Source organism: Stegodyphus dumicola, chromosome 9 (genome assembly GCF_044657685.1).
Source record: "Stegodyphus dumicola isolate Sdum_Otavi_A_Nest chromosome 9, ASM4465768v1".
Lineage (NCBI taxonomy): Eukaryota > Metazoa > Arthropoda > Arachnida > Araneae > Eresidae > Stegodyphus > Stegodyphus dumicola.
In genome coordinates this window covers 175,703,917-175,818,125 of record NC_140776.1, presented here as the reverse complement: position 1 = coordinate 175,818,125, position 114,209 = coordinate 175,703,917, and the positions used below count along the sequence as shown (strand labels likewise).

General features: G+C 32.1%; 3 protein-coding genes across 3 annotated transcripts; 1 reads left to right on the top strand and 2 right to left on the bottom strand.

The window, feature by feature from the left end:
• Positions 1–10,367: 10,367 nt before the first annotated feature.
• Positions 10,368–29,252, bottom strand: LOC146995563 (uncharacterized). Its single transcript, XM_085824380.1, has 3 exons — positions 28,965–29,252; positions 20,467–20,571; positions 10,368–12,917 (listed from the first exon to the last, which is right to left on the bottom strand). The coding sequence occupies exons 1-3, from the start codon at positions 28,968–28,970 to the stop codon at positions 12,204–12,206; spliced, it is 825 nt and encodes a 274-aa protein (XP_085680506.1). The 5' UTR covers positions 28,971–29,252; the 3' UTR covers positions 10,368–12,203.
• A 15,499-nt stretch (positions 29,253–44,751) lies between these two features.
• LOC118185642 (uncharacterized) lies at positions 44,752–52,636 on the bottom strand. Its single transcript, XM_035355531.2, has 3 exons — positions 52,519–52,636; positions 46,059–46,163; positions 44,752–45,298 (listed from the first exon to the last, which is right to left on the bottom strand). Exons 1-3 carry the CDS (start codon positions 52,522–52,524, stop codon positions 44,858–44,860), a joined length of 552 nt encoding a protein of 183 aa, XP_035211422.2. The 5' UTR covers positions 52,525–52,636; the 3' UTR covers positions 44,752–44,857.
• An 18,274-nt stretch (positions 52,637–70,910) lies between these two features.
• Positions 70,911–80,843, top strand: LOC146995562 (cuticle protein 14-like). The gene is made up of 3 exons (XM_085824381.1): positions 70,911–71,053; positions 74,026–74,130; positions 80,270–80,843. The coding sequence occupies exons 1-3, from the start codon at positions 71,048–71,050 to the stop codon at positions 80,675–80,677; spliced, it is 519 nt and encodes a 172-aa protein (XP_085680507.1). The 5' UTR covers positions 70,911–71,047; the 3' UTR covers positions 80,678–80,843.
• The last annotated feature ends 33,366 nt before the right edge of the window (positions 80,844–114,209 follow it).

Here is a 114,209-nt window from a genome sequence, read left to right as displayed (position 1 = left end):
ACAATTTACAATCATATAGGAGTAAAGAAACTGAGATCACTGAGCCGGGTAACGGAGAGAATATCTATATAAATATATTTATATACGTTTGGTGCAGCCGATTGCAACCAAAATACGAGGTGCACATCTACATTATATAGCAGTCCTATATACAAAATTTCAACATTCTGAGGCTACTCGTTTTTTGAGTTATGCTAGATATGTACGCACATACGTACATACGTTCGTACAGACGCCACAAAAAAGTCTCTTCAGAATTCATTTCAAAGCAGTTTTATAATTTTTTTGTAGGAAACAAGTCTTTTATTCTGTTCTTACGTACAGATATCACGGAAAAACAACGTTAAATTGCATTCGACAGCGGTCAAAATGGATATTTTCGTTGAAATATGCTGCCTGAAACTTTTCGTGATTACAATACTTCTTTTTTGCTTTGTAGAAAGAAGTAAAAAGGTAATGAAAGTAATATATTTCAGGTGTTAGGGCGTCAATCATTATAACTTTACGGACCACTTTGGTGGACCACTAATATGAATTATTAAAAAAAAAACTTCAATCTTACCTTAAAAACAACATATTGTTTATTTTCAATAACTCCCAAAATAAAATTTTGTCAATTATTATTTAATAATAGGAATAGTTTACTTAAAATACTGAACTGATCTTTTAATCTGGCAAAGTTTTTAAAAACGTATATAATTTTATTTTCTTAAGAAATTAAAAATTATAAAGCATGCATCGCATTATTCTTAAATTTAATTTTCAAATTTAATTCAAATTCAGAAGAGGCTGCATAAATACATGCAAACTCAGTACACAATCTGTAAAATAAAGTTTTTATTTACAAATCCTGTGTTGTATTTTATATGTGTTGGGTACGTGCTGAGTGATGATTACAAGATGTACACAAACATCGTTTATTCTACATTACTCATCTACTATTCTACAGTTATGGTTAAAGATAATAATAGATACAGTTACAGTTACATATATAACATCTCCCTTTTTTATAAAAAATAATAATAATAGTAAAATTAAACATATTCTTTTAAATAATAAGGTTTCTTAACAGTCCTACCAGATCGAGTGACGTAGTTATGTCCATTTGAAAAATTTGATGATACTATACCTCTTTCACTATTTGGTGACACAACACTTCTGTTAGATTTTGAAGGACTTACAGGCACATCTAAATTTGTAGTGCTCCTACTATTTTCATGTATCTCGGGTTCATCTATAACTTCATTCTCATAGTTGTTTTGTATTGCAAACTCTTCCTGATTAGTTCCTTTAAGAAGGTCTCTTCTGTTCCTTTCTACAATTCTTCCATCTGTTCTTATAATCCTATATGAACGTGGTCTTTCTGCTTCTTCTATAATTTTCCCTCTTTCATTTAGTTTTTTCCCTTTCTCTTTTATGTAAACATGATCTCCTGTTTTCAGTGGTTTTAATGGTCTTGCATTCCTATCATAATAACTCTTTTCTAAGGTTTGTCTCTTCAGTACATGTTGTTTATGGTCTTCATATCGTTTATCAATCCATTTACTTTTCTTCCAAACATCAATTCTGAAGGTGACTTAATTTCATCTGAAATAGGAGAGTTACGATATTCCAGTAAAACTAAATATGGATCCTTGTTGTCAACTACAGCTTTTTCTAACATTCGCATGACAGTTTGAATATGTCTTTCAACCATTCTATTGTACTGCGGGTATTTTGGACTTGAAGTTCTGGTTTCAAAATTCCATCTTCTTGCAAAATCTTTATATTTCCTGCAATTATATTGTGGACCATTATCCGAATATACTATTTTCGGAATACCATGTCTTGCAAAAATTGATTTCAATTGCTTTATCACTGCTACACTTGACAAATCTTCCAAATGTCCAATTTCAACATATTTGCTAAAATAATCTATTAGATATAATTATTATAACTATTAGATAATCCCTTCCTTGAAAGTAAAAGAGGTCTGTTCCCAATACTTCCCATGGACCATTAGGTATTTCTTTAGATATCATTGGTTCTTTAGTATTAGCTTTTTGTAAACTTAAACATGTTTGACAATTCAGTACCAAATCTTCAATTTCTTTGGACATTCTTGGCCAATATAATATTTCTCTTGCTTTGATCTTGCATTTTACTACTCCTAAATGACCATAATGAATTCTGCTTAACATATCCTTTCGTAAACTTCTTGGTACAACAACACAGGAATTTTTAAATATTAATCCATTTGCTTCTGATAGTTCTTCTCTGAAGTTAAAATACGGTTTTGCCAGTTCTGGAACCATACATTTTTCATCTGGCCATCCAGTTTTAATTAATTTTCTTAAAACTTGTAGTTCTTCATCTTTTTCTGTTTCCAGTTGAAAAACTTCCATTTTACCATTACACATTGGTATACATTCTACAACTAATCCAACATGAGCTTCTATTTCTCCTTCAAAGAAATCAGATCCTTTATCAGTGAATGATCTTGATAATGCATCCGCTATAAAAAGTTCTTTTCCTGGTTTATATTTTATCTCAAACTGATATAGCTGTAATCTTATACGCATTCTTTGTAGTCTTACAGGGCATTTATTTAATGGCTTTTTAAAAATTGATTCCAGTGGTTTATGATCACTTTCCACAGTAATATTTTTCCAAATATATACTGGTGAAATTTCTCACACGCAAATACAATAGCTAAAGTTTCCTTTTCAATTTGAGCATAATTCTTCTGTGTATCTGTTAATGCCTTAGATGCATATGCCACTGGTAAATTATTCTGCAGTAAGACTGCTCATAGTCCTTCTTGAGATGCATCTACAGATAAAACTACTGGCATCTTTATATCATAATACTGTAAAACTGGTTTATTTACCAAGACATCTTTTAGTCTTCTAAATGCTTTTTCATGTGTTGCATTCTAGTTCCAGATAACTTGTTTTTTCAACAAATCTCTTAAACATGATGTCAATTCTGATACATTAGGTATAAATCTAGAAACATATGTAATCATTCCTAGGAAAGTTTCTAATTCTTTCACATTTTTTGGTGGTTTTATATCTAGAATAGCCTTAATTTTGTCTTCATCTGGTTTTAAACCATCTTTAGAAAATATATGTCCCATATATTTCACTTCATTCAGCCCAAATTTACATTTATTTAAATTAAATTTAACATTCTTTTCTCTGGCTCTGTCCAACAACTTCTTTAATCTTGAATCATGTTCTTTTTTATTCTGCAGTAAGACTGCTCATAGTCCTTCTTGAGATGCATCTACAGATAAAACTACTGGCATCTTTATATCATAATACTGTAAAACTGGTTTATTTACCAAGACATCTTTTAGTCTTCTAAATGCTTTTTCATGTGTTGCATTCTAGTTCCAGATAACTTGTTTTTTCAACAAATCTCTTAAACATGATGTCAATTCTGATACATTAGGTATAAATCTAGAAACATATGTAATCATTCCTAGGAAAGTTTCTAATTCTTTCACATTTTTTGGTGGTTTTATATCTAGAATAGCCTTAATTTTGTCTTCATCTGGTTTTAAACCATCTTTAGAAAATATATGTCCCATATATTTCACTTCATTCAGCCCAAATTTACATTTATTTAAATTAAATTTAACATTCTTTTCTCTGGCTCTGTCCAACAACTTCTTTAATCTTGAATCATGTTCTTTTTTATCTTTACCCCAAACTAATAAGTCATCTATATATATTTGAACTCCTTCTAAATCACTAAAAATTTCAGAAAAACTTCTGTGGAAAACTTCTGGTGATGAACTCAGTCCATACGGCAACCTCAAAAAACAATATCTACCAAATGGAGTGTTAAATGTAGTAAATTCACAACTTGAATCTGACAGTTTAATTTGCCAAAATGCTTTGTTTGCATCTAAAATACTAAAGACCTTTGCATTTGTCATTTGAGATGAAATTTCTTCAAAGGTTGGTATGTGATAATGTTCTCTCAGTATATTTTGGTTAAGGTACTGAGGATCTAAACACACTCTTAAATTTCCAATTTTCGCTTAAATTTCCTTCGAAACTTAGATTACTTGGTGGCTTTAATCCATCCATATTTAATTTAGGACTTTAAATAGTTTATATATACGTATTTTTAGCCACTTCCAATAAAAATAAACAACTCACTTACCAGCGATATAAGTTTCGATTTCACAGTAAACAATTTCCCATGATGTTTTTGTTCAGAACATCTTTACCGAGGCTGCATGGTTCTTCAAAAAAGATTTTCTTTTTTAATCAACGACGAACTGCGCCATGTGTTGTATTTTATATGTGTTGGGTACGTGCTCAGTGATGATTACAAGATGTACACAAACATCGTTTATTCTACATTACTCATCTACTATTCTACAGTTATGGTTAAAGATAATAATAGATACAGTTACAGTTACATATATAACAAATCCTGTTCAAATAAATTATAGATGGGTTTTTAAATTGTGTTTTACTAGAGTTGCAACTTATTCTTCAGCATACATGCAGCTTCTAATTTATCAGGAAAGAGCCTGTTTAAAAAACATTAAGCTTGATCATTGCGGAATGATGGGAAAAATTTTATTAAAATCCAAGCATGTAATTTTTAATTAATTTTCTTCATTTCAAATGCTGTTCATTCCTGCGTTACTTAGACGTTTGTTTAAAATAAAACTGGAGCTAAAAATAAAAAGATTTTATATTCAGTTCATCTATAACAAGCATAATCAAACAAGCTTATTTTCCAAATTAAGCTACTTTAAAATATGAGTAAGTAACTAATAGTACTTTATGTTCCATTTAACGCAGATTAATTCTCATTTCTGTTTTTTTAACATCTGTCTAAATAACCGTGAATTTGTGTTAACTGTAAACCTCGTCTTCGGTATTACAAGGCAAATTGGCTTGGCAGTAAAGTAAATGGAAATCAAATTTGAAAAAAAATCAAAATTTTTTATTATATGTGTATATATATATATATATATTTAAACAAATTTAAAATTAGAAAAGCTAATTTAAAGTTAAAATAATTAAAAAATGTGCTAACATATAAAAGATTTAATTTTCGAACTTATCTACAATATCATTTAAATTTAGATAGCATAAGTAAATCAATTACAAATACAAACCATGAAACTAAATTCACCAATTTAGCAAATTAAAATTAATCTAAATTTTTTTTAAAAAAAATGCATAAGTGAATGACTGTTGAGCAGGCAGGAGACAGACTTATCAAGGGGAAGTTGCCTCCAAAGCTAACTCTAAAATCATTCAATTCGTATTTCGTAATTCATGCAGGCAAGGGTAAAAGTCAAAACCAAAAGTAAAGAGTGAAGAATGTCCGAAAAGAAATACCAATAAAGTGGTAACTTTAGAAATTAGCAATTAAAAATTAAAGTTCTAAAAGGAAAATACCAATGAAGCCTTTTGAGACATAAGCAATGTAAAGTCAAGTATTAAATTAAACTTTTTAAAAAAATTAAATTTTTAAAAAATTAATTTTTCAGAAAAATTAATTCAGAAACCAAAGCATTTTAGAAACCCTTGTCTACAGACACCTCCCCGACACGAATATGCATATCAATAAAAAGAAACTAAAAAGGAACTAGACATAATTTATATAAATCAATAAGAAACATAAATAACTAATTCATAATTTTTAAAAAAAACAAATATATACTTAAAAATATAATTTCATATCTAGAAAATACTTAAATACTACATAAAAAATATTAAAAAAATACTTAAAGCAAGTAAATAGTAATTTTAAATTTCATTCCTTGCAGCAATGACGCAAAGAATTAATTAAATTTGTATTTAAGTTAAATTTATTTTAATTCAATTGATTCTTATGAAACAATTGTACATATATATGTATACATATATATATATATATATATATATATACACCATATGTATATGTGTGTAGCGGCTGGTCATACAAACAACTTCTCCGATATATGAAGGCCTAGAGGCCTAACCGCTCAGCGACTCGAAATGACATTTCAGATACAGTACAACTCCAATTATCCGAACTCCGACTATCCGAATCGCTGATTATCCGAATCGCTTTCAGAGTTTAAGGGGACTCATACACCTTAAACCCCTCATGATCTTCGAAAATGTGACTGTTGCAAGAATTGGGATATTTTATTTATTTTAAAAGCAATTACTTCCAACTTTTTACAGCTGACTACATAATATAGCTGCTTTGGAAACTAGTAACTAGAAAGTTTGTGTTGCCACAAATATTTTTGTAATTTAATCCTCTTTGGGACAAAATATTTCGCCATGTTTCCACCTTGCGCGCACGATATTTTAAAAATGGTTAATGGTACATACTTGAAATTTGATGGAATTCTTTATATGGGCACTATTTTCTAAATGAACCAACAATCTGGTGAATATTTTAATATTGAAAACTTTTATGGACGAAAACATTACAAATTTTGTTAATAAAATATATTTTATAAACTCAACTCGAAATAAAATAAAAATTTAGCATGAAATTTTTAGAATGCTAGGTTCACAGTAGTTTCCGAATGTTATAAAAGCTATATATTAAATATGGAATTAAATTATGAAACAGAATGTTTTAAACTGTGCGCGCAAGTTGGAAACATGACGAAAAATGTTGTCACAAAGCAGATTAAATTATAAAAATATTTGTGGCAACACAAACTTTCTGATGACTATTTCAGAAAGCAGCTATATTATGTAGTCAACTGTAAAAAGTTGGTAGTAATTGCTTTTAAAAAAAATAAGTTATCGCAATTCTTGCAACAGTCACCTATTCGAACATCTTATGGATTTAAAGGTGTACGAGTCCCCTTAAGAAAAAAATTAAGACGGAAACTGTGCAGCAGCCAACAAAAATTTATACGATATCGTTTTCAAGTGGTTTTTTGCAATAACGTTCTATGGAAAACCCAATTTTGTGTACGAGTTTTTATGAAAAAGCTAAGATCTTAGTTCAGAAGCTTGGTATTCATCCTTTAAAGCAAGTAACGGCTGGCTAAGAAATTTTAAGTGCAGACACAGTGTCCGTCAAACAGCTTTGTTGTTTGTTCAGCAAGGAATGTCTTTCAGCACTTGTAAGTACTGTACGGTAAACTATATAATATGTACGCAAAAGTGTAGCCTTTTTTATTTTAATTAATTTAAACCTCTTTTTCTTTAAAAATAATTTGTTCTCCCATTTTCAAGTTTTTTGAAGTATGCGCTAGAGACTGCTGATATTGAAAATATTTTGAAATGTTTGAATAGCGACACCCGTTGCTTTCCTGCGCAAAATGATCAGCCCGCTGAAAAACTCTAAATGGTGTTGAAACGATACACCAATGCCGGAAACCGCTGCCAAAACATTTATAAAGAAGAACCAATGGCAACTCGAGAAACGAGAGAAGAAAAGCTCTCTATCTGAAATACAAGTTTTCATTGATCCCCGTTAGGGGATGGTAAAGCACTGCACTGTTGAAGTAAAAAAGTAACATTGCAGGAAAGAGGAATTTCTATAACTTCATATTTAATGGCAGCTTTTCAATTCTGACAACAATCCTGGATATAATTTGTACTACTTTGATTTCAGATAAACCCAGAACCATAAATACATCAAAGTGAGGTCGGGGGGATCGAGGTGGCCACGAAACTGCAAATTTACTTTAGATAACTCTACCTTGGAACGTAATTCCAGTAACAAATTTGTCCATCTCTTTTCTTGTCATTTTTCCTTCACGATGTTCTTCTTGCAGATATTTTGCACCATGAATTTTTTTCAACCATACATGGCGTTAAAACGTGTATCGTTTCAACGCTATGTATGGTGCTTCCACGCGCTGATTAATTTGCGTAGAAAAAAGTGAATGCTGCGATTTTAAAATTTCGAATTTTTTTCACTGCAACTGTCATCATGAGAGCTCTTGTTTTAAATCATCGTTTCAAATCAAATTTTCAAAAACAATAGCTGAAACTTAATTTAGATTGATTCAACAGACCCTTAGTTTAGTTTAGTGACGGAGGACGTGGGCACCATCCCTTTACCATTATGGTTAATTGGTTTAGCGCCACGTCCGCCCTTATCTAAAGCTGACTCATGTTAGGGCCACACGAGATCCACTCATAGGGCACATTGATTAGTGTTACAAAACATAGATATTAAAAATGGTTACATCTGTGTGAACACAGTACTTATGAACAAACCTTTAGCAAGTGACACATAAGATTACAATTCAATACCCTAGCAAGTAATTTTAGCAAGTTACATATAAAGTTTACAATTCAATACATAAAGAAGATATATCATACATAATGATTATATTATACTGTTGTGATTGATAAGTGACGACATGAATTTACTAATGCAAAATTCAACATTTAAACTCAGTATGCAAAAACCCAAGAACATACAAATGCTTATATTTCATACATTGCCAACTTAAATTTATAGTGAAGAAGTATAAAAATACTTAGATCTCACATAAGTCTCTAATATTCTGAATGTCATTGTTAACTTTTATATTACAGCTTAGGGGTTTATATATCGGGGAGGTTTTTTTTATGACTACCCTGTATTATATGTATGTATGTAAGTATGTATATATATACGAGGTATGACACAAAAAAAGAGACTAGGAGTGTAGCTTGAAAAAAGAGTGGAGTTGGCAACAACTCTTTTGGTGACGTCATCCCACACACCTCCTCTATCCATGCGGCCAGTTTCGACTTAACCGATCACACCATTTAGAAGTATTGCGTCATTGATCGAACATGTGCAACTGCATTCTGCAGGAAAAAAATGTCTAATGTGAATGAAAACCGAACAGTGAATCAACATCAAGTTTCTTGTGAAACTTAAGAAATCAGCCACGAAAACATTTCAAATGTTAACTGAGGCTTATGGAAATGAAAAACTGTCTCGTGCACGTGTGTTTGAAGGGCGTAAGCGGTTTTCAGGGAAAAGGGACAAAGCACGCATGTCCAAATCAAAATTCAAGGCGACGTTAATTGTCTTCTTCAACATTTATGGAATTGTAATGATTGAGTGGGTTCCCAGTGGCCAGACTGTTAATCAACACAACTACATTGAAGTACTAAAATGACTGTGTGAAAAAATTAGAGACAAACGGCCCAAATTGCGTAGTGATGGATGGCTGTTGCACCAGGACAATGTATCTGCTCAAACGGTCCCATCTATTAAGTACTTTCTGACCCGCAAAAACATTACTGTGGTAGAGCATCCTTCTTATTCACCTGATTTGGCTCCATGGTCTTTTTTTAATTTCCTAATGAAATTTAGGAATTCCTAATTTTCCTATTTCCTAATTCCTCTTGCTTAAAGGGAAGCCATTTTATTTCAATTGAAGAGGTTCAGGAAAAAATGGAGAATCTCCTGAAGGGCCTTCCAAAAGCCTCGTTCCAGAGCTATTACCAGCAAAGGCAGCACTGAATGAGGCAGTGTGTGAATGCTGAAGGGAACTACTTTGAAGGTGATAATGTCACGGAGAACTGACTCTGTAAGTACACTGGTTTATTGAACCAGTCTCGTTTTTATTTGCGTCACACCTTGTATATATATATATATATATATATGCGTGTGTGTGATGTACCAGCTTTAGTCGTAACTTAAATTATCAGACGATAAGTTTAAAAAAACAGGATCCATTTACTATTATTGAGGAGAAATAGCAGTTACAAAATCAGATATCCGGAGTAAATAAAAAGAATTGCTAATAACTTTTTGTACGAAGTTTACTGCATCGGGACATTTAAGAAAAAGCACCGATATTCCTTTGCGAGTCCTTTTATAGCCTCTGGAAAGGCGGAGCTTCCAAGAAATGACGTCAGCCTCGTCAGCCAATCCAGTTCGCTTTAAATATTTCCAGAACATTCTATAACTGTACGTGTAGAAAAGGCGGGAAAAACAACTTGACCACGGGGCTGCGGATTTAATTCCACGTTCTTTCAAATAAGAGAACGTCTCCATTAAAAATGAAAAGAACATACAGTTAGAATTTTAAGTGTATTCTTGCTTATGGAATTTTATTATTACAAATATATATATATATGTATGTATATGCATGAGCGTTATTTGAAATCATCTATCCAGGATAATTTCAATTTGAGAAGATTTTGAATTATTTTTAATAGTTTTTCAATATTTAACTGTTTATATCCTAAAAGAGTAATGCCACTATAAGATTTACAGATTTAAATCTTTTGAATCCTTTAAGTAACCTGCTTTCCTATTTAATAAAACATAACTCTAAGTCTCGTTACATTTCTCACAATTTTTTTCAAAATATAAATTAACGGCTTCTAAAACATTGCAATGGATTAAATATTTAGTAAAATAAATCTTTGTCAGACATGTTAAATAAAAAAAGTTTTATTCGAATCATATACATAAATAAAAAATAAACAAAAGTGACAATAATCTTGCACATATCAGCTATCACAATGTTTCAACAAGGCGGCGATACAGCTTCATGTACCCATCTGCAATAACCTTAACTGCATACAAAGTTAGAAGTACTTTAAACGAAAAACAACACATTTATTTAATACTATAAGGGAACAAAGTAGGCGTTATTATGAAAAACACGTAAATACTTCTGATATACTAGGCAGACTTTCGCTATTGAGCTTTTCAGTTAATCTACACAATTAGATTTTAATTGTTTACTCTTTTTACTAAGTTTTATCAATGGAATAAAAGCATGGTGGTCTACTAACAGTAACTCCAGTATGAAAGTTTAAATACAGAAAAAATCTTATTACTAGAATTTAGAAAAATGTAATGCTATTAAAAGCATTCAGATTTATTTATATACAGGTGCGCAAAATATTGATATAAATCTCATTTTGTAATCCTCATATTGTATATTTTAGTTAGAAAATTTTATTAAAATTTTAATAAATTAATAAAAGCTTTCAAAATATTCTTCTTAACAGATTTAAAATCATATTTAATCCTAATATAGTTTTAAGAGAGAAATCTCAATTTAATTTCCATAGCATAAAACTAAGATTTATCTGTTATTTAAAAGTGAAGAGAAAACAAATTCCATAAACACATGTTTGAAATAATTGGCTGGATAATCGTCCTTAATAATAGCAAATTTAATGCAAATTTTTTGGTGTTAGTCGAAAAGAAAATTTAAGGTTTATACTTAAAACGTTGAATAAATACATGCTTAAATAACAGTATGTATTTATTCAACGTGGTAATTATTCACTATATCACTATTATATCAATAATTAGCTCAATAATTATTTTTACTAATACGGAAGAATTTCGGAACGGGCTTATATTATCTTTGAAAAAAAAAAAAAAAATACTTTTCTTTCGAGAGAAATTTAAGAACTATTCAAAGCACGTAGTATAGAATTTTCAAAAAGAATCTATAACAAATTTCAGATAATTTTATCAAAATAGTATAAAAAAGCTAGACAGCCTAAGCAAAAAAAGGTGCTGCATGTCTTTTAATGAAACTAAAAGACAAATAGAAAGAAAGCATTTAAATTTAAAAAGATTTCTGAGACTCAAACTTATTACGACAAAAAGTCTTGTGCTCAATATCTGATATTTTTATAGTGCATAAACTAATATACTGCTAGATACGTTTAGGAAATTAAAGAAATGTGACAATGGTAATTAAGTGTTACGAACTTTAATGAAAGGAGAGAAAACGCTAAGAAATAAGTCTAATTGCTTAACCCTCTAAGAGGCAAGGTCGTGTATATACGGCCTAGAATATTTTTACTTTATCTGTAAGAACGTATATATACGTGCATATTAAAATACGTCAAAGAAATTAAGGCAATATATCAAAAGAAAACAAATCCAGCTCTGAAATACCAGGAGAGTTTTTACATTAAAATCACAAAAATAATTTGTTCTCGAAGTAGTTTTAGAAAATTTTTGCTTTCTTAGGCCAGGGTTTCTTAGGGAAAACCCTGGCCGCTCAGAGGGTTAAAGGCAATAAAAATTTCAATATTTCACATAATTATCCTAAACTGGTAATGAATAATTTAAATTTACTTTTAAATGGTTTGACCCAAGATAAGTAGAGCGAATAAAGCTTAAAATTACATCTTTTTTTTTAACAAATTTATGACTTGCTATCATAGGCAGGTAGGTACCTTAAACTGTACCGCCGCTTTGCAGTCTACAAGTAAATATTTATTAATCTAGGCGTTTGTATGTTATAAAGGATACCCGAGGGCTTGGAAGGCGGCAAGAGGCTTAGCTCGTACGTATCCAAACTGTGGTGGTACAGCAGCAAAAGGGGGTAGCAGACTAGCATAATTTCTGACAGCATTCACATAGCCCTTCCCCTGTACGAGGTTGGTATAGTACGCAGGTGGTGGTGGTGGAGGAGGTGGAGGCCCATAAGCAGCGAAATTCTTGGAAACGGGAGCAACTCCAATTGGGGCGGCTGCCACAGGAGCAACTGGTCTGTAATAAGCTGGAGGTGGTGGCGGAGGTGCTGCTACTGGAGCTGGAGCAAAAGCAACTGGTGCAGCTGGTGCTGGAGCAGAGTAGATGTAATTGTACTGTGGTGGAGGTGGCGGAGGTAAAGCTTTAACAGGTTGAACGGGTATCGCCGGTGCTGGTTGCGGTGGCGGTGGTGGTGGTGGCAGTGCCACTGGTGCCACGGGAGCAGCTGGGAGAACAACAGCGGGTTTGTTTATTGTGGCAGAAGCTGGGTCTTGAGGGGCTACACCAGGTTCATTAGATGTTACGTCTGCTCGAAATCCATTTGCATCTGCGACGTATCTGACGATCCTTAGACGTCCGTCAGCATCTCTTAAGCCAAATGAACCTATTTTGTTACCAGCAGCATCACCTGTTTCTCTTCGAAACGAGGATCCGGAAGGATGTCCTTCGCTGTAACCAAAATCATAACTACCAATACCCTGTGAAAGTAATATAAAATTTTATTCACTGTGTTAATATTTCATCATAAATATATTCCACATATTAATCATAAAAATAACCAATGCATGGGTTTTAGTGATGTATATTCTTAATCAAAAACCAAAAATATACAATCATTCATATAAGAGACCCTATTGGAACATCATATCATAATATTCGAAATCTTCTGTAACCGCTAAATTTAAAACTACTCTTGATGAATAATTGTGAGGAGAAATTGTATTGTATCACGAGAAACCGAAGTTACGGAAGTTCGCAAACTTTGAAGCCATATATATACTTGAACTGAATATTATAATACTGATACTTTAACTAAACTAACCTTCTTTCATTACCTTGTAATTAATTTAAGTTAAAATGAGATTTAAATTCTGAGAAAGTCTATGGTAAGAGATTAAACAAATTACAAAATAATTAGAAAATACTCAGAGTTAATTGTATAGTTAATTACATTCATTTATTAGCCGAAAGGAAATGTTGAGATTAAGCATTGTGATCCGAACATGAAACGTGTCTCTCCATCTTTTTGTTTAATCTAATAGGAACTTTCGAGCAATATAAATCTGGTTTATCTAATCCTAGAGTAATTAGGGTCAATTATAGGTTAAAAGGTATTATAGGCATTTCACCGTGGCACCTGTCGGGATGTAAGTGGTTTGAGCCTATAGCGGTTGAAGTAGATGGCCTATAATTTGAATAACAGAAGTGATTTGTTTCGCTTCCCGCTTTAATTTTGTAATGCCGCCTCAATTAAAAATGCTATGAATAGTACAGATTTGTACTAACTTAATCTGCCTTGTGGTTTTCTCTCTTCACACTTTTAAGCGGGACAGCATACAAGGAATTATCGCCTTTTTTCATGCGCGATCATATAATGTAAGTAGTTAGCGTGATAAATTAACAAACTGGTTCAGTTCTTCACACTTTTCGTTCCAAAAAGCCACAAATTTCTACTACGTGAATTAAATTAAGGCAAGTAAGCTAATGTATAATAAGACTTTGTAAGTTATTCATTTTGTATTTACATTTTTCTTTTATATAAGATTACTTCAGAGGTTCGTTATTTTAATTGAATTAGGACTATTTTATATCATACGGAACATTTTATATAACGAATCAGTAAGAAAAATGCGTGATTTCAAGTTTTTCAGAGCGTGATAATCATCAGAGTGTGACTTAAGGGGACTCATACACCTTAAACCCCTCATGATCTTTGAATATGTGACTGTTGCAAGAATTTGAATATTTTATTTATTTTAAAAGCAATTACTTCCAACTTTTTACAGCTGACTGCATAATATAGCTGCTTTGGAAACTAGTAACCAGAAAGTTTGTGTTGCCACAAATATTTTTGTAATTTAATCCTCTTTGTGACAAAATATTTCGCCATGTTTCCACCTAGCGCGCATGATATTTTAAAAATGGCTAATGGTACATTATTGAAATTTGATGGAATTCTTTATGTGGGCACTATTTTCGAACTGAACCAACAATCTGATAAATATTTTTATATTGAAAAATTTTATGGACGAAAACGTTACAAATTTTGTTAATAAAATACATTTTATAAACTCAACTCAAAATAAAATAAAACTTGAACATGAAATTTTTAGAATTTTAGGTTCACAGTAGTTTCCAAATGTTATAAAACCTATATATTAAATATGGAATTAAATTATGAAACAGAATGTTTTAAACTGTGCGCGCAAGTTGGAAACATGACGAAAAATGTTGTCACAAAGCGGATTAAATTATAAAAATATTTGTGGCAACACAAACTTTTTGGTTACTAGTTTCTAAAGCAGCTATATTATGTAGTCAGCTGTAAAAAGTTGGTAGTAATTGCTTTTAAAATAAATAAGTTATCCCAATTCTTGCAACAGTCACCTATTCGAACATCTTATGGGTTTTAAGGTGTATGAGTCCCCTTACTAAGACTGGCAAATTCGCGTAGTTTTATCATCACGTTATTCGAGACAGACAAAAGTTTTGAGGGAAAATAATAAAAATTACTCTGATTAGTAAAGTTGTGATTTATCGTTAACGCATTTTATAAAGTACAGAAACATTTTTAGTGGTATAAACAATCTCTGCAAGATTTGTATTAATTTCTCAGAGGGTAGTATATTTCATTAATATTATTTATAAGCTGCAAAAAGACATTATACATACACACAAATCCAAAATACTTTATACTAGCTCGCTACGATAATATCTAACTTCCATGTTACCAGAATAATGGGTTCTATAATGGATAATGGTATTTGATATTCCATTTCATTACGTTATTTTCTAAGGATGCTTAGGAAATCGTTTCTTTTGCAAGTATTTATATTTTACCAGCATTAAGAATATTTTCTTAGTAAAAAAATAAGTATTTGAAGAGGGGATGAATTTTCTTCGGATGTTATTTAAAATGTACCTACTTTCTATCAAAATACAAGTAGTAGTATTTAAATAGATATTTCCTTATAGGTGTGAATATGAATTTTTAGATTTGCGTTACATGTTTTAAAATTTAATTTCTGTATTCACTGCTGTACTTGTGCGAAGCAATATTTTTTCTAGAAGGAACACAATAGAATCTATGCAAAGAAAAAAACTGGTGGTTTTCAACATTAGGTATTGCAAAGTTTAATATCTGATTACATCATATGATTACATCTTGCTAATTAACTAAAATAATTCTAATACAGCTTTTAAAGAAATATTAGCGAGTGAGTCATAATAAAAACAACAGTAATGGTAATTAGAAAGTTGCTAGGAAAACAACTGTAGCGTTTTTCTATTTGGGTAATGATACGTCGGTTTATGATTTATGCTAACTACAAGATTACATTTTGTTCAGAACAGATGCAGATGCCTAAGTTAATTATAATTAAATAATACAAAAAGTTATAAAAAGTCTAACTGAAGCGAACAACAAATGCACCTTCAAGATTTGAGTACTATTACGTATATTTAAGACTTCCATTGGTCAGAAGATGGCGCTACGTTAGCTCTGTTCTGCGTAAAGCACCAATCACAGGTTTCAAATCGATATGTGCATGCAAATTATAACTGGATGTCATAATAATTAACAATTTAGATAATTTATCATTTAAATTATTTACTTATTAATTTATCATCATGATTTGTAATTAATTTAAAACATTGAATCATCATTCTTTGGTATAATTATGAATAACATAACTCTCAGTTACGGGAATCAACAACCGAAAAGAATCGGAAAAACTTTAAACTTTCTGCTTTTTTCTTGCTTTAAACTTTCTGCAATCGTGGGCTTTCCTGTGATCATTCTCATATAGAAATATATTCAAATCACACTACAAAATTATGCTTAATTATTTAATTAACAAGGTAAAATCCTTTGAAGTAGTATATGTCTCTCAAAACCTGCAACATTGTAAATGCAGACTTCGCGTGAGGTTACAAAGACGCTAAATATTCATTTAAAATTAAATGCAGTTTAATTGATTGAAGAGGCAAAGCACACGAGGGCCCTGTAACAGCTTTAAATAATATTAAAATCTTGTAGTTTAAATAATTTAAATAGATGAACATTAAGGTATTTGTGAATGGGAATATTTGAAACCAGACTCGAGTGCCTCGTGCGACTCTCGCACGAAGAATGTAATTTATTTTTAAATGTTAGAATATGTTTTTTTTTTCTTGTTTGTATGTCGCCATTTTTTTGAGTGTTAAATAAAAGTTATTGCTGTGTTCCATCATTGGAGTTGCTTCATTTCGCCAATGAAGTATCACAGCCCTGTCGCTAAAGAAGACGGATGCTTCTTGGAGTATATAATTTGACTGGATCGTATTCAATCTGCATATGATGAAAACCATAAAAATTCCCATGTAATCAGCCAGTTCGCGATGACATAAATCCGTCGAGTTACCGGCTTTCAGAGGACTTTTAACCACTCGGCGGCTCATGGGCCATTTAAAGATAAAAATTCCTTTTCTAAAGTTGGTTTTATTTAAGTAAACAATGTTTGGAGGCACCGGCAAGATCGAATAATCGTGCGTATTTTTATTTTATTAGTTCATCATTGAACATAATATTAGTGATACCAGATTATTACCTCCTGTTAATTTTGAATTGCTTTATGTTATTAGTTCATCACTGAACGCAATATTAGCGATACCAGATTATAACTTCCTGTTGATATTGAATTGCCTTATTTTATTAGTTCATCACTGAACGTAACTTCCTGTTGATATTGAATTGTCTTATTTTATTAGTTCATCACTGAACATAATATTAGTGATACCAGGTTATTACTTCCTGTTGATATTGAATTGCTTTATTTTATTAGTTCATCACTGAACGTAATATTAGTGATATCAGGTTATTACTTCCTGTTAACACTGAACTGCCTTATTTTATTAGTTTATCACTTGAACGTAAACTTAGTGATACCATTTTAATGCCATTTCGACTAGAGCTCAAAGGAAAAGAAAAATAGCTGAAGAGCAGATCTTGGAACCGATGAAGGAAGAAAATAAAGCATCCAGAGATGTATTTGAAGAAGAAGTTAAATCACCAGAATTAAAAGAGGAAGATGTTCACGAAAATTTAAAAAACGATAAAGAAATTAATATTGAGAATCATTTTGCAATGCAGCGTTATCATCATCTTTCGGCTTTTGATTTAATATCAAAGCCGCTACTAATAGATGAAGAAAACAATTGTCGAAAGCAAATGTCAAATGAATATTATCCGAAAGGCACAGATGAACTGAGGAAAGGCTTTGCTGTGAATTATAGCCGAGGAACTGGTCCACCATGGAAGAGATCTAGGCGCCGTCAAGGAAAAAAAAGAACACTAATTTGAACACTGGTAATTTGGAAACTTATGAGAGAAGTTATCTTTTCTCTTTAAGCAATTCAGCAAGCCGAGCTTATAAACTTTCGAATTTTACAGAACTTTTCCCTTCGGCAAAAGCCTCTCCGTTGGGGGAGAGGTTGTAACAGCTTTAAATAATATTAAAATCTTGTAGTTTAAATAATTTAAATAGATGAACATTAAGGTATTTGTGAATGGCAATATTTGAAACCAGACTCGAGTGCCTCGTGCGACTCTCGCACGAAGAATGTAATTTATTTTTAAATGTTAGAATATGTTTTTTTTTCTTGTTTGTATGTCGCCATTTTTTTGAGTGTTAAATAAAAGTTATTGCTGTGTTCCATCATTGCAGTTGCTTCATTTCGCCAAAGAAGTATCACAGCCCTGTCGCTAAAGAAGACGGATGCTTCTTGGAGTATATAATTTGACTGGATCGTATTCAATCTGCATATGATGAAAACCATAAAAATTCCCATGTAATCAGCCAGTTCGCGATGACATAAATCCGTCGAGTTACCGGCTTTCAGAGGACTTTTAACCACTCGGCGGCTCATGGGCCATTTAAAGATAAAAATTCCTTTTCTAAAGTTGGTTTTATTTAAGTAAACAATGTTTATCATAATTAAAACGTTTTGTTTTAAAGAGATATCAAACATTGATGCATATGGCGCATTTTAGCGAGAAAGAAGAAGGTAAAGGTATGGGGGACACCAGCGATGTACTATAGGTCAATTGGTAATCCCTTCCCATACTAACTCTTTGAAAAAAAAGGGGGGTGTAATTGCAAGTTTTATAAGAATTTGCATAGACTGAAGCTTTTCAAAAGGTCTAGAGTTTGCCTATAATGGTACATCGTGCAATTCCACGGTACGCCCCGCATCCAGTATTTATTAAAAATAATGGTGTAGGGCATAAGTAGATTACAAAACAGTCGGAATACAATTTGAGATTCACAAGATAAATGGAACATCTGATTTGGTGCAACGAAAATAGGAGATAAACATAATTAATAAATAAATAAACATAATGAGATAATTATAATTAGTACTGGCAACACAATGTGAAAATGAATTGTTATAATAATGCTAAAGAGGTGGGTGTCCATGGGTTATTTCAAATATATTGGTTTATTGCAGTTTATAAAGTTCACGAGCGGATCCATTTTGTCCATAATCACAGCATGTAAAAGTTCACTAAGTTTAAACTGTATGTGGACTTACACTTGGCAGAGATCTAGGCCGTAGGAAGAGAGTCGTTGCATAATTTTCTGAAACTTTGGATATTGATGTTTATATTTAATTAAAAACCTTTGAAATGCCAGGAGGTCAGTTCTTGGTGACTTTATGTGAATATCCTTGGTTCAGGGGCATGAGAAAGTGTAATGATCAGGAGTTCCCTGTTCCCCACATATACAGATATCAGAATTTGCCAAATTTCTTGCGTAGAAATATGTGGGGAAGGGTCCATGTCCTGTCATAAAGTAATTTTAGTGAAGGATTCAAGTTCAGAGATGCGAAGCTTACATTGGGGATGAGGTTATATGTGCGTCTTCCCTGTGGAGCATTGTTCCACAAATCTTGCCAAGATTTTGAAGCAGCGAGAAAGAAGAAGGAATTCATTCATAGCACCATTAAATAACACCCTTGTTGCCGCAAATAGGATGGACTCATCACACATTATTTAATTTTCTAAGCAGCTGTAATGACCGAAAACTAAATAAAACAAATACGAAAAAAAAAAAAAATCTGAATGAATTTTAAATTACGTCCAAAGGGGCGTTTTTTTAACGTTTTGAGTGTTACCTTTATTTATTAAATATCATGTTCTTTGCACTTAAACCATAAAATTCAGTTCAAGAGCAATATCGCAAAATAATGTTAAATTAAGCATATCTTTAGAATTTCCGATATACACAGTCTCGCGAGCTGGAGATAAAAGTATTTTTTTTTCTATATAACGTTGCCATTTCTCGCTTTTAAAGCATTGAGTTTGTAAATCAAAAATTCGTTAAAGTTTTACAAAATATAAAATCTATAATGAAACAAATTCCAAATTTGTGATTTCAGATGCCCATATTCGCAGTAGGATTTCGTCCTTCAAAATTCGATGGCTCTATGTACCATTGTTTTATCAAAATGCGAGAAATAGACAATCATTTATGCAGATTTTTCATTGTTTAATTTCTTCAAATATAATGCAGGACTCTAACATTTTGCGGCAACAGTTTGAAAAGTGAACCGACGTTTATGAGTCCGACGCAAAATCGCAAAACGAAAACAATAGTCCTTCAGGGACAAAGCCCTTTGGACTAAAAAATAGAATGGATGCCGCTGTTAAGTACAGCACAGATCATTAACATTCAATTTAAATGCTACGTCCAAACAACAAGCATAGCGAAAGAAAATAAACTGCAAGCTTCATAAAAAAGGTAAGTAAAACAAATTCAAGGAACAAATGTGTCACAGCTTCTATAATAAAAATTAAAAAATGTTACAAAGGCAAGTTATAATAAATAGTCAATAGATACAAATGGATTTCAACACTAAATGATAATACATAATATTTAACTTAGAATAAGTAACACGAATTAATTTAAAATATAGGACAATTACGCAAAGATCTCAATGGTGGTCCGTCGTTCCGAGTAAACACTAGTGTCTTGAAGGACTACTTACGTCTTGGTTATTGAAAGTGACTGCAGCTCCCACGTCGTCCGGATTTCTGGGCGTGAGGATGACAGCTGCTTGACAACTGAAGAGCAAAGTCAACAGCACCCAAATCTGTGAGGAGGAAAAAAAACAGGAATTTCAAACATGCAAAGAAGCAAGGAATAGGTGTCATTAATCAATTAGATTCTCGTCCTCGAACTGTAAGCGAGGCTGTGTGCCCAATAGCAGCTTGCATGTTTAACAATAAATGTTGTAAATAAGGGAAATGAATGTATAAGCTAAAGAGCTTAAACAGCTTAAAATTTATAATTTAGAAGAAAACGATTATACCATTCTGAAAAAAAAAAAAAAAAATACACAAAATGAATTTTAAAAATAAAGAAACCCATTATATTTTAGAATTAAGTAATACGCAAGATGAAAGGTAAAAATTATTTGAAAAATTGTTTTAGATATACAGTACCCCGCTTAACGCGGGGGTTACGTTCCATCAAAGTAGAGCGTAATGCGAAACAGCGCTAAACGAGGCTATCTTAACATGTAAATATTGGGGTTAGGGGAAGATGGCTAGGAAATTGGTTAGGTATTAAATTTAAAAAGTATGTTTTTTTAATAAAAATAAAACCAAACATTTATTTCTTAAAGCCCAAATTAATACCACATTATTATTTCTTGCAAAAATAAAAACAAAATATAAATAACAAAACGAATATTCTTAAAAAAAAACAAATAAAATTCTAAGTCAGTCATATTTAGTTAGCCTTCCGCGTTTTCAGTGTTCTGCCTTTTTGTGACAAAAGCATCTAATGTTGTTTGCCTTTTAATTTTTCCTTGTTCTCTTAAAAGTTCTTCATAAACGGATAGAGCATCTCTAACACCACGCCTTACTTTTGAGCTCCTGTCAAAATTCGGATCATTTTCAATGAATTGATCCATTATTTCAGTTATGGTAGACAAACTCCTTTTTACAAAGGCCATCGAAAGTTCTTTTTGCTCTTCTTCTGAATCACTGCTGTCAACATTTTTGTTTTCTTCTTGTTCAGTTGATTCCTTGAGCTCATCGTTAGAAAGACTAGCCGCTGCTTCTTGAATTATTTCTTCGACATCTTCCACATTTACCCCTTCAAAATATGTCTGTACAATACCGCACCAAACAAGAAATACAAGTACACTCTTTCGGATATGTATTTGAAACCTATCGCTGCATAATATTTCGGGGAATCCCCGTATGCTGCGAGCGATTTCGTGGAATCCCCGGGTTGAAATAAAAGAGCGCTAAACCGAAACAGCGCTAAACGAAACAGCGTTAAGCGGGGTCTTACTGTACCCGAAAAACCCAAAATATGAAAACGCAAACTGATTATTCCTATTTTAATGATTCAATCGACTCGTCAACGGGTAATATTTTAAAACATAAAAACCTGAACAATTAAAGCGTACTGAAATCATGGTTCTTTCCTCATTATGAGCAAAATTAAATAAAATTTAAAAAAAACCTGAAAGTTTTCAGATTTTAAATTACGTTGTAAGGATCCTAAGTTTTACTAACGTTTATTTTATTTTAAATCTTTACCATCATTTCTTATTTTCTACTTCCGGCCAGAATTAAACGCTTTAACTTATTTATGTAAATTGTCTTGCTAACGTCAAGTACTTAAGTTGTGGCTTTTTGCCAAGCAAGAGAGAGGAAGGAGTTATTGGAAGCGAACCGCTTGCCATTGTAGTTTTACGAGTTTTCACTCGGTTGCTGGTTGCCTTCAAGGCCAGAGGTTTAGTCCTCTTGATAATTGCAAACGTATCGTAGTTTTAGCAGCTCGGCGTACTACATACGGACCTTTGTTAAAATAAAGGCCAATCTTAATGCTAGGCACTTGTATACCAATTCAAAGTTAGTTTTAGTTAGAGTTTTAGTTAGTAGTTTTTATATTCTTACGTTCAGACCACAAGTGGTTGGTCTCTGTATCCCGAAGTTCGGGAATACCTGCAAAGATAGAAAATAAAGGGTTTCGTATACCCTTCCTGCTTGTATTGTCTACTTCACAATTTCTTGAACATAGCTTGAGTAAGCTCCCTGTTCCGAGTCAGGATCATTCATGTTTCCAAAGCAAGTCAAAAGAAACACAAGAGTCCTGATAACGTCCGAAAGGGCGTTTTTTAACGTTTTGTGTATTACCTTTATTAAATATCATGTTCTTTGCACTTAAACCATAAATTTTTTCACTGGCGTTTTCCAAACTCCCAATGCATTTCAAAACGTCCGAGATATCATGCTTTTGTCACGTTACGAAATGTCGGGAACGTTATAAGGTATTTCTCCCACCTTCCTAGAGTCCTTCGTGGTGTAGTGGTTCTGCACGCTGGGCCGGTATTCCAGAGGTCCGTGGTTCGATTCCCGGCGAAGGCGATTGCTTATTTTTCTTGTCTGCTTCCAATTAACCTAATGACTCTACAACCTTTATCATCAGGAAAGTCAGAATTTACTTTTACCATCTTTAAATGTTAATTTGCGATCACAATGTATTCATATTTTCCATCGTCATACCTCTACGGGTAGCTTTGAACAGTTTTCTGGCAACACTTCCTAATACCCCTCCCCCCATCTCGTTAGAACTTTTTTTTTCCAATGGCAGATTGTGAACAGTTACAGGGTAACACAGTCCAGTAATCTACACAAGGCCAGATTTGGTGGTCTCTTTATTATGGAGGCACCTAATAGGTGGGCCACCATCACCTTCTATGAAGGGACGGACAGTTACAACCATACCTTCTCCGGGATTCGTACCCAGGCTCTTCGGTATCGACGTCAGGCTTCCCTAACCACTATACCGTCTGGGCGGCATCTCGTTAGAACTACACTTTCGAATCTGCATTGCTGTGTAATTTACCTCCTATATGTTTGTTTCTCTAATTTTGAATCACCGTGTGCAAAACATACTTGGCTGTGCTTTCTTAATAATCGTTAATTTCAGCTTTTTATTTTTGTGTTTCATGTGTAGTAAACGTAAGTCACTTTAAACTAAGTGTTATGTCTGAGATTTATTACCCAATGCGTTATAGCTTTCAGAACAGATAAGAGGTATCACGTCATTAGAAAAGACGAGTGGCTTATCAAGCAGCGTTCAAACCTCCTAGAAAGTGCTGAGAAGCCGTTGTTGGTGTGGATTAACAAGAAGCAGTTCAAAGGCAATTCAGTGTAAGCTATCATAAAGGTAAACTACGGTTATATTATTTACCAATGTTATTTATTAGAAAAATTGATTTTTATTTTGATATTTTTTTGGGGAGGTGCGGAACGGATTAACTGCATTTCCAGTATTATCAATGGGGAAGTTTTTTTCTAGATACGAGAAATTTGCTATACGAGCTCAATGCTGGAACGAATTAAACTCGAATTTCGAGGTTCCGCTCTATAGAGGCTATTATTCTATTATAATCTATAAAGGCTATTATGTCTATTTAGGAACTGAATCATCCATGCATCGATTTCGGCTAAGGTGTTTAAATATTTACATATCTCGCACCACAAAAAAGCTATATTTTCCACAGTGTTACACTAAATAAACAATTCTACTCAATAAGGCTTAACAGTAATAACCGACAAAGATCATCTTTACTTGCATGGGAAAACATGATTTCAAGAGAAATCAGCATTTGTATTTATAAATCTAGATACACTGCAATTGCTAGTCTAATTGTAATCACTAATTGCTATGATTATTAGTAAAACTAATTTTTACTTTTGTGGAAATTTCAGTTTATATTTTTTGCCAAAGAGGTTTTGTCCCTGAAGGACTATTGTTTTCGTTTTGCGATTTTGCGTTGAATCACTATAAATGCCCGTTTCACTTTTCAAACTGTTGCCACCAAATGTAAGAGTTCTGCATTATATTCGAAGAAATTAAATAATGAAAAATCGTCATAAATGTATGCATATTTCTCGCATTGTGATAAAACAACGGTTCATAGAGCCATCGAATTTTGAAGGACGTAATCCTGCTACGAATATGGACATGTGGAAGACCAAATTTGAAATTTGGAGTTTGTTTTATTATTGATTTCATATTTTGTAACACTTTAACGAATTTTTGATTAACAACTCAAGGGTTTCAAAGCGAGCTATGGCAACACTCTATGGGGGGGGGAAGAAAAGCTTTTATCTCCAGCGCACGGAACTGTGTATCGGAAATTGTAAAGATAGGCTCATTTTAAAATTATTTTACGACATTGCTATTCAACTGAAATTTATGGTTTAAGTACAAAGAACATGATATTTAATAAATAAAGGTAACACACAAAACATTAAAAAACGCCCTTTTAGACGTAATTTAAAATCTGAAACCTTTCAGATTTTTGTTTTTTTAATTTTAGCTTTTAAACATTTTAAGCTTGCTACTAAACAGGAGTATATAGTATACTTTTTCATTTCAAAACTTTTGTTGCTTTTCTGTTAAAGATTTTAAGAACGAATTTCTCTATTTGTTATTTTTAATTTTATTATATGTTTGTTAGATTAAATTTTTAAAAAAAATTTCATTTTTTAATGTGTTGGATTACTTCTGTTTTATATGTTTTTGGACTCGATCCACTCAAATTGAAATTTTTTATTATTTTTTAAACTTTTACGCTTTTTTGTGAAATGCTCTTTAATTTTTTAGTCCAGCCAGCATGCTTCCAAAATTTGCATTTAGTTTAGTTTATTTTTCAATTTGAAATTAAAAATATTGCATATAGTTTTGTTTTTTTCAAGTGTTGGATTATTACTTTTGCAAGTTTTGTTTCTTGGATTCGATCGATTCAAAATATTTTTTTTAATTGTATATTATTCGCAGTCTTTTTGAATTTGTTTATGTTTTTGATGCTACGATTTTTGCACTGTTTACTGTAACTCGTAGGTGTTGGACTGATAGAGACAAAGATTAATTTGATCGTTTTTCTAATATTAAAACCGGATATTTTATGTATTTACTTCTTTTGTTGTATCAACTTCCCTGATGTAACGAAAGATGCAAATAGCATTTTCCAGCATCGGTTTTGGCATGTCCCCACTTCTATTTCTTGAAGTTTTCCACTGTGCTTCTGGCCTTTTTGGTATTTGAATGTAGTTTATTCTGAACTGAATACAGGATGAATTTTAAACGTATTTTTGCTTTATTTTACATTATTACCACTATTTGATGTTGCTATCAGCGTACAGCTGAATTAGGTTTGAATTGTTTTTTACGTTGTACTTATTCCTTTTAAGTCGCTATCATATTCCTATATGAATGCTTTTGTTGACACAAGAGATATCATGTCCAGATAGCTAGCTACAAGTAGAGCCGTTGTACGACACTTGACAATAGATTAGCTGATCTTTCGTGTTTGTTGCTCCAAAAAGAGTCTGCTATCTCTACATATCTACAAAGACAAACTCTCTACAAAGATGTCTACAAATTTCTAGTTGACAGCAGAATGAAAGCAAATTTTTAGTTTACTCTCTCATTTTTTACTGGTTTTTCTTTTCACAATGCTGCTTTCCTGTGCCTCAGATATACAAATTACATTCAAGGAGCAAATTATATTATATTGCTGTAAAGTATTAGTAATAGACAATTGCTGTTTATCAGATGGAAAAATTTCCTAAAATGCAGCCGTTATAAATAATAAAACCTTTATTATCTGCAATACATACACTAATGTTTACAGTTATAAATATCAATAAATTCAAAAGTTTTTCCGAACTGTATAAGATGCTAGACGACAATGAACTTCTCAAAAGCATAACGTAGGAATTATTGGATAGAAAATTCATCTGATAGTATGACATGAAGAAAACAATTAATAAATCATTCAACTTTCATCGTTTTTCATCTATTTTCCAGTCTAGGGTTGTAAACTCATTTAAAAATGGCGTGATGTGGTAAGTTATTCTACAGAGATACTTTTGGCTTTGATTAATTAAAAGGTTGGCGTTATTGTTTTCAATAAAAATTAATATTCATTAAAGACTTAACAAAACAACTACATTCTATTTGACTGATCTATACAAGGCGAATAATTTCTAAGGGCAAACTAAATGAATTCTTTTAATTACAGCATTACTGGCAGTAACGGAAACTTAATAGCAGCGTGAAATGTTGCAGCATAGAAAAATTAATTACTTCTAGCAAGTAAAAATCCAGTAAAAGTGATATTTCTGACAAAAACATTCGATAACAAGACACTTCCTTATTTTAATTAACGAAATTGTCTCATGAATTAACTTTATGTAATAGTACCTGATATTTTTATTAAAAAATTAGTTGTGAAAATTAATTATATTAATAAAAAGTTATAATTTCTCCTTTCTGTACTCGATAATTACAGACATATCTTTATGAACACATTTGAACACTAAATATCTTATTTATCAAGGACAAGAAGTAACATCCTTTTCAAATAATCAAGACTAATCAATTTTATTTCATAAGCTATGTGAGGAAGTTAAATTTTGTTTAACCTTGTTTTTAATCTTAAGTGAATTTTTTAGCAAGGCTTATTAACTAAAATTTAAAACAGATAATACACCTACTCTTAGAAAATGCCAATAAGTAATTATCACTTAATTGGTACATGTATTAAACTCTTGGCACAATTTACCCATTTACGGAAATGTAAAATAAACTGTGGTCCTTCAGATTTATAAAGCATGTAATGAATCAAATTAAAGTAATCGAATCAGTTTTTCTGTTTCCTTGTAAATAGAAATATTTAATGCAAGCATAAAGTCAGGGTCGGATTTCTTTCATACATGTTCATGCAAAACGATATATAAATTAAAAAGGAATTTTCAAGTTTCCAAACTCTAAGTAACGGATTTCACTGAAAAGGAAACTACAACTTATAAATTATAGTTTTATAAATATTTTTCTTATATTTATAAATAGCAAAAATACATTCAGGTTACTATAACATAAAGCTATTTTTTTCACATCGAAATTTGAAAGAAAAGTTTCGCATAGGCAGTTTCAATATAGTTATGTCAGATATTATTTTCATAATCAGGTTTTATTTTTAATGCAGACTCTGTATTTAACTAATAAACTTAACAAAAAATTCTATGGTAAATATTTACAATATTTAACTTTACAAAAGTCTTTTTTTTCAGTATAAATACAGTATAAATGTTTTGTAGACTAATTTTCACAAAATGTAAATATTTTTCTTCGATTTAAGAATAAGAATAGAACTATAGCTTAGAAGTTGTTCAACAGCAGATCTTCTATTAATATTATGCTATCTTTCAAAATATTATCAAGACAAATGTTATAAAATTGTTCGCTTTGTCACATTGCTGAGTTTTCTACTGTTAAAATATGGAAAGTAGTGAAAAATCTAATGGTTCGTAAACGGGTAATATCTCGTAAAATTTGCGTTATTCAAATTTCTTTAAAAGGAACTATAACACTTCCTGGTGTTAAGGGGTATCAGAAACCCCTATACCGACAATGTTAAATTGGCCCTTTTCGATGAACCTTTTCTCAAAATCTGCTGTAGATACAAGCTTGAAATTTTTTTCTGTAATTAAAGTATACCTATCAGATTATACTGAAATGAGCTTTTGAAACATTTTGAATTTTAGAGTAAATTACAAGATATTTTGTTAGGCATAGTAAAACTTGGCACTTTTCTCACACAAAAAAATTAAATTTTTTTTTCTAAGTTTATTACAAAAAGCTCATTTCAATAAATATTAGGGAACCTAATAAATAAGACATAAAAAGTTTAGATACCTGTGAGCGGTAGTTCCTGAGAAAAGGTACATCGAGTTTAACCTTTTGAGGCCGGGGCTTTGGTAGCAGTAAAAGCTACCAAAAGACGGGAAATCTTGAACCGAATGCTTTCCCTCCGTTAAGAAATCACCTCCTATTTACAACAAAGATTCCTGTGTAGTTTAATGGATTCTCAGAGGGGTGCATCTATGTCGCAAAAGGGAGATCTTTGAAAGAGATAAGTGGTTGAAAACCCAGGGACGTCAAATTTGACATATCACCCCACTTTTCAGCCTGTAAAATGGGGGAAAAAGACATGGCCAATAAAGTGGACAACACCGTCCATTCAAACAGGCAATACAACTGCCAATATATTGGCCATCCGTCTACAAAATTTTTAAAAAATCACGTTTGGAGAAAAACGAGTTTTTATGTAAAAATCCTCATTGATCAAAGCAGTAGATGAGAAATTAAAACTAGATTTTTTACAGTTCCAATTTTCATAGAGATTAAAGAATGGTATTTTTAGAAAGATCAAAGTGTAGAGAATTTGAAAATGCAAAAATCCGAAATCACAATTTTTTGAAGAGTTTAGGATTCCAACTCCCCCCAAAATAATTAATCATTTCGTACACTATTCCCAATGATATTAATTTTTGTTAGTTTTACTTCTTACATTTACCATATTTTGCCTATCGTTAAAACTGAAAACCACCGTCATAGGAACTTACTCTACAAATTCTTTGTGAAAATATCCAAAAGAATTCAACTCACCTTCATGGTGTAGTTTGATAGAACACAAATTTAGAAACCGGAGTTATTCCGGATTGGGACTGCATTCGGAAGTACACAACCAGCGTCTTTTATATGGCAATGGTTCAGTGCTGAAGAAGGTACTCGTGACGTCACAGAAACCCCCCCCCCTTTTCTGATCAAACCAAAACTTAGTCATCATGCATATTTTCAGTCAAGTATTCAAGCATTTTGGTGTCACATCATTAAATGGAAGGTCAGTGGTGATAGCTTTCGACCTTCCACGTCAAACGCACTCCACATTTTTCGAATTAACCTACCCTCACCATTGTGCTATCTTCTGGAAAAGGGGCTTTTAGGTTCTTATTTACGATCTTGTCCCTATAAGCAATCAGATTGCTGAGGCATGCAGGCGAAGCAGTTTATCACCCATTGTAAAGAGAAAACCATTTTGGGTTAGTTTTGCAATTCAGTCATCCAGTAGAAAGGGTTCTGACTTGTGTTTGTTGATGTGAATCCTTTTGTTTGTTTGGCTTTTGTTTCAGAGTGTGAGTAGCATGTTTTTTTTCATTTACTGTTTTGCTTTTTAGAATTGGAATGTAATTTCGATTTCATTCGTCCCTTGACCCGTAAGAACTGGAGCTTCGGGTAGCGGAGAGAGTATATAGAGAAAGGAAAATGCAGCTTCACTTAACAGTAAAAGAATTTTTGACAATTCAAAAATTTTTTAGACTAAAATAAATGCCAAGAGATACCGATAGAATTTTTGGACTTTACATTTCCGCTTATATCTGATGTGTCACTTGATCGTAGCGGAATTAGTAAAATGGTTTTTTGAACAAGGGTAGATTCTGCCCTTCTGTCTGAATAGTTTGAAACCCTGCAAGCAATAAGAGCAAAACAAAGTGAAATTTTAGAAAACTGTTTGACAGGAACGAAGCTCATTCCTTGCATGGAATATAGTAGCCAATAATTTTAAATGCACACTGCGGAAAAAAAAAAAAAAAAAAAAAAATTGGACAGTTCTATATCTCCCGTTCTACTGAGCCGATTGACGAAATTCAACTTGCGTTTATCATGTCTCGAAAGCGCGACTTAGGATATATATTAGATTTATATATAGCATTGTTCTAACATGGGTATTTTGACACAAAATCGGACTTTTTCTGAAATAACATACAAATTATCTTCCATATTTCGATTCTGCGACTCACATTACGCCAAACTATCAAATTTTGTAAAAATCGCACGAGTAGTTTTTAAAAAATGAGCTCTCAAAATTTTAGCTCCACAGTGTTAATTGAATTTGGTATATATTTATTAATATCTCTTTTTGTATTAAGCTTATCTGATTCTTCCTTCCACATTTCAAAATTCAGGTTCATTCCAAATAAAATTCACCCCTTTTTTATGATTTATTTCTAAAATTTGTATTTTAAAATATTATTTAGAAATTTTTCAAAAACAATTTTGAATTATAATCTATGAAATTTTTACCATCATCTTAAAGTAGAAGTATTTCTAAGCATACCTTGCAAAAAATTACAATTTTTATTCAAAATTTCCGAAGATATACGTGAATTTATATACTGAAATTTATACTTGAAATTTGGCATATTTGTTGAAAGCGATAAAACATCAAATGTGGTTTAAACACTTTACTAAAATTATTCGGAAGTAGAAACAATGTGACTTTCTTTCCGCTCATACACAATGTAAAAAGGTAGGAACAAGGTGCGTTTTTTTCCGCTCCGGCATAATGGAAGGGAAATGAAAATTGGTTGCCATATATTAAGAAGTTCGCCAAGTGAATTATTCTTGGCGAAACTGAAAAAAAAAAATTCGTCAAGATAAATTTTTGAATTTCTCCGTAAATTTCGCACCAAATTTTACAAAATTTATTATCTAGGCATAGTTTGAGTCGTAAAATCGAAATATATAAAAAAAAAAAAAAATGGGCATGCCATTTGCAGAAAAAGTCCGATTTTGTGTCAAAATACTTATGTTAGAACAATGCTATAGATAAATCTAATATATATTCTAAGTCGCGCTTTCGAGACATGAAAAACACAATTTGAATTTTATCAATTGGCCAGTAGAACGGGAGCTATAGAACTGTCCTTTTTTTTTTTTTTTTTTTTTTTTTTTTTTTTTTTTTTTTGTGCGCAGTCTACTTACATTTTTGGGTTTTACCGCCCAGCTGGTAGAGTGGATAGTGACCCCGACTGCCATAGCGATGGGCTTGGGTTCGAATCCTCGAGAAGTCAGGGTTGTAACTGTCCGTCCCTTCATAAAAGGAAACGGCAGCCACCTGTTGGGTGCTTCCATTATAAAATGGCCACCTTTTTACTTCCTTGTACGAAGTAAAAAGGAAGTATTGTAATCGCGAAAAGTTTCAGGCAGCATATTTCAACGAAAATATCCATTTTGACAGCTATCGAATGCAATTTAACGATGTTTTTGCATGATATATGTACGTAAGGACAGAATAAAATACTCTTTTCCTTCAAAAAAATTATAAAACTGTATTAATGTACAGTTAATGTACAGTAAAAATTATGTACGAACGTACGTACGTTCGTGCATACGTACGTATCTCGCATAACTCAAAAACGAGTAGCCTCAGAACGTTGAAATTTTGTATATAGGACTGGTATAACATGTAGATGTGCACCTCGTATTTTGGTTGCAATCGGCCGCACCTAATGTACATAAATATATTTATATATATATCCACTCTCTTACCCGGCTCAGTGATCTCAGTTTCTTTACTCTTATATGTTTGTAAATTGTACATTTTTTTCTTTAAAAATGATTGAATTATATTGTTTTTATATTCCGGTTAAGGATTTTATGCCTTTAGTATATTTGTGTGCAATATTTTTAGAATTATCAGCAATTTTAAAGTTGTTTAATTGCCGCTAAGCCTGTTTTAATGGCGGATATTGATGTTTACATTTGAAACAGGAGACTAGTGGATTTGTTGCCAATCTAGAGAAAATTAGCTTCGCAAAAACAAAGATAACGCATTCATTTATTATTGCCAATTAAATCATGCTTAATTCTTTCTGGAATTTTTTCGAGGAAATAAGCGTTTGAGATTTACTTCTTAATTTTTAACATAGATATTTTGAGTTTTTATGTATTTTTGCCTTCTTGCGAAGTGAGAACTGAATTAATTCAATGAGAATTACTCAATCGTCTGTGAAAAACTGTTTTTTTTTTTTTTTTTTTTTTTTTTTTTTGTTTTATTTGCTTAATTTCTTTTATACATTGTTCTAGCTTTATTATAGTATTTGAATAGAACATGTGGCAACGATTAGATAATTCTTTAAATGACATTTTGTGCATTCTGAGTTATAATATGAACGAAATATAATACTGTTAAGTGAACCTAGCGCCAGAGTGTCGCTATGGTAAACAAAGTGAATTTTAAAGAATGCATTTATTCTATTGTGGTTTATGCGCTGTCGGCGAAGTAGGTTTAATTCAATCTATTAAGTTTAAATAAAATGCAAGAAAAAAGGCGTATAATTTAATATTCCGTACAAGGAAGTCATGTGGTGTACACATCAGATTTTTTTAAACTCAAATTTAACATAAAGGGCCAGCTCGTGCTCTTCAGTTAATGCCCACTTGTGGCGATGCGAATAAATAATAACAGGTAAATGCAGGGCCTTACGGCTTTTTATGACAAATCGGATATCGTCCGGTACGCATATTTCACAAGTGCACATCAGCGTAGCCACTGAGGGAGGGGTTTCGAAAATTGGCCAATCAGCTTCTATTGCTCTTGTGACGCTAAATCTTCGTGCATGTAAGCGTATGCTGTTTATCTTTTAATTGGCATTTGTTTCGTAGTTATGAATGTATGGCTTAATAGTACAAAATCTCGTAATGCTTTCGTTTCATGAGTTTAATTAATCGCTAAAATTTCACTTTCGCGATTTTTTATCACGCAATAATATTTGGATTGATGCTCACGGTATATTATTATCGCTCTTTACGTCGAGAAAATGACTCAAGCTACAGTTAGCTTCGAATATTATGCATTTACTAACATCCGTGGATTAAGAGAATTCAAGTGTATAGTTTTTTTAATTGAGATGAGAAGGACTGGAAGTGTTACAACAAATCTACTGTTTTCTTGTTTCAGTGCTTGCATTCTTTTGATTTTGAAAGCGTAAGATTTAGAATACATATTGTGTATGATTTGATTATATCCATTGTTAACACTAAAAGTTATATATGAATAAATTAAATATATTCGTTGTGACTAAGATACATTTATTCTGTTTGATGAGCATTTCTTGTGTAGACAGTATATTTAAGAGTGAACAGTTATTAAATGTGAAATTTAATGCACTAAATATATACGAATGCAAATTAGTAAACTTCACTTTGAATAAAATTCTGCATTGGCTATTATTATATAACATGTTTTTCATATAGACTGCAAAAAAGGTGCTGATTTCTATTTACATACATAATTGGTGTAAATATTTTTCTCATATGCATAGTTTTATGTATAGACAGCATTTGGGCTCATGTTTATCACATATTTCTCTCTTCATCTTATTTACCACTTATTAAGTAATATTTCACATGCATATTTTTGCGGAGTATCCAACATATGTTTGTATGTATTTCAAATTCTTTCAACCAGGTAGTGAAATCTTTACAATTGCTTATATTTGATTTAACTTTTGCATAAAACATTTTCAGAAGAAATCGACGATGCTTTAATTATTTTGTACAGAAAATTGCGTGTCAGAGTATTTCTAGCAATCTTGCATAAATCTTAAAACACGTGAAAGGTCATGTGACGTAAGAGAAATATTACCGGATGCCCATTGGTCCATCCTAGAAGCCCCTCCCTCGGTGGCTACATAGATGTGCACTTGTAAAATATGCGTCCGGTACTCGCAACTATTTAGTTGAGCTACCCCACTCCCTGCGTCCAATAAGGATCGCATCGGGTGTTTATTGACGGTAACATCATACATGGTCATACAGGGTGTAGTATGTATTGATTTGTACTAGTATAGGTAATTCTGATTATATTATTACTGTGTTATTTTGTATCAGGCAAAATAGTATAAGTATAGAACTGAAAAACAAGCTTTATTTGTTCATGTAGTCTTAAAAGTCTTCTGTAACTAAATACATTGATATAGCAATATAATTTTCATAGATCATTCATGTACCTACGATTAATTGTACAGCTTCATAACTCTATAAATATGCTATATATTATAAAAATTGTACCATGTAAATATTGTACCAAGCTAAAGCCTTGTACTTGTTTCTGTACTTGTCACTGAAATGCACTGTTAACAGCTTAACGTAATATTAAGATGTTGAAGTTTCAAAGAAATTAATTTTACTTTTGACATAGTTTTTGACAAAGACTATTTAATAGACTTGTCAAAAAAATTGCACACTGTTAGTCTCATTGTAATTTGTTTGCCAATGTATTTACACTCATATCCATAAATTAAGGATAATTCGGAGTCACGCGGAAATCGAACTCTAAAATAAATATATCACCTGTAAAATCACTACACAAATCTTCAAGAATCATATGCAAATTTCAGGAACTAACCAGATGACACCGATGGTACGTCACAATGACGAGAGTGGAAGAGAGTGATATATAAGGAATACATGCAAAGAAGTAAAATTGTTCGCAGGGGCTTTGTAAGCATTTCACTGCAATAACCGAATAGTTATGACACAAAGGACGCATTTGGATGATTTTTTACGGGGTAGAATTATCGGCCGTTTGGAATGTGGGCGTACCCAACTGGAAGTATCAGACGAACTTGGAATTGCCCAGGGTGTCATCTCCAGGCTTTGGCAACGATTCCAAGATGATGGTAATGTGAGTAGACGTTACAGCACAGGTCGCCCCAGAGTTACAACGCCGAATGAGAACCGGTATTTGGCAGTTACTGCCAAAATAAACACGCGGAGCACAGCCTCAGACCTGTTTCGTCAGCTCTCTTCAGCCACTGGTACGACAATTTCAAGGCAGACCGCGTACACAGACGCCCCAGAGTTACAACGCCGAATGAGAACCGGTATTTGGCAGTTACTGCCAAAATAAACAGGCGGAGCACAGCCTCAGACCTGTTTCGTCAGCTCTCTTCAGCCACTGGTACGACAATTTCAAGGCAGACCGCGTACACAGACGCTTAGGGCAGATTGTCTATATGCTCGTAGACCTGTCAGATGCGTTCCACTTACTGCTACTCACTGTCGCCTGCGGTTAGCCTGGAGTAGAGAGCATGCATTGTGGACACCGCAACAGTGGGCTTGTGTGATGTTTTCCGACGAGTCCAGGTTTAGCTTGCAGTCTGATTCTCGCTGGACTTTCATATCGAAAGCTCCAGGTACCCGTTACTACCAATAAAACATCATTGAACGAGACCGTTACGGTGGTGCAGGAGTGCTCGTTTGGGATGCAAATATTCTGGGTTTCAGAACTGACCTGCACGTTCAAATTGGAACCATGACAACCCAAATCTATCGGGACGTCATTCTGGAACAACATGTATGTTTGTTTCGGGGCGCCATGGGCGCACAATTTGTGTTTATGGATGACAACGGCCGTCTTCACGTGCAAACATCGTAAGCGAATGCCTTGAATCGGAGGATATCACCCGTATGGACTGGCCAGCATTCTCACCGGACTTGAATCCAGTAGAGTACGTGTGGGGACATGCTTTGCCGACGAGTTGCAGCCCGTCAACCTCCTCCTACATGTCTACCGGAACTTCGGAGAGCATTGCGTTTTGAGTGGTGTAATATCCCCCAAGATCAGATCTATAATTTGATACTCAGCATGCCTAAGTGTTGTACGGACTGTATAGCATCATCTGGGAGACATACAATGTATTAACAATCACACCAACCATGTAATATTGGCTTTTTGCAAATAGGTGTTTTTTTTTTTTTTTTTTTTTTTTTTTTTTGTAATTTGCTCCAGGGAGAAAAATTAGCTAATTTTTTTAATAATATCAAACATATAGCAACTTTTTTTGCTCTTTACCTTTTGTTTAATAAATAAGCTTTACAAATAAGTCAAATTTATTTTGCTTCTAACTCTTCCTTTGCCTGATTTTGCATTATTCTTAATTTATGGACATGAGTGTATTTTATCTGAAACTGAATAAATTTAGAGGTAAGGGCATTTTCCATGTAGGGTGAACTAACGTTCACCAGGTAATTTATCCCTTGTTCTCTGGCGCGAAGGGCTGATTTACATAGATTTAGGTGCTTGAAATAATAACAGTCAAATAACAAATAATAAATAATAACAGTAAAAGATGACCAATAGTTTAAGGTTTCACAGTTAAAGAACAAGTTACATGCTGGCTCAAATTATTAACCGGGCGCAACCTTATAGTATCGATTGCACAAGAATGCGAATCCGAGATATTTACATTTAGCAACACCTGGCAGAATTCTGATAAATATTACCCGAGTGCCAGAAACTCTCCTTAAGATACCGAATGTTTCGCTTCTAGCTCGTGTTATCTTAAACCACGACAAATGTTTCCAAAAGGGCGATTTTAAACATATCAAACATATAACTCTCACGGCCTGGTTCACCCAATTAAATTTTACCAACACCTTTGTACCAGCTCTTGGCCTGTCTTCGAAGTGCAGCGGTTTCTATGGTGGACTTCTGTAGCTCTAGAACAGGGTATAATAAAAATAAGATTATAATTGCTCCACGTAGGTCATTGTGGAAGTTCTACCAGAGAAAGTAATGACTGATTTCATTGATGTTCTCATAATTTCTATGATGAACCCTAAGCGTTCCATTGGACTTCCTGCTGCCGGATGTGCTTGAAATCTTCAGGAAGGGGTTAGAGTTTTTCCATGCGAGGAAACTGAAGAAATTCTGAATGCCCTCTTGGGAATTCAAACTCCTGAACTCCCGATTACGCGTTGGGCGCGTTTCCAGTTACACCATGAAGGTATGCGGAAAGGAGGGATAAAATACTTTACACTCCCCCCCCCTTTTAAAGGGCGACTGGTGATGAAGGGACCAAATCCTGGTGGTGACGAATTATCGTCCATCATCTTTTACTTCAGGCGCCACTTACAGAACCATTAAGGTGTTATTTTTTTAAAGCAGGTAACATGAAAAATGTGCAATGTCCACATCAGGAGACGAACCTTGGCCCTCCCGATTACGTATCCGGCGTGCATCTACAAAGGCACGTAGAAAAGAGGGAGAAAATAGTTAATAAATGCTTTAAATATACGTAAAATACTTGCTTACCAAGAATTCTGCCTGATAACACTTTCCCTGCATTACCAATCTATATTTTGATTTTCATGAAAGGTGAGTATTTGTGGTAGTTAGTCTTAGTATTCTTACATTGTTTTCTTACATTGTCTTAGTATTGTATAGTCTATTGTCTTATTCTTACATTGTCTTAGTATTCTTACATTGTTTTTTTCAGTTTTATAAAATCTACGAAAGAATGATTTATCTACTCTTATTTCAAAAGTGCAAAGGCAAAATATTCTCTTGTTGAATCAAAGAACTTTAAACAAAATTAGAAAAATGTATGAGCATTAAAAATCTTGGTGTTACGTTTGAATGCACGTGAGTCTGTATATTGAATGAAACCATATGTAATTTTATTTGAATTCGCCGATCAAATCTGCTAAACTCTTGCATATATTTTCACTAGTTCTGATTTAGGTCTTAAGCAGTAAGTCCATATTAATTATTTTAAATGATTTCTATGAATAATGTTTTGAAAAATGTTGCGCTCGTGAAATTTGTATATTAACTAAGTTTATTTACTTGGTTTCCTTTTATGGTTGTTAATATACGTTAGCTCAAAACTAAGTATGATGTAAAGACAGTAAAAAGTCGGTGAATACATACATTAGATTTATATATTTTTATTTGAACATTATTATTTTTTTGAAGAATTTTGACATATTTACAATTTTTACATACTGGTTACAATATAATTGTGACATACGGGGCCTTTCGTATTCGAATGCACAATGGTAAATATAGAACATAATGGTAAATGCAGAACATAAAAGTAAATATTAAAACATAATGGCATACATATAACAACACATTTACAAACATATATATAGCATGATTATATATAAATGAAAGAGTATTTTTTTTGCCTGTATATGTAAAGAATGTATACTGAGTACATGCAGAAATCCTTTTGTATGTGAATTATTTTTCAGAATATTTTAGATTTTCTTTAGATTGTTTTGTTTAGATTTGATAATTTAAATTGTTTTGTTGGATGTAAAGAAGTGTTGTATGGTCCTCTTGTCTTTTTGTCAATTCTAGTCCGTACTTTTTGCAAAGTAGGTCATTTTGTCAATTCTAATTAAATTTTTGGAAGTTCCAGTGTGTTATTATTTACTTGTATTGCATTGCACAATTCTTCTCCTCTACTAGCGAGGAATGTGACTGAGAGTCCTATTTTTCTTCTTAGTCATTTGATTTTTAATGGTTTTTCCAAGCACTGATACATGTTGGTCTCAGGAACTTTCAAGTGATAGTTTTTTGTTAATGGACATTTGAAGATATAATGGTTAGGATCGTCCCTTTCCTCACATATACATTGCTCAGAAGGAGCTATGTTTCTTTCTTAAAATTACGCGGGGAAGGGACCATGTCCTACCATAAACCTATTGATTAGATACTAGTTCGTACTACGTCTGTTCGTATTGATATGAGGGTTGAGTTGGAAGAGTCTTCTCCAGTTATCACTATTTTTCCATTTGACTTCTCGTGCTTGTTCCCGTAGATTGATGTTTTAGCTGAGATTTTAGCCAAGAGGAATTTTTTAATTCTGCGTCAGTGTCAGTAATAGCAGATTTTGATGCTTTAGCTGCTTCTTCATTTCCAGAAATTCCCACGTGTTATTTAACCCTCTGGGCGGCCAGGATTTTCGCTAAGAAAACGCAAATTTCCCAAAACTACTATGAGAAAAAATTATTTTTTTGATTTTAATGCAAAAACTCTTCTGGTATTTCATAACTGGATTTGTTTTATTTTAATATATTTTCTTAATTTCGTTTACATATTTTAATATGCACGTATATATACGTTCTTACAGATATCACAATTAATATTCTAGGCCGTATATATACGGCCTTGCCGCTTAGAGTGTTTTAACCCATGAAATAGTAGGATGTATATCGGGATTCGACATAGAGATGTTATAGATATCTTGAATAATCGGGTAATTATGTTTAGTATTTTTCATAGTTAGAATCGTGGACTGACTATCAGTATATATTTGAATTTTTTTTAGTTCGTTTTCGGTTCAATATTCTAAGACCATTTTTATAAGTCACAGCAATAAGAAAATTTTCAGGCAGCTTGGGGTTTCAAGTTTCGTGATTTTTATTTGTCAGAACGATAACGATTCTGCATGTAAGTATGGCTAGACATTAAAGCATCTATGGCATCACTTCAAACATAATCAAAAAAGAAAAATATCTCTTCAATTGCTGCTTCATTGTCTTAAGGGGACTCATACACCTTAAAACCTATAAGATGTTCGAATAGGTGACTGTTGCAAGAATTGGAATAACTTATTTATTTTAAAAGCAATTACTACCAACCTTTTACAGCTGACTACACAATATAGCTGCTTTTTGAAATAGTTATCAGAAAGTTTGTGTTGCCACAAATATTTTTATAATTTAATCCGCTTTGTGACAACAATTTTCGCCATGTTTCCAACTTGCGCGCACAGTTTAAAACATTCTGTTTCATAATTTAATTCCATATTTAATATATAGCTTTTATAACATTTGGAAACTACTGTGAACCTAAAATTCTAAATATTTCATGTTAAATTTTTATTTTATTTTGAGTTAAGTTTATAAAATGTATTTTATTAACAAAACTTTTAATGTTTTCATCCATAAAATTTTTCAGTATTAAAATATTCATCAGATTGTTGGTTCAGTTAGAAAATAGTGCACATATAAAGATTTCGTCAAATTTCAAGTATGTACCATTAGCCATTTTTAAAATATCATGCGCGCAAGGTGGAAACATTGCAAAATATTTTGTCACAAAGAGGATTAAATTACAAAAATATATGTGGCAACACAAACTTTCTGTTTACTATTTTCCAAAGCAGCTATATTATGTAGTCAGCTATAAAAAGTTGGAAGTAATTGCTTTTAAAATAAATAAAATATCCCAATTCTTGCAACAGTCACATATTCGAAGATCATGAGGAGTTTAAGGTGTACGAGTCCCCTTAAAGTATAATATCTAACTGATGGAGGAGAGAAATATCGTAACTTCAATTTTAAAACTAGGCAAAATTCACTCTTAAATTGACTTTACGTTTAGAGAAATGATTTCGAGAGAATCTGACATAGGTGTCCTTTTTATCAATGCTGCTGAGAATGCCTCCCCAAACACATGCCATTTAGTCAATGCTAAGTCTCCATTTATTCAATCAATATCCGAATGAACTTCCTTCTTCTTTCACGGATAAGGAAATATCTAGCATTTTCTGTGAAAACGAGCTGTCATAAAGCTACATATTCAGAAGAAGTTTGTGCAAAAATGTAAAACAATAAAAGAACTTAACTAAAGTTATAAACAATTTTGACAAGAAGATCATTTCCCTGTGCATTTCCACACATTATTCCTCAAGAATAGGTAAAAATGTTAAGAAATGGAGGATACACATGTCAAAGAAGTCACAGATCAATAAGAACTTATTTTTATAGGTTAAGCTGAGCTCGAATCTCTTAGCCTTGTAGTGAATACCTTAAGTCACATTAAGTATCTCTGACACTTGGCGAATTTTAGAAACATTTCAGCATTTTAAATTTTTTGGTACTTTAAAGCTTTGTTGTTGCGACCTTGTTTACCTAAATACAAAAGTTTCTAGCGTAAATGACTCCGCTATAGGGAATTTTAGGATATATTCTCACTGGATACAGTTTTATTCAATCCTTCCTTTAACAGTAAATAAAAGTAGGAAGTTTCTGTTGTTGGAATATTAGTAAATGCGATGTAAAGAGACTTTTAGCAAAGACAAATAGACACAAATTATATTTTACAATCACTTATTAAGAAACACAAATTTAATAGTTACACTGTTACTCAGTTTGCCTGTAAAGTTTCAGAAATATTTTGATTACATTTTGCAGGATAAGTTTGATTTTTTATTTAACTAAATTCCCGATTTGTACCAAGAAATATTATAAAATGGAAGCAGATATAAATTTTATATTAAACAGCATGGAATAAAAACTGCCCATTTCCTATGTATAAAAAGCGTTCCAAACATAAATTTACAAACGTCATTTCAAGAGAAAAGTTTATTTAGAAATAACACATTATTTCTTGTATTTTATGGTAAACAATATTTTTTTTCTCAAATCGCCATGGCGAATGAGATATTATACTATTGCTTTTAATTGTCTAAGGCAGAAAGTTTTCAATACCCACTGTCTTAAATTTGGCTCCCGAGCAAAAACTACTATACCACTAAGGCACAATAACACGCCGAATAAATACTAATTCAGAAATCAAACAACAAAAATCAGCGTTATATTTACAAAATTTTCCCAGTGAAAATTTTGTAAATATAACGCTGATTTTTGTTGTTTGACTTCTGAATTAGTACTATACCACTGGTGTTTTGAGATCACCGAAACACCGAAATCTGGAAATCTGAAACCACTAACCTATTTCTGGAAAACGTGTGATGATGAGAAAAAAATATTTAACTCTGAACTACAATTAAAATCCCACAACATAGTATTGAAAATAACATTTTTTGTTTTGAACATTTTGACTGCTCTAATTAGTTTCAAAAGTATTACAGTTTTTAATACTTTTTGATGAAGTGTTGAATAATATCAGTGCTTTAATAGGTTAAATCAGATCATTGTAAAAATGCTTTATTTTAATGAATTTTTGTAAACATATACAGATTTCATTTTTTATATCCCACTGATTATGGGGAGATTATATGAGAGATATTGATAAATACTCTTATATAATCTCCTATGTTTTCTATCTATGTAGACTATTTTTTCATTTTTGAGATATCCGTACACCCCTTCTTTTCATTTTACGCTCAAATTTTTATTATCTTGATTACTAATAATTTGATCGCACAGTCAGTTCATTTACCAACAGAGAATGTTTAGTAAAAGGATTCAAAATTAGCCATCAGAATTATCGTAATGCAAGCAGGACTGATTTCAAATCTGAATGTATCGCTTTCTTCAGTTGCTATTAGAAATGAGTCTTAGAATATTGTAAAAAATACAAGAAAAGAAGCAGAGCTCTTTTAATTCATGTTTGTTGCAGAACATTCTTCAATATGCTGTGAAATAATTGTTACAACTAGACTGAAGTGTTAGGCATTTTTATTCTTTCCAAACGTATTTTCGGTGACATTGATATAAACTATTGGATTTAAATTATATAAATTACTAAATTTTCGGTTTTAGATCCAATATGTTAGTGACATATTTGTTTTATCTGATGGCAACAAAGAATACTTAATTAAAATTCTTTCAGTCATATTTCAATAAATCCTCCTACTAAGTTTCTTTTTGAATTTTAAGTATTCGATTTCGAGAGGTAAAATATCTTTCCGTTACGTTCTTCGGTCCGAGGTCCGAGGTTCGAATCCCGCGAATGGGCTGGCTGCATGGGCGTTTTCGTGGATTCCCGTAGAAAGTCCTCCACGAAGGCATCCCTCCCCTTAGGCAGATAGCCCTAGTGTGCTTTGCCATAATTAAATTAATTACACACCTTTACGTTCTAGTCAACATGTTAATGAATCTACTTATAACGCCACTTCTGTTTCGCAAACTGTCTTCAGTTTGCCCCTTCTGCTTCGTTTTGAATCCTGTCCTTTTCTCAAGCAAGTACATTTAAAAAAAAAATTGTTTTATATATCATTTTCACTTTGTCGTTCTAAGTGAACTGTTTAAGGATTATGAACTATTTAAGGTATGTTGCAACTATAAATGTTTATCGCAAATGGATGATTTATAAAGGTTCGCATTCCCTGTTATGTCTAAGTTCTTACGATCTTAAATATTTTTTATCTCAACGCACGCAAAAATATTATTTCTTTTTTAGCGAATTTAGGAATGTAATAGTTATTCCATATACCCTCCTATTAGTTACAAAACTGCACATAGAGTGAAGGACATTCGCTGTCGTTAACTATTACACTTGTAAATCTATTAGGGGTTTTTTCGAAGATACTGCTCAAAATATAAGTATTTCAACTAATTGGCTGGCTAAAACCACTGAACACTGGTAGCTCGCCCGGATGAAAACCTGGTGAATGGCCTGACTGCGTGGGACGTTTCGTGGATTTCTACACGCTTAACAATATAAAAGTGGACATTTAACATCATTTAGTGTGTCAGATTCCTTTAAAAATTCCTCCACGAAAGCATTTAGGATTGAAAACGTTCATTATACATGCTTATAAAGCCCCTGTGTAGGTTTCAAGGAATGTATTATGAATTCATTGCTCTGTTTTTTCCAGAGTTATACTGTTACTGAATATTTCTAATTTAGAAGCTTTTATAATTTAAATTAACAAAGTTTTCCTTATGTAAGGTGTCCTTTAATATGTATATTTCGTGCGTTATACTTCTCATAAGTTATAAAAAATTAATTCTTCAACTTTACAAAGTCATCTATTTAATCAAAAATGAATTAAATTCTTACGTGCTATGTATCTTACATTAAATTTTATGAAGCTTCTAAAAATCAAAGGATTTTTTTTTCAAATTCCAAACTGTGTATAAATGTACAGTTATAATATAGTTAATATTTTTGTGCGTTAATTCTTGGTAGACTTTTATGCTTGGGTACAGATGAGTCATAACGTTTTATAAATATAAATCAATGGCACGGATATGTAGAATGTAAAAATTTTTGTTTATATTTGACATTAAGTTTCTTGAAAATAATAATGTGCATTTTTAACAAAGAACGCAATTTTCATAATCATAATTATTCAATTATGTACGAAATGCTTTATCTTAAGAAAACATTTTAACTCATTTACAAAAATTCATAAATTTAAATACAATCAAGCTCGAAAATATAAATCTAAACTAAGCAGGAAAACTGAAGATGGAATGCAAACACTTCATTGTAAGATTTTTGATAGAATATATAATTAGAGTAATCCATCGTAAATTGAAAACTATTTATCATTTTTATTATTGCTTATTTTAAGAACTTTTCATTCATTTTGTCCAAAAGTCAAATATTTTATAATTTTTTTTTTATCAGTTTAAGTTTCCATTTAAGTTTGTGCTGCAGTTAAAAATATTTAGTATTAAACGCTAAACTGATAATAAAATTTTAAATATAGTTACATTAAAATTAAAATTAGTAACTGTTACAATGTCATTGATTAAAATGAAATTAAATTTAAAAAATAAAACTTTATTAGATACTGTAATAAAGTAATGTCTATAATTGATAAATTTAATAAATTAAATTTATCAATTATAGACATTATATGTGCTTTTTGGATTTAGTTTAAAAATCATAACATTTTGTAAAAAAATAACTAAAATTTCAAAAAATATATTTTTGAGCTTTTTTTTAAAGTTTTCTTGACTGTCTTGTAAATGTAGATTTTTCTTATTTTTAAGAACAGCATACATTACTCATACATATGTAAATATCACAAAGTGTACATATTTTTGTGAAATTAACGTGTCCATGATTTGTTTAGTGAAATTTTACGTCGGCAATGATAGAAATAAATCATTTGGATTTAGCTTCTTTATTATTTCTAATTTCCATCGTTGTCAAACAGTGGGAGACGAATTCGAAGGGAATTCAAAATGAAAAAAAAAATGACTAAATAACTTATCTACAAGTGGTAAAGCCCAGCATATGGGTATGCTGAACCTTTATAGAGACCATAGTGGGCAACAGGGGCGATAGAGTGGGCAGCATAAGAGATAGCGGGGGCTGCAGCGTAGGCAGCTAAAGCGGGTGCTGGGGCTGCATATGTGGCCAAGACGGGAGCTGGAGCTGCTGCTGCGTAGGTGGCCACAGCTGGGGCAATGGCAATAGCCTTATTGATGGAAACTGCAGCGGGGTCTTTGGGCTCAACTCCGGGTTCGTTACTCTTGATATCTGCTCTGAATCCTGCTGCATCGGCTACGTAGTTGACGATACGTTGACGACCATCAGCATCCCTCAGGCCATAAGATCCGATTTTGTTACCAAAGGCATCACCAGCTTCTTTTCGGAAGGATCCTCCGGAAAGATGACCCTCATCATAACCAAACTGATAGTTACCAATGCTCTGAAAAATAAAATTCATCGCTGTAATTTTTCAGCAGATAAATAAGAAATTTATATTAATTCACTCTTTTCATGCATTTCCAAGCAGGTATTTAGAATGTTATTCACTTTGCTTGTCTCTTTTCGATCATCTTTAAAACTAACAGTGTTCCGACGCGCAAATATTTCGCATTGAAAAAATAAGAGGTAGTTTATCTTTCCAATTATTCAGCTAACAAATGAAAACGGTTTCATTTACGTTTGCTAAAGTAGGTTTGCAACAATGTTCCTGCAGGTGAATTGGAATATCAACCAAAAAAAAAAATTCCTTCCAAATATTTGTAAAATACTTTAATATAAATTATATAACTGTTCTCCTATTTTGAAGAACTAATAAAGTTCACAGCTTCACGTTAAGGAAAGGAAATCATTATTTTTTAATTTAAAACAAAAAAGAGTAATTATCTTTTAATCTGTGTAACACTAAGCATATTAAAATTGTAAGTAAAATCAAACGTTGGTATAGTTCGACCGCCTCATCCGCGACCATGAGTGCAAACACGCATGCGCCATTCGAGCCGAATTATTCTCAAAATAGGGTGGAAGAATGGGGACTTTCTTTCCTTCCAGCATAGTTCTTTCCGGAGAAGAGAAGACATTTCACGTCGCAGCAAGTAATACAGCCCCTTTTGGACGAGTTTATGTGTTTTGGCAGACTGCCAACCAGGGTTGCGCTTGAGATGGTCGAACTATAAGTTAGGCATAAACCATTCATCACTTACATCTTGAGCTCTGTACTGTTTACTAGCTCCAGTGCTCAGAAGTGCTGGTACAGAGTAGAACCCTGTTGCTTGACTAGCGGCAAAGAGAGCGAAGAGGATAATAGCCTGAAAAAATATGAAGTTATTTATAAATACTACTGAAAAAATATTAGGCCAACTTATACTCTTATAGTAAAACAACAAAAATAAGACTAAATGTAAATCATAATTTTAAAGAAGTACTGCTTTCTTTGGAAATTAGATGTACTGCTTTCTTTGGAAGTTTTTTTGTAAACAGTTGTTAATAGTTCAACAGCTTTCAATAGTTTTAATTTTTCTCTTTCATTATACAGGTGGTCATTAATAACACGTTTTAAAGCAATATCAAACAGAATATGAAGATTAACGTATTTTTTTAATAATAAGTCACAAAAGAGTGTCGGAAAGCGTAATGGCAGACCGCACATTGAGTTGAACAATGTTAAGCAAATTTCGCTTACTGCGCATGCTTGATGGTGTACCTTTGGCGCGGGGACTAATATTGGCGACTAAGCAACCCTACGCTGGCTTATTCGTGATCACCACGGCTGTCGAGTGTGTTCGAATGATGTTTACAACTGTAATGTTGTCGAACTTTGCTTATTAGTTATTTTAACGTTCATACCGATTGCACTTGCTTATTTTTCTAATATATATTTCATTGTAATTTGTCAATAACAGTGCATTTAATATTTGTTAACATATGTTCGTAATAATTCGTTATTTAAATGTAATTTGTTTACATGTTATAATTCAGTAATTGTAAACTGGAGTATCTCGCTTAGTTTGTTAGCGTATATTCGCGCTTTTATTTTCTCAAAGAATTTAATAACTAGCATTAAGGAATTGTAAAATTTCTTCAGTGTTATTTGCAAGCACTTGTTATATTCCTCAGTGTTTCTTTATGTATGTACGAATGGAACGTATGGTAAATCCTGAATTGTTTTTATTGCTTAAAAGTATAATGAATAAATTTTCAACTAATATATCCTAAATTTCAGTCTTTTTCTGAACGAAAATTTGTACATTTCCAAAGGAGTGTGCAGAATTTCATAGGTATTATATTTTACATTTTGAATGCAAACACTGCTTCACATTACTTCACAATAATTTCAGCTTTCTAGTTGTTTGAGCAGTACAGCAAAAAATAGTATTTTAACACAGTAATTAATTTACATTTACATTATACTCTACGAAGATTTAAACGCCAGATTTGTTTACAATCAGATGGCGGTACATCTACCATATACCGTATTTATCTTCTTTTCAAATCGCGCCAACATAGTAATTATGCCAAATTGTTTTCTGGGCATGCGCAGTATGCGACATTCGTTTAACACTGTTCAACTCAATGTGCGGTCTGCCATTACGCTGTCGGAAATGGTTGGTTAACTCATTTTGGAATACAACATTATACTCTTATCTGTTTATTGATAGTCTTCATCCTAAAGGACTTAAATTCACATTGGTGTGAGTTTATCTTGCGAGCTAAAAAACTACCGGAAGTACCATATAGCAAGTTGTTCACTTCCCGATAATAAAACCCATAATGAATAACAGGGTTTTCCAGCTTGAGCCAAACCTGGAGCGCTCGTTGCTGTCGCTGGTGCCTATTAGCTGTGTAGTGTACTAGTGTCGAATAATTTTCAGAGTTATTTTATATCACTTTTATTTAATCTTTTCATGCATGCTTTATCTTACTTATTCGAATTATTGGTTTGGTAGCGTCTTTTCGGGTGCAGCGGTGCAATGTTGGCTCTTTATTAGACTTGGTGGCAGTTTGACTGACTTGGTGGCATTTCCACAGACTTGGAGGCATTGATTATGCTTGTATTTTTTCATATCTCTTGCAATGGTTTTAATATGTGTAAGATCAAGTTGAAATGATCTAACTATAGTGCAGTGAGATGAAACGTATCCTTGCACTTTGGCCAGCAATTACTTAACATTAAGTCTTAATAGCGTGTCCTTATATCTTTGCTTAAAGTGCGTGTTTGGTGAAAACGCTGCCCTAATACTTTTGCATTGTAATAAACTTAGTTCCACTGCTTACGGGACGTTTTCTGAATTATTTATTTTCAAAATATGTTCAGTTTACAAATTGATTTCATAACGCATATCTTTACACATTAAAATTTAGGTACTTAGGCGCTTCATATTTCCGGACTTCATAGTACATTTTTTAGCATTAATAATTTTTTTAATTTTTAAAGATAATTTTTTAATACCTTTCACTTTTTATTTTACGTTCTATGCACATATTTTATTAACATACGTAATGTAACATTTTGTATGTGCAGCCTTTATTTTGGCGAAATGGGTTTTGGTAATATGTATATATCTATATATATACTAATTATTTTATTTCAACACTTCTGAACTGCATCAGCATATACATGTAAATCAAGCAATTAATGAACTGGGAATGATAATATAAACATGAAACAACACTTCTGAACTGCATCTAATGAACATAGCATATACATCTAAAATCAATGCAGTTATTGAACTGGGAATGTTAATATGAACATTATCATAGACGTAAATCTTATTCATGAGAATTATAAATTCAAATTCTGCCCATTTCCCAACTGAAGCTATTTTAAAAGATAACAGAGTATTGAAGGCCCTTAAAAAATTGAATTAACTTTATCTTCAATATCAAGAAATATTTTCCTAATTTTCAATTAAATTCCTAAAACATCGATAATTCATTAAGAAATATTCCTGTTATCATAAAACGCTCTTTGCCCTTCATTTTACAACATTAGGAGAAGCAAAACTCTTAAAACGAGTTGAAAACAATTCCATTCTGTTGACCTACATTTTTGGTTTTGAAGAGACTCACAAAATTGAGTTAACCGGAGAAAAAGAACTGAGTGGATTCTTTGGATGCTAGTGCTTTTTAAAGCGAGGTGATATTTTGTAATCAATGCCATTTGCATTTACAAAATGAGCATTTTAAATATCTGCAGTCGCTAATTAAGACAAAAAATATTCAAAAGACAAAACTGTTAAAATGCCGTAAGGCACATTTTAATTTTATAACAGTTATTTTAAGTTTATGAGACTTTCTTATCTCTTCTAGCTTCAGCTTACAATTCCATGCCAGAATGAGACTTTAGAATCGCGTTAAATGCAAATGAGAAGTAGAAAGTATTTAAGTCAAAGTTCCACTGACTTCAAGAGAGAGAGGTGCGTTTGCCTTTTGGCGACGTCTCTCTAACTGTTACTACGCTTGGCCGTATTACTTGCCTTTTGACAGCTTTGCTGGGTAAGTTTATATTATGGGCCAACTAGTTTAGAATTGTGTTAGTTTCGGCTAAATCTCTTTAATTAGTCATTAGTTAGATCTTATTTCTTACATTTTAATTTTAAGCCTGAGTGGAGGCTTTCATGTACGCTCTGAGAAAGGGGCCAACTGTAAATCTTTATTTTGAGCAAATAAAGGGTAAATAACCCTTCTTGAGTTTAAGTTATTTTTTTCCTTGGACTTATTATTAGTTTAGTAGTTAACTAAGTTCCTCGACATTATATTTAGCAAGATAAGAGCGAACAACACTACATTGCCTCTAAAAATGTCCAAATTCCATTATCTAAAGCTTTTATAGACAACAAACAGAATATATCAAATATTGAATACATTATTTTTTAATATTTTTTATAGTTAAATACTACATAGTTTTCGCAAAAAAATTCAGAGAATAACATGCACGAGGCATTCTCCTCTATTCTCTTTCGCTTAACTCTTGAATTAGATTTCTATGATGCTTTTTGTAAACTATAAAATAAAGAATCTGGTTTTATATGTTGTAAACGGCTTGATAGCAGACACAACAGATAATCCAATTTATTCACTAGTCTTTAAGAATTTTAATTAGTCCAAAGGGATTTGAATCCCGAAGGACTATTAGTTTCGTTTTGGCATTTTGCGTCGGACTCATAAATGTCGGTTCACTTTTCAAACTGTTGTCACAAAATGTTAGAGTCCTGCATTATATTTGAAGAAATTAAATAATGAAAAATCTGCATAAATGTATGTATATTTCTCGTATTGTGATAAAACAACGGTACATAGAGTCATCGAATTTTGAATAACGTAATCCTCCAACGAATATGAGCATGTGGAAGACCAAATTTGAAATTTGAAATTTGTTTTATGATCGATTTCCTATTTTTTAAAACTTTGACGAATTTTTGATTAACAAACTCAAGGATTTCAAAGCGAGCAATGGCAACGTTGTGCAGAAAAAACATTTTTATCTCCAGCGCGTGAGTCTCTGTATCGGAAATTCTAAAGATATGCTCGTTTTAAAACTATTTTGCGATATTGCTGTTGCACTGGAATTTTATGGTTTAAGTGCGAGGAACATGATATTTAATAAAGAAAGGTAACACACAAAATGTTAAAAAACGCCCCTTTGGACGTAATTTAAAATCTGAAACATTTCAGATTTTTTTTTTATTTTTTAAAATGCTTTGAAATATCATGCAGTAGAAAATATAGAAAACTCAACAGAAATTATGATAGTCTATAAATGCAGTAATTTTGAAGTTTTACATATTAAAATGGCAACACGGAATTCAATTCTGTACATTTAATGATTTCCCTTTTTCGCGTGGGCCCAACTGTGGCGGAGTGATTAAAACCGTTTAATACTGATAATCAGACCAGGACCTGACGAAATGTTTGACTGCGTAGATGTTTTAATGATTTTCTCCATGTGTATCTAAATATTAACTGTTAGAGTTTCTGTTAGAAAGTCTGTTAAAGCATTTCTTCCTTAGGCAGATAACCCTAGTATACTTCGCCTTACCAAATAACCTAACCATCTTTCTCTCTCTCTCTCTCTCTTTCTTTTAAATAGCAACTTTTAAGTAAGTGAAATACATGCGTCAGAATTATATTATGCAAATATTCTTCCATTCTTGTTACTTTTTTATCTTAAAGCATTTTTTTTTTTGATTGATTCACTATAAAAGTTTATAAATACATTTACAATTATATGAAAGTTTATAAATAATGCAGTTTTGATAATGGAATATTATAATCGTAGGATTTAAAACCTAATGTAATTTAGAGAAATGTGATATTACAAAATTTAAAAAAAAGTATTTTTTAGCTTTAGCTTTTTATATAGAGCAATTTGTATATTAATGAGAGTTAAAATAGTTTTCAAAGGTGGAAGAATAAAAAATAGATTAAAACAGAACAGAAACATGCCAGAGTGAAACATTCAATTAGCAAAGCAAGCACCTTGTGTTTGGTGTAAAAGATTTCGAAGGCAAACTGGTAGAGGTCTCTCTTCATTAGGAGCAAAGAAACCAGTTTTGCAGATTCGATTGCTCCCGATGAAGGGAGACCAGCTTGACATCAAAATCGATTACTCCAGACACAAGCTTTTTGCTTTGCTGATTTTAAAAAATAGGTAATTATTTGAGGAAGATAATTTTAAAGATGTTATTGAATTAAAAGAATAATTTTCTTTTAGTACATAACAATAATTTAACACATATTGGTTTGAAAGAAATGATGCAAAGATAGTAATCTAATGAAATCGTGAGATCCAATACAACTGTGAGAATCAAATAAAACCGTGACCCAATAAACCCACAACCGTCAGAATCCAATAAAACCGTGCGATCCAATACCATAATCCAATTAAATTGAGCGAAAATTGAAGAAATTAACGTTGTGAAGGGAATATTTCCAATCAGCAATAAATACCTGGGAAGCAATTTTAAGCATATTTTCCCTATAACTTAACAAACCAATACCATGATATTAGTTTTAGCTTCATGTAGTAGTTCCGATATATGTAACATAATACGAAGCACCATCGTGAGAGTTCCAGATGAATTTCATGCATGCACTGATAATCCAGTCCTAGGTTCGAATCCTGGCGAACAGGTTGGCTTTCTCGGTTTTCCCCATGTGCAGCATGTACTGTCTGCATACGAAAAGAACAGCTCCCGCCACAGTATCTGGTGGGTGACGGTCGCCATAGCAACAGGGCTAGTAAATTTCAAATAGGGGCGAACCAATGGTTGCTAATTCATCTTTAAATGCACAAAGATGGCAAACTGAAAGCAAATCTTGAAGACACTCTTACGTAAAACGTGTCAAAGCTCGTTTTTACGCAACAGACAGCTGCAGACTAACTGGCGAGAGCTTTTCTTATGATAGACGGACTATATAGAGCCAGTTTCCCTTTAAATGTGCTGAACGAAGGCATCCCTTCCGTTAGGGCAGATAGCCCTCGAGTGCTTTGCCATATTTAAAAAAAATTTTAAAAATTTAACCAAACCAACTCGGCAACAGAAACTTATGCAAGAAATTATGACATTCGATAATCATACAACTAATATATTTTATAAAGAGTTAAACGAGAATGAAAGTTAACAAAACCCTGAAACCAGATATATAAAGTTTCCAACTTACCTGCATGATTAGAGCTGTAGTTGTCTCAGACGAAACTGATATTTGCCTTGTAATCGAGAGCAGTATTTATACAATCCGAAATTCTTAACCGGTCATCTAACACAAGGTCTACCGGTCATCATCGAAATCCCCCAAAAGGACAAACAACCCGTCAGTTCAACTACTAACTCATCAGAAGTTTCCAAATAATAAAAAAGATAATAAACAAAAAGGGCGGTGTCGATGTTTTTAATTACTTTAAGGTCACACCCAATGTAGAAATTTCTTTTTTCTCTTCGAAACTGTTCTTTCACTAGAAAAGATCTGATATAGTAAATTATTGCTTTTATGTGTCTCTTTTGTTTGTTAATAGAATGTGTTTCAGTGTAACATTTAAAAGTAAAGTAATAAAACTGCTTGTTATCTTTCGCAAATTCACTAATGCCATTGACGTTATCAATTGATCTTTTGTTATATGAGCATCGAAGCTGTCTTGGATGCTCAAAGAACAGTTGCCGATTCCCTCTTTGTAGTTTTCGATAAACCTTCGCTAAAGATCTTACATTTTATGAGCGTAAATTAAAAGAAATTTGTTTTCAAAATAAAATGAATTACATTTCATTCCTAATAAATCCTTTTCAGTCTAATTCCTTTACAGTCTATTTCAATAATTGTTTGTTAAGCATAATTCAAAATCATATTGGTTTCGAATTCTGAAAAATTAAGAGCTTTATTTGTCAAACATATATATATATATATATGTAAGTCTAGCAAGTATGATGCAGTTTATAAGATTAAACAAAGAATGCATAAGTTCTTTATTATCTGCTGTACAGATTATCTACTCTAAATATATATAATATATATCTCTTTATTATCTACTCTCTCTCTATATATATCTTATCTCTTTTATATATATATATATATCTTTATTATCTACTCTAAATATATATAGTAGAGTATAACACTATCTATTACAGTTATACTCTTACTATATATATTTATGCATTTATTAATAAATGTAATATTAATAAATGCATATTTCAACGAAAATATAAATTTATGCATTTATTAATAAATGTAAATTAATTAATAAATTAATAAATTTTAATATGGCAGCTCTACATTAAACTGGATATTATCAGGATAGATAAAATAAAAAATTAATTTGGATAATATATCCCAACGATTTTATATGATATGCGTAAAATCAGTGAAATGCCAAAAAAATATATGAAAATAAATGACAACAATAAATAATACAGAAATGGTAAAATTAAAATACTGTAAAGTGAAGAAACAAAACGTTTAGAAGTTGAAATACGTGTGTGTGATTATGGCAAAACCTCGAGGGCTAACTTCCTAAGGGGAGGGATGCCTTCGTGGAGGACGTTCTAAGGGAAACTGGCTCGTTTATACGTTACATATGGGGAAAACCACGAAAAATCCCATGCAGGCAGCCCGTTCTCAGGATTCGAACCTCGGACCGAACTACTAGTGTTCAGCGACTTTACCGCTCGGCCGCTGATGGGGCGAAGTTAAAATACAAAAATAAAAAATAAAAAAGTGGTGTGGACCCCACATGAATTCCTTGTATGGCCTAATAAATATTTTTCTAGAACCACAATAATCAGACATTTATAATTCTTAGATATTTAGTGTTAGACTAACACCATGCATAAATTGTTATTATATATGTAGTTTGAATTCGTTAATTGCCGAAAATTATTTCTTTTCAAATTTGACATGCATGACCAAAAAAATGCATATTTTCGTCATTTAAAACCCCTATGATTAGAAGTATATGACTACAACAAATGAATCCGAAAATAAAAGCGGAGCAAGAATCTTTAAGCCGTGGGTATGTATAAAAAGAGGTGCAAAACTAGATGTTATAGCAGTCCTCTATAAAAAATTCAATACGTTCTACGGTTAATCGCTTCTATACAAGATACATACGTAAGAAGGTATAGATGTCACGAAAAAGACCCTTTTGAATCCGTTTTAAATCCATTTTGGAAAAAGAGTCCTTCATTCTGTACAAAGGTACAGAAGTCACGCAAAAATATAGCCAAATGGATTCGGGTACGGTCAAAATGGGTATTTTCGTTAAAGCATAATACTCTAAATGTTCAATATTTTACTTCGTACAAGAAAAGCAAAAATTCTGATGTGTACGCCGCATGACTTCTTTATACGGAATATTCAATTATATGCAATTTTCCTGCATTTCATTTAAACATATCGAATTAACAGTTAACGAATTTTGAATTCAATCTACTTCGTCGATAGCGCATTAATCAGAATAGAATAAATGCACTTTTTAAAGTTTACTCTATTTATTTACTATAGTGACACTTCGGCGCTACGTTCACTTAACAGCATTAATATTCATTTATAACTCAGAGTGCACAAACCCTATATCATCTGAAAAATTGCCACAAGTTCTATTCAAATACTATAATAAATCTAAAAATGATGTGTAAAAAATTAAAGAAATAAAAAAGAAACAGTTTTTCGTAGATCATTCAGATACGCTTACCTAATTCGCATGCGCTAAAAATGAATTCAATTCTCACTTCGCAATTCATATAAAAATGACCTCGCGTCAAGGAAAAAATACATAAAAATTCAAAATACTTTCATTAAAATTTGAAAGCTATAGAAAAACATAAAACACCAAATACAATTTAAAAAATATTATTAAAATTACAGTTTCTACGCCAAAACAAGCTAATAAGTTAAATGTTAATTCCAGAATGAATTAAGCATAATTTAATTCGCAATAATAGAAGAAGACGTTACTTTGTTGTTGCGAAGCTTAGTTTCTCTAGATTGGCAACAAATCCACTGTTCTGCGAAGTTTCAAAAGTAACCAAACATGGCTGCCACTGTGATCGGAAATTAGGCTTTGCCGCACTTAAAAAAAGCTTTTAACTTGTTGATAATTCCACAATTATTGCATGCAGGTTAACTAAAGGCGTAAAAATCGTAATCAGAATAACACAATTCAATCATTTTAAAGCAAAAAGTGCACAATTTACAAACATATAAGAATAAAGAAACTGAGCTCACTGAGCCGAGTAACAGGGTGGGTATATATATATATATATATATATATATATATATGATAGTATATACAACCAAAATGGGACGTGCATATCTACATGTTATAGTCCTTTATTCTGTCCTTACGTACAGATGTCAAGCAAAAACGTCGTTAAATTGCATTCAATAGCGGTCAAAATGGATATTTTCATTGAAATATGATACACGAAATTTTTCGCGATTACAATACTTCCTTTTTACTTCATACAAGGAAGTAAAAATCAAAAGGAACAACAGCAAATATAATTCAAAAACTGTCAACTAATATTTCGTGTGAATATAAGATCCATAAATGAGTTGTCAAGTATATCTGGATAGTTCGAAGATATCAGTGTTCTTATAAATCACTGACCACTGGTAGTTTGACCTGGGTTCGCTCTCAGGCGAACGAGCTGGTTGTATATGACCGAGTTTCCTTAGAAAATCCTCCACGAAGGCATCCCTCCTCTTAAGCAGATCACCCAAGTGTGCTTTGCGATAATCATATAAACCAAGCCAAACTAGAAAACATTACCGAATTTAAAAAGCTGAAGTGTATAAAAGGTAACTCCGTTTCTTTCGTAAGTGCCTTGACTTATCTCTTGGCTTAGTTATGGATAGTTCGTTTACAGTTCACTGTATTGTTCTAGAAGTATTACATGTGTGTTAATGAGTGATGGGGGAACGTGGTCACGATCCCTCTACTGTTCTTCATCTCCATACGGTTAACTGAATTACATGTGAAGTATGTTGAAAATGTAAAAGCCAAGGACACATTTTTTACTGCAATGGTCAGTTAACTAAACTGACAAAATGTTTGGACGACGATCAGTAGCAGCTTCTGGCACTTTCAGCAGATATTCGAAATACACTGTTTTATCATAACATCAGTCAAAGCAGATTCTTGAAGAGGGTTGTGGCTTTTATTAATCTTTACGTTTGATTGCATTTATCTCATTTTTAAAGGCGTTATGTGAAGTCTACAAGTGTGCAAAATTTAACATGTTGGTAAGTTCTATCTTTATATAAAATATCTGCATCCATTTAGCTATGTTAATTGATATAAAATGACCTCGAATGCATGCAAATATCAAGAATTCATGATACGCCTAAATCTTTTAAGTTTCTGATATTTATATGCTACGTGATGTGAGTCTCCTGAATTTCGAAATTCATTATAAGAAATTAATTCACTTATAAGAGGACCAGAGTAATTTGTACTTGAGCATTTAATGTTTGATTTTTTTCACAATTAACTGCTCATTTTAAACATTGTACAAGTAATATATGTTCATGTTAACATGAATATGAGGTTGTGAAAAACAGCAAATTAAATTTGTTAAAGAAACGGTTTTAAGCCATTTATTATTGTTTTCGATTTATGCATTTTCTAAGCGTAGAATGGCAACTTCTGTGACAATTTCTTCCGTTATAAAGATAGGGAAATAACATTCGAACGTCCAAACTTGAAACAGCAAAAATGGTACTTTCAATTCCGTTTCTTGGAACATAATAAAAAAGAGAATAAGCTAGTTACAACGTTACTGCGAACGTAATTTTATTACACAAATTTCATCAACTCTGCTAAGAAATCTTCTACAAAACTTCCGTTTTCTGTTTATGACGTAAAAATCAAAATCAATATAAAATAACAAAATTTAAATAATAATTCAACTTTTTATTTTTTTAAATCAGAATTTTTGCCAGATACTGAAAGAAGTAATTCGTTGGTAAAGAAATGATTGTTACTTAATGTCAAAATGTTACTTAATATCTTATAAAACACATAGTGCTGATAGTTTTTCTAATTTTCTAATAAAGACAAACGTACGTTGTTATTAGTTTAAAGAATATTCAAAACGTGACGAACAAATATGACGAACATTTCATGTTATCTCTCGATGAAAATGTTTGAGTTCATAAACTATGACGTTTCGTTTAAATAAACAACACTCAGGTACTACATGTAAAAATCCAACCAAAACATTAAACACTGTTTAAACAAACGTATGCAAAGAAAAAAAAACATATGCAAAGAAAAAAAAAAACATATGCAAAGTAAACTCTCGAATGCAAATGTTTAATATTTTGGTTGGATTCACCAAAACATTAAACACGTTTAATGTTTTGGTGAATCCAACCAAAATATTAAGCATTTACATTCGAGAGTTTACTTTGCATATGTTTGTTTGCTTTTAAAAAAGAAACACCATTTAAGTAGCATTTATGTGTTAAATTAACGTAACGATCTATTTTACTTCATTTTTAGTTTTGACATGTGAGGGCAAAATTCTTTCACAATCAAAACCTATCACTTTAAGCATTTGCTATCTATATTCTGCAGAGCAGACGAGAAAAAAAAAAAAAAAAGAAAATTATTTTTTGATAATTCATCAACACTTTGTTATCTGATATGACCGTTTTCACAATACAGAGATTTTGTTCATTAAGAAGAAATTCAGTGAAAGCTTAAATTGCAAAATGCACTGTGATGTTTTACGACCTGCCACTATCTTTGGCTTCAGGCGTAAATGATCGATAACATTAGTTTGAGGCTCTTTGATCGTTTTTGTTTGGGAGGAGTTAATGTCATGAATCAAGTGAAATGACAAATTAGGAAAATGGCTTTTCTTTAGAAATTATTTCTTTCTTTTAGTTAGACGTTTTCGGAAAGTTTCAATTATAGAAAGAGCCTTTAGATCTTTGAGTGATCAGATTATGTTAAAAGTCTCAGTTTATTCACTAGTATATTGCTGACAATTGTTGATTATATTCTGTACCTAGAAATCCGTAAATCCCGAGTATTCGTGGCATGTTATGAGTCAATCGCGAAATATACATCTGCAAGCATTAGTTTTTGTAGCCGGTGGAATGCGACACCATTTCTAACGAAAATAATAACGTAAAATAAATAAAGCTCGCGTTCAATAAAACGCTTAGATAGTCTTTTTATAACTTTTAAAATATCTGATTTGTACACCACATAACTTTCTTGTACGGAATATTAAATTATACGCATTTTTTCTTGTATTTTATTTAAACTTATTAGATTGAATTGAACCTACTTCGCTGACAGCGCCTAAACCACAATAGAATAAATACATTCTTTAAAATTCACTTTGTTTACCATAACTTTTCTGGCGCTAGGTTTACTTAGCAGTATTATATTTCGTTCATATTATAACTCAGAATGCACAAAATTTGTATCATTTAAAGAATTATCTAATCGTTGCCACATGTTCTATTCAAATACTATAATAAAGCTAGAACTATGTATAAAAGAAATTAAGAAAACAAAACAAAAAAGAAACAGTTTTCCACAGACGATTGAGTATTTCTCATTCATTTAATTCAGTTTTTACTTCGCGACAAGGCAAAAATACATAAAAACTCAAAATATCTGTATTAAAAATTACCATTATTATTATTATGTATTAAAGTAATTACCATTTACCATTATTATTATGTATTAAAGTAAATCTTAAACGCTTATATCCTCGAAAAAATTCCAGAAAGGATTAAGCATGATTTAAATAATAAATGAAGGCGTTATCTTTGTTGTTGTGAAGCTAAGGTTCTCTAGATTGGCAACAAATCCGCTACTCACCTGTTTAAAAATGTAAACAAGACCAATGGCCGCCATCAAATTAGGCTTAGCGGCACTTAAACAATTTTAAAATTGTTGATAATTCTGAAAATATTGCATACAGATTTACTAAAGGCATAAAACCCTTAACCGGAAGATAAAAACAACGTAATTCAATCATTTGTAAAGCAAAAAATGTACAATTTACAAACATATAAAATTAAAGAAACTGAGATCACCGAGCCAGGTAACAGAGTGGATATATTTATAAATATATTTATATACGTTTGGCGCGGCCGGTTGAAACCAAAATACGACGTGCACATCTACATGTTATAGCAGTCCTATATACAAAATTTCAACGTTCTGAGGCTACTCGTTTTTGAGTTATGCAAGATACGTACGTACATGCGGTCGCACAGACGCCACGAAAAATTCTCTTCAGAATTCATTTTAAAGCAGTTTTATAATTTTTTTGGAGGAAACGAGTCTTTTATTCTGTCCTTACGTACACATATCACGCAAAAACGTCGTTAAATTGCATTCGATAGCGGTCAAAATGGATATTTAGGATGAAATATGCTGCCTGAATCTTTTCGCGATTACAATGCTTTCTTTTTACTTCGTACAAGGAAGTAAAAAGGCTTTCGAAACATTCTTCTAATACTTACTTACTACTGTATAAAAAAACAAATGCTTAGTTGATATTCAGTGGGCGTAGTGTTAACACTGGTTTATCATAGTTTAAAATAAGAATAGTCCCTCCGCAAACGTTGCAAATATATATAAACCGATAATTATGAAATATATTTACCTGAGTGCAACGCGCACTTTTATACAAAAAATAAGATCGAAATTTGCCTGTCGTCTGATATCAAAATGATAGATTTAAAAATAAAGAAAAAATGAGCAAATAAAAATAAGATTTCTGCTCGTACGTAAGTGTTGTTTATTAAAACGAAATGACATAAGCTTATAAACTCAAAAATTTTCATTAGCAGACAACATGAAAAGTTGAATAAATAAATCATTTTCATTCCATCTCGATCATTAGAAATACCACATTTTTTAAATAACTTTTTAATCAAGTCGGGTTTAATTTGATTTTATGTTTTTATTATCCACTCACACACTATTTCTTGATTTGTATCAGGTATTTGCGTCCGTTGTGAATATTTTTCACATTCTAACATCCAGATATTCCACTGTCGTTTAAAATTTTCTTTGAATGTTATATTGATGTACTCATGTAAAGGCCGAACTAATGACGATAATCTGCCTGGAATAACTGCCACGTCTGTATTCCACTCTTTCAATATTTTTTTCGTATTATCCGTTAGATGCAATCTGAACATGTCCCAGAATAAAAGACTTTCTGGGTTCTTTAACACAACATGACGCTTTTGCCAAACATTTCTTATCCACAGTTTCCCACCATTTTGGGAAATTATATTTTGGCAGCAAGGTACTTCGGTGAGGTGAGATTTTTCCCGGTCTGTTGTTTTAGGTACGCCGTTTTTGTGCCTTTAACACCAATCATATGCATATGGTTCCCTTTATCGCTTGTCACTTCAGTATACCATTGTTCGAAAGCCTGGGGAAAATCTTCGAATTAATGACTTCAAAAAATAAGAACATCGCACATGTAACTTTCATGTTTCTTCGTAAAGAAAATTTTGTTCTTATTGTTGTTGTTGACTAAATTTCACTTGTCGACATATATTCAAACTTAAACATAAAAAATTCCTTGTGGAAAGGACAAGATATGCCTGTCTCTGGCATATCTTGTCCTAGACAAGTATTGAGCGCCTATAGGTAGCAGTGCGATTTACCTCAGTTCCCCTCCCAGTTTTGACGGAAGGCAGCACGGGGAACGGGTCCGAGGGTCTCTAACCCTACCACCTACCTCTCGAGAGGACTTTTGCCTCGCCGCATATTTAGAGTGCTCCCATGCCGCACAGTCACTATGCATTTACAAGCATCCATGCCTTTTCCGAGATTCGAACCCGGTCCTTCGGCACGGCAGTCAGCGAAGTTAATCAAAATACCGGTTGGAAGTATCGCAAACCTTTTACTTGGTACAAAGAAGTAAAAAAGTACATTTTGGCAGGAAAATAAAAATGAGGGCGATAGGAAAATCCATTAACATAAAACAGCTGGTTAAAGAACTTAAATGGGATCTTATAATCGTATGTATGCTCCTTAAAGTAGCATTTCTGTATTTCCTTTATAAGGTATTTCTCCTGCCTTCCTAGCATGCCTTCGTGGTATAGTGGTCGGCACAGCCGGTCCGTGGTTCGATTCCTGGCGAAGGCGATTGCTCATTTTTCATCTTGCCTTCTTCCAAAAAATTATCTAAAGTCTCTACACCTTCAAAAACTTTGTTTTGCCCTCACAGTTAGACTACTTGTAATAAAATAGCATCCAAAGCATCAGATGCGGAAACTAATACAGTACTATAAATTGCATACGTTACGCCCATTTATATTGCTACATCATTTGTATTAAATTTGGCGAAGCAAATCTTGCTGCTCAACTTGTTAAAGAATATGGCAGGCCGTTTTCTCCGAGACTAATAAGTTTAGCTATAATTCTTTGTTTGACTTAAATATTTAGAGATAAGATTTTAAGTAATGCTAACTTCGGTATAACGTGATTGATTTAGTTTGAGATGATGGGAGAAATATCAATAATAATTCATATTACGAATGAATGACATTTATAAAAATAATCTAATATTCTGAAAGGAAAAAATAGAAATTTATCAGGTGAGCAATATTAATAGCACATATATTTAAAGTAGTTCCCTTGCAGACAACGAATCCAGTATAGCTACTAAACATTTAAAGTTCATTGTATAAATTATCTTGCAAGAAGTAAACGAATAGCTTAAATATAAATATGATATAAAAATGTCAAACAACAAATGTAATTTCAAAACGGCGCTGATCGCCTTCTAGGGCCAGGCTTGTAACCATACTGATAACCCAGGTTTGTAACCGAACCCAGGCTTATAACCTACTAGACCTAGGCCCGTAAACGGAGGTTACAAGCCTTTGGTTTGAATATGAATTTGAAAATATCTGGAATACGTACACAGTGTCATAAATTGAAGCTTTATAATGAGAAAAATACGATATTTTTTATTAATTTTTGGAACCGAACCTTCCATTTTCAGTTAATTCTGTGCTTCGTGTATCACGAATTCGTATAACGACAATCATCTTATCGTACGTATTATATCGTGTAAAAATTCCCTGTACATACTTGCTTTTTCTTTGCAGCTCTCTTGTAAACCTAAATTAAACCAAAAACAGTAGTAGACCAAAACGTACTTTTGCAGATGTCAAAGAAGAAATTAAAATCAAAATCACAGTTAACAGGAAGGATATTTAATGCATTTATTTTCCATTTCTGCCTCCCATGTATTTCTTTCATCCAATCAACTAAAAGTGTTCCTCCCTTTATTAAATGCGTAATTTTTAATATCCAATGGTTGCACGAGAATTTTACTTTGTTGAAAAATCCTTTAACTTCGTAGCTCGCAACCGTAAGTTTTCTTTGCCATTCATTAATCTTCTCCACTTTTTTAATCGGCAGGTCCACAGCCACGCAAGCATATCTTCATCCTACAAGTTATAATACAAACATGGTTACCCTATTCTTATTTTTACAAACAACGGAAAATTTACTATATTCAGACATTTCATGAATGACAGCTTCTGATAAAGATGTGAGTCAAACTGATAATTCAAAATGCGTGGTTCTTCAGCAATATTATAAGTTATTCCAAAATCATTATCAAACAAAACATCGTATATTTAATAAAGTAAGAAAATTGTTCAATTTATAATTTAAGTGTAAATTAAGTATTTATTAAAACCAACACATTTAAATTCAAGAATTTCTTACATAGTGATAATAATTCGCACTTTCAAACTATCAGTTAGTTTGAAAATTAAATAATTTCCACAACTCAGTTATTGATATCTCTTTCTTAAAGATGAATTGAACATTATTTATTTTATATCTTCTTTAAGGACAATAGGAAACTTAGGAAGGTAAGAAATAAACCATTTTCGAAAATAAATCTTCAGAAATGAATTTTCAGAAGCAAAATTTCTTCTGAAATTAAGAATATCTTTACGATATTATAATTTTTGCTATAAATTATTCATGGTACTTGAAGTTGTGCGCATATTGTATCCATTTACAATAGAAATAGCTGGAATTCATTATACTGAGCTGTATCTATTATATTAGGATGAAGCTAATAAATTGGAATAAGACTGCAAATATGATTATCCTTGGCTTGCAAGGTATTCAACAAAGAGATAGGAGGGTATATATAAAAAAGTCTCACACGCGTAAATTTAATCTGCTGAAGATGATATACAACAATGATAGTTTAAAGTTTCCTTCTCTGATAAAAATATTTTTATGCAAAGGTGCAAAAAGATGTTATACGTTATAAAATAGGCAGCAGTCTAAATTCAACATTTACTAAAAAAATATCGTGAATTTACTCTGTATTATGTTTGCACGTAAACGTTTTGCTACCTGCGAAAAACTGAATTTGTCTCATGCTTTCGGGAATTACATCTGCAAAGAATGTGTATCTAATGAGCTACAAATAATGAATTAAATAATCGTAACACCTCTAATATAAACGGTTTTAAACTAAAAATACATTTATTAAAAACTTCTGCACTTAATATGAATACAAGGCTAATATTTAGAATATGGTAACAGGCAGTTTGGCGACATTTTTTTAAGGCGATAAAGGTTACTAGCTAGGACTTTAGCAATAATCTGAGAAGTACACGGTTCGAATCACAGATTATTTTGTCTCAGAGAACTGAGAGATCATAAGACATGTAATGTGACATTTTCCGGAAAATTCCGATCGTGATTTTAGCTAATAAGCACATAACAATTTCGCTGCTAAAGTGCAGAATCGCCCACTTATTTGTTTGGCGCTTTTTACAAGAGTAAGAAGAATTGGATTTTTGTCAATTTTCTTTGACTTTTTAAGTGAAAATGGTCGATGTGTACATAGATAAAGTCAAGAGTGTGCGCAATGCCATTTTTGTGCAATTCTGGGATATTTTTTTAAGTGAAAATACGTCGACGTGTACATAGACGTGTATGTGCAATTCTTAAAAACGCAGCAAGCAGTTTGCGATTCTGCACTTTCTCCCAATTTCACACCTAATCTTCGTCATGATTAAGCATTTTTGTTCCATAAAAGTTCTAGTATAAGCGTAATTCGGCTAGCAGATTGTTGGAAAAAATGTTGAGTTAAAAAAAAAAAAATGCCTTTACTTCGTGAAAACAAAATGGCGTCCAAAACAAAACTAGCAGGTTGCTGTAGCAGGGTTGGTCGCCAAAGTTTCGCCAAAAATCGCCGCCGAGTTACCATAATGTAAAGTTACCATAATTCACCGAATACAAATTTACGGAGTTAGCACACTGGAAGAAATAACACTTTTTCTCTCTAAGAAAAAAAATCATTGCATTCTTTATATTAAATTCACCACAATTCAGTGCCCTAAGAGGTGTAATCGATTAACAACAAAATATAAGGCACGACATAAATACTAATAACGCACGTCATTAACAGTAATAATCTTTTTGGTACTGCTAACAGAGTGTAAACAAACGGTATGGAGGTGTACCCTCGAGACCAAGCAAAGTCAAGGCTTTCTTAAACGTGGAGGAAATGATGTCATCGAAACCTATAACCAGTCACGAGGATAGATTTTGCCCTGTGCGCCGTGACGAGGTACGGAATGCTTATATGCAACCCGGGCCCTTCGGTACTGTAGTCAACGTCACTAACCACTGTACCATTGGGCTGCTAGGCAAACGTTCTCATCTTCAGTTATTGCTCATCTGGGCGTTTTGAGTAATTCTTCAATAATATATGGAATCTCATTTTTAAATTTTGAAATGGTATTACAATCTTAATATTATTTTTTTATTTAGTTCTTATTACTAAGCTTCACGTCTTCTTTACTCGAAGGAATTAAAAAGATTGGTTTTGGAAAGGAAATGTTATCATGTTTTGTTGCAGTCTCTACTGGTTTTAATGGTATTAAAATATAATTGAAGAAAACTAGAATGAGTGAGAAGAGAGAATATAGGATTTTGTCAAAGCCTAATAATCTGCATATAATGACACAAGTTGGAAAATGAAAAAGTAAAGAGGCGAAATCGAAAGAAATAGCTCTTATGAAAGGGATATAGTGAGATTAATTGGCAAATGTAATCAAAGCTTCCATAATTTTTCTCAGCATGTGTAGGAGAGTAGGAAAATAAAACCAACATTTGGTATATATGTAGATGAATTTTATTAATTCAATAGAACACTGAAGTGTGCATAAGTGTTATATATCGTCCACTTGGAAACTATAAAATTTCCTTTGATTATTGTGTGAAGAGCCATTTCTATATTATTCTCGTTTTCCGCTTTTTCATACCATAAAATGAATAAGTATACATGATTGGAAATTCGGCTAAGATGTAATCGCATGTTTATAAAATTCGCGAAGTAACTATAATGTTCAGTTGTTATAGTAAAAATTATTAAGATAGTAGCGATTACAAATAAGATCTAACGCAAAATATTCAAAGATTTTTTTTTCTTTCTTGCTGATTACAAGTGGTATTATGGTTTCAGAGAAATGGAGGCAAAAGCAATCTTTTTGTGTTAGATTTTATGAACTAATCGTATTTGATGTTAAGCAAAAAAATACGATCAATACGAGTTAATTAATGTATTGATTATTCCAACAGTATATCTAGGAGATAATATAAAGAATCAAGGGGAAAATATTTCAAAAATAAAAATTTTAATCATCTCAATTTTTGAAAACGCATTTTATTTCAAACGTAATTTATTACAAAATTCAACCTACAAAGCATTAATCAAAGAATGTTATTGTATGGAGAGAATTGTCAAAATAATTTTAGAAATAAATACGTGCTGAACACATATTAGAAGAATTTGAAAAAAAAATCCCTGCTTAAGATTTAATTCTTGTAAGTAGGCTTTTATATTTCTCAGAGGTTATATCAGAAATAAAATAGCCGTCAATAAAAATGTCCCAAAATTACGTTTTTTCAAGTTTCCATAGGTAAAAAGTGATTCCATGGAAAAAAAATAATAAACGAAATGAATTATGTAGGTTAACTTTTACATTTTTAATCCAAAGAGCTTTGTCCTTGAAGGACTATTGTTTTCGTTTTGCGATTTTGCGTTGGTTCACTATAAATGTCCGTTTCACTTTTCAAACTGTTGCCACCAAATGCCAGAATCCTGCATAATATTTAAAGAAATTAATTAATAAAAAATCTGCATATATGTATGTATATTACTCGCATTCTGATAAAACAACGGTATATAGCGCCATCGAATTTTGAATGACGTAATCTTCCATAGAATATAGGCATGTGGAAGCCCTCATTTGAATTTGAAATTTGTTTTATGATCAATTTCATATATTGTAACACTTCAACGAATTTTTTATTAACAAACTGAAGAAATTCAAAGCGAGCAATGGCAACGCTGTACAGAAAAAATATTTTTATCTCCAGCGCACGAGACTCTGTATCGGAAATTCTAAAGATATGCTCAATTTAAAACAATTTTGCGATATTGCTGTTGAACTGAATTTTATGGTTAAGGGCGAATAACGTGATATTTAATAAACAAACTTAACAGAAAAATATTTTAAAAACGCCTCTTTAGACGTAATTTAAAATCTGAAATCTTTTAGATTTTCTTTTCTTTTTTTTAAGTTTTTTCTGTCGGAAATAAAATATCCGTTAATAAAATTTCCGAACTTCAGTTTTGGAAAGGTTCCATAGGGAAAATATGGGTCCATGGGGGGCGAGGGATTCAAAAAGCTAATTTTTCCCTTTCCATCCCCAAAAACTTTCAAAATTATAGAGATTTCATTAATAAAACATTTCAGAGATTGTTTTCAAGTATCATTAAAAACAGGAAAGCAAGTAAATTTTTTTAAACAATTTTGTAAAAACTACGTTTAACGTAAGAATATATGAATATGACTTTTAAGCTCCTATTCTTAGAACTGCTAAATTTCAGTAATTTTCTTCTAATGCAATTCATTTTTTCACTATTTCTACAATTGATGGTTTTGACTCTTTGATTTCATGAAAAAGTCATTTTTGAAAATGACTTCTTTGATTTCATGAAATGACTAAAGAACACAATAAGAACTATTGTGTTCTTTAGTCACATAATTTCTTTAATGTTTTCGCAGTAAATACTGCCTGTTGCAAAGTCTGGCCTTCCTTTCTGTAAATTTGAGCAGATAATTAAAGACCTACTTTTCTGAACTGCCTCTGTGCCAGGGCACATATAAAAATATAATTTTTTAAAATGTGTCATTTGACCGAAATTATCGGTGCTTAAAAGCTTCCTTACACGATTCGTTTCTTAAACGAAAAAGATTGCTGTATAATTAAATGAAAAAGATTGGTGTATGATTATGTTCAAGCAGGACTATTTACACAAAGCCAGATAATGATACTCAGAAGAAGAGAAATGAAAAAATTCGCTATTTTTTCTCTTATTTTTAAAATTTCTCTTCTTTTAAATATTGACATATTTTTTAATTTAGAAAGCAGAGAATAAAAGAATGTTATCGGTATACTCAGCTTTTCTAATGCAAATCAGTGATTAATAATGTATTCTCATTATTGTTAATTAGGTCCACCAGTGGCCGAGCGGTAAAGTCGCTGAATACTGGTAGTTCGGTCCGAGGTTCGAATCCCGCGAACGGGCTGGCTGCATGGGTGTTTTCGTGGGTTTCCCCACGTGTAACGTGTATACGAGCCAATTTGCCTTAGAAAGTGCTCCACGAAGGCATCCCTCCCCTTAGGCAGATAGCCCTAGTGTGCTTTGCCATAATTAAATACACCACACCACCATTATTGTTAATTTGTTTTAAATATTCTGAAATTTCGCAAAATCGTAGAATCACTTAATTGCTCCAAATTCTAGGTCTAAATTCAAAATAATACTGAATTATTTTACCCATTTATCTGCACAATTTTTGTTTGGGTAATAAATAGAATTATTTTCTGTAGTTTTTTGAAGTATTTAAATCATTTAAATTCAGTTGTATTTAATGTCTGAAGACGCATATTCTGTTGACCTAAAACTGCGAAGATTGCAAGGTAAAAGATATATGTGACTTTGAATGAAATTTTGTTTTTAATTTTAGAGCTATTTAAATTTTAAAGTTATTCTCTGATTAATTTTGCGAATTAATTTCCTTCTTCTACAGTTAATCGCAGGAGCTTTGCAAAAACAATAACAACATTTTAAAAGAAATTTTCAAACAACAATAATAAGCAAAGCATGCACACTAATAAAGGTTACATAAGAAAAACTTCGCGAAAGAAAATGTCGAGAGAAAAGGGGAAATGTCGTTGTACGGAAACATCGCTGGAGAAAATACACCGCAGATCTAAAACAAATCATGAGATAAGTCATCGTGGTAGAAAATAAAGCCGCAAAAAATTTCGCACTGCTTTCGTGGTACAAACTATCGTGATAAAAATAAAATAAATGTAAATCATATCATGATGATAACATAGCAAACATACGTCTTCGGACTGAGAAAAAATTATTTATAAGAAGAAACAAGTAATTGTCTTTTTATTTGTTTCGTAATTTTGTATTAACTAATAAAGCTTTACAAAAAAGCAAGAAGGAAATGTAAGCATTAAAAATCTGAAAATTAGTAAAAATTAATTTTATTAGCTACTATACGCAGCATTAATTTTTTACTTATTTTCAAATTTTTAAAGCCCAGTTTTCTTCTTACCTTTTTCAATAAAAATTTATTCGTTAGAACTAGAAAGTGTGAAATACAATAAAGGAAGGAACATGACTTATTTCTTCTTTTGCTTGCGAATCGTTACACGGAACCTCACTTAAAATCATTATAGTTAAAAAACGCATGTCTGCAGTGTTATCATTATGTTATAGTATTAGGGTGATTTATTTCTTATCGCAACAGTTTGTGTGACGATGTTTCAGAACACAAATGTTTATTTTTCGCCTCCTTTTTAGTTCTTTGTACGAAGTATTGTAATTCTGAATAATTTCGAGAATCATATTTCGACGAAAATATCCATTTTGACGGCTATCGAATGCAATTTAACGATGTTTTTACGTAAGGACAGCGTTAAGGACATTTTTCCCCAAACGAAATATAAAACTGATTTAAAATGGATTCAGAAGATATTTTTTTCGTGGCGACTGTACGTACGTACGTATGTACGTATATACGTATGTATGTATGTATTTTGCATAACTCAAAAACGAATAGTCTCAGAACGTTTAAATTTTGTATGTGGGACTGCTATAACATGTAGATGTGCACCTCCCGTTTTGGTTGCAATCAGCAGCACCATAAGTGTATAAATATATGTATATATTATATCCACTCTGTCACTTGGCTCAGTGAGCTTTTAGAGACATTAGGCACTTCGGAAGTAAGAAAGATGAAAAATGAGCAATCACCTTCGCCGGGAATTGAACCACGGACCTCTCACTTACGCGCTGAGCGTGCAGACCACCACACCACGAAGGCATGCCAAAAAGGGGGGAGAAATACCGTACAAGCTCAGTTTTTTTATTCTTATATTTTTGTTACGACAATTTGTATGATGATGTTTCAGAACTGCCTGTTTCTTCTTCGTCTTCGTTTTACTTCCTAATTATTACGAAGTAATAATTAGGAACTTGTACGAAGTAAAGTATGCCTTAACTTAATTTGCATTCATATTTGTAAAATATTAAAAATTTAAGTGGCGGTAAGCCTAACGAGGCCTCCATTTCTTTATTTTTTTTTGGCCTTATCGAGAAGTGAGAACTGAATTATTTGAATAAGAAAGATATCTATAAAGAAATTGGGGAAATGTGTTTAAATGAAATGCAGAAAAAATGTGTACAATTTAATAGGCCATACAAGGAATTCATGTGGTATCCATATCAGATATTTTTCTACAATGATTTGTTCAATGCGTTTTCCCCTTGCTTCGTCGTCTCAGCGCTGTTTTTAGTGGATTTCATAATAATACTCAGTACCACGCAGAAATAAGCAAAACGTAAGTGTATCAAAATCACATATAACCCTAGCTCTTTATAAATAGCCTAAAATTGAAAACTAAATTATTGAATTATTTTTACTGTGCAAAGCTCTGCTCGTTTATTTTTATACGAAAGCTTTGTGCTCTTTTTTCGTTTATTTAAAGTTTTTACACTCAAATTAAAACATAAAATATGAATGCAACTGCGCCACAAATATGTAGTACTATTAAATTTTTGTTTTTGCAAAATATGTTATGTATATGAAAAAGAAAAAGGAAAACCAGCAGTTTGTCAAACTAATTACAGAGCCTCTCCTGAAAAGGACTCAGTTGCTATTTTTTATGTAGAATAATTTTTAATCTTTGTACCTATGTGTATATACAGACATACATGAATATGACAGCCTCCATCAATTACTTTCCCGTCCTGCATGGGTCTACCTCCCATTGAGTAGATCTCCAAAAAATGACGCTGGAGCATAAAAAAGAACTTACAGAAAGAACATTTTTGACCTTCCGTCCTACCATGGTCCTTTACCCGCCCTCTCCGCCGGGTATGCCCTACCCGTAACAGATGAATACATCTTCCCACTTGATGATGACAATTATTATGTATCTTGATGGTCTTCGCCCTTTTTGTAATTAAACGAAGGGACGACATGGTATATATATATATGGTGGTGAACACAACGTTACATATTCATTGTTGACAGTCAACAGTTAGGTTCATTCGTTCCTGAAGCCATGAAGGTGAGCATAAAATATTCTTTTTTTTAAAGTTTAATGTGCAAATTTGAATGCTTTTTCTTAGAAAAAAATTATAGACTTAGAGGAATTCAGAGAAATATAACAAAATGCTTTTAAAATCGTTTCTAACTTAAACTGCCACTTTTAAAATAAAATACTGATTTAGAAGTGATGAATTTTTTTGTATAGAGAAATGCTTTGGAAAAAAACGAAAGCTTAATACGATATTTTTTAATTCTATAAATATTAAAATTTTTCTTGATAGCATCATTAAAGAAGCAAAATTTGATTGAGCATATGTAATAAATGGTTATGCGATTAGTAATATAAGTTGCAAAATTAGAAAAAACCAGAGGCTGTTCATTCTTTTTTTAATACAATTTTCCTATATTGTCTAAAAAAACTTAATATGTATACTCTTAGATAAAATATTCCTGTATTTACAGAAATATTTTATCTAAGAGTTTTTGTCTTTAATATGTTCTATTTGATAACCCTTATTTTTTACTATCTTTCTAAACCGTAATTTCCAAAGTAATAAAGCCTTTTATCTGTAGAGGTATTTTATTCTATACCTCTTGAAAGCTTTCCAAAGTCCCAGAAGGGCTATAGGTCCACGTTTCGACAATCCGCTTTTCAAAAGTCCAAAATCGTAAAATTCGTAGGTGATACATCAGAAAATTTAGTAGCTATATAAATAAAGGGTATGGCCTAGGTACCCGCTCTTTGTTCCATTTTTTTCCAGAAAATTAACAGTGGACGTGTGGCTGCTTTCTCTTGATGCTGTTGTACTAATTGATGGCATTTTGGTTAAAAAGTAGCTATATCATACTTAAAAATTGGGTATAAAATATATTTCTGTTGATATGTGGAGTTGAGTTTAATAGTTGTTTTTCATTCTTCCTATTTTTAATTTGCCGTTGTATTAAAAAAACAGCAAAAAATCGTAAATCCCTTTGAATAACTTTCTTTAGATTCCTTGAACAATGTCTTAAAATTTTTTTCTTCCCTTTTATCATAATAAGTGAATCTCTTTTTATTGCAGTCATTTAAATACATCCGAGATTCTTGTACTGTGACAACATTTTCAGTTTTTTTTCGGTTTTAGTATGTTTCTCATAAAGAATTCTGCCGTGCGTTTGGCGATATGGTTGTGGAGAAAGCGGAGACACATTCTGCTTTTCCAACTTTTCAAGATTTGAATCAGCCCAAACCGCTTTGTTTACATTTAACACTAAGCATTTTAACAATTTTGCAGCTTTCCTTTGACTTGGCGAATTTTCTTTTAACATTAAAGATCTTATTTTTCAAACGTTAGAAACATTCAGCTTTTTTCTTGAATATGTATTTGGAAAACATTTTCCGTTCGAAGCCGGAATTTTACGTTATTTTCCTTTCTTCTTCCCAATATTACCTGTCGCAAATTTAGATATCAAGAAACCATAGCTTTCACAGTGTTTCTTAATAACTAGATACGAAAAACATTTCTTCGGAAAGAGCACAAATATAGCCTTTGATCCATTGCTTCTTTAAAAGCGCCATTTTGCATGGAAGAAAGAGTTAAATAGCAGAAGATAATTTATACTTTGAGAAACATAGTTGCAGTTAAAGAAAATCCCAAGCAGACGATTTTCTTTTGCTATAGCAAAGTAAAATCGTCTAGAAATTTGTAAACAGCCTTTGTATTTGCGACGAAAATTGTCGTATGTAATTATGTGATGCATACAATATGTTAAGAAAATATGAGATAATGAAATAACTAAGAAATTTGGATGTTAAAAACAGTTTTATTTCTCGCTTGATAATATTTCTTAAAATTTCAAATCCTTAAGAACCCCTAAAATTACAATTTTCATTTAGAGAACTATTAAAACTATAAATACTTTACCTAGAATGTCTGCAACTATAATTCTCTTCATAGAACCTTTCCCATTCTCAGAAAAATTAATGTTATTGTTACATTAAACATTTATCAATGTTGATTGCACTTTTTGTGAAAAATGAAAGAGAAATAAATATTTTATTAAATTTTATTTATAAAAACAGGCTTATTTTCCATTATTTCCAATATTTTAGTTAAAATAATGACAGAAATAAAGTATTACTCAATTATTTATTTGAAATTATTAGTTTTGAGGCGCATGTAGTGTTGAAAATATTTTCAAGTTTTGATTGCGGAATTCATGAACGTTGTGAATGGAACTCCAAGGTTGTTAAGAAGGAAAGTTAGACGACAGTGTTAGAATCATTTTTATTGCATCCATTTTAAATCTTACTTAAACTGAAACAATTATAACTCAGGCTGAGACTTTCAAAAAATGAGCCCCTTATAAATTAAAAGAATGATAATAAAGAAGTAGTTTTAAAATATTTATAGGATTTTCATTTACATAAACATAATTTATTACATTTGAAATAATAATAAATTTTGCTATTATTTAAAATACTTCTAAAAGCTACCATTGGATGACATCAAAAATGGAAGTTTATAAGAATGAATCTAAGAATACTTAATTTCAAGTAAATTCCAATATTCTAATAGAGTTCTTTATTCTCTAATAGCATGAATTCTAAGTTAATTACGAAATAATGCAGAAGACCTCTCTATAATATATCAGAGAAAGAAAGCTATTAATGGCAAGTTTCAGCAAGATTGCCTGGTGGAGGCCTTGCTGAAATTTTTGTTAGCTTGAGCTGTTTGTTATAAGTAGGTTTTCAAGGTTCCAGACACGGAAATGAACGCCTCCTTCACAATTCAAAAATTCAAAATGAGTTTTAATATTCAGATAGTAAATAAATTTTCAAGCATTTTTATTGTAGTATATCAAGTTAGTTTAAAAGAGCTAAAAAACAATTCGATGGAACAACATGCTACAATAATAGCAAAATATTTAGATATGATATCATATAACCGTTATAGTTCTTAAATTTTATTTTGAAACTGAACTTTCTAAGTTGGTATTTTATTCTTTCAGCTCCTCATATTTTGTTCGATACTGGCTTTATCACAGGCAACTAGTGTGTATCGGTATCCATATTATGATAGCACTGGAACCAGTCAACAATATAGACAGCAAGATGTAAGTAATGTATTTACAAATATTTTTGTTATTTCGCTGATAGCTTCTTGAAAACATAAATTTTAAACTTAAATGTGCAGTTGTTTGAGTTCTGCGCTGGCTCACATATGTTAAAGTACTTTTACACAATAGATTCAAAGTGATATTTTGAAAATTAAGAACCTATTATGTTGATATAAACACATTATTTTTATCATCTACTTAAATAACATGAATGTTTTACAACAAGGAAAGTATTACAAACAAACTTTTAGCTTTAAAACTTCTTGGTACTTAAACATTTAAAATTTTCACTTAACTCAGTATATCGGAAAATAATACAGCAATCTTTAATAAACAGTTCCCATTTCAATTACTTACACGGATTTCTTTTTTTATTTTAAAACTTAGTTAACATTAACTTTATTCCATTGTTTGTCGCCCTTGTGAGTGTCATTCACACTCTAATATATGTCTATGAAAAGGACAGTTAAAAATTAGCTAAAGCTTTAAAGTACATTTGATGCAGCTAATTCTAAAGTTTACATGTAACACCAAGTTAAAACAATTACAATAAACAAAAGCAGCTAAATTTTACGAAAAAAAAAATTACTGAAAATACTACAAAATTTAATAAAACCTGTAAACAAAATCAAAATTGGTACTTTGAAAATACTAATTTTTTTTAAATCTATACAACAAAATCGAATTATGTTCGCTTAAAAAAACCTAAACATTTTAAATAGAGAGAAATTATATACAACAAAATAGAAACAAATGGTCAATTCCCTTAGTTCGAGTTTTTAGACAGATCTTATCAAGGGAAAAGTGTCTGAAATCTCCAATCAAGCTAATGAAATAGCACGTTTCGTCGAACTAAACCATTCAGACTGAAAACGGTAATCCATTTATAAAATTATTATATTCATTCATCTTACTCTAACAAACTTATTTATATTCTAGATTTATATATATATATATATATATATATATATATATATATATGTAATAATAAAATTCCATAGTCAAGAATACAATTAAAATTCTAATTGTATGTTCTTTTCATTTCTAATGGCGACGTTCTCTTATTTGAAAGTACGTGGAATTAAATCCACAGCCCCGTAGTCAAGTTGTTTTTCCCGCTTTTTCTACACGTACAGTTATAGAATGTTCTGGAAATATTTCAAGCGAACTGGATTGGCTGACGAGGCTGACGTCATTTCTTGGAAGCTCCGCCTTTCCAGAGGCTATAAAAAGACTCGCAAAAGGAATATCGGGGCTTTTTCTTTAATGTCACGATGCAGTAAACTTCATGCAAAAAGTGATTAGTAATTCTTTTTATTTACTCCGGATATCTGATTTTGTAACTGCTATTTTCTCCTGAAGTATAATAAATGGATCCTGTTTTTTAAAACTTATCGTCTGATAATTTAAGCTACGGCTACATTGATAATTCTTCAACAATCTATTTATTCCGGACAAAAGCTGGTACATCACATATATATATATATATATATATATATATATATATATATATGCGTGTGTGTGTGTGTATATATATGGAAGTATTTCCAGTAAATTATTATGTGTTGTCTAAAGATTGTAATATTTTTAACATGAATTGAGAATCTTTCGTTGAAGAGAGACTTTATTTTCTTTAGAGATAAACCATATAAAGCAAAACAGACAGAATAAGTTACAAAAGCATTTTAAATGTAATATTCCGCTAACAAATATTAAATATTAGTCTTGCATTACATAATTCATTTTACAGATTCACATTGCCCTACAGAATTCAATGAATAATTTTCTCTTTAGAAATGTAAGCTAACATAATTTAGAAATGAGTTGTTAAGTAGGCAGTTATGATTGATTATTTTGATAACTTTGAATTTTGTTTAAAAACTTCATTTTAAACCTTTCTTCAGCGCTAAGTTTTGATGCAAATCAATCCAAATGTTGAAATCCATCCTTTTGCACGTTTTTGAACTTAATAACTTTTTTTTGATTTAAACATGGAATTTAAATAATCAAGTTTGATTAAAGTTTGAAAAAATGAAAAAATAAGCATTTTAGAAGTTACAAAATTGAATTTTAAGAAATTGTTCCATAAGATATTTTAAAGTATTTCTTTAAATCAGGAATGATATGTTTCATTAGAAATTCAAAGTTAGGCGAGTTTTTTTTTTTTTTTTTTCTTTTTTCTTCCTTTTCGTGGCATTACGTAGAAATAACCTAACAATCAAAGCCCTGCGTTGAATGAAAGAGCATTTTCTTTGCCTATAAACACCTTTTTCGTAAGAAGAAAACTATGAACACTGAAATCAAAATATTTCAAATAAAATTGCTTCTAATAGTCTCCTTTGTTAAAATAAATAAATAAGCAAATAAATTTTTAGATTTAATCATAATATGCAAAAATTTTAGATTATTAAATAAAAGCAACAAATGTATTAGTAGATGATCTCTTTACATTATCGTTACAAAACTCTAATGTAAGGTGACCATCTGATAAAAAATAAGACTAAAATAAATCCTATCGTAGCTGATAACATTTTGCGCAGTTTGCTTGTGTTTTATATGAGATTTCGGAGACTCAATGTCAGTTGTTGATGAGAGTTTCACTTTTCTGTCATTTAATTACATACGCTTCCCTAAACTTGAGACTTTTCCTTATTTAAACCAAGATCATTTTTATTTTAAACATTTTTATTAAGTATAAAACTCTCTTTTATGAAGATAATAAAATTAAATATAAATTCATTTTAAATATAAATTATAAATTTCGCTTAGTGGAGTTACCAAAAAGACAGCATATATGCACACATTAAAATCCAAACGCTTATGCAAGCATTTCTAAAATTAAAATTGACAATCACAAATCGATGTCAGTTTTGACACAAATCGATGATACTTTTGACGCAAATTGATGACATCAACATGCTTGACATTTCTTATAGTGTGAAGTTCATGGATGCAGTTTTTATAAATATACCTGTAGGTTTAGGAGCATTTAAGCATTTGCAGAGAGCTGTAGAGGAATTTTAAATAAATTGCAAAACTTTTGCTTTTAATCAAAAGCATAAAATTACTTCATGTCTTTATAATAAGCCTTCATAATATTATTATAAATGTACGATTTAAACCATTTTAACCTGACTAAAATGAAACAGGTTTAGAGTTTGTATGATTCATTTTCATTAAATACAAAATTCTGAATTTTAACATTATTGCAAATAATATTTTGAAACCAATGTTTCTAAAATGAATGATTTTATACCGCAAAAAGGGTAATTAAACATGTTTTTAGAAAAGTTTAGATAGGCCCAAAAATTTTAATCAATGTCCGATATTGGAGTCATTTTGCTCGCACAGTGATGATCGATTCTTTTTCGCAAAATCGATTTCAAAATATATCTTTCTCGTTGAAATGTTTTCCTCTGGATCCGTATAAACGTTTAAGTTATAATTTTATCAATAAGTGTTACGTAACCAAACTAAACAAATAAAATGAATCCAGATGTACTTTATTTGGTTTATCCCTTAAATTGAAATAAAATGTCTGTTACCAATCAATTAAGAGATACTTAATAGTTAAAAAAAAACAGTAAAAGTTCTAATTTTACAATTAAAGTAAGTAATAATGCTACACATTCTTTAGAAGATTCTTTCAAAACTTACTACATGTCTCAGTGTACACATTCTTTAGAAGATTCTTTCAAAACTTACTACATGTCTCAGTGTAATATAAACCGCTGTGGTATTTGGTTTAGTCTAACAACTAGAGATATATCTCTGTTTTCAAAATAAACTAGTTTATAGAAGGATGCCGTGATTTATTATTTATAAATACTTCATGATATCAAATAAACAATAGTTATATTTGTATGTTACTTTTTCAAAAAAAAATTTAAGAGGCAGCTGAGAACAACGTTACTTGTGAACATTTACTTGGGCTTTATTTCCAGTACTGAGTATATGTTCTCGTTTGTCTATTTTTCTGTAAATAACCGTATTTACCGGTGTATAAGACGGACCTCCTTTTGTTAAACACATATGTGAAGGATAAACTTTTATTATTGATAATTATATTGAATTTATAATGTTTTAAATATAAAGTAATACAAATACAAATAATACTTTCTGCAGATACTCAATCTCTGTGTTGCTTTTTTTAGAACCTCTTCCTGATTCTACCAAGTTCTTATCATTTTCTCAGTTGCGGGTAGTCGGAAATGACTTTCTTTGCAGCCCTGTTTCCATGTTTTTTAGCATACGCAATCACATGTAGATTGTATGCTATGTTATAGCAAGGCCGGCATCGTTATAGAGCCATAACTTTACTAATAAATTTAAGAAAATTGAACAATAGAAATTTCACACACTTAAAAGTCGTTAACAAAAATTGGGAAGTTTAAACGAACTCAGCTGTAATAGTCGATGATAGCGCATGCGCATTCACTGACCTCTACAATATTCCCACACTCCGCAAGGAAACTCCGAATAAAGGACATATCCAGAAATGAATGTAATCAAAAACTGAGTATCGAGGTATAAGACGCAGTATCGTATGAGACGCATCCCGTTTTTCAGACCTATTTTCAAAGATAAAAGTCTGATGTGTACACCACATGACTTAGTTGTACGGAATATTAAATTATACGCATTTTTTCTTGCCTTTCATTTAAACTTATTGGATTGAATTAAATCTACTTCGCCGACAGCACATAAACCACAATAGAATAAATGCATTTTTTTAACTCCACTCTATTTGTTTACCATAGCGACACTCTGGCGCTAGGATCACTTAACAGTATTATATTTCGTCCATATTATAACTCAGAATGCACAAAATTTATATCATTTAAAGAATTATCTAATCGTTGCCACATGTTCTATTCAAATACTATAATAAAACTAGAAAGATGTATAAAAGAAATTAAGCAAACAAAACAAAAAAGAAACAGTTTTTCACAGACGGATTGAGTACTTCTCATTCAATTAATTCAGTTCTCACTTCGCGACAAGGCAAAAATACATAAAAAGTCAAACTATCTGTATTAAAAATTACAAAGTATATTTAAACACTTATTTCCTCGAAAAAATTCCAGAAATGATTAAGATTGATTTAATTCGTTATAATAAATAAAGGCGTTATCTTTGTTGTTGCGAAGCTAAGTTTCTCTAGATTGGCAACAAATCCACTATTCTGCTGTTTGAAATATAAACAAGCAATGACCGTCATCAAAAACATTATTACCTTAGCGGCACTTAAACAACTTTAAATTGTTGATAATTCTAGAAATATTGCATACAGATTCACTAAAGGCATAAAAACCTTAACCGGAAGATAAGAACAACATAATTCAATCATTTTAAAGCAAAAAAAAAAATGTACAATTTACAAACATATAAGATTAAAGAAACTGAGATCACTGAGCCGGGTGACAGAGTGGATATATATATAAATATATTTATATAGGTTTGGTGCGGCCGATCGCAACCAAAATACGAGGTGCACATCTACATGTTATAGTAGTCCTATATACAAAATTTCAACGTTCTGAGGCTACTCGTTTTTGAGTTATGCGAGATACGCACGTACGTACATACGTTCGTACAGACGCCACGAAAAATTCTCTTCAGAATTGATTTTAAAGCAGTTTTATAATTTTTTTGGAGGATACGAGTCTTTTATTCTGTCCTTACGTACAGATATCACGCAGATACATCGTTAAATTTCATTTGATAGCGGGCGAAATGGATATTTTCGTTGAAATATGCTGCCTGAAAATTTTCGCGATTACAATACTTCCTTTTTACTTCGTACAAGGAAGTAAAAAGTGCGTCTTATACGCCGGCAAATACTGTGCTAGGAATCTCCAGAAAAAAAGCTACAAATTTGCAGTTAGCTCATACAGTACTTCGATAACCTTAAACTGTAAATGAATTCTCTTCTATAAACTGCAATGTCTGCCTAGGAAAATGCGAATTTGGAAGAAAAAAAAAGCAGCAAGATTTACAGTTCTGTTTTTCTTTCTGGCTATGTATAAATATATTTTGTGTATTTGCAAGTAAAATATTCACAAGAAATACTTCATACATTTCAGATGCTGTACCTACCCAATAATATTTATTATCGTCTGATTCTTTTTCGCAGGCCACTGGCAACTACCAGTTCGGCTACAATGAAGCTCACTCTTCTGGTAGCACTTTCCGTAAAGAATCCGGCGATTCTTGGGGTAACAAGTATGGCTCATATGGTTTGACGGACGCTGACGGACGTTATAGAGTCGTCGACTATGTTGCTGATGCTGGAGGTTTCAGAGCCCGCGTTAAAAGCAATGAACCAGGAGTTGCTCCAGCTGATCCTTCCTCTACAACTGTCAACAAACCTTTGCTTTATTCAACCGAATTACACCATGCTGCATCTCCAGAATTTCCATTACTGTATCATACCTACTACGCACCATATGGCACCTACAAGGGTTCACCATACAGGAAGTCCACCTATTATACGCACAAAGGTACTCCATATAACAAGTATGGGTACTACATCTACCCTTAGCTGAAACGGCAATACTTGCAGTTTTTAAAGGACTGATGACGGTAGCATTAACAGATATGTCAGTTATGTAGACAAGGATTCTTTTTTTTTTCTTTTTGGCAAATGTTTAAGATTGTGGCATTATGTTTTGTCTGTCAATTACAATAAATTGGTTTCAGATGTTAAAGATTTATTTCTTAGAATATTAATCATCAGACCTTTTTTCTTTTTATTTAATTAAAAAATATTATGTTCCTATTAATGTTCTGAAAAGTTTACTAAATGAATGCCTTGAGGTACACACAATTGATTTTAAATTTATAACTTAAATGTACGCATCTTTTCATTGAATGCTAACATAGATACTCTAGCCTTACTTGAAAAAGCAGCATTTATATCTTTTAAAGGGAATGATAATGTTGCGAAACTTGTATGTTTTTATTCATGTATATCTTGGGATATTTTAATAATATATTCTGATGTTTTTTGAAAGTATATTTGATAAAAGTTCCGCAGGTTATAATTCAAAAAATGTTTTCGAAAAAAGTATAAAAATTACGAATTTTAAAAGTGAATCAGGATATATCTGCAAATTTTATTTGGGTTGAACCTAAATTTCGATCCGTGAAAGAAGAAATCAAGCAAATTTAAATAAAAAAATCTGATGTGTACACCACATCACTTCCTTGTACGGAATATTAAATTATACGCATTTTTTCTTTCATATCATTTAAACTTATTGGATTGAATTAAATCTACTTCGCCGACAGCGCATAAACCACAATAGAATAAATACATTCTTTAAAATTCACTGTAGTATTTGTTTACCATAGCGACACTCTGGCGCTAGATTCACTTAACAGTATCATATTTCGTTCATATTGTAACTCATAATGCACAAAATTTATATCATTTAAAGAATAGAATTATCTAATCGTTGCCACATGTTCTATTCAAATACTACAATAAAGCTAGAATGATGTATAAAAGAAATTAAGCAAATAAAACAAAAAAGAAACAGTTTTTCACAGACGATTTAGTATTCTCATTCAATTAATTCAGTTCTCACTTCGCGAGAAGGCAAAAATACATAAAAACTCAAAATATCTATATTAAAAATTACGAAGTAAATCTTAAACACTTATTTCCTCGAAAAATGCCCAGAAAGGATTAAGCATGATTTAATTCGTTATAATAAATAAAGGCGTTATCTTTGTTGTTGCGAAGCTAAGTTTCTCTAGATTGGCAACAAATCCACTATTCTGCTGTTTGAAATATAAACAAGCAATGGCCGTCATCAAAAACATTATTACCTTAGCGGCACTTAAACAACTTTAAAATTGTTGATAATTCTAGAAATATTGCATACAGATTTACTAAAGGCATAAAAACCTTAACCGGAAGATAAAAGCAACATAATTCAATCATTTTTAAAGCAGAAAATGTACAATTTGCAAACATTATACGAGTAAAGAAACTGAGATCACTGAGCAGGGTAGCAGAGTGGATATATATATATAAATATATATTTATATACGTTTGGTGCGGCGGATTGCAACTAAATTACGAAGTGCACATCTAAATGTTATAGCAGTCCTATATACTACATTTCAACGTTCTGAGGCTACTCGTTTTTGAGTTATGCGAGATACGTACGTACGTACGCACGAACGTATACGTTCGTACAGTTCGCCACAAAAAATTCTCTTCAGAATTAATTTTAAAGCAGTATTATAATTTTTTTGGAGGAAACGGGTCTTTTATTCTGTTCTTTCGTACAGATATGACGCAAAACCATCGTTAAATTGCATTCGATAGCGGTCAAAATGGATATTTTCTTTGAAATATGCTGCTTGAAACTTTTCGCGATTACAATACTTCCTTTTTACTTCGTACAAGGAAGTAAAAACAGAGAAATTGACAATATATATTGAATTCGACTATGACAAGAATTACTACAGAGCTGAAGTTTAGATAGCTAAAGTTTAGATAACTGAGCTAAGTTTACATAAGCTAAACTGTAGCTTAGTTACAGTTATTTAAACTTAGAGGAGCTGTAGTTTAGATAACCGACGTTTTAAAAATTACTTTAGCAATTTTTACAAAGCTCGGCACTTTGGCATAATTTGAGTCAATCGAAAGATAGATGGAAATCGGTAGGTAATTTTTGAAAAAGTCCAATTTTGTGACAAAATACTTATGTTAGGATAAGTTATGCTTCAAATTTAAACTTATGTTATGCTTACTTATTAAATTACTTATGTTATGCTTTAAATTCAAAATTTAGAAGCTCTTGTTTTTATATAGAATTCTTTTGCGCATGTATTTCCATATCCAGTCAGCTTTTCAATATATATTTCTTTTGAATCAGAATTATGTCTTCGAACTATCTACAAATTATGAATACACAATTACAGTTACGATTTCTTAGAGCTCTAAACAGCTAAGTGTACTGAAGATTTATAGCTGTATAATATTTTGTGATCGTTTGAATTATTATAAAATTTAATTTATAATATTCTATTTATTCTAGCAAGATACTTACATTATTATACTTACGCATTACGTAAAACGTAAATAACTCTTCGCATGATTAACAATGCAAATGGCAAAATCATGCGCTAATTTACCAGCAGCAACGTTTGTTTACAAAATGTCCGAAAGTAATAATGGTACATAATTCAATTTACTTTTAAACTGTGATTAGATAATAGACCTAGTGGACATTTTCAAAGAACAGTGGATAAAGATTTCAATTGTCTTCTTACTCAAGTTTAATTCCGTTATTTGGTTAAACGCATAGACGATTTCAGCTTCATTACCTTTTCTTCCATTTGATTTAAACTCATGAATGCTTTGTAAACAATAAAAACGGATTTCATGTTTCTCGCTTTTTTTATTTGCATTTTATTTCACTCTATTTATTTGGAAGCAGCGGAGAAATGACGGGGAAATTTACTATTTCTGAAACGATTAAAATTCTTTAAATAAGAATAAAAACGAAAAATACTATTTCACCTGTGAGGTTCCTTTACGTTTAATAGAGCTTTAACAAGCAAGCATATCATCGAGCAAGACTTGCGTATAAAGCGTATAATAGAGCTTTAATTAGATTTATAAAAGCTTTTAATGAGTTTTAAAATTCTATATCTTATGATAGAGGTTTAAAAAAATCATTTTGAAGCAAATTTTCTATCTATCCGAAAGCGAAGTTTTCTAAAATTCACAATGATTAATTAAGCAATGAACTAAGACCATTCTAGACTAAATGAAAACTTTATAATGAATTTTGAGAAAATCATTGCGAAAAATTACAAGCATACATACATATATAGGCAAAATTTCAAGAACAATCAACTCATTATAAAGGTGAAAATTATGTTCAAAGTTTAACCCAAACAGAGAAGTCGTGCTAAAAGATGTGAAACAATTGCTTTCAAATTTAACTCTGAAAGGAACGGTGGAAGTATATCTCGGAGTTTCTTTCTCGTTATGCTCATAAGCATCAGAGTCAAAACGCCGCTGCATACTGTTAGTTCTGCAAGATTTCAAACCCGACGAAAGGTTATTTTAGTTTAGTAGATATGGTAAAGCATACTTAGGGCTGTCTGGCATAGGGAAGGGATGCCTTCGTGGATGACTTTTCTAATGGAACTTGCTCGTATAATAGTTACACATGACGAAAACCCCGAATCCGATGCATGCGACATGCGACATGTGACATGCGACGGAGGACGTGGGCACCACCCCTCTACCAATACAGTTAATCGGTATAGCGTCACGTCCACCTTTATCTAGATAACCATACGTGTTCATTATGCTACTATACTAATACATAAACATACATACAAATTTGGTACTTAATACAATGGCGTTAAAGCTAATTAATGTTGTACACTGAATAATACATTGCCATGCTACAAGGTGTATGCAAAAGCATGGATACGGTAGCATATATACATAATGTGTGTACTCATATGTTGAGTACACTATGATCCTTTGAAGCATTATCATTAGACACACAAGACATGTACATACATACCGAAATATTAGGTGCGCAATGTTATGCTGAAATAAGTAATTAGTACAGTGAATTCAAAGTTAGACCCTAGATTAGTACTGTGTGGTATAATGTCTTGCTACTGAATTATTTGTACTGTTTCCTAAGTACATTAACCAATGTACAAAGATATTAAAACACGTGTATTAGGTACACAGTAATTAGTGGATACCCAAGCGTTAGGTAAGTGCTATGTAGTTAACATACATTAACAATAGGTACTTAATACAATACTGAACAGATAATTGGTGCATTAATTTTAGAGTGGGGCTCTAGTTTGATCTTTGCGATACGGTGCCGTGTTAAGGATAAAATGTGCAGATGCATAGTTACATTATCATATATACAGAACATAAATTCATATACATATATACAGACATTTTGTGTACAGACACATTAGGTACATGATTATTCAGTCCGTAATAGATGTATATTAACTATACAGTGCCAAGATATGTGATAACGCTAGTAGATACATGGGTACAATTACATATAAACAAGGACATACACAATTACATATAGACAAAAGCGTATATACGCTTATATTTGGTACATAATATTCATTGGTGACATAAACATTTGGTACTTACTTCATATACTTACATTAACTCTAGATCCATAAAATAATGTTATAACTAGTAATAGGTGCTTATTAATTTCATAACAGGACACTAAATTGATATTTTGCCTTACTGTGTCACGTTACATAGAAATGTATGCGGGTGCATGGGTACAGCTTCTTATTTACAATGCTATACTGTACTACCTATTTACAATACTTATATCATTCGCTTTCATAATCAATACGTACATGGCACATTTATATACATGAGCAGATGGTACATTGTAGAGTGCCGTTGAGGATAATTAACGCAATTAGTTTTATAGTATTTTAAAAATAATGCATTTATACGCAATTATAAGGTCCATAATTGTTATTGGGTACATACACGAAGCCAATGCAGTAAGCCCGTTCGCCTGGAATACAGCATAGGTCGGAACTACCAGAGCTCAACGATTTTACCGCTCAGACGTTTTTGGGTCCCTCGGCTAAAGGACTGGCAGCAATTTCATGTTTAACCCTAATATGGTCCAGGTTTCCTTAAAAAAACACTTCATCCATACATTTAGGGAGATAACCATTGAATGTTTTTTCCATAATCTAATTATATTTCGCTACATGACAGAATTGATATTTTACTTTATAGAGATCGCAATCATTCTTGTTCAGTAAGACACTTGAATGAATGAAGTTCAATCATTCATTCATTGAATTAAGTATGCAAGTTCCATACTTGATAAAAATATTAGTTCATTTTAAAGTAACTTTTGCTTGTTTATTTGTGATTTCAAGGCTTGGTCACTAATTTAACAATGATATAAATTTTGAAATGTCCATACTTTTCAAAGTCTAGAACAATCTTGTTTTATTTCTATAGAGAAAGTGATTAAAATAACCATGTTTAAATCAATAAAATTGTAATATTGCTCCTTTTGTATAAATCAAGGAAAAAACGTATTTGTGTTCAAGTAAGGTAGAAAGGGTCTATTTGCTTATAAAGCTATATTTATGATTTCTTGATTATAAGTCCTGTATAACATAGTATTCATTCATCATATGAACATAAAAACATTCTCTAATTTTGCTGATTTCACTAGAAGAAAATTTCTTCACAACTATTTGTGGTGAATCTTCGGATTATGGTAACTTGGCGATTTTTTGGCGAAACTTTGGCGACCAACCCTGCTACAGCAACCTGCTAGGCTATTTAAGGAGTTTTATTACAACTTGCTTATTCGGCGTGTTATTGTGTCTTAATTAACCTGCTAGTTTCTTTTTTTTTTTTTTTTTTATGGAGGCCATTTTGTTTTCACGAAGTAAAGGCATTTTTTTTTTTTTAACTCAACATTTTTTTCAATAATCTGCTAGCCTAATTACGCTTATGCTAGAACTTTTATGGAACAAAAGTGCTTAATCATGACGAAGATTAGGTGCGAAATTGGGAGAAAGTGTAGAATCGCCCACTGCTTGCCGCGTTTTTAAGAATTGCATATACATGGTATCCATATACACGTCGACCTATTTTCACTTAAAAAACATCCCGAAATTGAACAAAAATGGCATTGCGCACACTCTTGACCTTATCCATGTACACATCGACCTATTTTCACTTAAAACGTAAAAGAAAATTGACAAAAATCCAATTCTTCTTACTCTTGTAAAAAGCGCCAAACAAATAAGTGGGCGATTCTGCACTTTAGCAGCGAAATTGTTTCTAAGTGCTTATTAGCTAAAATCCCGATCGGAATTTTCCGGAAGATGTCACATTACATGTCTCATGATCTCTCATTTCTCTGAGACAAAATAATCTGTGATTCGAATTGTGTACTTCTAAGATTATCGCTGAAGTCCTAGCTAGGCACCTTTATCGCCTTACCAAAATGTCGCCAAACTACCTGTTACCATATTCCAAAGATTAGCCCTATTTGTCTGTTACGGTTTGTTTTAGATATGGCGCAAATTATAGCAGATTTGGGACAAATATTTCATATTTTACGTTACGATCAAGGGGGCGTTTTTTTAACGTTTTGTGTGTTTCATTTATTTATTAAATATCACATTCGTCGCACTTAAACTATAAAATTCAATTCAACAGCAATATCGCAAAATAATTTTAAAATGAGCATATCTTTAGAATTCCCGACGCTGGAGATAAAAATGGTGTTGGTGTATTTAATTATGGCAAAGCACACGAGGGCTATCTGCCTAAGGGGAGGAATGCCTTTCGTGGAGGACTTTCTAAGGGAAACTGGCTCGTATAGACGTTACACATGGGGAAAACCACGAAAACGCCCATGCAGCCAGCCCGTTCGCGGGATTCGAACCTCGGACCGAACTACCAGTGTTCAGCGACTTTACCGCTCGGCCGCTGGTGGGCCCGGAGATAAAAATGATTGTAGCTTCCTGTGTATTACATTATTTGTTAAATATCATCTTTTTCGTCCTTAAATCATAAAATTTAGTTCAACAGCTATGTCACGAAATAATTAATTAAGAACATATCTATAGAATTTCTGATATACAGTCTCGTTCACTGGGGACAAAAAAAGTATTTTTTTCCACCTCGTACAGCGTTGCCATTGCTCGCTTTGAACTTGTTCAGTTTGTTAATCAAAAATTCGTTAAAGTTTCACAAGATATGAAATAGATAATAAAACAAATTCCGAATTCCAAATTTGGGCTTTCAGGTGCCCACAATCCAGTGGAGGATTACACTATTCAAAATTTGATGTTCCCAATTACCGTTGTTTTTTCAGAGTGGGAGAAACATACATACATTCGTGCAAATACTTCAATATTTAATTTCTTTAAATATAATGCGGGGCTCTAAATATGGTGGCAACCATTTGAAAAGTGAAACGTTGTTTTATAGTAGACGACGACAAATGCCATAGCGAAATTAATAGCTCTTGTGAGCTAATAAGATCCTAACGAGTTGTGAAAACAAAAACTTCATTTGGTAATCCTGTTCCATCAGTTAGTCAGATGTGATGGAAACAGTGCTTTGTACCGTTTTTTGACAACGTGACGAAACTTTCTTCAGAAAGTGCAAGTATTTTGCAAAAGAAAATAGTTTTATTTTTACCTAGACATATCAGGAAAAAAAAAAAAAAGAAGTTCCAGTTTCAAAAACCTTGACTCAAATACGTTTGGTTAAAGAAATCAGGTGCATACATTTTTCTACTTTAGTTTTATAGTTTTATCGTGACTTTACTCTGCATTAAAGTTATGTTGTGCCTTTATCTACATTCTCTGGGATGGAGTTTCTCACTGTATGCTAATAAACGAACGTCTGTCGTGAGTCTGTTAACTTTTGGAGAAGAATGCTCTAAGATTCGACATCTACGTGAAGAATTTTTAGTGTCGAATATTTTGCAGTTTAAATATGTTAGGTTCACATTGAAAAGGAGCTCCAAGTCCATTCTTTCGTGCTTAAGTTAAAAGCTTAATAGAATTTTGAAAAAATATTATGTAAACCTTAGTCAAAAATTTTTTTAGAATTAAGAAAGGATATGGTTAAAATATTCTGTGTTAAATATTTTCAAAAGTCTCTGAATTATCTTAGACAAGATGTATTCCAAAATAAATTACAAGTATTGGTTAGTTTTAGAAATTTGTTTTTAAATAAGCGATACTCTTGTCAAATGCTGTACCGTACAAATATAGAAGATAGTCGATTACAGATTCGATGGGATGTTGAAAAATACGGAAAAAAATGGGTATTTTTAGACTTTCAAAATAGTATTTTGTTTTGAATTCAAAGCTAGCATTTTATTTTCTTTGAAACCATTCTTTGAAGAAGGCAAAATACTCAGAAAATCGCTGTCGTAAATAATAAACGAATAATCGATAATCATAAAATAATAACAAATAATAATAAATTGATAATCGATAATAAAGACAAAACTTATTAGCAACAAATACATTAAAAGCTATGAATTACGCAAAAGAATTTAGCGAACCAATCTGTGGTACATTATTCGCACTATCTTGAACATTCCTGACATTATGTTTACCAGCTGACTTCTGTTTCATATTCCATAATATTTAAATCTAGCTCCAAACGCAACAACATTTGCACATTTTCGGGAGATAAAAAAGTAGACAATGAAAACCACCAGTGCATATACTGCAAGCGCTCACTTGGGCCTGACTGCTTAAAATTGTTGAATACTTTGGAGCATGAAACGGGTTCGAAGCACTACTAATGGTCTCAAGGAAAGCAACCTTCATTCAGGCAGACAGCTCTCGCAAACTTTATCTCATTAGCATAATGAAATAAACCTTTATGTAAAATCTAGTAGACTTAATTAAAAGCTCCTAGAAATGTGCGTAGGTTACCGTGCTCACTTGTTTAACCGTAACATCAGCCAAGCCCACGAAGTTCCTCGTGGCAAGGAACGCTAGTTTATGCCTGTCGTTGGCAACAGCCTGGAGCACCTGACAGGTGACAGTGCGATTTTGCTCAGTTCCTCCCCCAATTTTGATGGAGCGCACCACGGGGGGGGGGGAAATCAAGGGCAGAATCTCTACCCCTTAATTGCTCGAAACAGTGTATTATCTATAGATAACAAGTTACTTATTTACAAGTCCATTCTCAGACCATTGTTATGTTATGCAAGTCCAGTTTGGGCTCATACCCGAAAATCTAGCAGACAGAAACTGCAAGCTTGCCGAAATATTATACTAACCCGCGAGCACACGCACCGATCCGACGAACACGAGAACACGCGCCGGGTATGTCATACCCGAATAAAAGAGTTGTAAATAAAAATTTGCCAAAAAAAATTAATCGGTTTTTTAAAAGAAATTAAAATGTAAAACCAAGTTAATTCTTCATTTTAGACAAAATAGGAAAAAATAAGGAGAGGAAAATTATTTACATACAATTTTTTAACATTGTTTACAAAATGAGGTCATATGTTCCATACATATACTTTTGCTACAATTTTCACAAAAGAATCTAGTTTTTCTATCTTTCTTCTTGGAGCACTCTGTACACCTCTTGAAAGTCATTTTAGTTTTTTTGGAGGGCGGTCCATTGTTAACATGTCAGTGTTCGTCCAGAATCAGGAACCACAGATGCTCGTCGTGGTTCATTTTGAACATTTTCTATTAGCTGCATCCCTAAGGCTTTGAGAAAAGTACTCATCTCGTTCACGAGTGAAATTTTCTCGTATTTGAATCAATATAAATATTTGTATTGTCAACTAAGGACTCCAAAGGTGTTGAGAAGTCTTTAGAATACTTTGTATTTCCAGGGACTTTAGTTATAATATTTTGGGCGCCAATTCTAACATTAGTCCGGAATTTATTTTTGTTCCATTTTACTCCATTTTTTCCCAACATGGAACTCATTGCTACATTCCAGAGTTTCATTTTCTGTTTCTGTATCTGAATCACTACTCTATATGGATGAATCATGATTACTAATTGTATTCTTCGTCATCAACATCTTCCTCTTCTTCACTAAATGAATCCTCATCAGAAGAAACTGTTTCAAGGAGATTTCTCAATCTTTTTATCTCTTCATCGTAAGGAATATACGGCGCCATGCTTACAACTCAAGAAAAACTTATACTAAAAGTGACTCACTGAGAAACGCCAGTACACGCGCGGGTATGACATGCCCGAACAATGCTGGTCCTAAAAAACCGTTGCACTTGCTACCTCAGCAATTTCCCCCATTTAAGTATGCGACCTTGAACTCAGCTACACCAAGTTTCGTCCTTTTATGAAAAAATGGGCGAGAAATATACAAAAAGAAAAATGTACATGGGTATGTCATACCCGCCGCATGTGCTCGCGGGCTAAGAAAAATGCAGACTGGTACATTCGAAATAATAGAATTCATGAGGAACTTGGTGTAGAGTTACTTAGAACTCTCATTATTATAAACTTGCAAAACATTTTCATGCAAGATAGAATCTAATTGATAACTTCAGTATAAAAATATGTACATGTGACTACAATAATTTAGATAACATGGATAAGCTCCTCAGCCCAGTTGAACACTACTATAATGTAAACCCTGTTGTTTAAGTACCAACTTTTTATAAGTGCCATCATTTTTATGTATCTAAGTATATTCTGCATCTTGTGTTTGTACATATGTTATTCAATATTTGCTCACTGTATGTATTCTATATGTTATATTCTTTCGTATCATATTATTTAGTACTTACCTAGTATTTATCCCAGCATCACTAGCTCGACTGCTTCTGTGCCAAATCTATGTTACAACTTGTCATTTCCCCAGCTTTATTACCTAAAATGATAATTATTAATATAGCTAAAATTATTCAAGTCAGATTCTTAAAAATAATTTTAATAAAAACACCATTATCATAATTTTAATAATTTAAATGCTTAATTGAATGGTTATTTTCCATCAACATTCGAAGCAAACAAATTTATTCCACAAGGGGTAGAGCCTAGGCTCAGGCATCCTGGTGTTGCAAGCACCGTTCCACAGGGAAGGGTAGAATCGAGCTAAAGTGGTCCTATCACCTTTAGTGCTCAAGGCTCTTGCCAATGATAGACGGAATTTGACTGCTTGCTATGATGAAGGGGTATCAGAAACCCCTATACCGACAATGTTAAATTCGCCATTTTCGATGTACCTTTTCTCAAATTCTGCTGTAGGTACAAGCTTGAAATTTGTTCTGTAATTAAAGTATAGCTATCTGATTATACTGAAATGAGCTGTTGAAGCATTTTGAATTTTAGAGTAAATTACAGAATATTTTGTTAAGTATAGTAAAATTTAGCACTTTTCTGACACAAAAAAATTTTTTAATTTTTTTTTCTAAGTTTATTACAAAAAGCTCATTTCAGTAAATATTAGGGAACCTAATAAATAAGCCATAAAAACTTTAGATACCTGCGAGCAGTAGTTCCTGAGAAAAGGTACATCGAGTATAAAAAAATCACGCTTGGAGAAAACGCGTTTTTATGTAAAAATCCTCATTGATCAAAGCAGTAGATGACAAACTAAAACTAGATTTTTTTACAGTTCTAATTTTCATAGAAATTAAAGAATTGTATTTTTAGAAAGATAGAATAGTAGAGAATTTTAAAATGCAAAAATCCGAAATCACAATTTTTTGAAGATTTTGGGGTTCCAACACCCCTGAATGTCGTGGACTTGTGCTGACCAATGTCAGACAAGTGAGATTGGCACGAACAACAACAATACCGGTGTTACTAACTGAATAAATTTAATTGCTTATTATCTCGAATGAAAAGACTGCTAACATTACATTTAAAAAAACAGCACATTTTGTATAATTTTTGCGTAATTAATTTGCCTCGAAACATCAGTAAATATTCTTAATCAGAGAAAGTCCTTCAAGACCAAAATACCGTCATATTATAAAGCATTTTATGTTAATTAAACGAGTATTATGATTTAAAACCTTTACTATAACTTCTCCTCTTGGTAGCTCTCACCAAAAGGCAAATTATTTACTTGAGTATTAAATACTTGATACTTGCTAGAGTACTTGAGTATTTAACTTGATACTGAGTGCTTGAGGATTTAAGTCGAGGGTTTTGAGTGTTTTAGAATTAGAGCTTTGATAATTAAATTGAAATCTGGATGGCACTAGGCGCCGTTGTTTTATCACAGTGCGAGAAACACACATACATTCATGCAGATTCTTCATTATTTAATTTCTTTAAATATAATACAGAGCGATAAAATTTTGCTGCCAACAACTTGAAAAGTGATTCGCTGTTTATAGGTTTCAACGAAAAATGCCAAAACGAAATTAACAGTCCTTCAGGGCAAATTGTCCCTTCCAATTAATTAATACTTAAAGCATTTTATGACGCGCATTATCAATTTCTTACATTGTAATTTGATAAAATATTTCATTTGTCTCTGAAAAATCACGTGTAAATTTTAATTCCTATTTATTTTTGTGATTTAATAACCAAATTTCTGCGATGTAAACATACAATCATCAAAACGTGTTGATTTAAAACGTGTTGATTTATGACTATCGCTAACAGTTTACTAAATTAAAAAGAAATTTTACTTGCAAATATTTATATCCCCAGTCTTTCAAAATATTGTATATGTTACTAAAAATAACTGAAATCGGTGCAGTTACGAAACATCAAAGATAGTTCCAAAGTGAGTGTGCAAATAAATAAAATTTACCTTGGTATTGCTTGATAACAAAGTCAGTATTTATTACAAACTTTCAAAATGCTTATGTTGTCTGTTTGTAAAATTATTACGTTTGGAGCTATTTGAAATGAAACGCTGTTTTGCTGCTGTGATTTATGACCTGACAGTAACATTAGAGCAAGCCCGCGAAATTAATAGTGACAAGGAGTGTAATATTGGGTCTGTCGGTTGGCAAAAGCCTTGAGCACTGTATAAGTGACAGAACGACTTTTCTCAGTTCCGCCCGCAATTTTTATGGAGAGATCTCGAGGGGACGGATCCGAGGGAACCCCAGCCCTCTTTCCCTACCAGCAATCTCTCGAGAGGACTTTCGACTCGCCGCATATTCAGAGTGCCCCCTTGCCGCAAGAGCACTATACATTTGCAAACATGTATGCCTTCTCCAATTTCGGTATCATAATAAGACGCATTTTCTATTAATGGTAAATTCTGCTTGATATATATAAGTTTCAACATATCGATAGCGTATTTTAAAATTAAGTATGTGTTTTAGTTATTTTACATCTTTGCGATTAATCAATCTCAAATGATGATGTCCTCTAAAGTAAAGATGATGTCTAATAAAGTAAAGAATGATGTCAATGATGTCCAATAAAGTAAAGAATGATGTCAATGATGTCCTCTAAAGTAAAGAATATTTATTGATTGATTTATTTGCTTGCATTTCAGCTGAGAAGAAAGTTTGCATTATTAGAAAAAATTCCTAGTAGGAAAGTTTACTCATATTTCAAATGCGTAATAAGTAATAATTAAGCGATTTTTTTAACCGAAATTCGTTTTATTATACATTATTTCTTTTTTTAATTTGATTATGCGCCTCTAGAAAAGCAGAAATACTCATATGTTATTGAAATAATATCAAGATGATAGCATTCTGTACGGAGTAAAGGAATTATTTTAATCGCAAAAAATTTCGGGTATCATATTTCAACGAAAATATCCATTTTTACCTTTCTTGAATACATTTTTTTCCAAAACGGATTGTAAAATGGATTCAGAAGAGATTTCTGGCCTATGTATGGGATATAACTCATAAATAAGTAGCCATGGAACGTGCAAATTTTATATGCAGGGCTATTACAACCAGTTATGCCAATCTCTCTTGCCGACTGCAACGGTTCCAATCGGCCACACGAAACATATATGTATGTATATTTCGGCTCTGTTACCCAGCTCTTTGAGTTCAGTATTTTTATTCTTATATATTGGTAAATAGTGCATTTTTTGATTTTAAAAGTGATTGAATTATGTTGTTCTTACATTCCGGTTCAGATTTTTAAACCTTTAGTTAGTAATCTGCATGCAATAGTTGTAAAATTATCAAGAATTAAAAAGTGGCTCTAAGCCTAATGAGGCCACCATTTGTTGACATTTTGAAACTTTTAGTAGAACTGTAAATTATATCATTTGGTGCATCAACGTCTGTGTGTTTTTGTGCAGTGGGACGTTTCCATCCTACTGTCCCACTGCACAACTTTCAATTTTTTTACACCGAAAATGTCATCTTCCTGCCCGTTGATGGAATTGCTTATTTTGGCGTAGAAACTCTGATTTTAATCATGAAAATTTTTTTGTAACTGTGCTTAATTGTATTTCGTATTAGGTTCTTTTTCTGTATTTTACAATTTTTAATGATGATATTTTGAATTTTATGTATTTTTGCCTTTGCCTCGAAGTGAGAACTAAATTGATGAATTGAGAAATATATGTCCAATGAAATTCGAGGAAGTAAGTTTAAATGAATTACAACAAAATTGGTATTATATAAATATAATGATATAATTTAATTGGCCATCCAATGAGGTCATATGGTAAGCACATTGGAGATTTTCTATTCATGAGCATTAATAGGTTAGGAAAATTGAAATCGTATACGCGTATTTTAATATGCTTATTTCAAAACTACCAATAGTAAAATATAAGTAAATATACGATAAAAATTGGTATTGAGATATAGCGATCCGAACTTTGGAGATCTTAGATTAAAATATCGTACTTATCGTCTCTCGGGCGGTTTTAGGTTTACAAATCGTTCTACCTAAATATACATACTTATTTAATAATTCAAACACACGATAAATAATAATAAATAACTATATTTCAGAGTACTTTTATTCAATAATATGGAAACGATGAATGAAAATGCCACAAAAATGGCACAAATAACTTCCAAAGACGTATCCAATTTTCCCTCGTTTAAAGCAAGGTCAGAGATGGAAATTTCTGCATATATCTGAAGCACAAATAGCAAAATAACACCCAAAATACTGTAGGATACGCGGAAAGAACACAGATGAATGCGAGTAAATTTAAAAAAGTGGAAAAGGCAAAAAAAGAACAGAAAAATATATTGGACAATGACAAAAAAAAAAAAAAAAAAAAAAAAAATCCGCAGCGGTAAAGAACGCGATACAGTCATTACAATAAAGCGAAGAATAGAAAAGCGAGAACGTTTCTTGGAATAAATTATTCAAAATAGCTTTCTTGAAAGAACGCTGTCAAGAGTGCATGAAATAGTTAAAGTTTCTTTCCAAATATGCGTGAAGTGTGAATATATCTTCAGCGCGAAACAACGAAAATGTTTTGAGTGTTAAAGATTAAATGCAGTGGAATATGAAATATCCGAACTAACTAAGATGTTAAGTTCAGCTATTTGGTGTTTTGTTAATCAAGATATCTTATTCGAGAAATTCGGTTAATCGATCTGTCTTCTTTCAGTAAGCGGAATGTGTATGCACAAAAATACACCTGAAAGAATTTTACTTTGTCATTTATCTTGTAGAGTCATTAGACTTATTTTAGCCCAAAGGTCGTTAGCCCAGAAGGTCTATTAATTTCGTTTTGGCATTTTGCGCTGACAACTTTAAAAGGCTGTATCATTTTGCAATTTGTTGCCACCAAATATATTGCCCTGTATTATATTTAAAGAAATTAAATAATGAAGAATCCGCATAATTGTATATATATTTCTCGCATTGTGATAAAACAACGGTAACTAGAGCCATCAAATTTTGAAAAATGTAAGTTTCCACCCGAATATGGGCATCTGGAAGCACACATTTGGAATTTGTTTTATTTTCTATTTCATAGTTTGTTAAACTTTAGCGAATTTTTGATTAACAAACTCAAGGATTACAAAGCGAGCAATGGCAACACTGTAGGAAAATAAAACATTTTTATCTCCAGCGCGTAAGGCTGTGCATCGGAAATTCTAAAGATATATTCTTTTTAAATTATTTTGGGATATTCCTTCTGAATTGAATTTAATGGTTTAATTGCGATGACCATAATATTTAAAATATAAAGGTAACACAAAACGTTAAAAAAGTATATAAATATAAAAATCTGAAAACTTCCAGGTTTAATTGTTTTTTTTAAAAGCAGAAGAGGTGAAAAATGTAGAATGCTCTTGACCTGGACTTTTATTACCTTTTCTCTTGACCTGTATTAACTTTTCGGTGAAATCAAATTTAAAAACGTTCAAATAAATCCGTAAAAAGTTTAAATTTACTTCGATTGGGCATAAGAATAGCGATTCAGATAATTTTAATACTTTGTAAATCCTCTATGAATCATGTATCATGGAAAATCCTCAGTCTTTTGTATTCTGGATATTCAGAATCCGAATGACTAAAGATTTTCCATCCGGATAAGTAAATCATTTCTGCCATGTAAGTATATAAATGTTTAAATTCAGTAACAGGTAATGACAAGTACAGATACTAGTGCTTGCGACACCATAATTTCATAACTAGTTGTGCAGAAACTGAATGATCCAGAGCAAGCGAGTTCGGTTTATCTTGGGTCAGCCGAAAATAGTTCCGCCGGTTAAAATTTGACCCTCCCTTCCAATTCTGATGAAGAAATGCCCAGAGGACAGTCCCCAAATCCTCATTCATCTTTCTTCACAACTACCACTCAAGACTTTCGGTTCCATAGTATTTTATTATCCGAATTTAGACTGTTCGACAGATTTGTTCGACAAAAATGATCGACAGAATTAATTATCGGAAAGGTTTAAGTGTTTCATGGTGCACTTACACAGTATACTACTTACAAACATCCATACTTTCTCCGGAATAAAGAAAGTCAGGAAGTGATAATTTATTTATTCATCATATCGCTTTCAGTAAAATTAAGTAACTTAAAAAGTAATGCAACACTGCCCCGCTTCCTAAAAAAAAAAGAGGCAAATTAAAATTTTTTTGTAATTCTTGTACTTTTGGATACAAGGTTTAGTCAAAATATTAGTTCTTATACTGAATCCTTCTTCCACTTTTTCATCTACTCCGCCAGAAGCCAAATTAAAAGAGTATTAAAAGTAAGAGATAGCATTAAAAGTAAGAAAGAGTAAATTAAACGCAAGAGAGAGAGTCAGCCATAATTAACGTCTGGACAGAAAATTTAAGGAAATTTGAACAGAAGCGCTCTTATACTGATTCAACCTACTATTGTCTGACTAGAATTATTGGTAAGTAAGCTTCCATTTGCGGTCCGTGAAAAACATGTTAGCCTAGAAACTAGGTTTTTCATCCCCAATATTTGATTTGTAAGTAGTTGAATTAGAGCATTAGAGCATTCTCAGACAGCAAGCAGCAGATTTAAGTTTCTGTTAATCATTTTATCTGATAATTTCAAGCTGAAGTACCCACAAATGTTTTAGCTGCTTTTATACGATTGTTGTTATCATTGAGCTATTAGGGTTCCTTGACCTATTAGAATTAGAATTAGAGAAAGCACAAAACAATTTTTGACAGTCGAGTAAGTTTAACTAATGTTTAGATTAAATGTAATCAAAACATTACTTTATAACATGAAGAAATCAATCTAGTTCTCCATAAGGTTCTCAAATGTCAGTGATGTCGCTATGATGGTAGCAAATTTCACAATAATGGAGAAGTAAGCATTAAATGAGAGAACTAACTCAATTCTCAAATATTCAGAATTTAATTCCAAAAGGTAAATGTGTGGTGTGGTGTGTGTGTGGTGTATTTACGGCAAAGCAAACTAGGGCTATCTGCCTAAGGGGAGGGATGCCTTTCGTGGAGGATTTTCTAAGGGAAACTGGCTCGTATACACGTTACACATGGGGAAAACCACGAAAACACCCACGCAGCCAGCCCGTTCGCGGGATTCGAACCTCGGACCGAAATACCAGTGTTCAGCGACTTTACCGCTCGGCCGCTGGTGGGCCTCCAAAAGGTAAATGAGAGTATATGCAAAAGGGAAAAATGACTCATAAATATTTGGATGCGAGGAAGTACACTGCGAAAAAAAATGGGACAGTTCTATATCTCCCGTTCTACTGGGCCGATTGACAAAATTCAAATTGCGTTTTTAACGTCTCGAAAGCCCGACTTAGGATATGTATTAGATTTATATATAGCTTCTTTCTAACATAGGTGTTTTGACTATCACCTTCAAAATCGGACTTTTTCTGAAATAATATACCAATTGTTTTCAATATTTCATTTCTAAGACTTAAATTATGCCTAGATATTAAATTTTGTATTTTTTGGTGAGAAATTTATGGAAAAATTTAAAACTTTATCCTTTATTATTATTATTATTTTTTTTTTTTTTTTTTTTTTTTTTTTTTTAGTTTGCGCCAAGAATAGTTCACTTGGCGAAATTCTTAATTTATGGTAACCTACTTACTTTCCTTTTTATTCATTGATGCCAGAGTGGAAAAAATGCCATCGTTCATTCTTTTAAATAATTTTAACAAAATAGGGCCCACCAGCGGCCGAGCGGTAAAGTCGCTGAACACTAGTAGTTCGGTCCGAGGTTCGAACCCCGCGAACGGGCTGGCTGCATGTGTGTTTTCGTGGTTTTCCCCATGTGTAACGCGAATACGAGCCAGTTTCCCTTAGAAAGTCCTCCACGAAGGCATCACTCCCCTTAGGCAGATAGCCCTAGTGTGCTTTGCCATAATTAAATAAACCAAACCAATTTTACCATAGTATGTAAACCACATTTTGTTATTATCGCTTATAATAAATACGCCAAATTTCGATATGGTCCAAAATGTAAATTCACGTTATTAGGAAATTTGGAATTAAAAAAATCTACTGTTTTGTAGGTATGCTTAAACGTACATCTACTTTAAGATGAGGGTAAAAATTTTATAGTTTATAATAAAAAAAAATTTTTTTTGGAAACATTTATAAAGCAAATATTTAAAAATACAAATTTTAAAAGTAAATCGTAAAAGGATTAAGCCTAAATTTTGAATTCTGGAAGAGGGAATCAATTAAGTTTAATAAAAAAAGAGATATTAAATATATATCAAATTCAGTTAAAGGAGCTAAAATTTGGAAAGTAATTTTTTATAAACGACTAGGATATCATTAAAAAGTTAAAAAAAATTACTTCGATTGGGCGTAAGAATAACGATTCAGGTAACTGGAATCCTCTGTAAATCCTCTATCATCCTCTACGAATCATGGAAAATCCATGGAATCCATGTATCATGGAAAATCCATGCTCTGGATATCCAGAATCCGAATGATTGTTGATTTTCCATCCGGTCATTTCTGCTATGTAAGTATATAAGTGTGCAAATTCAGTAACAGGTAATGGCAGTTATAGATACAAGTGCTTGGACACCCTAATTTCATAACTACTTGCACAGAAACTGAACGATCCTTTCAATTCTTGCGATTTTTTACAAAACTTAGCTGTTTGGCATAATTTGAGTCATAGGATCGAAATATGGAAACAAAAATGGCATGTCATTTCAGAAGAAGTCGGATTTTGTGACAAAATACCTATATCAGAACAGTGTGCTATATACATATATAAATCTAATACATATTCTAAGTTGCACTTTCGAGACATGAAAATTTAAGTTGAATTTCATCAATCGGCCAGTAGAACGGGAAATATAGAACTGCTCCCATTGTATATATATAATGGAAGAAAGGCAAACTAACTAAAATTAAAAGGACCTGTGAGGTCAAGAATTTTGCCTATGACCTAAAATGATACTGCGGTTCCTTTGCAAAGTAATTTAAACACAAAGTAAAGATCCAATTGTTATTCATAAAGTAAAAACACAATATGTATGAAATACTAATAAAGAAAATTAGAGAAAAGTAAAATTTTTGTAACTTTTTGCAAAAAGCTTCTCGCAGAAAGAAGTCATGAATTAAGGTATGTTTCTAAATTTCATCTTTTCGTTGTTCTAATTTTGGTCATAAACTAATCCAGTTTGAATAATTTATTATCTTTATTAAAAATAATTGCTGTTACTTCCTTTTTAATGTTATAACTCTTCAGACTAAGAAGGTTCGCCCATAAAAAAATTTGTGAATATGTTGACCAATAGCAATTCGCTATTTATTTTACTAGTTCTGTACATTTGCCTTACCAGGCTTGCTTGTATAGTTTTTCTTGCACAAGTTAAGTATTTCTCACGTACTTGTTAACAGCGGACGCGTCGAGAAATTAAACAGAGAAATTGAGATTTGGTTTTAATTAATATTTGGATCTTTTTAATATATATTTTTTTAAATTTATCAATCAATCTCAATTTGCTTCCTGCCTGACGAAACGCCTTCTGGAATTAGCAGAGTTCGAAGCTCACCATACATTTCCCTTGAAAAGTCCATGATGATCTTCGAATTAGGTCAATTTTCCATTTACTGCTGCATTGTTATTGTTTTTTAACATGATGTTTTTGTAGTATTTTTTTCTAATATGTTTTGTGATAGTTTAAACTTTATTCTACATGCATTTTAACTTTTGAGTTTGAATCAAGTTAAGCTTTCACTTTTTTCTAATTTTCCTTATTAGTGGTTCATACATATTGTGTTTTTTACTTTATGAATAACAATTGGATCTTCACTTTGTGTTTAAACTACTTTGCAAAGGAACCGCAGTATCACTTTAGCTCATAGGCAATAGTTTGAAGAATTCACTTTTTAATATATATATATACTATATATATATGTATGTATTTCATTATGGTCTCAAACACAGAGGAACTAAAAAGTAATAATTTTTTTCTATAAAATAACTATTTTCAAGACGCTTATTACATAGTTTAAATATTCTTAGTAATCCTGCTTACTCTCCAGATCGGTAACCTTCTGCGGACTGCTTATATATTAAAATCCTACTTGAAAGATTACGGTTTTAACGTTTTAGAAAATGAGAACCAGTACTGAAGAATTAAATCTTTACAAAAGCTGATCTCTACGAAAGTATACAAATTCACGAGCGTGGTAACTGATTTAAGCAAATTCTGATGCATATAAATTAAAAGGAGTGTATACAGAAAGGTATATATTCTAAGTTTCCGGACATTCTAAGTTTTTCTGTTTCATTTTATCTGATGCATGGGTTGGTAATTAATTACCTTTCAATTCTTTTTTATTATTATTTATGTACATATAAATATCAGATCATCGATCAAAAAACAATAATGATGCAAATACATTACCCGAAAACTTTGTTTAAATAGTTCAGTTTTTATGAGGCAATCTTCTTTCATCAATAAGATCTAGTACAACACTTACAACGATAAGCATCTGTAAAACATGAGGTGAATATTCCAATAATTGCTCACTTAGCAAGGTGTGGTAAAATAAACATCTCGAATTTATTATTAAGAGATAGTCTTAAGTAAACTTGACTCTCTCTTGATAATAAATTCAATATATAATATCAATGAGACAAATTTAAACCCCCACATTCATCTAAATGACTTATTCATTTGAATAAAGCTTCACCATTTTCATCTGGATTAACAATTTGCAATGCCAAGTCAACTGCTTTTAATAACTATAATATTCTGAACATGGTGGCGATTAATAGCCAAAGAAATTAATGATCAGTGAGAGATGAGAACAACTTATCGAAGTTGGTGACATCTCAAACCCACACTTGCTATTCGTCAAGGCAATGTGAAGGGTGTGACTGAGAACATACAAGAGACCAAAGAAGGTCAGAAAAGCACGTTTTCTGGGGCCTACGCTTGCAGTGCTGTTAAGGGATTCTAAATTTGATCAGAACAACCAAGAAGGTCAGTCGAAGGTTCCCATGGAACTTGAATCGGCAGACGTCTTTGTCGGCATTCAATTTTATTTGTCTGCAGACAAGGTAATACTGTCGAGGACACTGCATTATTTAATGAGAATTTGTTGTTATTTGTGTTATCATCAACTGTAATACTTATGAATGAGTCATCATTAACTCAGAGAGCTCCTATACTATTCATCTAAACAATGGAACAAAAATGAAATTACAAAAGTTAACTCTTAAATAAATCTTGCCAGTGATTTGTTTTTATTCTGCACTGAATTTCTTCGATTATGCCTATAACGAATTTCAAAAACTGGCTGCTTAGATAGAACGTTTACAGTAGTACCTAAAGGAAAATGAATCGTACTTGCAAAATTAAAATTCCACTTAAATACAGAGGCTGTTCGCACATTTTTTAGACGAGGTATATTGTATTCACAAAACTAAATTACATAAAATTCTTGTGTTTTAAATGTTCCATTTGACATCCCTTATTCTGTACTATCTTTCGACATCGCACTTTCCAGGATAATAATGCCTTTTGAAGTGGCAGAAGAGGTATTCTATCCCATTCCTCCCGCACAACTTTCCAGAGTCCTGTTAGAGTTTTGGGACAACGTTTGGATAATGCAGTTTATAAAAGTCCGAAAGCACAAAAATCCATAGGTGGCACATCGGGAGATTTAGTAGCGATATTAGTGAAGGGTATGGCCTTGATACCAGTTTTTTGTTCCATTTCGTTTAGGAAATTTACAGTGGATTTTGATGTGTGAATGCTAGCTTTGTCCTGAGAGAGTCTCACAGATGGATGGCACTGTGGGTAAAGCGATGGTATTTTATTCAGAAAAATTGGCGATAAAATATGTTTCTGATAGTATTTGGAGTTAATCTTGATATTTTTTGCACTTTCTTTATTTTTAACTTGCCATTATAAGAAAAACCAGCAACAATCATGAATCCCTTAGAAAAACTTTCTTTCGATTCTTTGAACCATGCACTTAAATTTTGTTCTCCTATTTATGATAATAAATGGTTCTTTTTTTTTGTAACAATCATTTAAATACACCCATGCTTCATTTATTGTGACAATTGTTTTCCATTTTCTTTGGATACGTGTTTCTCATATAGAATTCTGCATGTCCTGCGTTGAGCGATATGCTTTGGAAGAAGACGATGCACATTGCGTTTTTTCGCTTTCTTAAGATTTAAATCAACGTTTATCATTTTGTTTACAGTGGACACCGAGCATTTTAATGATTTTGCAACTGTCGTTTGACTAGGAGGATTTTCTTTTAACATTAAACAACGTACCTTTGCAATAGTCGAAGATGTCCGTTTTTTCCTTGGATACTTGTTTGAAATTTTTATACCACTTGAGAGTCCAATTTGACATTTTTTCCTTTTTTTGTTGATGATATTACCTATCGACGCTTTAGATATCACAAAACCATGACTCTCACATCGTTTTTGGACAACGGAGTACGCCTATTTCTCTTCGGAAAGAGCGTAAATGTAGCCTTCGAACCACTGCTTTGTTAAATTCACCATTTTGAATAAAAACAAAACTTTCAAGCCACAGACGATAATTTTGACTTTTAAAAACATAGTACAATTGCAATTACTTCTTTTGCAGCAAACGAATGTTTATCACCGCTTATCAAAATCGTCTAAAAATGCGCGAACAGCCTCTGTACATAAGGACTCATAGTCTGGAAGCACGCATAGAAGAAGGCGATAAATACTTATCTTCCTATCCCCTAAAAGGATTACTTTGTAGGAATATAAGAACAACGACCAATGTCAGGTGCTGAAGATTATCACATTCTAGTTTTGGACCCACTGTGGAAACAATTAAGATTTTGAGTGCATGGAACGTAAAATATTCAGCTTTGACCTAAACAGCACAGTCAAAGGAAATTTCCCCAATCACAGATTTTTCGAACTGCCAGCTGGAGGTGCTGATTACTTACTCTACCGGAACATGCACGGAAGATGCGAGAATCGCTTATAAAGTTTCTACGATTTGAAACAATATATTCTCATAAAATAGTCTTGCGAGGGTTCAAATTCATTTCACCATGTAGTAACTCTAAATAATGGATAGTACTCAGCATTTTATTATAAATGCCCACTTTCGTTTTTAGAAAATAACTTTAGAAATTTTTAGAAATAACACTGCTTTGTTAAATTCGCCATTTTGAATAAAACAAAACGTTCAAGCCACAGACGATAATTTTGACTTTTAAAAACATAATACAATTGCAATTACTTCTTTTGCAGCAAACGAGGTTTTATTACCGTTTACCAAAATCGTCTAAAAAATGTGCGAACAACCTCTGTATATAGTGTCCCACCAATGCACAAGCGGTAACGTCACTGAACATTGGTAGGTCGACAGGGGTTTGAATCCCTGCGAACGCGATGGCTGCATTGCGTTTTTCTGCCCTATGTATAGCGTACATACGAGCCAGTTTCCCTTAGAAATTCCTCCACGAAACAATCCGCTCCCTTAGCATAATAGCCCTCGAGTGCTTAGCCGTAATTAAATAAACTAAACCAAATTAAAAAAGTCTGTAAGGATTGTGTTAATTTTATTAACAGTTAAATTTTAAGTTAAAGATACTTTCCTGTCAAATTCTTAACTTCAACTTATTACTTCTCGCCATAACGTAGTTTTGGAATCACTCTGAATACATAATGAGGAAGAGCGGTATTTAACCATGAAGTTCTACTTGCTGAGTTAGAGGGAATCAGAGTTTCTGATTTGCGATCTTCTGCCTTTTTGGCTACTCTCTAAGCTGTTATTACGCTCGGCCACACTCAGGCCCTTGATAGCTTTGCAGTCATTCGACTTAAAGGGCCAACTCGGTTAGAATCTTGATAGCTTCAGCTATATTTCTCTAGTTTAAATTATTTTTAGTTTTTTTCTTAGCCTCTTAAGTTCAAGCCAAAGTGTCGGCTTTTATTGCCCACTCCAAGACGGAGTTCTGTTAAATCTTATTTGAATAATAAAGGGTTATTTACCCTTTCATCTTGTTGTTTCTTGTCGCACGAACTCCAGCGATTATTCGCTTAACAGCACTTTCAACAGCAAATATCAAAAGTAAAAACAAAGAAGCGTAACTCAAAGAGCAATGAATTAAAATTAAAACTAAACTACCAGTATGTCATACGTTAGCCAAAACCTACGCAGAGATGATTAACACGAAAGTTGGCTCGAAACTACAACCGGCGTGTCAAGCACTATCGGCAAGAATAAAGCACTTCATCTGAATACACGAGAACTAAAAATTAACATTCTGATAGAAAAGTGGAAAGGGAGAATGTGAGTAAAGACATTTAACATAAAATGACTGGTTAGATAAAAATAAATAAATCCTTACAATTTGTCTTTTTAAGGCTTACGATGACTTTGTTCAAGAAAACGTTCTGTTTTTTAAATTATGATAAATATACTGCAGTGCTTTTTATTTTATTTTCATTCATACACGTATACTTAACTGCTTAATATATGTGCACAAATAGAAGTAAAAGTAAATCTATAACATTTAATAAAATGTCTATTTCAAACATATTTATGCCCCATAAAAAATAAAGTAACATGTTATAAAATAGCTACCTCAAAGTTTTTGTAATTTTTAAAACTGTAATAAAGACATTAGTTAAGACTTATTTCTTATTATTTTTAGTTCAAGCGCAAGTAGAGGCTTTGCTGTACGCCCTGAGAAAGGGGCCATTTGTTAAATCTTACTTTGAGCAATAAAGGGTAATTAACCCTTCTCGAGTTTACGTCTCTGTTCCTGAATTATTCTCTTGAATTATTCGCTTAGCTGTTCTGTAGGTTCCTCCACATTTAGCTGTTAGATAAAAGGCTGGACCCCCAATGTAATTTTTAATGTAGGAAATATGCACAGGACTTGGTGAAATATTGTGTTTCATAAGAGATTTTAGTACAGAAAATATTTTAGTTTATTACTTTAATGGTAATAAAACAATAATCATAAGCAGAAAAAGGCGATATTTCTGTTTTATAATACTATTCATCATAATTTATGTAAAAAAAAATTTAGAAATCATTGAGAAATGTTTTTAAGTGACACATAGCAAAAAGCCAGTGGGTGCACAGTTTCCAAGAAAGGGTATTTGGAATGAAAAAAAAATATATATATTAAAGTAAATTCATTTTGGCATAACTCTTTTAACATTTTGGAAATAAACTATTTAATAATAAACACTGACAGTATGATTAATCAAAGTATGTGTTACGGTGAAACATCGAAATTTGGAGAATGTCGACTTTCACCGGTGAATGTCAGCATTCACATAGTCGCTTGGTGTATGTCCGAAATATTTTCCAAATACTCTTATTTCTGACTTACACCGGTGAATGTCGACATTCACCATGTACTAATGGTGAATGTTGAACATATAAGAATATTATATTTCCTTCTCCGTAATTCAATCTCGAAAAAACGCACCTGAGACTCAGAATAAGAACTTAAGAATATAAGAACTTAAAACACACAGTACATTCAAATTGAGAAAGGAAAATAATAGAAGTTATAAACTTCCCAAATTATGTGATTCAAATCTTATTTATTGCAACAACTTAAACTATTATGACACTTTGAATTGTACAAGAGGCCCTTGCTTTTACAACTGCATTTATTTGTGGAACACTTCCTTTTGGAATGGCAGCGTGTACGTATACTCCTCTCTTTTCGACCTACACCAGAGCATAACTGTGATTGTCGACGTACACCGGTGAGGGTCCGAATGTACAAGAATGTAAAGAAATATTCGATCTTTCACCGACGTATTTGGTGAATGTTGACATTCTCCGGTGAAAGTCGACATTCTCCAATTTCGGTCTTTCACGGTAACATATGCATTCATTTTTTGTGAGGCTCGGTATTTCGGTTGAGTAAAATAATACTGAAAAAGCAAAATTAGAAATTACTACTATTTGTTATCATTTTAACTTCTTTTCTCTCATATGTAAAGGAATTTTAAAACATTCTTACTCGTATTAAAATAAATAAGTCTGAATTATTTCATCACCAAACACAAGTATTAAAGAGATTTGCATTTGGGTCAAAACACCCATTTTCAAAACATTTAACAAAGATGAGTATTTCATTTTCATTGTTAGTTCAGTTGATTGAAAATCTGATAAGATCCACCTGTATTTTTTGAAGAAATAGGGTGGAACCTTTTTGAGAATCCTTTCAAATTAAAATCAAATGTTTTGACAAAGGAAAATCAGGTCAAAGATATCTTATCGATTACGCTTTTGTTTCCATTCTGTAACAGGTTAAGAAACGTCTTAAAATTTCTAATCTTTGAGCAATATAAAGATCGTAATTTAAGATAAAGGAGAGAATGTGTTTAAAAAGCTAATATTTAGAAAACATTTCGCAGATAGTAATGAATCATTTACCTCACAAGTAACAAATTTGATTGCAAATCTGTCATTTTAATAAAAGGTCATACAAAGGTTTTGAAACTTAAAAATTCTTTGATATAAAAAGCAGACAATTAATTAAATTAGAAGCTGTCATGTAATAAAAGCAGCGGCTATTACATGTGTTAGCATACAATTTCCAAACACAATTTAACAAGCTAAAAAATGTTAAAAAGATGATGATCTGGATTAGCCAACCAGACATCGCTTTAAGTGGCTCGTCAGTAGACCGCAAACCAAGTTCTTACATTTCCATTCATAACTTCTATCTAAATAGTAAAACTCTCTATATAAGGTATTCCTCCCGCCTTCTTAGCATGCCTTCGTGGTGTAGTGGTCAGCACGCTCGACGCGTATTCGAGAGGTGCGTGGTTCGAGTCCCAGCGAGGGCACTGCTCATTTTTCATCTCTCCTGCATCGAAATAACCTAATGTGTCTCTATATATACTAATTATATTTTATATAAAATAATAATACTAATATTTATAAAAATGTCACGTTAAATCCCATGATTTAAGTTTGTTATAAATTACATCAATCAAAGGTACTTTGCACAAAAAAAGTCAGAAAAGAAAATCTGCAAGCTTTCAGATTTTATATTACAACCAAAGGGGCGTATTATTAACATTTTGTTTGTTACCTTTATTTATTGAGTATCATGTTCTTCGCACTTAAACCACACAAAAATTCAATTCAATTCAAGCAATACCAAAAAATGTTCAGAAACAGCATATCTTAAGAATTTCCGGTAGATAGTCTCACGTGCTGGAGATAAAAAAGTTTTTTCTTTCGTACAGTCTTATCATTACTCGCTTTGAAATCGTTGAGTTTGCTAATCAAACATTTGTTAAAGTTTTACAAAATGGGAAATAGATAATAAAATAAATTAAAAATTAAAAATTCTGGCTTCCAGTATTCAGGATAAAGTTATTCAAATTTGATGACTATATGCAATGTCTTTTTTTCCCATTGCGAGGACATACATTCAGGCAGATTCAGCATTACTTAATTTTTTTAATGTAATGTAGGGCGATAATATTTGGTGGCAACAGTTTAAAAAGTGATTCGCCATTTGTAGTGAAACTTCGCATATTGCCGTTTTAAAAAATGTATATAGTTCTATCTTCTGTTCTACTGGACCGACAGACAAATTTAACTTGCAGTTTTCAGGTCCCGAAAACGGGATTTAGAATATGTATTATGTTTATATATAGCACAGTTCTAATATAAGTAATTTGACACAAAATCAGACATTTTCTGAAGTGAGATGCCATTTTTTTTTCATATTTCGCTTGTATGGCTCAAATTATGCTTAAATATGAAATTTCTTAAAATTTGGTGAGAAACTTAGCGAGAAATTAAAAAACTTATCTTGGCGTTCTTTTGCGAGTTTGCGCCAAGAATAATTCACTTGGCGAAATTCTTAATTTATCGTAACCAATTTTCCTTTCCCTTTCGCTGTGCACGAGCGGAATAAAAGGTGCATCGTTCATTCTTTCAAATGATTTTAACAAAGAGTGTAAGTCATATCTTGCATTATTATCGTTATAAAAAAATTAAAATCGTTATAAAAAATTAAAATCGTTATAAAAAATTAAAACGTTATAAAAAAATTAAAAAAATTAAACATTTCAAAACAGGCGAACATATACATTCATGTATATCTTCAGAAACTTTGAATAAAAAATTATAATTTTTTCCAGGAGTGTCAAATATAGCTAAAACATTCAAATTTTGTTTTCGAGAAAAATGTAAAAATGAGTAAAAATACAACTTTCGTAAACAAATCAGAAAATAACTGCGATTTATTTGGACTGATGCAGTATTTCGAACTTTGAAAGAAGGAATCAAGTACGTTAAATAAAGAAAGATATATTAATAATTATACACCAAACTTTCAATTAACACTGAGGAGCTATATTTGAGAGTTAGGTTAATTGGGAAAGCCACAGAGCTGAAAATTTAACAACAGCCTTTGCCGGGAATGGAACCACGAACCTCTGGAATACCGGCCTAGCGTGCAGAACCACTACACTACGAAGGCGCGCTAGGAAAGCGGGAGAAATACCTTACATACTCCCCTTTTTAAAGGGCGACTGGTGTTTTTAGGGAACCCAATCACCAAATCCTGGTTGTGGAGAATCTTCATCCAAAACCCTTTTAGTTTGAGCGCCACTGTAGAGACATTAGGTATTTTTTTTGGGGGGGGGGGAAGCTGGCAAGATGAAAAATGAGCAATCACCTTTGCGGGGAATTGAACCGCGGGCCTCTGGAAAACCGGCCCAGCGTGCAGAACAACTACACCACGAAGGCACACTAGGAAAGCTGGAGAAATACTTTATATACTCCTCTTTTTAAAGGGCGACTGGGGATTTTAGGGGACTCAATCGCCAAATCCTATTTGTGGAGAATCCTCATCCAACACCCTTTTAGTTCGGGCGCCACTGTGGAGACATTAGGGTTTTTTTGAAAGCGAGAAAGAGAAAAAATTAGCAACCGCCTTCGCCGGAAATCTAACCGTGGACCTCTGGAATAGAAGAAGGCACGCTAGGAAGACGGGAGAAATACCTTATAAACCGATGCAAGTAATTCTGTAATTCCTGCAGTAAAGCCCTTTAGGTTTAGGATATATTGTTCACTTGTAGCAATTCAGGATCACTATGTTGGATTGGAGGACGACCGGGTCCCCTAGTTAATGAAGACTTTATGACCAATATAGGTCGCCTCGATCATACCAAGCTTGTTAATAAATAAGAAGCATACAAAAATAAAACTCAAACATACAAAACAGTAATACAAACAAGGCAAAGTGGCGACCTATGCCTTCGTAACTCATCTATATATGTTTAAATAATGTCGCCTCTTCAGCCTTTCCGGCTTTTGGCCATAGTACACAGAGATTACCTCCCGCAGAACGCATAACTAATTGCTAAGTCTGTTTATAAGGTATTTCTCCCACTTCTCCAACGTGCCTTCGTGGTGTAACTGTAGCACGCTGGGCCGGTATTCCAGAGGTCCGTGGTTCGATTCCCGGCGAAGGCGGTTGCACATTTTGCATCTTTTCTGTTTCCAATTAATCTAATGACTGTACAAGTGCCGAAGCTGAGTGATGTAAATAACTCTTGGACTTGAAGCTAGGACCGAAGAAAGTTCTAAAACGTCATCTAATTTCCTTCCGTTGGAAGTTATACAAATGTAACGTTTACCTTCGGCAATCATCTAAGTATTTCTCTTTGATATGCAGACTGCTATTTTATAACTGTTCCAGCGAAACCCCAATTCCCTGTCACAGAGGCTTGTCATTTAACGTAGCAATCTCGCTTCGCTTATTAACTAAAATTTCCGTAGACTCTTCTTATATTAGATGAACAGGTTTTCGTAGCTGAAAGTCTTTTCTGACATTCTTTCGAGATTTTTAAAGGGACCGAGCTCAATCCACACAGAAGAAAACTGAGATTAGGAACGGACTATTAAGACAATTAAATATTGCGCTGCATTAATAAATGATGCAACCATGTATATTAAACTCCAGAAAGCTTTATTTTAATTCTGCACCTCCGAAATGTCGGCAACTTAGCATGAAACCATGCAAAATAGGTTACCATCCTAGAGAAGATCACATGATCTTCGTAACACACATGATCACATGATCATCGATGATCCCTCTAATGATCACAAAACTTTATTTTAATTCTGCACCTCCGAAATGTCGGCAACTTAGCATGAAACCATGCAAAATAGGTTACCATCCTAGAGAAGATCACATGATCTTCGTAACACACATGATCACATGATCATCGATGATCCCTCTAATGATCACAAAACTTTATTTTAATTCTGCACCTCCGAAATGTCGGCAACTTAGCATGAAACCATGCAAAATAGGTTACCATCCTAGAGAAGATCACATGATCTTCGTAACACACATGATCACATGATCATCGATGATCCCTCTAATGATCACAAAACTTTATTTTAATTCTGCACCTCCGAAATGTCGGCAACTTAGCATGAAACCATGCAAAATAGGTTACCATCCTAGAGAAGATCACATGATCATCGATGATCCCTCCAATGATCACATGATTATCTGTATAGGATAGTATCTTATACAGATAATCATGTGATCATTGGAGGGATCATTGTAAAGTAAATTAAATAGTATAGTAAAAATTTAAAAGGGTTTTTCCCCAATCATCTGTATAAGTGCGATAATGCTTTTACTTTCATTCTTAGTCACGTCCTAAATTTATACTTCAGACCTTCAGAAATAATGCAGTAGGCTTTATGGTCGGTTATTGAGGCCAAGTAAGATAATTAAATTCTTGAATTCCTGTAAAACGAGCTTCAGTGTAAGGCAGGATCTTTCTTGATTTAAAATAAGCAAAATATTTAACTTCAAGCATTCTTACGGAATATTAACAAGAAAAAATCCTAATTATTAGATACAGACAGTTTTTTAATGAATGATTTTTTTAAATATCTGTCACAATTGTTCTCTTCTCTTAGTAAATTTAGTATTCCTTCTATAATTCAAACGTTCGATTTTAAAAGAAAAGACTTTTCATTCGAAATTTTAATTTATATATAAATATTATTTAGCATAAGTCGTCCAGAAGGGAAAGTGGTTAGTGACCCTGACTGCAGTACAAAAAGGTCGGAGTTAGAATCCTGAACAAGACAATTTGGCTGTCTCTTCATAGAGGTCAATAGTGGCCCACCTATTAAAGGCTTCTATAATAATAAGACCACCGCTTCCAGCCTTAGTAGTAGCCAACACTTGTAAACGGCTAGGGTTCGCCATTGGAGAGAAAAAAATATTTACCATAAACCCTGTTAATAAATGAGTTTTAATGACCCTGTTAATAATGAAGTTTATCACATGCTTCCTCGAATTAGAAACTCAAGACACTAATACTCCTTTCCCGATCTTATACCTACCATCTCATTGCATTTAATAAGAATGGGATAAAGTTGTTTTACATTGAAACTACATTAAAAATTAAATGAAATATTATTAAAAGAAAATAAATACTTTGAAATATTTTACTTCAGAAAGTAGATTAACTAGGAAAGTAAATGGGACAAATTAAGCTAAAAATTATGTTCTTGTAATTAATTTTATTTTTCTTTCACAATATGACCCCATTCTCAAGATCCAACCCAAATGCTTTTAAATGAAATTCGTTCAAACATGGATATATTTTATGTTGCTCGAATTACTACGTGATGTGAAAAATCGATGATCCCTAACATCTGAAATAAGAAAGAAGGTCAAAAATAAGACGACTGGGGGCATTTTTTGTAATAAAGCTTTTAACGGCAAAAGAGCTCTTATCATTGTTAGACAAGTTAATTGCTCAATTTGAAATGGAGCAGAATTTCATTTCTGTTGCTTAAGTAAAATATTTAAGCCAAGGATTTTTACATGGCATTTAGAGCAGCACAAAAGTTTTATTATTTTGAATTATTTGTAACAAATCTTTTATAAAAAAAATCAAAAATAATCAAAAATGAAAAAGACAAATATAAAAGGATTCAAATTTTAACGGTCGCCTATAATTTTTTTTTCTTAGTCTACATAAACTCCCTCCTGCTAACCCATTTCTTTTTGTTTTTTCAGCTTTATTATTAAGCATCATTTTCTTCTTCCTTACGCCATATATAATTCAGTAGGAAAAATTACACTAATTTTAAAAGCAGCACAACATTATATGTTTAGGATTCCCGATGCAATGTCTTGTATATCTTCCTAGTTTTTTGAATTCTTTCTCAGTTTTTTTTTAGTCCAAAGAGATTTGAATCCCGAAGGACTATTAGTTTCGTTTAGGCATTTTGCATCGGACGGATAAATGTCGGTTCACTTTTCAAACTGTTGCCATAAAATGTTAGAGTCCTGCATTATATTTGAAGAAATTAAATAATGAAAATCTGCGTAAATGTATGTATATTTCTCACATTGTCATAAAATAACGGTACATAGAGTCATCGAATTTTGAATAACGTGATCCTCCAACGAATATGAGCATGTGGAAGACCAAATTTGAAATTTGAAATTTGTTTTATGATCGATTTCCTATTTTTTAAAACTTTGACGAATTTTTGATTAACAAACTCAAGGATTTCAAAGCGAGCAATGGCAACGTTGTGCAGAAAAAACATTTTTATCTCCAGCGCGTGAGTCTCTGTATCGGAAATTCTAAAGATACGCTCGTTTTAAAACTATTTTGCGATATTGCTGTT

Bases quoted from the DNA above. Each gene is read 5' to 3' on its own strand.
- LOC146995563 (XM_085824380.1), bottom strand. The intron at 12,918-20,466 runs GTAAGTAGTCCT...TTACTTTCACAG, and splicing joins TCACTTTCAATAACCAAGAC to GGTATTGGTAGTTATGATTT.
- LOC118185642 (XM_035355531.2), bottom strand. The intron at 45,299-46,058 runs GTAAGTGATGAA...TTTATTTTTCAG, and splicing joins AACAGTACAGAGCTCAAGAT to AGCATTGGTAACTATCAGTT.
- LOC146995562 (XM_085824381.1), top strand. The intron at 74,131-80,269 runs GTAAGTAATGTA...TCTTTTTCGCAG, and splicing joins AACAATATAGACAGCAAGAT to GCCACTGGCAACTACCAGTT.